At 46.2% G+C, this 120,233-nt stretch overlaps 5 protein-coding genes across 9 annotated transcripts in view; 4 read left to right on the forward strand and 1 right to left on the reverse strand.

Annotated features, from left to right (window-relative positions):
* The window catches only part of MBTD1 (mbt domain containing 1), a 42,798-nt gene extending 26,033 nt beyond the window's left edge, over positions 1 to 16,765 (forward strand). Inside the window, exons 15-16 of one of the 2 annotated variants that reach the window (XM_056550592.1) lie at positions 2,542 to 2,619; positions 15,977 to 16,765. In XM_056550592.1, coding sequence (XP_056406567.1) covers positions 2,542 to 2,619; positions 15,977 to 16,095 — 197 coding nt within the window. In that variant the 3' untranslated portion in view covers positions 16,096 to 16,765. Of the gene's footprint in view, positions 1 to 2,541; positions 2,620 to 6,425; positions 6,570 to 15,976 lie in introns of those variants that run through there. The other variant, XM_056550593.1, reaches the window with a different exon arrangement.
* Positions 16,766 to 39,332: 22,567 nt separating this feature from the next.
* LOC130297745 (trafficking protein particle complex subunit 5-like) lies at positions 39,333 to 46,712 on the forward strand. Its single transcript, XM_056550594.1, has 2 exons — positions 39,333 to 39,488; positions 45,886 to 46,712. Exon 2 carries the CDS (start codon positions 45,889 to 45,891, stop codon positions 46,453 to 46,455), a length of 567 nt encoding a protein of 188 aa, XP_056406569.1. The 5' UTR covers positions 39,333 to 39,488; positions 45,886 to 45,888; the 3' UTR covers positions 46,456 to 46,712.
* A 5,030-nt stretch (positions 46,713 to 51,742) lies between these two features.
* SRSF2 (serine and arginine rich splicing factor 2) lies at positions 51,743 to 61,592 on the forward strand. 4 transcript variants are annotated; one of them, XR_008849670.1, is made up of 5 exons: positions 51,743 to 52,175; positions 57,529 to 57,848; positions 58,051 to 58,154; positions 60,646 to 60,768; positions 61,243 to 61,592. XR_008849670.1 is itself a non-coding variant. In XM_056550595.1 (3 exons), exons 1-2 carry the CDS (start codon positions 51,808 to 51,810, stop codon positions 57,839 to 57,841), a joined length of 681 nt encoding a protein of 226 aa, XP_056406570.1. In that variant the 5' UTR covers positions 51,744 to 51,807; the 3' UTR covers positions 57,842 to 57,848; positions 60,646 to 61,592. The 4 variants fall into 4 exon arrangements, 1 of the variants encoding a protein (XP_056406570.1); XR_008849669.1 differs by having other exon boundaries at positions 60,646 to 61,592; XR_008849668.1 differs by lacking the exon at positions 58,051 to 58,154 and having other exon boundaries at positions 51,744 to 52,175.
* Positions 61,593 to 65,628: 4,036 nt separating this feature from the next.
* Positions 65,629 to 72,246, reverse strand: METTL23 (methyltransferase 23, arginine). Its single transcript, XM_056550088.1, has 5 exons — positions 71,890 to 72,246; positions 70,175 to 70,279; positions 67,603 to 67,840; positions 66,316 to 66,400; positions 65,629 to 65,839 (listed from the first exon to the last, which is right to left on the reverse strand). The coding sequence occupies exons 1-5, from the start codon at positions 72,010 to 72,012 to the stop codon at positions 65,671 to 65,673; spliced, it is 720 nt and encodes a 239-aa protein (XP_056406063.1). The 5' UTR covers positions 72,013 to 72,246; the 3' UTR covers positions 65,629 to 65,670.
* A 10-nt stretch (positions 72,247 to 72,256) lies between these two features.
* JMJD6 (jumonji domain containing 6, arginine demethylase and lysine hydroxylase) lies at positions 72,257 to 105,286 on the forward strand. Its single transcript, XM_056550087.1, has 6 exons — positions 72,257 to 72,532; positions 89,176 to 89,564; positions 91,574 to 91,860; positions 96,183 to 96,318; positions 100,877 to 101,015; positions 104,539 to 105,286. Exons 1-6 carry the CDS (start codon positions 72,404 to 72,406, stop codon positions 104,668 to 104,670), a joined length of 1,212 nt encoding a protein of 403 aa, XP_056406062.1. The 5' UTR covers positions 72,257 to 72,403; the 3' UTR covers positions 104,671 to 105,286.
* The last annotated feature ends 14,947 nt before the right edge of the window (positions 105,287 to 120,233 follow it).

Here is a 120,233-nt window from a genome sequence, read left to right on the forward strand (position 1 = left end):
CCAGAAACGTGTTGATGTGCTTTCAATAAACGCTACTCTTTGATAACCATAAGAGTTTAGTCTCTTCTAATTCCATTGGTCCAGCGCTGCAAGAAAAAAATCATTTTTTTTTATCTACCTCACCCACTATTGGGAGGTGTCCCGTATTGGGAGGTGTCCCGTATTGGGAGGTGTCCCGTATTGGGAGGTGTCCCCTATTGGGAGGTGTCCCCTATTGGGAGGTGTCCCCTATTGGGAGGTGTCCCCTATTGGGAGGTGTCCCCTATTGGGAGGCGTCCCCTATTGGGAGGCGTCCCCTATTGGGAGGCGTCCCCTATTGGGAGGCGTCCACTATTGGGAGGCGTCCACTATTGGGAGGCGTCCCCTATTGGGAGGCGTCCCCTATTGGGAGGCGTCCCCTATTGGGAGGCGTCCCCTATTGGGAGGCGTCCCCTATTGGGAGGCGTCCCCTATTGGGAGGCGTCCCCTATTGGGAAGTGTCCACTAACGGAGATTTTACTGTATTGCTTTGCTGTACTATAACCCCTTGGATGACAAGCCGCATGACTGGTCTCGGTAGGTTGACATGACACAGGACTCGTGGTAGCGTCACCTTTCCTTCTCTGGAGAGTCCTTCTTCTAAATGTCCTAACAGTGTGAAAAAAGGACTTTATCACAGAAAATCACCTCTGGAGTCCAATCCCTGTACTTCCAGCAGAACCTTAGTCTGTCCTTGAATGTTTTCTTGGAGTGAATTGGCTTCTTCTTCCTGACACCAGGCACCTATAAAGCCTTCTCCTCCATTTGCGTCCAGAGGACACCCGCCTGCTGCCATTTCTGAGCGAGACCTGAATTGGTGTTGACCTGATCCAATAGCTGAATCCCCTTTAGGAGACGTCCTGGCACTTGCTGGTATCTGACCATCCTCCAAGAGCCGCTTCTCCCAACCGTCCAGGAGCGATTTGGTGATGGACAATGGTTTTCTCCAGCATGATGGAGACCAGGTCACATGACACAAGTGATGGCCAAGAGGCTCGATGAACACAACATTGAAACTTTGGGGGAGATTTATCAAAACCTGCGCAGAGGAAGAGTGGTGCAGTTGCCCATAGCAACCAATCAGATTGCTTCTTTCATTTTCCACAGGCCTCTTTAGAGGCCTGTGGAAAATGAAAGAAGCAATCTGATTGGTTGCTATGGGCAACTGCACCACTCTTCCTCTGCGCAGGTTTTGATAAATCTCCCCCTTTGTGTCAATCACCAGGAAACTCCCCAGATCTCGATCTCATTGAGATCCTGTGATCAATCCTTTAAAACATGGGTGAACGAACAAAAAACCCCAAATTGCGATAAACTCCCAAGAAGCGATGAGGTAAGAATGGGAGGTCACCAGTCGGGGTTTGGCCCAGAAGCTAAAAGATCTAAAATGACTGAAAAGCTAAATTTGTGTCCGCCTCAAATCTTTTGGCCATGCCTGTACAGTTACCCTGACATCATGTGACTGCATCATTGGCGCAAATACGCTATATCATGAGACGGCCAGTATCTGTAGTCGTGCGATGTCCCTCCTCGACCGGTGATGGGCTGAGCTGTAGTCTGATGTAACTGGGCCAAGCCTTCGTCCTGGTGCCTGGGCCCATTACTTCACACGCAGCCTATCACCGGCCGGGGGGGGGGGGGGGGGGGACACGTCACTGCGGACCACAGTCACCTGAGTTCAGTGTGACGTGTCGGGCTCCAAAAGCCGGAAGAGAGCTGGAGGACAGCATGGAGATATCAGCGGCACCGAGGGAGTGGTGGAAGGTAAGTTAAAGGGCTACTCCTGTCTGAGGATGTCTGATTGCGGGGGTCCTGCTGCTGGGGTCCCCAGTGATTTCCATCAGCAACCGTTGTTCTAAACAAATTTCGGGTTGGCAGTGGTCATGATGTCATGGCCACGCCCCTTCGTTACATCACTCCACGCCCCCTCCATTCAGGTCTATGGGAGGGGGCGTGTCTTCTGAAATGCCCCCTCCCATAGACATGAATGGAGGGGGTGTGGCTTGACGTAACAGGGGGCATGGCTGTGACGTCGCAATCACGGCCTCCGACTCCGAGCATTCTGGACAAAATGTTCAGAACGCTGGAGCACCGGAGTGCCCCTTAAATGTTTATTCTTAATCATGCCGCCCGGGCCTAAGGACTTAAAAAAATTTTTTCACTGGACTCTTCTGGTTCTCCTTTAAAGAGTGTCTCATTTCAGCATGTCAACTTTCCAGCCACCTCCGCCCTGTTTGCGGCTACCGGAAGTGGTTGAGAAAGTCGTGAGCAGCCAAAGTGGGGAGGTTACGCAATTGGCGTAGGTTTTTTAAAATACGGTTTTTATTTGGGTGTGTGTTCTTGCATTGGAAGATATGGTAGATAAATCCAGATACATTGGAGATGTTACTGGGCATGTTCTGTGACCTTTTCAGTGGATATTCTACAGGGGGGAGGGGGCTGATCTGTGAGCAACATCATGTATTGTGTGTACCTCTGTTATTTATACACTGGGGTCACCTTTTGTCTACTTGTGCTTTATAGCAACAAAAGACAACCAGACCACTGTTTCCAAGCAGAAGAAGAAGTCCAAGTCCCAACAGTATAAAGGACACAAGAAAAGTAAGTGTTTTTTACTCATTTTTGTTGTTGTTTTTTCTCTGTCTTAAGTAAAAAAAAGTGTAATAAGTTCAATAGTGTCTGTTGGGGGACAGAGCTCTAGAGTCTTTTGTATACAGGACATTTTGTCAATCACTTGGTATAGGCAATTGGGCCTTTGGGAGCGGTGGTCTTGGCAGCATGAACATCATGTATGTTGGGGGGAAGGGTCCGCATCCTACATACACATGCAGGGTGGTAGTCACACAGAGCACGGGAGCTTAAAGGGGTACTCCGCTGCTCAGCGTTTGGAACAAACTGTTCCGAACGCTGGAGCCGGGAGCTCGTGACGTCATAGCCCTGCCCCCTCATGACATCACACCCCGCCCCCTCAATGCAAGTCTATGGGAGGGGGCGTGACTTGCATTGAGGGGGCGGGGTGTGATGTCATGAGGGGGCAGGGCTGTGACATCACGAGCTCCCGGCTCCAGCGTTCTAAACTGTTTGTTCCAAACGCTGAGCAGCGGGGTACCCCTTTTATGGACAGCAGTGGTTGGCAGTTGCCCTCCAGCTCTAATCTCCAGGTTTGGCAAGAACTCTATGACTTGTTCCAAGGACACATGATTTTTTTATTTTTTAGCGACAGGTACACGAGGTACTAAGGGGTGGCAATGTATGGGATTAGGGTTGGAGGTTAGACTTTAGGGTTTGGGGGGTGCGGTTATGGGTAGGCTATAGTAATCACTAATCCTATACATTTGCAAAATTCCTCTCCAAAATCTGTGAATACCATAAACGGGTTGGGGGGCGGAAGGATAAAAGGCCATCAAGAATTGTTCTGCACCCTAAAATGGTGTTAATAAAAATTACACCTACACCTCAAACTCTATGTTGTTTTTGTGGTGGTGGTGGTAGTTGTTGTGGTGGTTTTGTTGGTGGCTGTGGCGGCGGTTGTGGTGGTTTTGGCGGTGGATGTTGTGGTGGTGGTGGTGGTGGTTGTTGTGGCGGTGGTGGTTGTGGGTTTGGTGGTGGTGGTTGTTGTTGTTGTGGTGGTGGTTGTGAAGGTTATGCTTTTTTCCCCCCTTTCCCTACAAATCTGTTTTATTGAAATTTTTACAAGAAAGTTAGAAAAGGCCAAGGCGCTGCTCGCTCCGGTGTGCAGAGTCTTTCCTCGGCAATGGAAATCTACAGATTGGCTTAGGGAGATGCCCTTTATTCATGGAGGAATGTATGGCTGCCGCACCATCAGGTTCTTAGACCTTCTCATTGGCTACTGCGGTCTGAGTCTCTCGAGTCACCGGTATATCGCACCCTCTCTACGCCATAGTCGGTGTCTCTTACTCTACTCCTATGTTGGCCGTACTGGTTGGGCTCCCTCTCCCTTTCCATCGTTTTCCCCTCCTTTTTTTCCTCCTCTTTTTATTCCATCTTTGGTTTTGATGTATTGTTTCTCTATTCTCTATTTGGTCTTTTTTTTTTGGCTCCTTTCCATATCGATGGTGAATTACTGGGACCATATCGCTCGTTATCTTTTATGTCCTGATTTGCATTTACTGCCTGATTTTGAAGCTTTAGTTCATGGCTACCTATTCCTTCTCTTGTGGACCACTATTTATGGTGCACTTTGTTAGAATTGCTCCTCTTTGTTTCCATGTACTTACCTTTACCCTGTTCTCCCTTTTTTTTTTTTTTGTTGGCCTTTCCTACCCCTTGTTGTTCATTAAAGGGGTACTCCGCTGCCCCAGCGTTTGGAACATTTTGTTCAGAACACTTGGAGCGGGTGGCGGGGGTCATGTTGTTATGGCCCCGCCCCTCTTGACGTCACGCCCCCCTCAATATAAGAAAATAGCAGGACAGGGGGATCGGTTATTTTTCGCCAGAGTACTCCATTAAGTTCTTTCGCTATGACTGGGTTATCGACAGACACAGTATGGGTCTGTTCACACTATGGAAATTTAGCCATATGGAGCAGAAACGATCCAGCTGGCTGTCCGGGCATGCTGGGAGTTGTAGTTTTGCAAAAAGCTGCCTGCACCCTGGAAACACTAAAAATGAGTCAGGTTTGAGTGACAGCCTTTCACGTCTTGACAATTTGCTTTAAAGGGTTACTCCACTGGAACACTTTTTTTTTATTTATTTATTTTTATATTTTTTTTTTTTTTTTTTTTTTTTTTTTTATGAACTAGTGCCAGAAAGTTAAACAGATTTTTAAATTACTTCTATTTAAAAAAAATGTTTTCCTTCCAGTACTTATCAGCTGCTGTATGATCCACAGGAGGTTCTTTTTTATTTTGGAATTTCCTTTCTGTCTGACCACAGTGCTCTCTGCTGACACCTCTGTCCATTTTAGGAACTGTCCCGAGTAGGAACAAGTCCCCATAGCAAGCCGATCCTGCTCTGGATAGTTCCTGACATGAACAGAGGTGTCAGCAGAGAGCACTGTGGTCAGACAGAAAAGAAATTCAAAAAGAAAATAACTTCCTGTGGATTATAACAGCAGCTGATAAGTACTGGAAGGATTAAAAATTTTTAATAGAAGTCATTTACACATCTGTTTAACTTTCTGGAACCAGTTGATTTTAAAAAAAAAAGTTTTCCAGTGGAGTACCCCTTTAAGGACCGGTCTTATGGGATAAATACTTTTCATCATCTAACATGAAACCATTGGTGGGATCGTGAATATAGGCAACATATAATGGGAACCACTGGTCCATATTGTACACCAGCACTAGACCATTCTACCCATTATTTCCTCCATACTGGCCAAGTAGTTAAAGGGCACCTCTAGTCATGCTTCCAGCTGCAGGATATCGCGGCCCCTTGTGATCCCGTGACTTACGTGCAGACCATCACAATCTGGAGATGGATTTACCGGAAGCCCCATAGACTTGCATAGTACTTCTGGAAACCAAAAACACGTATCCCCTAACCGCAGGGGGTCCGAGCGCTGGGGGGCCCCTGCGATTTCCTTTATGGAGCCCCGGCCCTGCCACGCCCCTTCATATATCTCTATGGGAGAGCCGTTCGGATATATGGAGGGAGCGTGGCGGCCCCTGGGGTCATGACGCACCGCTCCAGGGGAGAGCTGGGGCTCCATACAGGAGATCACTGGGGGCCCCAGCGTTCGGACCCCCGCAATCTAAAACATATCCGCTATCCAATCTAAAACATATCCTCTATCCTACTCCTTCAATACTAAGCCAAAAAACTACTTTTGAAGTTGCTGGACTGCTTTATTGTAAGCCAGTAAAAGAGAAAAAGAATAGCGGAGAGCTCCTTGTGCATTACCCCCATTGTAAATTAGGTAATTCCGCCCCCCCCCCCCCCCCCCATATGGGATGGATGTTAACGAAATTTGGCCACTTATCATGGATGTAAATAAACACATCACCTTTAAGTTATGAGGTTTTTGGAAGCCTCATTGGAAACCTGTTATGGGATTTTTCCAACGTGGATCACTCGACATAAGTCTGTAGTTTGCCTCTATAGTTAAGTGACACCGTTTGATGACGCTGTGATCCAGAAATAAGAGACTCCAGAACAAGAATATCTTGGATGAACAGCGATCCAATGTATTACCGAAGATAAAAAGTGACTGACTGGTTTTGAAGGCATGTCCTCCTTCATCAGGTTGGGGGTGATGATGAAGGTTATGCCTCCAAAACGTGTCAGTTACTTTGTCTTCTGGAATAAATTGGATCAAATGGGTGATCTCCTCTCAAAGCCTACAGCTGAATGTTACCGGTGTATACTCTGATAGCACACACATGCGGTAGAATCATAGTACATTAGATCTGTTACTAATTTATATTTTTAAATTAAATTTCCAGATATCAGAGCCCTTCCTGGTAGCAGGTTCTAGACAGTGACCACTTCAGCCAAGCGTCCCTTCTGATTATATAGAGATTGGCATTTGTTTTCTAGACTTTTTTTTGTGTCAAATGTTTGCTTGTATATTCTTTTTGATATGTTTATTTTTTTTGTTCATTTGTTTTTTGTTATAAAATAAATAACAAAGATATGAAAACTTTGCTTTAACGGGCACCAACTTTATTCCATATATACCGTCATCCGCGCAAACAATACTTTTTTTTATATTTTTTTAATTATTAATTTTAATTTGTTTTTCGGTCAATATTTTTTTTCTTCGGTAGCCACAACCAGGAGTGCATCCAAACTACAATGGGTGCAAATTTTTCCATACATTTTTATTAATTTTTTTTTTTTTTCCACTTTCATGGAAGTTTTCTGGAGGGATACCACCAAAATGTTGTGAACAAAATACCATACAATTTCTATTTTATTTATTTTTTATTTTATTTTCAAATGTTTTCCAAAATTGCAGCATTCTGAGGATATGGTGTTTTTAATATGCCACAAAAGGGTGAAAGAGGAAGGAAAAAAAGGTGTATAGTGTTTCATATTTCCCTAATGACTAACATCTGGTTGCAGCATATATAGCGTTTTGTGGTTGTTAAACGCCAAGTGTAATTTATAACATACAACTTGGGTTTGGCCACAAAAATGACCCCGCTCTTTTTTTCACTCCTGAAATGCAGTTTTTGTGGCTATTTATTTTACTTTTTTTATTTTACTTTTCTTTTTTTTTCTTTTTTTATTTTTTATTATTAATATAGATATATATTTATTTTTTTAAAGAAACATGTTGGTAATACAGCGGTAGACTACCCAGTTTATTATGGCAATATTCTTCAAAAAATAACAATACGACTAGAGATGAGAGAACTTACAGTAAATTCGATTCGTCACAAACTTCTCGGCTCGGCAGTTGATGACTTTTCCTGCATAAATTAGTTCAGCTTTCAGGTGCCAGAAAGTTAAACAGATTTGTAAATTACTTCTATTAAAAATCTTAATCCTTCCAGTATTTATCAGCTGCTGTATGCTCCACAGGAAGTTGTGTAGTTCTTTCCAGTCTGACCACTGTGCTCTCTGCTGCCACCTCTGTTCATGTAAGGAACTGTCCAGAGAAGGAACAAATCCCCATAGCAAATCTCTCCTGCTCTGGACAGTCCCTGACATGGACAGAGGTGGACAGCGCCATTCTTTGACTACCATTGATTCCTCCGAAAGAATAAACGTTTGTTCTTTCAACACAATCCGGAATGTGATTTTCTGTGGTGTGCACGGTGCAATAGAATTGTATAGAAAATAATGGGAGGATGCTGTGCTGGAATTTCTGAGAAGAATTAGTATAGGCCCTAATGATTGGCTAATGATACGGCGCATTGATGACAAGTGACCGGTTTGGGTAAATATCATTGACTTTGCATATACTTAGTGACATTGGACACGTGAATGTCTTTATGCTTCACTCTGAAGAACAGCATCTGGTTTGACGTCTGAATGGTTTCCTTCATTATCACTACTTGGAGGATGGATACAGAACCCTTATTTGCACAACCTAAGAAGATCACACATGGAATCTGCTGGAGTCTTGTGTCTATATCCCAAACATTAAATGGGCACTGTCACTTTAAAAACAACTTTTGATGTTCTAAAGTCACCTTTTGTGGGTGTTCAGATCCCAGCGAACATATGGGCTACAGCCGGGAGTAGCGTTTGGCTCTCTTGCTCACTGTGATCTCTGAGGGGATAAGATGACTGATTGCGGGGGTCCCACCGCTATCTTGGCTGCGGCACCCTAGACATCCAGTGCACGGAGTGAAATTCGCTCTGTGCCAGAAGACTGGCGAGGCAGGGCGGAGGCTCGTGACTTCACGGTCACGCCCCCTCAATGCTAGTCTATGGGAGGGGGCGTGACGGCAGTCACGCCCCCTCCCATAGACTTGCATTGAGGGGGTGTGACCGTGATGTCACGAGCCTCCGGCGCCGATGCTCTAAACAAACGCCGGGTATAGCATGGAGATAGTGGGGGTCCCCATCAACTGGACTACCGCGATCAGACATGTTATCCTCTATCCTTTGGATAGGGAAAAGATGTTTAGTGGCAGAGTACGCCTTTAAGGATTAGTGGGAATAGGGAACAGTGCAGATTAGTACTTTCTCCAACCACTGACCCTACCTATTTCTACAGTTGTTCATGATCGGCAGCTCTCCAACTGGGCGACGGTCCCTACACTGGACTAAGTGCATGGGTTGTCATAAAAGTCAGACAGGCCAGGTCGGAAACACACGGGCAGATAAAGTATAAAATCAGAAGACAAGTTTTTAACCAGGGACAAGTCAGATGTCAGAAACCAAGAGGGCAACATGAACATCCACACAGTGAAACTCCTCAGCTCACTGCACCTGCACACAATTCCAATTTCCCCACCTCAGAGCAAGGAGAGCCGGAGCACACCAAATGACATCCAAAAAAGAAGAACCAGCTTATGAGGAAGTCGTCCCAAAATATCAAAAATACAAAAAGTTCTAATTCGATCCTGTATGCCTTTTAATAAATATTTTATATATTTTTGGACTACTTTCTCGTGAGCTGAATCTTCTTTCCGAAGAGGGCAGCATAGTACAAAATCTGGAAACCAGAGTTGGGATAAGCAAGGTCAGACCTAGAGATCAGCGAAGTACAATGTCAGCGGTTAAGGGAATGGTCAGGTCATAAGCAGAGGTTAGGATACACAGGTGAGGTCACAGAAGAAACAAGTTACAGGAACGTGAGTGTAGGGTAAAAATAACTATCACAGGCAATGGCTGTAGTAAGAGATGTTTAAAGGGGTACTCTGCTCAACTGGAGCAAGAAAGTTAAACAGATTTGTAAATTACTTCTATTTAAAAATCTTAACCCTTCCATTACTTATCAGCTGCTGTATGCTCCACAGGAAGTTCTTTACTTTTTGGATTTCCTTTCTGTCTGACCCCAGTGCTCTCTGCTGACACCTCTGTCCATGTCAGGAACTGTCCAGAGCAGGAGATGTTTGCTATTGTGATTTGCTCGTACTCTGGACAGTTCCTAAAATGGACAGAGGTGTCAGCAGAAAGCACTGTGGTCAGGCAATAAGAACTTCCTTTGGATCACACTGCAGCTGAAGTACTGGAAGGATTAAAATTTTTATATAGAAGTCATTTACAAATCTGTTAACTTCCTGGCACCGTTGATTTAAAAAAAAAAAAGTTTTCCAGCAGAGTACCCCTTTAAACATCTCTTACTACAGCCATTGCCTGTGATAGATATTTTTACCCTACACTCACGTTCCATGAAAGGGGTTATCCAGAAAAACAGAGCTAATTTCTTCCAAAAACAGTGCCATATCTGTCCTTAAAGGGGTACCCCGGTGGAAACATTGTTTTGTTAAATCAACTGGTGCCAGAAAGTTAAACAGATTTGTTAATCACTTCTATTAAAAAATATTTACCCTTCCAGTACTTTTTAGCAGCTGTATGCTACAAAGGAAATTCTTCTCGTTTTGAATTTATTTTTTGTCTTTTCCACAGTGCTCTCAGCTGACACCTCTGTCCATGTCAGGAACTGTCCAGAGCAGCATAGGTTTGCTATGGGGATTTTTCTCCTGCTTTGGACAGTTCCTGATACGTACAGAGGTGTCAGCGGAGACCACTGTGGGCAAGACAAAAAAGAAATTCAAAAAGAAAAGAATTTCCTCTGTAGCATACAGCTGCTAATAAGTACTGAAAGGATAAAGATTTTTTAATAGAAGTAATTTACAAATCTATTTTAACTTTCTGCCATCAGTTGATTTAAAACATAATTTAAGTTTTAAATGTGGTGTATCAACTCAATTCCATTGAATTGAATTGAGCCAAATTATAATACCACACACAAGACCGGAGCATAGGGGTTTGTAGTGTTTTTTGTTTTTTTCCCCAAAAGAAATTAGCTTTTTTTTTATTTTTTTTTATTCCTGGTTAACTCCTTTATATCTCCCACTGTTGCGGGTTTTGAACACCAGCGTTGCACCTGAATGGGCCAGACTTAAGGCTTCCTCCGCTGCCAGACCAGACGACGGAATATGTTCCTGAGCATGCCAAAAGGAGACCGGAGTCAGCACTGGAGTTTCTAACTGTACCCTGCTATTTCCCCATTTCAGGGGTTGTGACCAGACCTCAGCTGTTTGCCAGCAGTACTTTTACCTGGACCTCCTTTCCCTTACATCTCTCGTCCATGATAGGAGTGAACTGTTCTCCTCCTCTGGAGACGAGAGAAAGAAACCAGAGTTACAAGCTGGGAATACTAAACACTTTCTGACTATAAGACACACAAGAAAAAATGGGGCAGTGCGAGATCCCCTGACTATTTCCTTCTATACTACTATGGTGGAAAACATTTTTATATAAATTAACTGGTGCCAGCAAGTTAAACAGATTTGTAAATTACTTCTATTAAAAAAAATATATATATATATATATATATATATATATATATATATATATATATATATATATATATATATATATATTAATGCTTCCAGGACTTATCAGCTGCTGTATGCTCCAGAGGAAGCAGTGTAGTTCTTTCCAGTCTGACCACAGTGCTCTCTGCGGACACCTCTGTCTGTGTCAGGAACTGTCCAGAGCAGGATAGGTTTGCTATGGGGATTTGCTCCTGCTCTGGACAGTTCCTGACGTGGACTGAGCAGAAAGCACTGTGGTCAGACAGAAAATAACTACATAACTTCCACTGGAGCATACAGCAGCTGATAAGTACTGGAAGGATTAAAGGGGTTCTCCAGTGGAAAACTATTTTATTTATTTATTTTTTATTTATTTTTATTTAATCAACTAGTTCCAGAAATGTAAACAGATTTGTAAATTACTTCTATTAAAAAAATCCTAATCCTTCCAGTACTTATCAGCTGCTGTAAGCTCCACAGGAAGTTGTGTAGTTCTTTCCAGACTGACCACAGTGCTCTCTGCTGACACCTCTGTCCTCGTCACAAACTGTCCAGAGTAGGAGAAAATTCCCATAGCAAACCTATGCTGCTCTGGACAGTTCCTGACATGGACAGAGGTGTCAGCAGAGAGCACTGTGGTCAGACAGAAAAGAAACCTCCTGTTGAGCTTACAGCAGCTACGTGCTGGAAGGATTAAGATTTTTAAATAGAAGTAATTTACAAATCTGCTTAACCTTCTGGCACCAGTTGATTTAAAAAAAATATATATTAAAAAAATAGTTTTCCACCGGAGTACCCCTTTAATAATTGGTCAGAGTACTGATAAAGCACTCTGAGCATCAATATCTGCAGTTCTCTTCCTCCGCCTGCCTGGCAGTGATCATATTAATCCGGTGTTATCCAAACAGTGTGCCTCCAGCTGTTGCAAAACTACAACTCCCAGCATGCCCGGACAGCCTTTGGCTGTCCGGGCATGCTGGGAGTTGTAGTTGTGCAACAGCTGGAGACACACTGTTTGGAAAACACTGGTGTAATCAGTTCAACTTAAGCGAGGAAGTTGAATGCTAATATGTACAAGTGTTCAGCTTCCCGTTATCCCCATGATCCAGGTCCTAAATAGCTGAAGGCCATTCTGTGATGTCATCATCATGTGACCACATACCGGGTAGGGGGTGGAACGACTGGATTAACTACATTTTACAGGTGCAAGACGTGTGTATGTCATGGAGTAAAGAATATAAAATACCAACTCACAAATCATAAAAAATAATATAAAATACATGCTTACAAATAATAAAAATATAAAATAAAAAAAACATAAAGAAACGTATTACAAGACCCTAAAGAACAGTCTATGGGGGGGAATTCCAGTGCAGGAGCATCATTACAGGGGACCTGGTATTAAAACTTGGCTCCATTCACTTTAATTGAACTGAGCTGCATTACCACACACAAACTGAGGACAAGGGTGGCGCTGTTTCTAAAAAAAGAAGAAAAAAAAAAAGAAGAAAAAAAATAAGCTCTATTAGGCGTATTTCTTGAGTTGAGTCATCAGGGAACTTTTATTGTACCAAAAATTTTAGGGAAAAAAAAAAAAAAAAAAACATGGACATTTATCCACTTGTTATATATTCATCTAATGGTTCTCGGCAAAATTGACAAAATGAACACGGGATTACGAGAGTACATTGTGATCAAATTGTATAACTTCATGGCCGCCTTTTTCAAGTGAGCCCCTAACCTAACACAGTGGGAGCAACCCAGCAATCTGGTAGCCCCGGTGCTGCCAGACTAGGCCCCCTGGCTCCGGTCCACGCCACCCGTACCGCAGCAACAATGACTGCCAGAAAGCACCGCAACCAAGGGAACAGATCACGACAGCTTACTCTTCTATGTGTTTTTTAAGAGACAATCGTAATTACACTCATGCAGTGTCCTGCTAACTTAAAGGGAAACTCCACTGCTAGACATCTTATCCTCTCTCCTTTGGATAGGGGATAAGATGCCTGATCGCAGTGGTCCCGCCACTGGGGACCCCTGGGATCTCCCTGCTGCACGCTACGTTCGTTTAGAGCATCAGGTGCAGCGCCAGAGGCTCGTGATGTCACGGCCACGCCCCCCTCAATGCAAGTCTATGGGAGGGGGCGTGGCGGCCGTCACGCCCCCTCCCATAGACTTGCATTGAGGGGGCGTGGCTGTGACGTCACAAGCCTCCTCCCCGCACCGCCAGTCATCCGGCACGAAGCAAAGTTTGCTCTGTGCATTGGATGTCCAGGGTGCCGAAGGCCAACCCCCCCCCCCCCCCCCCTTTGGATAGGGGATAAGATGTCTAGGGGGGGGGGGGGGGGGTCCCGGCGATCTCCGTGCAGACACCCGGCGTTCTGAACATTATGTTCAGAACACTGGGTTTGAGAGGCTATGGTTGTGATGTTACGCCACGCCCCCTCATGACACCACGCCCTCTCGTGACTACACACCCCCTCTTGACACCACACCCCCTTGTGACACCACACCCCCTCATGACACCACACCCTCTTGTGACAACACACCCCCTCTTGACACCACACCCCTCATAACACCATGCCCCCTCATGACACCACGCCCCCTCATGACACCACACCCCCTCGTGACACCACGCCTCCTCATAACACCACGCCCCCTCGTGACACCACGCCCCCTCATGACACCCCGCCCCCTTATGACACCACACCCTCTCGTGAAGTCACGTCTTGTTGTATCGGTCAGCATCCCGGCAACAGTAACACTTTTTACAGAAGGCAAAGGCCAGAAGGAGTCCTAGTTCGGGGCGTATGCATTATTTTTAGCCGACCAAAGTGCTCAGTCAGCTGCGTTATCCAGCCCCAATGGTGATTCCGTTCAGGACATTGCAATGGATAGCACCCATTGCCCTCCATTGAAGTATACGTCGCCATCTTGTTTTCAGCGTAATGCCGACAGATACGTCTGACAAAGCATTCACTCACTCTTAACCCAGCCTTAAAGGGGTATTCCAGGAAAAAACTTTTTTATATGTATCAACTGGCTCCAGAAAGTTAAACAGATTTGTAAATTACTTCTATTAAAAAATCGTAATCCTTTCAGTACTTATGAGCTTCAGAAGTTAAGGTTGTTCTTTTCTGTCTAAGGGCTCGTTCACACTGCGGAATCTCCGCTCGCTGAATTCAGCGAGCGGAGATTCCACCAGGCTGAATACTTCGGCGCTAGGGCCGCGGGGCATTGAGCCGTCACCATTGATGGCTATGGTCCGCTCGCGGATTCCGCACAATGAATGAACATGTTCTTTCTTTGCGCGGAACACTTTCAGCGGCGGAAATGTCCACCACTGAAATTCTGCAGTGTGAACGGGTCTCGCGGAGACCCGTTCACACTAATGTTAAAGTTCACACCGCGGAATTCCACGGCAATTCCGTAGTGTGAACGTACCCTAAGTGCTCTCTGAAGACACGTGTCTCGGGAACCGCCCAGTTTAGAAGAGGTTTGCTATGGGGATTTTCTTCTAAACTGGGTGGTTCCCGAGACAGGTGTCATCAGAGAGCACTTAGACAGAAAAGAACAACCTTAACTTCAGAAGCTCATAAGTACTGAAAGGATTAAGATTAAGTCTGTTTAACTTTCTGGAGCCAGTTAATATATATATAAAAAAAAAGTTTTTTCCTGGAATACCCCTTTAAGATGGCGGCCGGAGGGTTTCTGCTCACCTCCGTGCTCCGGATCTGCTTGTGCAGTCCGCCTCAGCCAGGCTATACAAGCAGATCGCCGATAACACTGATCAATGAATTCTATGTTATGGCAAAGAGTTGTACAGACGATTGCTGAAAATATTCTCCTATGGGAACTAAGAATAAAAGGAAAAAAATGAAACGTGGTATTGGCGCGTACACACTTTTAAAGTACAATATAATTTAACCAGAATTACAGATTTTAGGTCACTTCATATACAAGAAAAAATAAAGAAAGAAATAGCAAACTAAAAGTACTAACAATCCCCAAATTACTAACAATCCCCAAAGTACTAACAATCCCCAAAGTACTAACAATCCCCAAAGTACTAACAATCCCCAAAGTACTAACAATCCCCAAAGTACTAACAATCCCCAAAGTACTAACAATCCCCAAAGTACTAACAATCCCCAAAGTACTAACAATCCCCAAAAATAAAGTAAAATCTAGATATTGTGGTAAAATGAGTTATGTAATTTCAAAATACAATTGGCCTTGGATTAAACAAATCTACATATAGGGCTGAAGGGGAAAAATGTAGTTTGGGTTAATAAAAGGAGAGGAAGAAAAAGCGAAAACGCAAAAATGAAAAATCACTGTGTCCTTAAAGGGGTACTTTTCTTTTTGAATTTCTTTTTTGTCTTGTCCACAGTGCTCTCTGCTGACACCTCTGTCCGTGTCGGGAACTGTCCAGAGCAGCATAGGTTTGCTATGGGGATTTTCTCCTGCTCTGGACAGTTCCTGATACAGGCATCAGGTGTCAGCAGAGAGCACTGTGGTCAAGACAAAAAGGAAATTCAAAAATAATAGAATTTCCTCTGTAGTATACAGCTGCTAACAAGTACTGGAAGGGTAAAGATTTTTTAATAGAAGTCATTTACAAATCTGTTTAACTTTCTGGCACCAGTTCATTTAAAAAAAAAATTTCCACCAGAGTTTAACAAAGATTCCACAACCCAAAAAATATAGTGTCAAAGGTGAACAGTATATAAAAGACAATAAATAAAAAAAATTATAATAAAAGCATATATATATATATATATATATATATATATATATATATATATGTGTGTGTATATTATTTTTTTTTAAATAGATAAGTATATACCTACATATTTATTTAAATGTATGTTTTTTATGTATATATATAGATATATAATTTATGTATATATTTAAATAAAAAATATATAAATATATTTATTTAAATGTATGTGTATATATTTAAATTATTTTTCTTTTTATTTACTTTTTTTAGACAGATTAATGGAAAAATAGTTGTGACCGCATTCTTTTCTTTTTTTTTTTTTCAGTACCAACGCTGCAGCTAAAGGAGGAATTTCTTGACGGCGAAGACTATTCATTTCTACAAGGAGCCTCAGATCAGGAAAGTAATGGATCCGGCAGCTATTACATTAAACAGGAACCTTGATGCAAACTGAATAATTCTTAATAATAATTTAAGAATGTTTTCATATATATATATATATATATATATATATATATATATAAAAAAAAACAACAACAAAAAAACTATTTGGAAATAAAACACAAAAGGACTCCTATGCAGGGACACTGTAAAGTGACAAAGAAAATATTTTGGTGAAGAAGAAAAAAAAAAAAAAAAAACAGATTTTACAGTTTATTAAATAACATAATTTTGTGTTGTATTTGAAAGTTTTTGAAAAAAAAAGAAATTTAATATTTTCAAATTTTACAAATATTGTGCGTTGTGGGCACTGCGACAGAATTGTAAATTTTTTTTTTTTTTTTGGTACACCTTAGCAGGGCTAGATATATTTGTTTAGGATGGGTGATATTTTACAGAAAAAAAAATAACATAAAAAAACGACACTTGGTACACACTGGGTAGCTTTTATTTCCGTGACCAGGAAATGTATTTTAGTTACTATATTTTTGTTGTTGTTGTTGTTATTGTTGTCGGTAAATGTCTCTTACAATTTTATTACATCTTTTAATGCTGTAAAAACTTTAGGGCTACAAACAGACACAAGTTTTGTTTGGTGTTTTATATTGTTTTATAATATATTCAAAGTTAAAGGGGTATTCCAGGAAAAAAAACTTTATATATATCAACTGGTTCCGGAAAGTTAAACAGATTTGTAAATTACTTCTATTAAAAAATCTTAATCCTTCCAATAGTTATTAGCTTCTGAAGTTTTCTGTCTAACTGCTCAATGATGATGTCACGTCCCGGGAGCTGTGCATGATGGGAGAATATCCCCATAGGAACTGCACAGCTCCCGGGACGTGAGTCATCAGGGAGCAGTTAGACAGAAAACAACAACTCAACTTCAGAAGCTAATAACTATTGGAAGGATTAAGATTTTTTTTAATAGAAGTAATTTACAAATCTGTTTAACTTTCCAAAGCCAGTTGATATATAAAAAAAAGTTTTGGCCTGGAATACCCCTTTAAGTCTTTGCCAGATTTTAAGTGATTATTCTGGCACATCTTACACTGTGTGTTTTTAGGTGGTCTAGTTGAAGAGGATTGTCCAGTGAAAGAAACAGCCTGTGTTTGATGTCAAAAAGTATAATAAATCAACTTACTAATATAGTGTTATTAGCCATAGTTAAGATATCTTCCATCATCAGCTCTGCTTTCTCCCTTGCAAGCTGTAACGTCACGTCACAGGCTCTGAATGCAGAGCTCCCGTCCCTTCCTGTCAGCACAGGATGAGACCAGTAATGTGAAGGGGGAGGAGGTATTACTGCTCAGTTGATTTATGACTCATTACATAGAGCAGCAGTGAGCCTGTTCTGCTTTGATTGAGAACAGCTTCCTGCTGCCATAAATCTAAGGAGCAGTAATATGAGCTCCCCCCTTCACATCACTGTTCCCATTTCAGGCTGACGGGGGGAGCAGGGACCGATGCTCTGCATATGGGAGCTCTGCATTTTCTCAGGGACGGGAGCTCTCCCTGTGATGTGACATCACAGCTTACAAGGGGAAGAGCACTGCTGATGTGGAAGATCTCTGCACTATGGCTAATAACATTATATTAGTATTTACTAAGTTGCTTTTATGTAATACCATACATAAGTTGACAAACTTTTTTAGCAGCAAATATTTTTCCTCCGCCAGACAAAATTTTTGGGGCACTATTTAAAGCGTACCCATCAGATCCAACAAAAAAATTTTTTTTTTTTATATAGATCACTTAGTACCTAATCCTGACCATGTACATCCAATTTTTATGTGTCTAGCTCCTTTATATATTTTTTTTATTACACTTTTAACTTAGCTCACTAGTCTGAATTCCTCTCAAAGGGAGGGGGCGTGGCCTCACTGTGCAGGTCTCCGCCCCCTCCCTCAGTATGCTGTCTGCTCATATCTCCCCTAGCATTAGCAAAACTACAACTCCCAGCTTGTCCTCACTGACAGTAGCGGGACACAAGCTGACAGTGGGAGGAGCCCTGCACTCACAGCTGTCAATCAAGGAAGTGTGTCCATGACATAGGTGATGACTCATGGACACAGCAGGACTAGTATGTGTCCAAGCAGGCAGGGGGGCAGTTGTTTGACTGGCTTTTTCAGCATGAAATACTGAACATTTTCTAATTAAAGCAATTGCAAAACCTATTGGCTATACATGCTTTACAACATATCAAAAGTTTTTGTATCTTACAGTGCCCCTTTAAGTGCTGCCCACTTGCCCGCCATTTCCCAAAGCCATGCTTTTTTAAATTTATTTATTCACATGGCATAAACAAGAAAAAATTGTGTCACTCTACTTTTACAGCCAAGCAGATTACACACAAAAATAAGCAAATTTGTTTCGAATATCACCCCCTGTGTGTTAACCCCCCCCCCCCCCCCAAGTAAGCAGTTATTTTTTGCATTTTTATTTATTTACTTTTTACCAAAAATAATTTTAAGACCTCTTTATTGTGCTATTTTTCTCATTGCAAGTCATGTGACTCAAGAATCGGGAAGAAAAAAAAAAACGCCAAACCAAAAAAAAACAGAACACCCATTTTTCCCCATTTAGAGAGATCTAAGGGATAAAAAAATAAATCCCAAAATTTCTTTAAAAAAATATTTTGGACAAAAAACAAACAAGCAAAATGCAGTGTCTGTTTCCAGCCTAGAGATAGTTTCAGTTTATTGCCATGTCCCTCTTGCGCCCGTCTTCTTTGCTTCACAGTTCAGACGTATGTTTGTGCTTTTTTAGACGTATTTTTGTATTATTATTATTACACGTGTTATGTTTCTCAAAATGTTTTGTAAAAAATTTTCGGTGTTCTTAGATCTGTTTATTCTGTTTAGAACTTTAAGTAGTCCCAAAGTTCTGCAAAGTCTCGTTTATCTTCATAGTGGTCGGAGCTATACAGTGATAAACACTGCTGCTGCTCCTCAGGGGCGGAGTTACTATCAGGTTCTTCATAGTGGTTGGAGCTATACAGTGATAAACCCTGCTGCTGCTCCTCAGGGGCAGAGTTACTATCAGTTTTATCATAGTGGTCGGAGCTATACAGTGATAAACCCTGCTGCTGCTCCTCAGGGGCAGAGTTACTATCAGTTTCATCATAGTGGTTGGAGCTATACAGTGATAAAACCTGCTGCTCCTCAGGGGCGGAGTTACTATCAGTTTCTTTTGTTTGTTTTTTCTAATGTTACTTTTGTCAGCAGATGTAGGAGGCGATAGAACACTGTTTCCCAATTAGTGTGCCTCCATCTGTTGCAAAAAGACAACTCTCAGCATGCCCGCACAGCCAAAGGTTGTCCGGGCATGCTGGGAGTTGTCGTTTTGCAACAGACGGAGGCACCCTGGTTTGGAAACACTGCCCTATATTATCAATGAGGGAACCAGAAGTTTAACAGTGCCCAAATTTTTTTATGCAGACAGTTTTCTCATAGAGTTTCTTTTATAATCAGTATACTGTACGCTCCTGAGCTCCACCTAGTGGCGGGAACAGGCAGACGGGAGTTTGTCATTTATCTCTATGACTGTTTAGGAGCTCTGTAGTTTAACATTTTGTAAGAGTCTGAACAAAATTTTGGGTTTAAAACATGGAGAATGGAGATTTATTATAAGACGAGAAGAATAACCATAAACTTGTGTTCACCAAAACAGAAAAGAGAACAAAATGTTTAGTAAAACTGTGAAATGCCAGTGGGGCCCAGGAAACAAATGTAATACATTTCTCCCTTTCTGGCTTTAGAACTGATGTATGAGCATCCATTTACGTAAGACCACATGTTGGTCCTGATAACCCATGGACAATATGTTTTGTAAACGCAATTTTTCGGTTCTACGGTCGTGATGTTAGAGGAGAACTATTTAGAACTATATGGCGGTCTTGATTTTAGTACCATGTGAGCATCACGTAGCTCTATCTATCCTTAAAGTTACTCACCATTGTTATACAGCATTTATTTTTTATTTGTACATTTAAGAAGTCCCAAAATTCTGCAATGTCTTACTTTATCTTCATAGTGGTCGGAGCTATACAGTGATAAATCCTGCTGCTCCTCAGGGGCGGAGTTACCATTTTTTTCTACTCTACCTTTTGTGAACAGATGGAGGAGGCCATGGAACACTGTTACCCGACCAGTGTGCTTCCAGCTGTTGCAGAACTACAACTCCCAGCATGCCCTGATAGCCAAAGGCTGTCCGGGCATGCTGGGAATTGTAGTTTTGCAACAGGTGGAGGCACACTGGTCGAGAAACACTCCCATAGATAGTAAGGCAGCCAGAAGTTTAACAGATCTAAAGGTTTACCAGTTTTCATAGAGTTTGTCATTTATCTCTATAACTGTGCAGGGAATTTGGAGCTCTGTAGTACAAAAAAAACAGTATGCAAAAAAAACATACATGCCTATCCCTGGTCCCCTGCTGCTCCCCTTCTCCGTCTAGTCCCCACTGCTCCCCTTCTCCGTCTAGTCCCCACTACTCCCCTTCTCCGTCTGGTCCCCACTACTCCCCTTCTCCATCTGGTCCCCACTGCTCCCCTTCTCCGTCTGGTCCCCACTGCTCTCCTTCTCCGTCTAGTCCCCACTGCTCTCCTTCTCCGTCTAGTCCCCACTGCTCCCCTTCTCCATCTAGTCCCCACTGCTCCCCTTCTCCGTCTAGTCCCCACTACTCCCCTTCTCCGTCTGGTCCCCACTGCTCCCCTTCTCCATCTAGTCCCCACTACTCCCCTTCTCCGTCTAGTCCCCAATACTCCCCTTCTCCGTCTAGTCCCCACTACTCCCCTTCTCCGTCTAGTCCCCACTGCTCTCCTTCTCCGTCTAATCCCCACTACTCCCCTTCTCCGTCTAGTCCCCACTGCTCCCCTTCTCCGTCTAGTCCCCACTGCTCCACTTCTCCGTCTGGTCCCCACTGCTCCCCTTCTCCGTCTGGTCCCCACTGCTCCCCTTCTCCGTCTGGTCCCCACTACTCCCCTTCTCTGTCTAGTCCCCACTGCTCCCCTTCTCCGTCTAGTCCCCACTGCTCCCCTTCTCCGTCTAGTCCCCACTATTCCCCTTCTCCGTCTAGTCCCCACTGCTCCCCTTCTCCGTCTAGTCCCCACTGCTCCCCTTCTCCGTCTAGTCCCCACTGCTCCCCTTCTCCGTCTGGTCCCCACTACTCCCCTTCTCCGTCTAGTCCCCACTGCTCCCCTTCTCCGTCTAGTCCCCACTGCTCCCCTTCTCCGTATGGTCCCCACTGCTCTCCTTCTCCGTCTGGTCCCCACTGCTCCCCTTCTCTGTCTGGTCCCCACTGCTCCCCTTCTCCGTATGGTCCCCACTGCTCTCCTTCTCCGTCTGGTCCCCACTGCTCCCCTTCTCTGTCTGGTCCCCACTGCTCCCCTTCTCCGTCTGGTCCCCTGACCTTCTATCTTCTTCCTGCTTTCAAAACGAGCTATCCAGGAATTAAAAAACAGAGCCAATTTTTTTCAAAAAACAGCACCATGTCTGTCCCCAGGTTGTGTGTGTTATTACAACTTGGCTCCACTCACTTCAGTAGAACTGAGCTGCAGAACCACACCCAACCTGGAGACAGACGGGGAGAATTTTTTTTTCTACTATTTTTTTTTCTTCTACTATGGCTTTTATTTCTATTAACCCCTTAAAGGGGTACTTCGGAGGAAAACAATGTTTTTCTAATCAACTGGTGCCAGAATGTTAAACAGATTTGTAAATTACTTTTATTAAAAAATCTTAATCCTTCCATTACTTATCATCTGCTGTATGCTCCACAGGAAGTTGTGTAGTTCTCTCCAGTCTGCTCTGGATAGTTCCTGACAGGGACAGAGGTGTCAGCAGAGAGCACTGTGGACAGGCTGGAAAGAACTACACAACTTCTCTCCTCTGGAACAGACAGCAGCTGATAAGTACTGGAAGAGTTAGGATTTTTTAATATAAGTAATTTACAAATCTGTTTAACTTACTGGAACCAGTTAATTTGAAAAAAAAAAAAATAAATAATAATAGTTTTCCACCGGAGTACCCCTTTAATTCTGCTCTAAGCTTGAATAGTTCTCTCTTTCGATTTTTATTTTATTAATTTTTTTATTTCCCTAAAGAAAGATTAATGAGCCACCTTGAAATTTTGGAATTTCTAAATGTGAAATATTGACAGAATTAGAAGTTATATGGAGATCGCGTGACATTTTTCGACTGCTACGTATTGACTGAATCGCCTCCTGCTGTATTATGTCATCTTTGGTTTTCGCTTTTACTGTGACCTGATAATGTGACCTAAAAAACAAACACATATTGGTTATTATATTCAGTACAATCCCCATATTATAAAAGTTTATAGAAAATAATAGAATAGAAAATAAAATAATAGAATAGAAAATAAAAAATAGAAATAAATGTGGCACTCACCCACTTGTAGGATTCAACTTTATTACATACAAATCTGTTTAACTTTCTGGAACCAGTTGATAAAAAAAAAAATATAAAGTTTTTCACCGAAGTACCCCTTTAAAATACCTTATCATGTCCCCCATTAGTATTATCATTCCAGGCCCATAGTAGGAGAACAGAAGAAACCCCTTGCTGCGATGCGGCTACTTAGGTGGCCTGTATACCTGTATCCCTATTTGGGGTACTCCGCCAGGAAACCTCTCATCTCCTTTCCAAAGGATAGGGGATAAGATGTCTGATCACTGGTGAAGCTTGGAGCTTCTGTGTTCGTGATGTCAAGCCATGCCCACTCCATTCATGTCTATGAACGAAGTGACGGCTGCGCAAAATCTGGCACCCATTAAACACCAGAAATACGGTGTACGGTGTAAATGTCGCTGCGGCATCGTTTTTTCTTTGGGTGTAAATTCTGTAGTGTGCAAGTATAGGAAGCGGACGTGTCCAAATTTACTGGTAAAGGAAGCAGACGTGTCCAAATTTACTGGTAAAGGAAGCAGACGTGTCCAAATTTACTGGTAGAGGAAGCAGACGTGTCCAAATTTACTGGTAAAGGAAGCAGACGTGTCCAAATTTACTGGTAAAGGAAGCAGACGTGTCCAAATTTACTGGTAAAGGAAGCAGACGTGTCCAAATTTACTGGTAAAGGGAGCAGACGTGTCCAAATTTACTGGTAAAGGAAGCAGACGTGTCCAAATTTACTGGTATTGGAAGCAGACGTGTCCAAATTTACTGGTATAGGAAGCGGACGTGTCCAAATTTTTGACGGGTTGGTGATCTGAACCCTGACGATCATTAGGATGAATTGATAAGCGTTACTTACATACTTAGACGCTTTTCTGTAATGACAGTATTGCTTATTAGACCTTCGGGTGAAGTTCTCTTCTTCTGGCCCTTATAATAGTCAATGCCTCCTTCCTAGATCCTTGACATCTTAGTTTTGTGATTAAAGGGGTACTCCGTCCCTATAGATCTTATCCCCTATCTCCGGGCTGGCACTGCGGCGTTACGATCACGGAATCCTGGGGCTTCCATGATCGTGATTTCACACCAAGCCACGCCCCCCTCCATTCATGTCTATGGGAGGAGGCGTGACGGCTACTACGTAGCCGTCACGCCTCCTCCCATAGACACGAATGGAGGGGTGTGTGGCGGCTGTGGTCGCCAGTCATCCGTCACATAGCGGAGTTCGCTCCCTGTACCGGATGACTGGGGTACCGTTACAGAGATCACAGGGGTCACTAGTGGCTGGGCTCCCGCCATCAGACTTGTTATCCACTGTCTAGCAGCGGAGTACTCCTATAAGGAAAACTAAGCAATAACCTATACAGAATATCCCTGAACAATTTATATCTGCATACACGTAGATAAATGCGACATTCTTTTTTTTTTCCCGTCAAAGTTCTATTTGCACTGAGATATATGGCAGCTGAAATATCCATTAGGATACCTGTTATTTCGTCCGTTTTTTTGAGATATATATATATATATATATATATTATTATTATTATTATTATTTTTTTTTTTTTTTTTTACTATATTTTATATATATATATATATATATATAATATATACATTTTTTTATTATATTTTATATATATATATATATAATATATTTTTTAATTATATATATATATATATATATATACCGTATATAAATAATTTTTTTTATTTTTTATTATTATATTTTTTTAATTATATTTTTTATTTGTCTTTTCCCTATTACTTCGCTCTTTAGTAGAACTTCCAACGAGCAATTGGATTCTAGTGGGAGACTGAACATGTTCAACCTTCTGACGGAATCCGCCTCAGGGCCGATTTTGAACGCCCCTCGTCATAGCACAGCCGCACACTGTATAATGCCGTCCCCGCCCAGCTGAAACATTTTTTAATTTTGTTTAATTTTTTTTGCCAAAACCTAAAAATTTCTTCAGGAACATGTCATTTACCGACAAGTGGCATTTTAGAAGTGTTCCGTAACCTTATTGCAGCCTTCTCATCTTCTTCTCGTTATTCTATTAACCAGTGAATTCCTTTTTACCCAAGCAGAGACAATCCACTGGTTTACGTCATTTACATATTCTTAGGATATCGCCGACACAATGTGAAAATAGAAATGTATATGTAAAAGGATAATAAATAAATAAAAATAATAATAAAAGAAAAAACACAGAAACTGATTTCTATTTTTCTAAGAAAAAATAAATAATAATAAAAAAAAAAAAATTAGGTAAAATACATAAATACATTATATATCTGGATTATATTACCCTAATGCAATGTTAATTATACAGTTTTGAAAAAAAACGCAAGTCGTGGTTCATGTGGCAAAGCCGATCGTTTGAAATTCTATTAAAAATAAAAAAAAAATAAAATAATAATAAATAAAAATAAAAATCTACGTCCCACTGTTCAAACCTGTCTGGTTTGTTTGTTAAAGTTGCTTATAGTCGTTATTATGTAGGGTTAGAGCTCTTGAATGAGAGTAAATATTGTGGCGGTGTTTTAATTATTATAAAAAAAAATTTTTTATTTTTTCTTTTTTCTTTGCCTACCCGAAATAGAACTGGATGTTAACGTGACTAGATAGTAATACTCAAAAATATGTGTTTTTTAATCCCCCTGCTAAGATCTTGTCCAGAGTAGGAGCAAATGCCCATAGTGAACCTCTCCAGCTCCGACAGTTCCTGAGACAGACAGAGGTGTCAGCAGAGAGCACTGTGGTCAGACAGAAATTAACAACTCAACCTCAGCAGCTGATAATTACTGGAAGGATTAAGATTTTTAATAGAAGTAATTTACAGATCCCTTTAACTTTCTGGAGCCAGTTGATATGAAAAAGAAGCGTTTTCCCTTTGCAGTGTAGTAAAAGCAGAAACTTTTCCCCATTGCAGTGTACTAAAAGCAGAAACTGTTCCCCATTGCAGTGTACTAAAAGCAGAAACTGTTCCCCATTGCAGTGTACTAAAAGCAGAAACTTTTCCCCATTGCAGTGTACTAAAAGCAGAAACTTTTTCCCATTGCATTGTACTAAAAGCAGAAACTTTTTCCCATTGCAGTGTACTAAAATTGATTTCACTTTTCTTTTTTTTCTGAAAAGGAGGAAATCTGTAATATATGAGTCCATATGAGTCTTTTCAGTGATAAATTCTCTTTCAGTAAATATTTTTTCACATAAAATAACATCTGTCCTTAGAAATATATTGTGCCATTCCTCTGTTATTCCTACTAGATATGTATTACAATTCTCCTCTTATGTTCATGTTATGGTTACACCGGTTTGTCGACTTACAGTACATATACACCTGCAAGAATAGTAAGAGGAACAGGGTTCTAAGAAAAGATGTTCCAGAATTATTTAATAGGAAATCCTCATATTACCTATAACAGACGGTCAGGACTGCAGAGATTCCAACTCGGGAAAAGTGCCGCTCACCTGGTCCGAATACTTTATTGAATGCACGCAAAAAAACAATAAAATCCATAATAATCCGTCAAAAGTCTAACGCGTTTTGAATGCAGTATTCTTAGTCATAGTATGACTAACATTGCCGTGGTAGTCATTATGCTGGATCTTTCCAATTACTTCATGGAATGCATACAAAAAATAATTAAATCCATAATAACCCAGCAAAATATCTAACACTTTTTGAACCCATTGTTCTTAGTCATGCTATGACTAAGAACATTGTATGTAAAACACGTTAGTCCTTTTGCTGCATCATTATGGATTTTATAATTTTTTGTATCCATTCAATAAAGTGATTTGAATGATCCAACATAAAGACTAACACGTTTCAAACACAATGTTAGTCATACTGTGACTAAGAACATTGCGTTCAAAACATGTTTGTCCTTTTACCAGATCGTAATGGATTTTATTATTGTTTTTTTTTTATTGAATTGAAATGAGTAAGCAAAGACTACTGACGGGTTTTGAACACATTGTTCTTAGTCATACTAGGCTGTTACGTGCGCCAATAACACGTTGTTGTCACCGTTTTCCCTCTGTGTGTCTATTAGTCACTTTTTTTTTGTTTAGTGCATTTTGTGTTCTACCGCCATGCCCAGGCAACGCTGCCTGTTGCAATACACATTACCATGGAACTATTATCTACTTATAGAATGCTACCCCCAGAGCTCCTTCCAGTTAAAGGGGTACTCCGGTGAAAACCTTTTTTCTTTTAAATCAACTGGCTCCAGAAAGTTAAACAGATTTGTAATTTACTTCTATTAAAAAAATCTTAATCCTTCCTGTACTTATTAGCTGCTGAATACTACAGAGGAAATTCTTTTATTTTTGGAATGCTCTCTGATGACATCACTAGCACAGTGCTCTCTGCTGACGTTATTATAGTAATAATTATAATAAGTCTTTATTTATTTTTTGTTGTCCTTAGTGGGATTTGAACCCAAGGCCCCAGCACTGCAAAGCAGCAGTGCTAACCACTAAGCCACCATGCTGCCCTTAGCATACATCTTCTATGCACGGTTGCTAAAATGGACAGAGATGTCAGCAGAGAACACTGTGCTCGTGATGTCATCAGTGTTCCAAATAGAAAAGAATTTCCTCTGTAGCATTCAGCAGCTAATAGGTACTGGAAGGATTAAGATTTTTTTTTAATAGAAGTAATTTACAAATATGTTTAACTTTCTGGCACCAGTTGATTTAAAAGAAAAAAGGTTTTCACCGGAGTACCCCTTTAAAGATATTGGGTATCACTGTGTGCTATGGTATAGATTCCTTTCAGCAGCTGCTTAAAAATAAAAAATTAAATTAAATTACACTTGTGATATATGCAAACGGGATTCCGAGAAATGTATTGTGTCGCGTATTCTTGCGTATGCTTTCTTTTGTTTACAATTTTTTGCCTCAGGCGCCGCCATACTCCAATGAGCCATAGCTTACCAATCTACTTCATTGAGCGATTGCAATTATTACTATTAATTAAAGGAATGGGATCGGTCTATGGAAAATTAAAAATCTATAACAACTTGTTAGCCAGTAGGGATGTATGAACCCACTTTACAGTTGTACATATGAACAGATGGAGATGCCGTTAACCCCTCGTTAGAACCTTTCAGCGTTGCGTTGAGTTTAAGCGATCCCGTTCGTGACGCCAAAATCCAACTTCATTTTCCTCTCTGTAGAGAGGCTGGGTCTAGAGCAAGCTCAAGAACAGTGTTTCCAAACCAGGATGCCTCTAGCTGTTGCGAAACTACAACTCCCAGCATGCCCAGACAGCCGAAGGCTGTCTGGGCATGCTGGAAGTTGTGGTTTTGCAACAGCTGGAGGCACCCTGGTTGGGAAACACTGTCCTTAGGTAAGAGTAAATGCATGTGGGATAACCGTGTTCCATCTGTTAGTCCATTTCAGGTACCTACGGGATGTTTAGTGCTTAGTATTTGCCGTTTACACCCCTTTGCTTTTAGCAAATGCGATGTTATGCTTTTATGTTTTTGTATATAGTTATTTGAATGGCATTGTTATAGATTAGACTGTCCAGGTGGGCATAACATAGATGAAAGAATTATATATATATATATATATATATATATATATATATATATATACATATATATATGTTTTACTTATTTCTTTTATTTTCATTGCCTTTTATTATTTGTAATATAGATACCAATTTCCTATATACATAAACCACATCTATATATATATATATATTTATATACATGGTGCTATAAAAATAAAAATAAAATCCTGGACGGCGACCCCCTTTTAATTATTTTTTAAAAACTGTGATTTAAGTCGATCGTTTTATTTAATTTTCATACTTTTAAAATAAACCAGCAGTTTATTGTTAAGGCAAAGAAAATATACAAAAAAAAAATAAAATAAAAAATTATAATAATAATAATAAAAAAAAATAATTAATAAAAATAAAATAAAAAAAATGTGCTTTTTAAAGTATCCAAGCAAAACGAGAAACGTGAGATAAATATCATTTTTACATTGGTATTGTATGTATTTGAAATATAAATTTATCTATGTGGGAAAAACTAATGCTATTTTCTGTGCGTGATTATTAAGAGGGATTTTAATGTATATAAAATAAGTGAAATAAAAGTTTGGACCTTTTGTTCTAAGCATGAATGTGAAAAAACGAGATCATTTTGTGTAATACACTAACTTTTTGTTTTGTTTTTTTTGTTTTTTTTACACAAAATAAATCTGTAAATATATTTCTTCGGAAGGTGTCTCATCGTTTTTATTTATTTTAATGGTTGTTTTATGCTTTTGGGACCTATTGATATGGAGGAGGGCGTCCAAAGTTTACTGAACGGAATTGCAGAATCCCGCAGAACTCGCGGTCGGAATTCTGTGTTATCTAAACATTAGAATTCCGCTATAATTCAAGCCCCATTGATTTCAAGGGGATTCCGCCAATACATTCTGCAAAATATACGACTATGCGAAAAGCAGAAATTCCGTGGCGGAGCGCCCCCTATGGAAAGTCTGCTGTCTGAATGGGAATGCGGAATCCCATTTAAATCAACTTTCAGCACAGTCCTATTGTTTTCAATGGGATTCTGCTGCTTTCTGCATACTGCAGAATTTAGCCAACGGAATGGAAGAACAAACATGTTCATTCTTTGGGCGGAATTCCGGCGGACTGCATTGCATGTTAAAGGGGCACTCCGCCCCTAGACATCTTATCCCCTATCCAAAGGATAGAGGATTAGATGTCTGATGGCGGGGGTTCTGGCCGCTGGGACCCAGTGCGATCTCTTGCCCGGCACCCTGGCGTTCTAAACATTAAAGGGGTACTCCGCCCCTAGACATCTTATCCCCTATCCAAAATATAGGGGATAAGATGTCAGATTGCCGAGGTCCCGCTGCTGGGGAGCCCTGGGATCCCCGCTGCAGCACCGCGCTATCATTACAGCACAGAGCGAGTTCGCTCTGCACGTAATGATGGGCAGTACAGCGGCCGGAGCATTGTTACGTCACGGCTCCGCCCCTCGTGACGTCATGGCCCGCCCCTTTCAATACAAGTCTATGGGAGGGGGCGTGGCGGTCGTCACGCTCCCTCCCATAGACTTGCATTAAGGGGACAGGCCCTGATGTCACGAGGAGCGGAGCCATGACGTCACGCTGCTCCGGCCCCTGTACTGCCCATCATTACGTGCAGAGCGAACTCGCTCTGTGCTGTAATGATAGCGCGGTGCTGCAGCGGGGATCCCAGGGCTCCCCAGCAGCGGGACCTTGGCAATCTGACATCTTATCCCCTATCTTTTGGATAGGGGATAAGATGTCTAGGGGCGGAGTACCCCTTTAATGTCTATGGGAGGGGGCTGCACAGCTGTGGTTGCTAGTAATCCAGAACGGAGCGGAGTTCACTCTGAGTAGCAGATTACTGGAGTGCCGGGCCGGAGATCGTGGGAGGTTCCAGCGGCTGGACCCCTCCTGATCAGACATCTTATCACCTGTCCTTTGAATACCCCTTTAAAGGAAAACTGTCACATGTTCACCCCCGCACTAACCACAGGTACTGACAGATAGTGCGGGGGACGCTGATTCATATGATCCCTACCTTGCCCGGATCCGTCTGGCCGTTCGCCCGCAATCTTGGTTTTTCTTTATATGCAAATGTGGCTGTAACTGGCACAGGCGGGGTTTTCAGGTATCACGGTGATGTCAGCGCCGCCCGCTTATGAATATTCATCCCCTCCCTCCTTCTCTTCCCTCTGCTCCTAACTGGTCTTCACTGCGTAGGTGCCGCTTCCTGACATGCGCAGTGATGACCAGTTAGGAGCGGCGAGGAGAGGGAAAGCCGGAGGGAGGGGGATGAATATTCATAAGTGGGCGGTGCTGACGTCAGTGCCACTAGGCTCCTGAAAACCCCATATGTGCCAGTTAAAGCCACATTTGCATACATAGAAAAACTAAGATTGCGGGCGAACGGATCGGGGCTAGGTAGGTATCATACGACTCAGCGTCCCCCGCACTATCCGTCACTCCAAAGTTGTGAGTCCGTACGAAATTCAGCTCTTTTGTGGGGGGGATAAGCCGGCCATGCTGGGCAGAACAGTTGCAGAGTTCCGTGCACAAGTCCTGTTTATCAGAAAAGGGCTCGTGCACGGAACTCTGCAGCGTGTGATCTAATCGCCTCTACAACTGTGTTTCCCCATAATGGAGCTGAACATCCCGCGGGTGCACAATTTTAGAATTACATTTTAAAGGGGTTATCCAGCTGCAGGGTGGGTATGCCTATCGTGTGACCTATAGCAAAAACAAGCCTTTACTTACCTCCAGCACCTTCAGTGCCTCTGGTGTCCGGCTCAGGTACTTGCAGCGATCGTCTTCCTGAGCTTCAGTGTGACTGACAGGCCCAATAAGTCTCACTGCAGCCCAGGAAGAGGATGGCAGCGGGGACCAGAGCAGGACAACGGAGGGACCACAGGAGTGCTGGAGTTAAAGGGCTACTCTGCCCCTAGACAAGATGTATGATTGCGGGGGTCCTGTTGCTGGGGACCCCCACAATCTCCCTGCTGAACCCCGTGTTCGTTTAGAGTGTTGGGTACAGAGCCTCATGACGTCATGGCCGCGCCCCTCAATGCAAGCCTATGGGTTTGTAACGTCACTGTCACGCCCCACTCGTGACATCACGACCACGCCCCTCAATGCGACCCTATGGGAGGGGGCGTGACTGACGTCACGCCCCCTCCCATAGGATCGCATTGAGGGGCGTGGCCGTGACGTCACGAGTGGGGCGTGACAGTGACGTCACGAATCTCCACCCCGCATCGCCTGTCTTCCGGCACGGAGCAAAGTTCGCTCGATGCATCGGATGTCTGGGTTGCTGCCGCCGAGATCACGAGGGTCCCCGGCGGTGGGACCCCCTGTGATCAGACATCTTATCCCCTATCCTTTGGATATCATGTCTAGGGTGCGGAGTACCCCTTTAACCACTTAAGGACCTAGGGCGTATGGATACGCCTTGACATCCTGGTACTTAAGGACCCAGGGCGTATCCATACGCCCGTGGGAATTTCGGTCCCCGCTGCGCGCCGGGCGGGGACCGGGCCGGGGTGACTGCTGATATCAATCAGCAGGCACCCCGTGCAAATGCCCAGGGGGGTCATCAGACCCCCCCCCATCGGCGATCGGCGCAAATCGCAAGTGAATTCACACTTGCGATTTGCGCCGATTCCGGGTCATACGGGTCTATTGTGACCCGGTGACCCGGAATAGAAGGGGGATCGCGGTTGTCTAAGACACCCACGATCCCCCTGTAGGCATAGGAGTGAGGTGGCAGGGTTGCCACCCCTCCTATCCCTGCTATTGGTCTGCTATTGATCGTCAGAGGCGACGACCAATAGCAGACCGGGGGCGGGGGGGTTAACTTTCGTTTTCCCCGTCCTGCCCTCCCACAATATGCGGGGCAGAACGGGGAAAACGAAGAGGAGCGGGCACCGACGTCCACTTACCCGTCCGGAGGCTGCAGCGACATTGATCGGCGGGCGGCGTCACGTGCGTCTGAAGAGGACGGCTGCCGGGATCCTACGGAAGCCGGTAAGTAGATCTGGAGGGCTACAGTCTGAGACCGTGGTCTTTAACTGTAGCCCTCCAGATGTTGCAAAACTACAACTCCCAGCATGCCCAGACAGCTGTTTGGGCATGCTGGAATATGTAGTTTTGCAACAGCTGGAGGGCTGCAGTTTGAGACCACTATACAGTGGTCTCTGAACTATATCCCTCCAGATGTTGCAAAACTACAACTCCTAGCATGCCCACATAGCTGTTTGTTGTCTGGACATGCTGGGAGTTGTAGTTTTGCAACATCTGGAGGTCCACAGTTTGGAGATCACTGTGCAGTCGTCTAAAAACTGTAGCTCTCCAGATGTTGCAAAACTGCAATTCCCAGCATGCCCAGAAAGCAAACAGCTGTCTCGGCATGCTGGGAGTTGTAGTTGGGTACCTCCAGCTATTGCATAATTACATCTCCCAGCATGCCCTTCGGTGATTAGTACATGCTGGGAGTTGTAGTTTTGCAACAGCTGGAGGCACACTGGTTGGAAAATATTGAGTTAGGTAACAGAACCTAACTGAAGGTTTTCCAACCAGTGTGCCTCCAGCTGTTGCAAAACTACAACTCCCAGCATGCACGGTCTGTCAGTACATGCTGGGAGTTGTAGTTTTGAAACAGCTGGAGGTTTGCCCCCCCATGTGAACGTACAGGGTACATTCACATAGGCGGGTTTACAGTAAATTTCCTGCTTCAAGTTTGGGCTGCGGCAAATTTTTTGCCGCAGTGCAAACTCCTAGCGGGAAATTCACCGTAACACGCCAGTGCGAATGTACCCTAAAAACACTACACTACACTAACACCTAATAAAGGGTAAAACACTACATATACACCCCTTACACTGTCCCCCCCCCCCCAATAAACAATTTAAAACGTCTTGTACGGCAGGGTTTCCAAAACGGAGCCTCCAGCTGTTGCAAAACAACAACTCCCAGCATTTCTGGACAGCCACTGACTGTCCAGGCATGCTGGGAGTTTAGCAACAGCTGGAGGCACCCTGTTTGGGAATCACTGGCGTGGAATACCCCTATGTCCACCCCTGTGCAATCCCTAATTTAGTCCTCAAATGCGCATGGTGCTCTCTTACTTCGGAGCCCTGTCGTATTTCAAGGAAACAGTTTAGGGCCACATATGGGGTATCTCCGTACTCGGGAGAAATTACACTACAAATTTTGGGGGGCTTTTTTTCCTTTTACCGCTTGTGAAAAGGAAAAGTTGGGGGCTACACCAGCCTGTTAGTGTAATTTTTTTTTTTTACACTAACATGCTGGTGTTGCCCCATACTTTTTATTTCCACAAGCGGTAAAAGGAAAAAAAGACCCCCAAAATTTGTAACGCAATTTCTCCTGAGTACAGAAATACCCCAGATGTGGGCGTAAAATGCTCTGCGGGCGCACAACAAGGCTCAGGAGTGAGAGTGCACCATGTACATTTGAGGCCTAAATTGGTGATTTGCACAGGGGTGGCTGATTTTACAGCGGTTCTGACAAACGCAAAAAAAAAGAAAATACCCACATGTGACCCCATTTTGGAAACTACACCCCTCACCGAACGTGACAAGGGGTATAGTGAGACTGAACACCCCACAGGTGTTTGACGAATTTTCATTAAAGTTGGATGGGAAAATGAAAAAAATTATATTTTTTCACTAAAATGCTGGTGTTACCCTAAATTTTTCATTTTCACATCGGGAAATAGGAAAAAAGCCCCCCCAAATTTGTAAACCCATCTCTTCTGAGTAAGAACATACCCCATATGTGAATTTAAAGTGCTCTGCGGGCGAACTACAATGCTCAGAAGAGAAGGAGCGCCATTGGGATTTTGTAGAGAAAATTTGTCCGGAATTGAAGGCCACATGTGTTTACAAAGCCCCCATAGTGCCAGAACAATGGACCCCCGACACATGTGACCCCATTTTGGAAACTACAACCCTCACGTAATGCAATAAGGGGTACATTGAGAATTTACACCCCACAGATGTCTGACAGATTTTTGGAACAGTGGTCCGTAAAAATGAAAAATAAACTTTTTAATTTGCACAGCCCACTGTTCCAAAGTTCTGTGGGGTGTAAATACTCACTGCACCCCTTATTAAATTCTGTGAGGGGTGTAGTTTCCAAAATGGGGTCACATGTGGGGGGTTCCACTGTTCTGGCACCACAGGGGGCTTTGTAAACGCACATGGCCCCTGACTACCATTCCAAACTAATTCTCTTTCCAAAAGCTCAATGGCGCTCCTCCTCTTCTGAGCATTGTAGTTCGCCAGCAGAGCATTTTACGTCCTAACATGGGGTATTTCCATGCTCAGAAGAAATGGGGTTACACATTTTGGGGGTCATTTTCTCCTATTACCCCTTGTAAAAATTTAAAATTTTGGGGAAAAACTGCATTTTAGTAAAAAAAAAAAAAAATTTCATTTACACATCCAACTTTAACGAAAAGTCGTCAAACACCTGTGGGGTGTTAAGGCTCAGCGGACCCCTTGTTACGTTCCTTGAGGGGTGTAGTTTCCAAAATAGTATGCCGTGTGGGTATTTTTTGCTGTTCTGGCACCACAGGGGCTTCCTAAATGCGACATGCCCCCAAAAAAACATTTCAGCAAAAGTTGCTTTCAAAAAGCCAAATGTGACTCCTTCTCTTCTGAGCATTGTAGTTTGCCCGCAAAGCATTTTACATCCTAACATGGGGTATTTCCATACTCAGAAGAGATGGGGTTACAAATTTGGGGGGGCATTTTCTCCCATTACCCTTTGTAAAAATGGTAAATTTGGGGGAAAAACTGCACTTTAGTGAAAAAAATTTTTTTTTTCATTTACACATCCGACTTTAACGAAAAGTCGTCAAACACCTGTGGGGTGTTAAGGCTCACTGGACCCCTTGTTACGTGCCTTGAGGGGTCTAGTTTCCAAAATGGTATGCCATGTTGGGGTTTTCTGCTGTTCTGGCACCATAGGGGCTTCCTAAATGTGACATGCCCCCCAAAAACCATTTCAGCAAAATTCCCTCTCCAAAATCCTATTGTCGCTCCTTCCCTTCTGAGCCCTCTAGTGCACCCGCCGAACACTTGACATACACATATGAGGTATTTCCTTACTCGAGAGAAATTGGGTTACAAATTTTGGGGGGATTTTTCATCTATTACGCCTTGTAAAAATTCTAAAACTGGGTCTACAAGTACATGCGAGTGTAAAAAATGAAGATTTTGAATTTTCTCCTTCACTTTTCTGCTATTCCTGTGAAACACCTAAAGGATTAACACACTTACTGAATGTCATTTTGAATACTTTGAGGGGTGCAGTTTTTATAATGGGGTCATTTGTGGGGTATTTCTAATATGAAGGCCCTTCAAATCCACTTCAAAACTGAACTGGTCCCTGAAAAATTCCGATTTTGAAAATTATTTGAAAAATTGGAAAATTGCTGCTGAACTTTGAAGCCCTCTGGTGTCTTCCAAAAGTAAAAACTTGTCAACTTTATGATGCAAACATAAAGTAGACATATTGCATATGTGAATTAATGTATAATTTATTTGGAATATCCATTTTCCTTACAAGCAGTGAGCTTCAAAGTTAAAAAAATGCAAAATTTTAAATTTTTTCATCAAATTTTGGAATTTTTCACCAAGAAATGATGCAAGTATCGACAAAATTTTACCACTAACATAAAGTAGAATATGTCACGAAAAAACAATCTCGGAATCAGAATGAAAGGTGAAAGCATCCCAGAGTTATTAATGTTTAAAGTGACAGTGGTCAGATGTTCAAAAAATGGCCGGGTCCTTAAGGTGTATTTGGGCTGGGTCCTTAAGGGGTTAAGTACAGGCTTGCTTTGATATATGCCACATAAAAAGCATAATTCTTACCCCCCCCCCCCCTTACCTTACCTGGTGATAAACTTTAGTACAAGGTTGTGACTAGAGATGAGCGAACTTACAGTAAATTCGATTCGTCACGAACTTATCGGCTCGGCAGTTGATGACTTTTCCTGCTTAAATTAGTTCAGCCTTCAGGTGCTCCAGTGGGCTGGAAAAGGTGGATACATTCCTAGGAAAGAATCTCCTAGGACTGTATCCACCTTTTCCAGCCCACCGGAAAGCTGAACTAATTTATGCAGGAAAAGTCATCAACCGCCGAGCTGAGAAGTTCGTGACGAATCAAATTTACTGTAAGTTCGCTCATCTCTAGTTGTGACCTATAGAAAACCTATAGTAATAACAAAACAACATTATAGAGATTGTAAGATCCATGCAGGGATGGAGGATAACTCCCATCATGGTCAGGACAGACCCCCAAAAGTTTAAGCTAAACTGATGGGTGTTTTCCCACTCCAAGACGGGGGTTATACTTCATATGTGTACATATAGGTGCCACAGTTCTCCAAGTGTTGAGGACTGAAATGCGTTAAATGCCTCATACTCGCATTTAAAGGGGTACTCCAGTGGAAAACTTTTTTTTTCTTTCTTTTAAATCAACTGGTGCAGGAAAGTTAAACAGATTTGTAAATTACTTCTATTAAAAAATCTTAATCCTTCCAGTACTGATTAGCTGCTGAATACTACAGAGGAAATTATTTTCTTTTTGGAACACAGAGCTCTCTGCTGACATCATGACCACAGTGCTCTCTGCTGACACCTCTGTCCATTTTAGGAACTGTCCAGAGCAACATATGTTTTCTATGGGGATTTTCTCCTACTCTGGACAGAGATGTCAGCAGAGAGCTCTGTGTTCCAAAAAGAAAATAATTTCCTCTGTAGTATTCAGCAGCTAATCAGTACTGGAAGGATTAAGATTTTTTTTAATAGAAGTAATTTACAAATCTGTTTAACTTTCTGGCACCAATTGATAAAAAAAAAAAGTTTTCCACCAGAGTACCCCTTTAATGATCTTCCCTGGTAATATGTGACTGGCGTGTCCCAATTTTTTTGGAATTGGACTGTTCTCCTCGAGCGCCCAGTGTTTTCCCAATTTCTCGGTCCTGGTTATTTTTCATTAAATTTACAACACTAGACACCTGCTGATAGGGACCGGCATGGATAATGTACAGAATATTGATGGCAAAAAGCTGTGAGTGTTCCATCATCTGCAGGAGGATAGTTGGGACGGAAACCTTCCTGCAGCAGCATCAATGAGGAGTCCGATCCTGGACAATTTAACCACTTGGATGCCACAGTCAACAGTGAGTATGACATGTGATCAAAACAAAGGAAGAGGCAGATGGCCGCCTTTTGCTGATAGGAATAATGGGGGTTCCCAGAAGGATAGATGACTTTGGACCACAGGTCTCAGTGCCCATTCTGATGTCTCAGTTTATTTAGAGTTTACCAGAGGTTCCCAAACCACAGAGCCGTGGGGCGCCATGTATGTCTTCCAAAGGAGCCACAGACGCCAGGGGAACGCAGGAAGAAGATAGGGCCAAGCAAGTGCTTTTAAACTGAAAATTTGTGTTTTTTTTTTTTTATTGGGGCCCAATACTACAGGGGGACCTAAGAGTATTTGGGGGCTTAATACTACAAGGGAACCTAATACTATAGAATGGAATAGTAACAGACATGGTCCTAATACTAAAGGGAGCCCATAGGTGGCCCGAACTACTATATGGGGGCACAGTGTGAGGCCTACTATATAGTGGTATAAAGGTGAGCTTAACAGCTATATGGAGGCACATAGGGGATGTAATTACTGCTTGTGGGCACACAGGAGGACCTATCTGCTATATGGTGGACAGAGGGGGCCTAACTACTACATGGGGGCACAGAGGAGACCTAATTACTACATGGGGGCACAGAGGAGCCCAAACTACTATATGGGGGCACAGAGGGGACCTAATTACTATATGGGGGCACAGAGGGGACCTACCTACTACATGGGGTCACAGAGGGGACCTAATTACTACATAGGGGCACAGAGAAGACCTACTTACTACATGGGGGCACAGAGGGGACCTAACTACTACATGGGGTCACAGAGGGGACCTAATTATTACATGGGGGCACACAGGAGGACCTATCTGCTATATGGTGGACAGAGGGGGCCTAACTACTACATGGGGGCACAGAGGAGACCTAATTACTACATGGGGGCACAGAGGAGCCCAAACTACTATATGGGGGCACAGAGAAGACCTACTTACTATATGGGGGCACAGAGGGGACCTAATTACTATATGGGGGCACAGAGGGGACCTAACTACTACATGGGGTCACAGAGGGAACCTAATTACTACATAGGGGCACAGAGAAGACCTACTTACTACATGGGGGCACAGAGGGGACCTAACTACTACATGGGGTCACAGAGGGGACCTAATTACTACATGGGGGCACAGAGGAGATCTAACTACTACATGGGGTCACAGAGGGGACCTAATTACTATATGGGGTCACAGAGGGGACCTAATTACTATATGGGGGCACAGAGGGGACCTAATTACTATATGGGGGCACAGAGGGGACCTAATTACTATATGGGGGCACAGATGGGACCTAATTACTATATGGGGGCACAGAGGGGACCTAATTACTATATGGGGGCACAGAGGGGACCTAATTACTATATGGGGGCACAGAGGGGACCTAATTACTATATTGGGGCACAGAGGGGACCTAATTACTATATGGGGGGCACAGAAGGGACCTAATTACTATATGGGGGCACAGATGGGACCTAATTACTATATGGGGGCACAGAGGGGACCTAATTACTATATGGGGGCACAGAGGAGACCTAATTACTATATGGGGGCACAGAGGAGACCTAATTACTACATGGGGGCACAGAGGAGATAGACACATGTTTGGCAACAGCTGGAGGTCCACAGTCCATAGACCAGTGTTTCCTAACCAGGGTGCCTCCAGCTGTTTCAAAACTACAACTCCCAGGATGCCCGGACAGCCGAAGGGAGTTGTAGTTTTGCAACAGCTGGAGGCACCCTGGTTGAGAAACACTGCCATGGTCTTTTGAGTCTCATTTGCATAATTAAAAATATGTTTATATCTTTGAACTATGATATTAAAAACGAGCAGTGGGAGAAGGGGGTCATGTCCATAATTCTGATACCTAGCCCTGTCACGTGCTTATTTAAACCACCCCCTGCAGAGGCCGCGCATGCCCAGAAAACATTTCTCAACATCCACTATCTTTCCCATTACTCAAAGGAAGCGGCGGTCACGCCCTCTTACTCCCTACAGCCAATCACAGCTCTCGTCTCGTGCGGCGACGTGACGTAACCACGCACGGCCTGCGGCACCTTGTAAGCTCATCAGTCAGTGGCTGCGGCATTTAGTGGGCGGGGCTATGTTAGTGCAGCTGTAACGTCGGGATCCTTCCGCGTCGGGTCGCAGCACGTAGCGGATTTGTTTGGCGGATGGTTCCGGTGTTGACTGTTCCTATAAACCCGATAGGTGAGAGGTGACCGGGCGGGAATATGGAGAGTCCCGGATGTCTATAGGGGTGTTAGTGACAGGGGCTCCTATCTGTATACTGAGGGGAGTACAGAGGAGGGGGCTCCTATCTGTATACTGAGGGGAGTACAGAGGAGGGGGCTCCTATCTGTATACTGGGGGGAGTACAGAGGAGGGGGCTCCTATCTATATACTGAGGGGAGTACAGAGGAGGGGGCTCCTATCTATATACTGGGGGGAGTACAGAGGAGGGGGCTCCTATCTATATACTGGGTGGTGTACAGAGGAGGGGGCTCCTATCTATATACTGGGGGGTGTACAGAGGAGGGGGCTCCTATCTGTATACTGGGGGGAGTACAGAGGAGGGGGCTCCTATCTGTATACTGAGGGGAGTACAGAGGAGGGGGCTCCTATCTATATACTGGGGGGAGTACAGAGGAGGGGGCTCCTATCTATATACTGGGGGGTGTACAGAGGAGGGGGCTCCTATCTATATACTGGGGGGTGTACAGAGGAGGGGGCTCCTATCTGTATACTGAGGGGAGTACAGAGGAAGGGGGCTCCTATCTATATACTGGGGGGAGTACAGAGGAGGGGGCTCCTATCTATATACTTGGGGGAGTACAGAGGAGGGGGCTCCTATCTGTATACTGGGGGGGGGGAGTACAGAGGAGGGGGCTCCTATCTATATACTGGGGGGTGTACAGAGGAGGGAGCTCCTATCTATATACTGGGGGGTGTACAGAGGAGGGAGCTCCTATCTATATACTGAGGGGAGTACAGAGGAGGGGGCTCCTATCTATATACTGGGGGGAGTACAGAGGAGGGGGCTCCTATCTATATACTGGGGAGTGTACAGAGGAGGGAGCTCCTATCTATATACTGAGGGGAGTACAGAGGAGGGGGCTCCTATCTATATACTGAGGGGAGTACAGAGGAGGGGGCTCCTATCTATATACTGGGGGGAGTACAGAGGAGGGGGCTCCTATCTATATACTGGGGGGAGTACAGAGGAGGGGGCTCCTATCTGTATACGGGGGGGGTGTACAGAGGAGGGAGCTCCTATCTATATACTGGGGGGTGTACAGAGGAGGGAGCTCCTATCTATATGCTGAGGGGAGTACAGAGGAGGGGGCTCCTATCTATATACTGGGGGGAGTACAGAGGAGGGGGCTCCTATCTATATACTGAGGGGGCTCCTATCTATATACTGGGGGTGTACAGAGGAGGGGGCTCCTATCTATATACTGGGGGGAGTACAGAGGAGGGGGCTCCTATCTATATACTGGGGGGTGTACAGAGGAGGGGGCTCCTATCTATATACTGGGGGGTGTACAGAGGAGGGGGCTCCTATCTGTATACTGGGGGGGAGTACAGAGGAGGGAGCTCCTATCTATATACTGGGGGGAGTACAGAGGAGGGGGCTCCTATCTGTATACTGAGGGGAGTACAGAGGAGGGGGCTCCTATCTGTATACTGAGGGGAGTACAGAGGAGGGGGCTCCTATCTATATACTGGGGGGAGTACAGAGGAGGGGGCTCCTATCTGTATACTGGGGGGTGTACAGAGGAGGGAGCTCCTATCTATATACTGGGGGGTGTACAGAGGAGGGAGCTCCTATCTATATACTGAGGGGAGTACAGAGGAGGGGGCTCCTATCTATATACTGGGGGGAGTACAGAGGAGGGGGCTCCTATCTATATACTGGGGAGTGTACAGAGGAGGGAGCTCCTATCTATATACTGAGGGGAGTACAGAGGAGGGGGCTCCTATCTATATACTGGGGGGAGTACAGAGGAGGGGGCTCCTATCTATATACTGGGGGGAGTACAGAGGAGGGGGCTCCTATCTATATACTGGGGGGAGTACAGAGGAGGGGGCTCCTATCTGTATACTGGGGGGGAGTACAGAGGAGGGGGCTCCTATCTATATACTGGGGGGAGTACAGAGGAGGGGGCTCCTATCTATATACTGGGGGGAGTACAGAGGAGGGAGCTCCTATCTATATACTGGGGGGAGTACAGAGGAGGGGGCTCCTATCTATATACTGGGGGGAGTACAGAGGAGGGGGCTCCTATCTGTATACTGAGGGGAGTACAGAGGAGGGGGCTCCTATCTATATACTGGGGGGAGTACAGAGGAGGGAGCTCCTATCTATATACTGGGGGGTGTACAGAGGAGGGAGCTCCTATCTATATACTGGGGGGTGTACAGAGGAGGGGGCTCCTATCTATATACTGGGGGGAGTATAGAGGAGGGGGCTCCTATCTGTATACTGGGGGGAGTACAGAGGAGGGGGCTCCTATCTGTATACTGGGGGGAGTACAGAGGAGGGGGCTCCTATCTATATACTGGGGGAGTACAGAGGAGGGGGCTCCTATCTGTATACTGGGGGGGGGGGGAGTACAGAGGAGGGGGTCCTATCTGTATACTGGGGGTGTACAGAGGAGGGGGCTCCTATCTATATACTGGGGGGTGTACAGAGGAGGGGGCTCCTATCTATATACTGGGGGGAGTACAGAGGAGGGGGCTCCTATCTATATACTGGGGGGGAGTACAGAGGAGGGGGCTCCTATCTATATACTGTACTGGGGGGAGTACAGAGGAGGGGGCTCCTATCTATATACTGGGGGGAGTACAGAGGAGGGGGCTCCTATCTATATACTGGGGGGAGTACAGAGGAGGGGGCTCCTATCTATATACTGGGGGGTGTACAGAGGAGGGGGCTCCTATCTGTATACTGAGGGGAGTACAGAGGAGGGGGCTCCTATCTATATACTGGGGGGAGTACAGAGGAGGGGGCTCCTATCTATATACTGGGGGGTGTACAGAGGAGGGGGCTCCTATCTGTATACTGAGGGGAGTACAGAGGAGGGGGCTCCTATCTATATACTGGGGGGAGTACAGAGGAGGGGGCTCCTATCTATATACTGGGGGGAGTACAGAGGAGGGGGCTCCTATCTGTATACTGGGGGGGGAGTACAGAGGAGGGGGCTCCTATCTATATACTGGGGGGTGTTAGTGACAGGGGCTCCTATCTGTATACTGAGGGGAGTACAGAGGAGGGGGCTCCTATCTGTATACTGAGGGGAGTACAGAGGAGGGAGCTCCTATCTGTATACTGGGGGGAGTACAGAGGAGGGGGCTCCTATCTGTATACTGAGGGGAGTACAGAGGAGGGGGCTCCTATCTATATACTGGGGGTGTACAGAGGAGGGGGCTCCTATCTGTATACTGAGGGGAGTACAGAGGAGGGGGCTCCTATCTATATACTGAGGGGAGTATAGAGGAGGGGGGCTCCTATCTGTATACGGGGGGGAGTACAGAGGAGGGAGCTCCTATCTATATACTGGGGGGTGTACAGAGGAGGGAGCTCCTATCTATATGCTGAGGGGAGTACAGAGGAGGGGGCTCCTATCTGTATACTGGGGGGTGTACAGAGGAGGGGGCTCCTATCTATATACTGGGGGGAGTACAGAGGAGGGGGCTCCTATCTGTATACTGGGGGGAGTACAGAGGAGGGGGCTCCTATCTATATACTGGGGGGTGTACAGAGGAGGGGGCTCCTATCTATATACTGGGGGTGTACAGAGGAGGAGGGCTCCTATCTGTATACTGGGGGGAGTACAGAGGAGGGGGCTCCTATCTATATACTGGGGGGAGTACAGAGGAGGGGGGCTCCTATCTATATACTGGGGGGTGTACAGAGGAGGGAGCTCCTATCTATATACTGAGGGGTGTACAGAGGAGGGGGCTCCTATCTATATACTGGGGGTGTACAGAGGAGGGGGCTCCTATCTATATACTGGGGGGAGTACAGAGGAGGGGGCTCCTATCTATATACTGGGGGGTGTACAGAGGAGGGGGCTCCTATCTATATACTGGGGGGTGTACAGAGGAGGGGGCTCCTATCTGTATACTGGGGGGGAGTACAGAGGAGGGAGCTCCTATCTATATACTGGGGGGAGTACAGAGGAGGGGGCTCCTATCTGTATACTGAGGGGAGTACAGAGGAGGGGGCTCCTATCTGTATACTGGGGGGGAGTACAGAGGAGGGGGCTCCTATCTATATACTGGGGGGAGTACAGAGGAGGGAGCTCCTATCTATATACTGGGGGGAGTACAGAGGAGGGGGCTCCTATCTGTATACTGAGGGGAGTACAGAGGAGGGGGCTCCTATCTATATACTGGGGGGAGTACAGAGGAGGGGGCTCCTATCTGTATACTGGGGGGTGTACAGAGGAGGGAGCTCCTATCTATATACTGGGGGGTGTACAGAGGAGGGCGCTCCTATCTATATACTGGGGGGTGTACAGAGGAGGGGGCTCCTATCTGTATACTGGGGGGAGTACAGAGGAGGGGGCTCCTATCTATATACTGGGGGGAGTACAGAGGAGGGGGCTCCTATCTGTATACTGGGGGGGGGAGTACAGAGGAGGGGGTCCTATCTGTATACTGGGGGTGTACAGAGGAGGGGGCTCCTATCTATATACTGGGGGGTGTACAGAGGAGGGGGCTCCTATCTATATACTGGGGGTAGTACAGAGGAGGGGGCTCCTATCTATATACTGGGGGGGAGTACAGAGGAGGGGGCTCCTATCTATATACTGTACTGGGGGGAGTACAGAGGAGGGGGCTCCTATCTATATACTGGGGGGAGTACAGAGGAGGGGGCTCCTATCTATATACTGGGGGGAGTACAGAGGAGGGGGCTCCTATCTATATACTGGGGGGTGTACAGAGGAGGGGGCTCCTATCTGTATACTGAGGGGAGTACAGAGGAGGGGGCTCCTATCTGTATACTGGGGGGTGTACAGAGGAGGGGGCTCCTATCTATATACTGGGGGGAGTACAGATGAGGGGGCTCCTATCTATATACTGGGGGTGTACAGAGGAGGGGGCTCCTATCTATATACTGGGGGTGTACAGAGGAGGGGGCTCCTATCTATATACTGGGGGGTGTACAGAGGAGGGGGCTCCTATCTATATACTGGGGGGAGTACAGAGGAGGGGGCTCCTATCTATATACTGGGGGGAGTACAGAGGAGGGGGCTCCTATCTATATACTGGGGGGTGTACAGAGGAGGGGGCTCCTATCTATATACTGGGGGGAGTACAGAGGAGGGGGCTCCTATCTGTGTACTGGGGGGTGTACAGAGGAGGGGGCTCCTATCTGTATACTGGGGGGTGTACAGAGGAGGGGGCTCCTATCTATATACTGGGGGGAGTACAGAGGAGGGGGCTCCTATCTATACACTGGGGGGTGTACAGAGGAGGGGGCTCCTATCTATACACTGGGGGGTGTACAGAGGAGGGGGGCTCCTATCTATATACTGGGGGGGGGGGGGGTGTACAGAGAAGGGGGCTCCTATCTATATACTGGGGGGTGTACAGAGGAGGGGGGCTCCTATCTATATACTGGGGGGTGTACAGAGGAGGGGGCTCCTATCTATATACTGGGGGTGTACAGAGGAGGGGGCTCCTATCGATATACTGGGGGGTGTACAGAGGTGGGGGGGGCTCCTATCGATATACTTGGGGGTGTACAGAGGAGGGGGGCTCCTATCTATATACTGGGGGGGTGTACAGAGGTGGGGGGGCTCCTATCGATATACTTGGGGGTGTACAGAGGAGGGGGGCTCCTATCTATATACTGGGGGGGTGTACAGAGGAGGGGGGGCTCCTATCGATATACTTGGGGGTGTACAGAGGAGGGGGCTCCTATCGATATACTGGGGGGGTGTACAGAGGAGGGGGGCTCCTATCGATATACTGGGGGGTGTACAGAGGTGGGGGGGGGGGCTCCTATCGATATACTTGGGGGTGTACAGAGGAGGGGGGCTCCTATCTATATACTGGGGGGGTGTACAGAGGTGGGGGGGCTCCTATCGATATACTTGGGGGTGTACAGAGGAGGGGGGGCTCCTATCTATTGTTTTACTAATCTGCTTAGGGCACAAAAATATCTTGTCCTATCCCTGGTGGCCTGGAGGTGAGCGGCGATGCTTTATTTGCAGGGACTCCTGTCGAAGGATAGAGTTCCTGCTCCTTTACAGTGAATGACGCTGCATGAAGCACTTCATACAGTACCACTCGCTGTACAGGAGCAGGAAATTTTTGTCCTTCGACAGGAGTCCCTGCAAATTGTCTCTCGGCAGCTGCCAGTCAAGCCTCAATCTAATGCAGGCTTTCTCAAACATTGGGTCTCCAGCTGTTGCAAAACTACAACTTCCAGCATGCCCGGACAGCCGAAGGCTGTCCGGGCATGCTGGATGTTGTAGTTTTGCAACAGCTGGAGGCTCTTTCTTCTGGTAAGCACTTCCCCAGTCCATTGTAAATCCTGTTAGAGTGAATCATGTTGGACGGTCACCTTTTAATCATTCTCTCTCCCCCTCAGGTCATGGATTCCCGCTTCAGTAGAGGGAAGTCTACCATTCTAGAACGTTCTCTGGCCCGGCCCAAGACAGAGGTGAGCCTTAGCGCGTTCGCACTTCTCTTTTCCGAAATAGTCCAGTACTGCCAAAACCGCGTCTACTCCGTCTCCGAGCTCCAAGCGAAACTCTCCGAGCTGGGCCAACAAGTGGGATGTCGCATCCTGGACCCGCTGGTGATGAGGGAAAAAAACGGCAAACGGGAGACCAAGGTGATCAGCGCCCTCCTCTTCATCAAGGTGGTGGCCTGGAAGGCGCTGTTCGGTAAAGAAGCGGACAAACTGGAGCAGGCGAACGACGACGACAAAACCTACTACATCATCGAGAAGGACCCGCTGATTAACTCCTACATCTCCGTCCCCAAGGAGAACAGCACGCTCAACTGCGCCTCCTTCACCGCCGGCATCGTGGAGTCCCTGCTGACCTGCAGCGGCTTCCCGGCAAAAGTCACCGCTCATTGGCACAAAGGAACCACCCTGATGATCAAATTCGACGAGTCGGTCATAGCGCGGGACAAAGCGCTGGACGGGCGCTGACTGCACAAACGCGTCTCCTCCGCCCGTCCGTCCGTCCGTCTGCATTACAAGTTATTGACATCAACGTGACGCCGGAAATGTTCATCCCTTGTTTACTTTTCTCTGGCTTTAGGTGAAATTAAAGAACTTTCCTTTTTTAGGTTTTTTCTTTTTTTGTTGTTTTTTTTATTTTTATTTTATTTTTATTTTATATTTTTTTCCCAAGTATTGCAAAATATGGCAAATGTAATGTTCATAAACAAATTTAAAAAAAAAGAGAATAAACCAGGCTGCTTTTTTTTTTTTATTAAAATTATTTTATATATAATAAATATTAGGGATTGACCGATGATTGTTTTTTTTTTTTTGGCCGATATTCACGATTACAGTAAATTCGATTCGTCACGAACTTCTCAGCTCGGCAGTTGATGACTTTTCCTGCATAAATTGGTTCAGCTTTCCGGTGCTCCGGTGGGCTGGAAAAGGTGGATACAGTCCTAGGAAAGAGTCTCCTAGGACTGTATCCACCTTTTACAGCCCACGGGAGCACCGGAAAGCTGAACTAATTCATGCAGAAAAAGACATCAACTGCTGAGCAGAGAAGTTTGTGACGAATCGAATTTACTGTAAGTTCGCTCATATGTATATATAATATACACATTTATATATTGTGTGTGTATATACACATTATATATGTATAAATGCATGAGTATATGTGTAAATATATATATTCACATTTAAATAAAAAATGTATGTAACATAATAGGGAAACAGGAACAGCCGCACACCCACCATTTGTATTTTGATTTAATTGCTTCTCAGCGTTAATTCAAACACTAACAGGTTGTTATTATACATTTTGATCAAAAAGTACAAGCCCAGTCGCCACGTCAAGGCCACCTAGTCAGAGTGGGTCCCTAATCTGACACTGGCGTAGCACCGGGCAGCGGCCACCACCACCGCAACAATATGTCCACAGGGAAACGACCCACTGCAGCCCCACAAAGTCTCCGGCTCGGGGGCCGCACCACCCCACAGACAAAGCATCACAGAAACAATGGCCGCCACAGAGAACCACACCAGTGTGAATACCTACCACGTGGTCCCTACCAGAGGACTGGGCGAATGTAAGGAGGAAACCCTTATACAGTCTCCTGCTAATTTAAAAGCGCCCGGGCCGAATGGGTGGAGCAGAGTGCTGGATATGGAAGAGGGGACAGACTACAAGTGTAAAACAAAAATAGAGAAAAAGAAACAGCCGCACATCCACAATCTGTATTTTGAGTATTCTCGCAGCCCTCTGGCAGGGAGCACAGGGTAGGTGTTCCCATTGGTGTGGTTCTCTGTGGCGGCCATTGTTGCTGTGATGCTTTGTCTGTGGGGTGGTGCGGCCCGTAGCCAGGGGTTTGGTCGGGCAGCAGTGGGGCTGCCTGGCCACTGGGTCATTTCCCAGTAGACATTGTGTCTCAGAGGCAGTGGTCGTCGTCCAGCACTACGCCAGTGTTTGGTTAGGGACCCACTCTGACTAGGTGGCCTTGACGTGGCGAGTGGGCTTGTACTTTTTGATCAAAATGTATAATAACAACCTGTTGGTGTTTGATAGTGCTCGCCTATACTCCCCCCACCCCCTTTATTATTATATTTTTTTTTATATATTAATGCCATTCATTCTGTGGGTCAGTAGGCATCCAAGGGCCACCAACACTGTGTATAATTTCAGGAATTTTATACCTAAGGCTAGGGTCACTTGTAGCACATCCGCAGGGTGTTTGACGCTGTCAATGCGCTACTGCCCGTCCCTAGAATGTGTCTCCTGCTGTTCCCGCGCGTCCTGCTTTGTCTGCTCATAGCAGTAATCAGTCACTATGAACAGGTACACAGTGATCTGCAGTACACGCGCAGTCTACTCACAGATATCCCAGTTGTTCCCCTTGTTCCATGAGCGAGGCCGAGAGCGGCCGCAGAGTTCACTGCGCTTGTACTCGTGGACATTGTTGCTCTCTGATTTGCAAATCCCTGTGTGTCTGTTCCTAGCGGTGGATTGCTCCTACGAGCAGACACAGCAGGAGACATCCGCAGCGTCAAATCCGCTGGCAATGCGCTGTGTGTCCCTACCCTAAAGGGGTATTCCAGCCTACAACACTTATACAGGATGGAGCAGAAGTTTATTATCACAGGGGTCCAATTGCTGCCCCCTCCCCTAATCCTTCCAGTACTTATCAGCTGCTTTATAATACAGAGGAAGTTTTTTTTTAATTTCCTTTCTGTCTGACCACAGTGCTCTCTCCTGACACCTCTGTCCATGTCAGGAACTGTCCGGAGTAGGAGCAAATCCCCTAGAAAATCTCTCCTGCTCTGGACAGTTTCTAAAATGGACAGAGGTGTCAGCAGAGAGCACTGTGGTCAGACAGAAAGGAAATAAAAAAAAAACCCACTTCCTCTGTATTATAAAGCAGCTGATTAGTACTGGAAGGATTAAGATTTTTAAATAGATGTAATTTACAAATCTGTTTAAGTCTCTGGCCCCAGTTGATTTAAACAGTTTTCCAGAGGAGTACCCCTTTAAAGGGGTACTGTGCCCCTAGACATCTTATCCCCTATCCAATAGGGGATAAGATGTCAGATCGCCGGGCTCCCGCTGCTGGGGACCCCCTGGATCTACCATGCAGCACCCACCTGTAGCGGCTTTCGGAACCGCTGGAGGTCATCAGGCTGAGTCCATCTCGACCACCGGGACGGAAAATCGTGCCCCCTCGGCCCCCTGTGTGACATCACACCCCACCCCTCAATGCAAGTCTATGGGAGGGGGCGTGACAGCCGTATGCAACCGCACAGTAAACCGCGCCCATAGACTTCCCATCAAACTTGTATGCACCATAATCTATACGGTTGTCTCCATTTTTCAAACCAAACAATTTTTAACTTTTTTTTTTTTTTCCCGGACAGAAAACCGTAGTCTACCACGGTTTTTGGTCTGGGTGAAAAACTTTATTAAACCGTTTACGTTTTTTTTTTATTTTATTTTTTTTACATGGGAGTCAATGGGAACCTTACAGAACCGTATGTGCGTTCAGTTCCATCCGGTTTTCACCATACAGCTTTTGACTTTGCACAGTTTTTTTTGTTTCTTGGAATTTCAATCAAACAAGTGAAACTTTATTCATAACGGAGTGAAAAGTTAAAAACGTATACGTTTTTTTCTTAAAACCGTCACCACTGCCCTGGATCGTTTCTCTCCATCACCGTCATCATGTCCCCAGTGTGTCCCCGCCGCTCCGGACTGTCACCGCTGCCCTGGATCGTCTCTCTCCATCACCGTCATCACGTCCCCGGGTGGTCCCCGCCGCTCCGGACTGTCACCGCTGCCCTGGATCGTCACTCTCCATCACCGTCATCACGTCCCCGGGGGGTCCCCGCCGCTCCGAACCGTCACCGCTGCCCTGGATCGTCTCTCTCCATCACCGCCATCACGTCCCCAGAGTGTCCCCGCCGCTCCAGACCGTCACCGCTGCCCTGGATCGTTGCTCTCCATCACCGTCATCACGTCCCCAGAGTGTCCCCGCCGCTCCGGACCGTCACTGCTGCCCTGGATCGTCTCTCTCCATCACCGTCATCACGTCCCCAGAGTGTCCCCGCCGCTCCAGACCGTCACCGCTGCCCTGGATCGTCTCTCTCCATCACCGTCATCACGTCCCCAGAGTGTCCCCGCCGCTCCGGACCGTCACTGCTGCCCTGGATCGTTGCTCTCCATCACCGTCATCATGTCCCCAGAGTGTCCCCGCCGCTCCGGACCGTCACCGCTGCCCTGGATTGTTGCTCTCCATCACCGTCATCACGTCCCCAGAGTGTCCCCGCCGCTCCGGACCGTCACCGCTGCCCTGGATCGTCTCTCTCCATCACCGTCATCACGTCCCCAGAGTGTCCCCGCTGCTCCGGACCGTCACCGCTGCCCTGGATCGTCTCTCCATCACCGTCATCACGTCCCCAGAGTGTCCCCGCCGCTCCGGACCGTCACCGCTGCCCTGGATCGTCTCTCTCCATCACCGTCATCACGTCCCCAGAGTGTCCCCGCTGCTCCGGACCGTCACCGCTGCCCTGGATTGTTGCTCTCCATCACCGTCATCACGTCCCCAGAGTGTCCCCGCCGCTCCGGACCGTCACCGCTGCCCTGGATTGTTGCTCTCCATCACCGCCATCACGTCCCCAGAGTGTCCCCGCCGCTCCAGACCGTCACCGCTGCCCTGGATCGTCGCTCTCCATCACCGTCATCACGTCCCCAGAGTGTCCCCGCTGCTCCGGACCGTCACTGCTGCCCTGGATCGTCGCTCTCCATCACCGTCATCACGTCCCCAGAGTGTCCCCGCCGCTCCGGACCGTCACTGCTGCCCTGGATCGTCGCTCTCCATCACCGTCATCACGTCCCCGGGGTCCTCTAGAGGGTTCACTTACTTTATGTCTGTCCGGGCATGCTGGAAGTTGTAGTTTTTGCACCATCTGGAGGTCCACAGTTTGGAGACTTCTGCATTAAAGGGGTATTCCAGGCAAAACCTTTTTTTATATATATCAACTGGCTCCGGAAAGTTAGACATATTTGTAAATTACTTCTATTAAAAAATCTTAATCCTTCCAATAGTTATTAGCTTCTGAAGTTTTCTGTCTAACTGCTCAATGTTAATGTCACGTCCCGAGAGCTGTGCATGATGGGAGAATATCCCCATAGGAACTGCACAGCTCCCCGGTCATCAGAAAGCAGTTAGACAGAAAACAACAACTCAAAAAAAGATTTTTTTAATAGAAGTAATTTACAAATCTGTTTAACTTTCCGGAGCCAGTTGATATAAAAAAAAAAAAAGTTTTGGCCTGGAATACCCCTTTTAACCATGCTCAGGGCCGTCAGGGCATGCTGGGCATTGTAGTTCTGCAACATCTTGAAAACTCCACATTAAACAATGGCCAGCCTTATCCAAGCATGCTGGGAGTTGTAGTTTTGCCGCAACTAGTGTGGGGACCACTGCATCATGACACTATGGTTGACATTTTTATTAATTTTTACCTCATAATTTATTCATACTTTTATTTATTTATTGTTCACACACAAAAAAAAACAGCAGCAATTCAAAGAAGTAAAAACGCAGGCCACTATACGCAAGGATTTACGGTAGCCGCCATCTTGTCTAGAGCGGCGTCGCGGTGAGGGGGCGAGACTAACTTGAAGCTGACCAATGAGGCGACGTTTCGCGAGCGTTTCTAAGCTCCTGATTGGCTAGGCGCCGCCATTTTGTAACAAGCAGGGTATATAAGCCCGGGTGGAGGGTTGAGCCGCTTCACTCCGTGTGAGGTGTGCTCGTCAGTCGGTGGTTCGTTCCCGCCTTCATGGCCGATCTTAGCTACGGCCGCCCCCCGCCCGACGTGGAAGGGATGACTTCGCTGAAGGTGGACAACCTGACGTACCGCACGTCCCCGGAGACCCTGCGCCGCGTCTTCGAGAAGTACGGCCGGGTGGGCGACGTGTACATCCCGCGGGACCGTTACACCAAGGAGAGCCGCGGTTTCGCCTTTGTCCGCTTCCACGACAAGCGCGACGCCGAGGACGCAATGGACGCCATGGACGGGGCCGTGCTGGACGGGCGGGAGCTGCGGGTGCAGATGGCCAGGTACGGCCGACCCCCAGACTCCCACCACAGCCGGAGAGGACCCCCGCCCCGGAGATACGGAGACTACGGCGGCCGCCGCAGCAGGAGGTGAGTGTGAACAGCGCCATGTGGGAGGGGGAGCCAAGATGGCGCCCGGTGCGGGAGCGCGCCACATCCTGAGGTGATCGTGAGGTAAAAACCACAACTCCCAGCATGGATGTGTGTGCACAATGGGGGTTATAGTCACGTGGTCTCTGGTAATGTGGGGGGTTGTAGTCACGTGTGTAGGAACAGCGCCACCCCAGTGTATAGGCGGAGTCAGGTACTGCAGCTCAGGGTAATGGGGGTTATAGTCACGTTGTCTGGTAATGGGGGGGTTGTAGTCACGTGTGTAGGAACAGCGCCACCCCAGTGTATAGGTGGAGTCAGGTACTGCAGCTCAGACTAATGGTCTCTGGAAATGGGGGGTTATAGTCACGTGTAGAGACAGCACCACCCCAGTGTATAGGTGGAGTCAGGTACTGCAGCTCAGACTAATGGTCTCTGGTAATGGGGGTTATAGTCACGTGTAGAGACAGCGCCATCCCAGTGTATAGGAGTCAGGTACTGCAGCTCAGACTAATGGTCTCTGGTAATGGGGGTTATAGTCACGTGTGTAGTAACAGCGCCACCCTAGTGTATAGGTGGAGTCAGGTACTGCAGCTCAGACTAATGGTCTCTGGTAATGGGGGTTATAGTCACGTGTGTAGTAACAGCGCCACCCTAGTGTATAGGTGGAGTCAGGTACTGCAGCTCAGACTAATGGTCTCTGGTAATGGGGGTTATAGTCACGTGTGTAGTAACAGCGCCACCCTAGTGTATAGGTGGAGTCAGGTACTGCAGCTCAGACTAATGGTCTCTGGTAATGGGGGTTATAGTCACGTGTAGAGACAGCGCCATCCCAGTGTATAGGAGTCAGGTACTGCAGCTCAGACTAATGGTCTCTGGTAATGGGGGTTATAGTCACGTGTAGAGACAGCGCCATCCCAGTGTATAGGAGTCAGGTACTGCAGCTCAGACTAATGGTCTCTGGTAATGGGGGTTATAGTCACGTGTAGAGACAGCGCCATCCCAGTGTATAGGAGTCAGGTACTGCAGCTCAGACTAATGGTCTCTGGTAATGGGGGTTATAGTCACGTGTAGAGACAGCGCCATCCCAGTGTATAGGAGTCAGGTACTGCAGCTCAGACTAATGGTCTCTGGTAATGGGGGTTATAGTCACGTGTAGAGACAGCGCCATCCCAGTGTATAGGAGTCAGGTACTGCAGCTCAGACTAATGGTCTCTGGTAATGGGGGTTATAGTCACGTGTAGAGACAGCGCCATCCCAGTGTATAGGAGTCAGGTACTGCAGCTCAGACTAATGGTCTCTGGTAATGGAGATTTAATGCTCTATTAGAGCAAAACTACAACTCCCAGCATAGCCGTGTGCATTATGGGGGTTGTAGTTGTGCCATAGCTGGAAGCAGGACTCCCAATAGGTGTTTCCCAACTGGCGTGACTCCAGCTGTTGCAAAACTACATCTCCCAGCATCCAGGCTGTCCAGGCATGCTTGGAGATGTAGTTTTGAAACATCTGGGGGCACCCTGGTTGGGTAACACTGCCTTATATCTATGTGGAGAGGGTTCATGTGGCTAGAAACAGCGCCATACAGTGTATAGGTGGAGTCGGGTACTGCAGCTCAGATGAATGGTTCTTGGTACCACTTTAATAGAGCAAACCCAAAGCTCCCAACATAGCTGTGTGCATTATGGGGGTTGTAGTTGTGCCATAGCTGGAACCAGGACTCCCCATAAGTGTTTCCCAACCAGGGTGACTCCAGCTGTTGCAAATCCTTCGGCCTTCCAGTCATGCTTGGAGATGTACTTTTGAAACAGCTGGGGGCGCCCTGGTTAGGTACCACCGCCTATATCTATGTGGGGAGGGTTCATGTGGCTAGAAACAGCGCCACCCCATTGTATAGGTGGAGTCAGGTACTGCAGCTCAGTTGAATGGCTCTTGGTACCACTTTATTAGAGCAAACCCAAAGCTCCCAACATTGCTGTGTACATGATGGGGGTTATGGTTGTGCTATAGACTCCTCAGCAATGTGTAGAGGTAAATCACATGGGTAGAAACAGCGCCACCCCAGTGTATAGGTGGAGTCAGGTACTGCAGTTCAGGCTGATGGTCTCTGGTAATGGAGGAGATTTAATGCTCTATTAGAGTAAAACTACAACTCCCAGCATAGCTGTGCATTGTGGGGGTTGTAGTTGTGCCATAGCCGGAAGCAGCACTGACTGACTCCGGCACAGTAGTGACCCCAGCTGTTGCAAAACTACATCTCCCAGCATGCCTGGGAGGTGTAGTTTTGAAACAGCTGGGGGCGTCCTGGTTAGGTAACACCACCTTATAGCAATGTGGAGAGGGGTTGTGTGGCTAGAACAGCGTCACCCCAGTGTATAGGTGGCGTCATGTACTGCAGCTCAGACTAATGGTCTCTGGTAATGGGGGTTATAGTCACGTGTAGAGACAGCGCCATCCCAGTGTATAGGTGGAGTCAGGTACTGCAGCTCAGACTAATGATCTCTGGAAATGGGGGTTATAGTCATGTGGCTAGAAACAGCGCCACCCCATTGTATAGGTGGAGTCAGGTACTGCAGCTCAGGTGAATGGTTCTTGGTACCCCTATATCAGAGCAAAACCAAAGCTCCCAACATTGCTGTGTACATGATAGGGGTTATAGTTGTGCTATAGACTCCTCAGCAATTTGTAGAGGTAAATCACATGGGTAGAAACAGCGCCACCCCAGTGTATAGGTGGAGTCAGGTACTACAGTTTAGACTAATGGTCTATGGTAATGGGGGAGGGGACTTAACCCCTTAAGGACACATGACGTACTGGAACGTCATGTGTCCACTCCCGATCTATAACGCGGGGCCACGGCGTGGCCCCGCGTCATAGCGGGTCGGGCCCGGCCTCTAACAACGGCCGGGACCCGTGGCTAATAGCGCGCGGCATTGATCGCTGTGCCGCGCGCTATTAACCCTTTAGACGCGGCGTTCAAAGTTGAACGCCGCGTCTAAAGTGAAACCGAAAGCATCCCGGCTAGCTCAGTGGGCTGTTCGGGATAGCCGCGGTGAAATCGCGGCATCCCGAACAGCTGACAGGACAGCGGGAGGGCCCCTTCCTGCCTCCTCGCTGTCCGATCGCCGAATGACTGCTCAGTGCCTGAGATCCAGGGATGAGCAGTCATGCGGCAGAATCGTTGATCACTGGTTTCTTATGAGAAACCAGTGATCAACATAGAAGATCAGTGTGTGCAGTGTTATAGGTCCCTATGGGATAACAATGATCAGTGTAATAGATCAGTGTGTGCAGTGTTATAGGTCCCTATGGGATAACAATGATCAGTGTGTGCAGTGTTATAGGTCCCTATGGGATAACAATGATCAGTGTGTGCAGTGTTATAGGTCCCTATGGGATAACAATGATCAGTGTGTGCAGTGTTATAGGTCCCTATGGGACCTATAACACTGCAAAAAAAGTGAAAAAAAAAAGTGAATAAAGATCATTTAACTCCTCCCCTATTAAAAGTTTGAATCACCCCCCTTTTCCAATAAAAAAAAAAACAGTGTAAATAAAAATAAACATATGTGGTATCACCGCGTGCGGAAATGTCCGAATTATAAAAATATATCATTAATTAAACCGCTCGGTCAATGGCGTGCGCGCAAAAAATTCCAAAGTCCAAAATAGTGCATTTTTGGTCACTTTTTATATCATTTAAAAATGAATAAAAAGTGATCAATAAGTCCTATCAATGCAAAAATGGTACCGTTAAAAACTTCAGATCACGGCGCAAAAAATGAGCCCTCATACCGCCCCATACACGGAAAAATAAAAAAGTTATAGGGGTCAGAATATGACAATTTTAAACGTATTAATTTTCCTGCATGTAGTTATGATTTTTTCCAGAAGTCCGACAAAATCAAACCTATATAAGTAGGGTATCATTTTAATCGTATGGACCTACAGAATACATATCAGGTGTCATTTTTACCGAAAAATGTACTACGTAGAAACGGAAGCCCCCAAAAGTTACAAAACAGCGTTTTTTTTTTCAATTTTGTCGCACAATGATTTTTTTTCCCGCTTCACCATAGATTTTTGGGCAAAATGACTGACGTCATTACAAAGTAGAATTGGTGGCGCAAAAAATAAGCCATCATATGGATTTTTAGGTGTAAATTTGAAAGAGTTATGATTTTTTAAAGGCAAGGAGCAAAAAACGAAAATGCAAAAACGGAAAAACCTCCGGTCCTTAAGGGGTTAATGCTCTATTAGTGCAAAACTACAACTCCCAGCATGGCTGTGTGCATAATGGGGGTTATAGTTGTGCCATAAACTCCTCATTCACCTGTAGAGGTGAATTACGTGGGTAGAAACAGCACCACCCTAGTGTATAGGTGGAGTCAGGTACTGCAGTTCAGGCTTATGGTCTCTTGTAATGGGGGAGGGGATTTAATTCTCTATTAGAGCATGGCTGTGTATGATGGGGGTTGTAGTTGTGCCATAGCCGGAAGCAGGAATCCCCCTAAGGGTTTCCCAACTGGGGTGACTCCAGCTGTTTCAAAACTACATTTCCAAGCATGCCCAGACAGTTAGGTTAGGTAACACTGCCTTATAGCAATGTGGAGGTGGTTATGTGGCTAGAAACCGCCACCCAGTGTATAGGTGGAGTCAGGTACTGCAGCTCAGACAAATGGTCTCTGGTAATGGGGGTTATAGTCACGTGTAGAAACAGCGCCATCCCAGTGTATAGGTGGAGTCAGGTACTGCAGCTCAGTCCTGTTTATTGCAGTGAATGGAGCAGAGCTGTGATGGCGCACAACCTGAGGACAAGGGTTGTTAGTAGAGATGAGTGAACGTACAGTAAATTCGATTCGTCACGAACTTCTCGGCTCGGCAGTTAATGACTCTTCCTGCATAAATTAGTTCAGCTTTCCGGTGCTCCGGTGGGCTGGAAAAGGTGGATACAGTCCTAGGAGACTCTTTCCTAGGAATGTATCCACCTTTCCCAGCCCACGGGAGCACCTGAAAGCTGAACTAGTTTATGCAGGAAAAGTCATCAACTGCCGAGCCGAGAAGTTTGTGACGAATCGAATCACTGTAACTTCACTCATCTTTACTAGAAGTCTTGGGTGTGTGAACAGTAAGTGTGTAGGATTGTGTAAACCTGTTGCACCATGTTGTCTGCTGACCTGCAACAGGTTGACTTTCTATAGAGCAGTGGGATGAATAAGGGCACCATTAAGCCTATGGCACACAACTGGTCTGTGCCTGGTGTTCCCAGTACGGTGTCCAACGTGCTGCACTGTTATGCACCATTCTTGTACATGTGATGTAATCTGACAGTTCCTTACATGCCTATTTATTTCAGCCCGAGAAGACGACGTCGCAGTCGGTCCAGAAGCAAGAGCAGATCGAGGTCCCGTAGCCGATCCCGTTACAGCCGCTCTAAGTCCCGATCTCGCAGCAGGACCCGTTCCCGCTCCAGTTCCAAATCTCGTTCGGCCCGGAGGTCAAAATCCAAGTCCAAGTCTTCGTCTGTTTCCAGATCACGGTCTCGCTCCAGGTCCCGATCTAGGTCCAAGAACTCGCCCCCACCAAAGGAGTCCAAGTCCAAATCAAAGTCCAGATCCAGATCGCCGACTCCACCCCCCAAGTCTCCAGAAGAAGTGGGATCGTCTTAGAGCTGAGGTAACGTGCTGCCGGGCGTCGGGGGGGGGACTTGTCAGGAGTCTAGTTAGTTTTCTGCAGCCGATGAGCGCACAAGGTTTGTATGTTTACCAGGTGTCGCTGTAGGATTCTGGGGGGTGTCTGGTTTTATGATTGTTTTATTATTTTTTGTCGGGGTATCCAACTGACTGTTTAAACCAATATCTGCATTTTCCTCTCAAAGCTGCGGGCTCCAGTTGCTTAAGGAGTAGTGAGCTGTATTGCAGATATTAAGTGCTTATTCCTGATCCTCCAGAGAGCAGTTTCTGTGGGCGTGTAATGGAGCAGGTTTGTGTCTGTTGTTAAAGATGCACTATCCTGGAATCTGTCAGAGGAAGGGCCATGAGGGGTCCAGGGGCACTTGGAATGTTTCGCTTTTTCTTAAAATTGCACCATTTCTCCTTTAAAAAATCACATAGAAGCAGATAAATCCTTCACACACCTCCTCAGGCAGGAGGACCCCCCCCCCCGACCCCTGGATAAGGATTGTTTAGGGCTGCGCCTCTTTCATGGATAGTGTGTCTTTAATCTTTGGTCTTTCAGCTGTGATTCAAGTTTACTGACAAATGCTTTATACTAAATCTGAAAAAAAAAAAATCCCAGAACATAAGACATGAACCCCCCCCCCCCCCAGTCTACATTCAGTTCACTTTACCAAACACTAATAGGCTGTTGTTCACACTGATCTGTTACTCAGACACCTACTGTTCCTGATGGACCCTACTGTAAAGCAATAGGGTCCGACAGGTTCTGTCATGGTGTCCGTCTGGGAAAAAGTGAGATACTGCACTGGATTCCATGTCGTCCGTCTAATCTAAGGGATTGTTCACACAGGCTAATGCCGCACTGAAAATTCCACATCAAAATCCATGCAGTTTTTAATGGGGATTTTCAGCACATCTATTAATAGAGCGGCAGTGACATGTTGCTGTATGGCAGGGAATTAACTTTTTGTAAAATTTGCTTGAGGGGGACTACGTCCCCCTCAAGCAAATTTTACAAAAAGTTAATTCACAAAACCTCTTGCCGCCTTCCATGGCACTAGAATCAAACTTTCGGGGGGCTTCTGGTATTGAAGTCACATGGCCGCTCATTCATTGTCCCCATCTGTCCTTTCTCAGCCGCTGACTGGCCGTGTGGCTTAAAGGGGTAGTCCAGTGGTGAAAAACTTATCCCCTATCCTGAGGATAGGGGGATAAGTTTGAGATCGCAGGGGGTCCGACCGCTGGGGCCCCCTGCGATCTCTCTGTAGGGGGCCCCGGCTCTCCGGCCAGATAGCGGGTGTTGACCTCAGCACGAAGCGGCGGCCGGCACGCCCCCTCAATACATCTCTATGGCAGAGCCGGAGATTGCCGAAGGCAGCGCTCTGGCTCTGCCATAGAGTTGTATTGAGGGGGTGTGTCGGCCGCCACTTTGCGCGGGCTGTCGGGGGGGCCCCGTGCAGGAGATCGCGGGGGGGTGGGGGGGCAGTGGTCGGACCCCCCGCAGTCTGCAACTTATCCCCTATCCTTAGAATAGGGGATAAGTTGTTCACCACTTGTTCACTACTGGACTACTCCTTTAACCAAACCTGGAATCACTGAGCAATCATTCTGGAGACGGAACGGGAAGGGATTTTACTTTAAAAAAAAAAAAAACAGCACCACACCTGTCCTCAGGTGGTTTGTGGTAATGCAGCTCAGTTCTAATTAAACTTGTAATACCACATACAGCCTTAGAACAGAAGTGCTGCTTTCTGGATAACCCCTTTTAAGGAATAAGGCTGCTTTAAGTAATTTTACGCATTCATCCATAAAAGTTAATCTTCAAAGGAGTACTCTGGGGCAGACTACTCCTGCTCTGTCCTGCCCAGGCTGCAAAAAAATGAAAATAATCACTCGCCTTTCTGGGATCCCGCAGAGCGCTGCTACAGCTGATCGAGCCTCCCGTCCATCTTCATACTTCCGTGTGAACGAAGAGTCGCATGGCGCTCAGCCTCTTATGGGCCGAGGCAGAACATCGCGGCAGCCGGCGATAGGCTGAGCGCCATGTGATGCTTCGTTAACACGGAAGTATGAAGGAGGACCAATCAGCTGTGGTGGTGCTCCGTGGGAACCCAGGAAGGTGAGTGATGGTTTATTTTTCTTAAAAATTTTTACTAATTTTAATTTTTTTTTTGCAGGACTAGTCTGCACAAGAGTACTCCTTTTTAAAGATCATATAGCTAAATCAGTTTCCCAACCAGGGTGGCCCCAGCTGTTCCAATACTACAACTCCCAGCATGCCCGAACAGAGTTTTAGTTTTGCAACAGCTGGAGCCACCAGGGGAATTTGTCAGGTGAAAATTTGTGGATGAGCGTAATTTTATTTTTTTTACATTCTTATTCAAGACCTGCTTTAAATGGTATACAGCCTAATTCCCCTTTAACACCGCCAGTATGCTCCGTCAAACTCCTTTTTATTTGCATTTGGCATATAAGGGGGTCCTGATGGACCCCCATTGTATTCCATAGCAGCTGTTTTTCTCTGGGTTTCCTCTCCAAAAATAAGACTATGCAAGCACTATTTTATTTTTCTCGAGCTTTTTTCGTTTTAAAATAACAGGCTACAGGCTGCCGGAGACAGAACGTAGCCTAAACCGTGCAGTTATTGATGCAGAAAGCACTGTGTGAACATGTCCTAAGACTTCTAGATCAGTGTCGGGTGTCTTCAGTAACTAATGTTTTCCACCATCACTGTATATATATACGGCTGATGCTTTACTATGGTTCTCACAGATGTTTCTTCTCACAACCCCCAGAGTCGTATTAAAGGGATCGCACCCCCCCTGCTGGACGTGTCCGGGATGACGACTGTGCAGTAAATGTACAGCCCTATGGAATTGTTCATGAAGCAAGAAAAAAAAAAACAGCCTTCCGAAAAGGTGGTTATCTGTATGATTTTGGGTTTTCTCTTTTCTATAAGTTTTACCAGTTTTAAGTTGCACCATGTTTGGCAGACTCTCTCTATTTTTTACGTGCCATTTTGTTGCTATTCCAATTTCTTGTAATTTAGTGAACGACAAAAGATTTCATTGTTGGCTTTGGATGTTTGAGGTAAAACAATGTTTGGCTTGTTCAATAAAGTCTCTGGGCCTGTCCCACCCCCCCCCCCCCCCTGTGGGCCATTAGGTCGATTTAATGTTTCTCTACTCGTCAATGCCCCTGCTCAGACATTAACCATCTATTGACCGTGAATAATGTCATGTACGTAACTATGTTTTAATGGGAGGTACTGAAAATGCAAAATGTATTTTGTACAAAATGTTAATGTATCAAGTGTTTTTTTTGTTTTGCAAGGGGCTGTTTTAATTTGCCGACAACTCTAATCTTTTCTCTTGTGTATTTTTGTGCACTAGGCGCAGTTGTGTAGCAGTTGTAATGCTGGTTAGCTGTTAAGGTGGCGTGTTGCAGTGCAGAGTGCTTGGCTGTTTCCTGTTTTCTCCTGATTGCTCCTGTGTAACGCAGAATCACACACAAATGGCTGTCCAGTTTGTTAGAATTCCTGACAACTGCACGTCCAGTCGCACCGGGCCCTTGCGTAAAATAGCGGAGCATACAGTGAGCACATCTAACTGATGATAAACACCCTATAGAACATGGTAAATCTGTCATGCAGGTGTCATTCCTTTTTTTTTTGTATGTACTAACATTCTGTACTATAACCACTGTTTATGTAGTTAATAAACATTTTCTTTATAAAAGTCCAGATGCCCTTGTCTTATGTAACTTTTTACAGGTGAAAAAGTAATGGTTTATTTTAGAGATGAGCGAACGTACAATAAATTTGATTCGTCACGAACTTCTCAGCTCGGCGGTTGCTGACTTTTCCTGCATAAATTAGTTCAGCTTTCGGTGCTCCCGTGGGCTGGAAAAGGTGGATACAGTCATAGGAGACTCTTTTCTAGTAATGTATCCACCTTTTCCAGCCCACAGGAGCACCTGAAAGCTGAACTCATTTATGCAGGAAAAGTAAGCAACCACCGAGCCGAGAAGTACGTGACGAATCGAATTTACTGTAAGTTGGCTCATCTCTAGTTGTAATCTGGTAAGGGCCAATTCACTACTGAATCGGTCTTGAAAAATTCCAAGCAGTCTGTAGGACAGAGTGCCTCAGGTATTAAACTACAACTCCCAGCATGCTCATCATCTCATTACACTGCTCTACTAGTGCTGGAGTTCAACTAGAGGGTTCCCCAACCAGTGTGCCTCTAGCTCAGTGGTCCCCAAACTGTGGCCCTCCAGATGTTACAACTACAATTCTCAGCATGCCTGGACAGCTGTTGGCTGATGCATGCTGGGAGTTGTAGTTTTGCAACATCTGGAGGGCCACCGTTTGGGGACCACTAGCTGTTGCAAAACTCCCAGCATGCCCGGACAGGCTTTTCTTAGAGGGGTTGGCATTTGATCACTGCAGCTGATCATCTTTTCAGCACTAGCAGAGCAGCCTAAGATCAGGTGCAATGATCAAATGCCAACCTCTCTGAGAAAAGGCTGTCTGGGCATGCTGGGAGTTGGTTTTGCAACAGCTAGAGCAGTGGTCCCCAAACTGTGGCCCTCCAGATGTTGCAAAACCACAACTCCCAGCATGCCTGGACAGCAAACGGCTGTCCAGGCATGCTGGGAATTGTAGTTTTGCAACATCTGGAGGGCCACAGTTTGGGGACCACTGAGCTAGAGGCACACTGGTTGGGGAACCCTCTGGTTGAACTCCAGCACTAATAGAGCAGTGTAATGAGATTAGCTGCAGTCATCAAACACCAACCCCTCAGAAAAGGCTGTCTGGGCATGCTGGGAGTTGAGGTTTGGCAACAGCTAGAGGCACACTGGTTGGGAAATGGTCTAATCAGTTTTTGATTAGACAATTTCCCAACTGAGGTGCCTCCAGCTGTTGCAAAACTACAACTCCCAGCATGCCCAGGCAGCCTTTTCTCAGGGGTTGGCATTTGATCATTACACCTGATAATCTCTTAGGCTGCTCTGCTAGTGCTGAAGAGATGATCAGCTGCAGCGATCAAATGCCAATCCCTCAGAGAAAAGGTTGTCTGGGCATGCTGGGAGTAGTAGTGTTGCAACAGCAAGAGGCACCCTGGTTGGAAAATGGTGGTCTAATCTTTCTTCTGAACTCCAGCACTAGCAGCCTAATGAGATGATCAGCTGTAGTGATCAAATGCCAAACCCTCTCTGAGAAAAGGCTGTTCAGGCATGCTGGCAGTTGTAGTGTTCAACATCTGGAGGCACCTGGTTGGGAAACACTGCTGTAGACAGAAAGCAGCACCTGAATCAGTCTGAGCCCCTCAGACCTGTACCATCTTACATTTCCAAGTGGATTCTGCAGAATTGGCATGTTCATTCTTTTGGTGTAGTCTTTAAGGTGCAGCAGAATGTGCTGAAAACAATGGGGTTGCTGTTGCACCAGTATTTCTGAGCAGAATTTCTCTACTCATAAATTCCATAGTGTGACTAGGCCCCAAGATGCCTTCCTGGTCTCTCAGGACACAGAAATAATACTTGCAATTATATCATTCATGCTACAAATTACAGAGGATCTTTTGTCCTCAAGCACAGAAATGGTGGGGAATGGAGTTAAAAGTTGTGTTAACCCATTTTCCTATACTTCAGAGGTGCATATTCACAATATGAAAGTCTATTTTATGTATAGAACTGTTTTCTGGTGTCATGGCATACTGGGAGCTGTAGTTCTTCAACAGATGGGGACACTGCCTTTATTCAAAATGTGGTCTGCACAAATGTGTTAATGTGAAAAGGTCAGCCTATGCAGCCACACTAAACCTAATCGCAGTGGATTTTTGGGGGACATATGTACTGGACCTAAGGTACATATATTAGTCAGATTGCAGGGGTCTGACTACTTGGGCCCCCATGATCTCCTTGACTGGACCAGTACTCTGAGGGGCACATATGGTAGACTGCATGTACTCAATTCATTTTGGGAATATTAAAAGACCTGAGTATAGCATTCGGGCATCACTGCGGCATCCATAAAAATGCACTTGTAATCTACCTGTAGGAAAGTGTTCCTTAGTGAGTGGGGTCCCTTCCTGGAGATCCCCCCCCCCCCACCCCCTATTTACCTGTGCTCAGCATTCAGCTGTGTAGTTCCACACTAGGGCATTACTACACTCTGGATGCACAATTAACCACAAGAAAGTAAAACATGGTAATAGCGCACACTGTTATAGACTCAAAGTTCCAGTGGTTTAAAATAAAACTTGAGCTGCCTAGACCACCACATGCATACAGCGGTCTACTACCTCCAAACCTGCTTCCATGACTCTTAATGGGCTGGGGCACAGGAGAAACTATTCACCTAGCCATGGTCTGCCAGAACTACTGTTATGGAGACAAGTGGACTGCAGGACCTTCCTGCTCAGCCTATCAAAAGTTCAGATTGGACACCATTGTGGCCAGTAATTGGCTAAGCAACCAGCTGCTTGTCTTAAGAGGAGCTGTGGCAGATGGGGGGAGGGGGCCGCACCAGGGTTGATACAAAAAAATACCCTGCTTGTCCCCCCCCCCCCTGACTAGTAACACAGAATGAGTAGTAAACTTTCCAAAATGGGGAGCCAGTCTGATGCTCTTGGGAAAAGAACATGACTTGGTCGGCATCCTGGATTTGTTGGCAAAGCTTGGAGTAGTAGTCTCCAAACTGCAGACCTCCAGCTGTAGCAAAACAACCCTCAATATCGGCTACTGATATTGATGGGATTAGAAAGTTGGGAGTGGGTGAAAATGGACCTTTTATTATCCCAAAATTGTGCAGCCCTAACAGTTAATGCTGCAGGTAAAAGGTTATCGGAATGTGGATTCATGGTGATGTTGACAAATGGTATTAAAGGGGTACTCCAGTGGGAAGTTTTCTAATCAACTGGCTCCATAATGTTTTACAGATTTGTAAATTATTTCTATTACAAAATCTGAATCCTTCCAGTACTTAGCTGCTGTATACACCACAGTAAGTTGTGTAGTTCTTCCCAGTCTGACCACAGTGCTCTCTGCTGACACATCTGTCCATGTCAGGAACTGTCCAGAGCAGGAGAGGTATGTTATAGGGATTTGCTCCTACTCTGGACAGTTCATGACATGGATAGGGGTCAGCAGAGAGCACTGTGGTCAGACTGGAAAGAACCACACAACTTCCTCTGGAGCATATACAGCAGCTGACCGGAGTACTCCTTTTTAAATAGTAATTTTTGGGTTTTCCACAGGCCTTCAGAAACTTGATCTGCTGGACAGAACAGTTGCAGGTATACATTAGAATATCCCCCTCCCAACAATGGAAATGTGTTTGAGATGATTCCTTTATCTTTAATAGTTTTGAAGAGAAAAAAAAAAATACAAAATCCTTTTGTAAAGGCTTTTTTTTTTTTTTTACTTATATACAATTCTATACAGTAACTATCCAGTGTTGCAATATGTTACATAGAAACCAAAGCATTACATACTAGTAGAGGACAATACATTTGGTTAGATGTTCCTCAGTGACATATCTGACTAGTAAACACTGAGAAGTTGGCTTTCTAAAATGGGGAGCAGGTAACCCCCCTGGGGCTACTGGCCATGACAGCAGTCTGATGCTCTTGGGAAAATCCTGGATTTGTTGGCAAAGTTCATAGTAGTGGTCTCCAAACTGTAAACCTCCAGCTGTTGCAAAACTACAACCCTCAGCATGCCCGGACAGCCAACGGCTGTCCGGGCATGCTGGGAGTTGTAGTTTTGCAACAGCTGAAGTCCACAGTTTGGAGACCACAAAAGTCCTTCCATGGTCACTTTGAGGGGTCTCTTTTCAAGGTGATGACCATCATGTGAATACTGTGCCTCCCCGGAAGGTTGGACCCAGCCAGGCGTTCTCGGTCCGCATCGAACGTCTTCAGGGAAACGTTTTGGCAGCTGAGATCCCATTTGTGGAGCAGATCCTCAATCGACCAGTCGGCACTAAGGGGGTTAAACATCAATGTGATCATAAGCAGCGGCTTTTGTCCATGTGGATTAATACGATTACAACACCCATGTTTACATGCTGCATAGGCGGTGATAGAGATGAGCGAACTTACAGTAAATTCAATTCGTCACGAACTTCTCGGCTCGGCAGTTGATGACTTTTCCTGCATTAATTAGTTCAGCTTTCAGGTGCTCCAAAAGGTGGATAAAAGTCTCCTAGGACTGTATCCACCTTTTCCAGCCCACCGGAAAGCTGAACTAATTTATGCAGGAAAAGTCATCAACTGCCGAGCTGAGAAGTTCGTGACGAATCTAGCTCATCTCTAGCGGTGAGGAACGGCTACTATCGCCTCTTAACGACAGGCAGCGGAGAATGAAGAAAAAAATATATATATATTTTTTTCCACTTATATATTTCAGATAACGTCCTTTTCTTTACATTTGTTCATACTATTATTTTTTTTCAATACCTTCTGACTTGATACGTTGTCCAGAATTCAGCCTTAGGGTTTCTTTCCATGATGAAGCGAACAGATACTAAAATATCTTCAAAATCTGGAGAAATGTTTATTTTTTTTTTTTTATATATTTAACTTACATTTTATTTTTATACATTTTTCTTCATACATATTAAAACATTTAATAAAATATATATATTTTAAATTACATTATACTATATATTTTATTACATTTTTAATATAAATAAATAAAACATTTATATTAGCGATCGACCGATATTGATTTATTTATTTTTTTGGGCCGATAATCTGACCTTTCAGGCCAATAATTTATACCGATATTCCAGTATAAGTTATCGGCTATTTCAAACTGTCAGAGGGCAGAAGACGTTGTAGATCAATGATTTGAAAGCGGACGCTTTAAATCAATGTACTGCAGTGGCTTTTGCCAGGCCCCCCCCAAAAAAAAAAAAAAAAAAAAAATCATCCTCTGCCCACATATTGCCACTGTCCCATCGCCTCCCCCCCATCCCCGGTGTTATAATAACCTGTTCCCGGGGGTCCGCAATCCTTCTGTCTGGCTCTTTTAAATACGGTCACTAGGGGTCGCCCTCCTAGTGGCCGAATGCATTCAGCAGTGACGTCACTAATGAATTTCGACTCGTTGAAGCCTGGCAATGAGTCTGAATTCATTCACTGCGCTGCTCGCTCCCGCCTGTCAATCAGACAGACGGGAGCGAGCGCTTTTAAGGAAGAGGACGTGCACAGGCCCCGGCGACAGGTAAGATTATCTCTGTTGTGTCTGTTCTGAATGCTTTTGCGAGGGTGGGGGGGGGGGGGGGTAGTGGGTTGTGCAGGGTTGCAGGATGTGCGGCCATCACTGTTTGACTCCAGTTGTTTCCACACTACAACTCCCAGCACAACTCCCAGCCAATAGATGTCAGGGCATGCTGGGAGTTGTAGTGGCGAAACAACTGGAGGCACCCTGTTAGGAGAACTAAGGGCGGAAGTTGGCCCCCCCCAGCAGGCATCAGTGACGTGGTGCCTGTTGGGGAAGTCTGCATGGTAGTGAGCGCACTGCCAGGCAGACTAAATGCCATTTTTAAAATAGTTAAAAAAATAAAATAAAGGCAGGGAGGGGGTTAGGGATAGAAGGGCAATAGCCAGGGACAGAAAAAAAAACCCATGATGGTGGGAGCTACCCTTTAAATTACATTATGCTAGACATTGTTTTTTTTTTTAATTTCTATTTTATCTCTTGACATTTCCAATAAACCTACTGCAGACTACAGACATTACCTTTGGGCTCATAGAAAACATCAGATCCCAAGATGACGTCCACCGGTGGTAGGGTGAGCAAGTCTGGCGATATCTCACCCCATGTCAGCCCGATGACTGGTACCCCGCTGAGGTTATTCTGAGCGCAGCTCCGGAGACAGTTTTCCAGACACTGCGGCAGCGCTGCCGAATCGGACAGTATGACGGCGGCACCGCACTTGGCGGCCACTATGCCAGGGAGACTCACCCCAGCGCCAACCTATAGCAGCAAGACAGATCAGGGGATACTGGGTCACAAGCATTAACGGCAGATGGTCTACAGTGGTGGTTTCCAACCAGGATGCCTCCAGCTGTTGCAAAACTACAACTCCCAGCATGGCCGGACAGCCAACGGCTGTCCGGGCATGCTGGGAGTTGTAGTTTTGTAACAGCTGGAGGGGCTCTGGTTGGGAAACACTGACCTATACTATTTACTATATAGTCCAACATGCTGGGAGTTGTAGTTTTGCAACAGCTGGAGGCACCCCTGGTTGGAAAACACAGACCTTTACTATATAGTCCAACCTGCTGGGAGTTGTAGTTTTGCAACAGCTGGAGGAACCCCTGGTTGGGAAACACAGACCTTTACTATATACTACTATATAGTCAACCATGCTGGGAGTTGTAGTTTTGCAACAGCTGGAGGCACCCCTGGTTGGGAAACGCTGACCTATACTATATACTACTGTATAGTCCAACATGCTGGGAGTTGTAGTTTTGCAACAGCTGGAGGAACCCCTGGTTGGGAAACACAGACCTTTACTATATACTACTATATAGTCAACCATGCTGGGAGTTGTAGTTTTGCAACAGCTGGAGGCACCCCTGGTTGGGAAACGCTGACCTATACTATATACTACTGTATAGTCCAACATGCTGGGAGTTGTAGTTTTGCAACAGCTGGAGGAACCCCTGGTTGGGAAACACAGACCTTTACTATATACTACTATATAGTCAACCATGCTGGGAGTTGTAGTTTTGCAACAGCTGGAGGCACCCCTGGTTGGGAAATGCTGACCTATACAATATACTACTGTATAGTCCAACATGCTGGGAGTTGTAGTTCTGCAACAGCTGGAGGCACCCCTGGTTGGGAAAACACTGACCTATACTATATACTACTGTATTGTCCAACATGCTGGGAGTTGTAGTTCTGCAACAGCTGGAGGCACCCCTGGTTGGGAAAACACTGACCTATACTATATACTACTGTATGATCCAACATGCTGGGAGTTGTAGTTCTGCAACAGCTGGAGGCACCCCTGGTTGGGAAACACTGGGTTAGAGCATTGTTTCAAAACTACTTTGAGGGGGTGTTCCCTGACCTGTGTCTCTCCAGCTGTTTCACAACTACAACCCCCAGCATGCCCGGACAGCCTTCAGTTGTAGTATTGCAACAGCTGGTGAGCCGCTGCAGGTTTGGAAACGCTAGGAGCATGCTAGGGGTTAAAGTTTTGCAGCAGCTGGAGAGGCACTGGATGACATATGGTGGGTTAAAAGTCTACAGCAGTGGTCTCCAATCCGTGCACCTCCAGATGTTGCAAAACTACAACTTTGTAATATATAGGACTAGCAGCTCACTGAGAGATCAGGTTATGTGCTTCCCATACAAGTCAGGACACACTCTAGACAGTGTTTTCCAATCAGTGTGCCTCCAGCTGTTGCAAAACTACAACTCCCAGCATGCCCGGACAGCCAACGGCTGTCCGGGCATGCTGGGAGTTGTAGTTTTGCAACAGCTGGAGGTCCACAGTTTGGAGACCACTAGTCTACAATAGTAAGAACTGGTTTCAATGCTTTTGTTATGAATATATTTTTGTGGTCTCCCTGAAGGCTGTCCAGACATGCTGGGAGTTGTAGTTTTGCAACAGCTGGAGGTCCACAGTTTGGAGACCACTAGTCTACAATAGTAAGAACTGGTTTCAATGCTTTTGTTATGAATATATTTTTGTGGTCTCCCTGAAGGCTGTCCAGACATGCTGGGAGTTGTAGTTTTGCAACAGCTGGAGGTCCACAGTTTGGAGACCACTAGTCTACAATAGTAAGAACTGGTTTCAATGCTTTTGTTATGAATATATTTTTGTGGTCTCCCTGAAGGCTGTCCAGACATGCTGGGAGTTGTAGTTTTGCAACAGCTGGAGGTCCACAGTTTGGAGACCACTAGTCTACAATAGTAAGAACTGGTTTCAATGCTTTTGTTATGAATATATTTTTGTGGTCTCCCTGAAGGCTGTCCAGACATGCTGGGAGTTGTAGTTTTGCAACAGCTGGAGGCACCCCTGGTTGAAATACAATGTCTAGAATGTATGAGGTCCTCATGACTTGTTGACTTGTATTGGCAGCACATAATCTGATCTCTCAGTGAGCTGCCAGTCCTTTATATTACAAAGTTTCCTAACGTGTACCCATCCACTTGTGCAATGTTTTGCTGGATGGACAGTGACCATATAACCGGCAGAATGTATTAGGCCACCGTTTTTGTAGGGGATTCAATTATCTCCCATAACAGGTCGGAAGGATGTGGGCGTACACCCCGAACAACGACATCACTCACCTCCAGCACTCTTTTTCCAGTCAGTAAAGCTTGGTGAAACCAGATGTACTGGGCAAGAACTGGTGCAGACGGCCAAACGTACATCCCGTATTCCGAATCCAGCACCTTAAAAGGATAAAAAATAAAATACTAATAAATAATAATATATAAAAATACATTTAATACTAAATAAGTTAATATATATATATATATATATATATATATATATATACACACACACACACACACACACACACCGGTATATATATAAAGATATATAATAATAATAAAAAATATATATAAATTAAATATAATAAAATACATATTTAATAATAACAAAAATATATATAATGATATATAATAATAATAAAAAATATATAAATAAATAATACTAATAAATAATAATATATAAAAATACATTTAATACTAAGTTATTTTATATATATATAGATATATAATAATAATAAAAAATATATATAAATTAAATATAATAAAATACATATTTAATAATAAAAATATATATAATGATATATAATAATAATAAAAAATATATAAATAAATAATACTAATAAATAATAATAATATATAAAAATACATTTAATACTAAATAAGTTATTTTATATATATATATATATATATATATATATATATATAGATATATAATAATAAAAAATATATATAAGTTAAATATAATAAAATACATATTTAATAATAACAAAAATATATATAATGATATATATGTAAATAAATAACTCATTGGATAGTATATATTACAAAAAGATACATATTTAAAATACACAAAATAAAACACTACAAAATAAGATTCATATATGCATATAATGATAAATATATAATAAAAAATGTATGTAAATAAACAATATCTAAAAATACATATTAAATACTAATAAAAATATATAATAAAAAATTATGTTAAATAATACAAATTAAACATATTATTTTAAAAATACATATTTAATACTAACAATAAAAATAAATTAATATATTTTATATATATATATATATATGTATATGCAAATCAAAAAAATGTTGCAGTATCTTGTCTTTCATCACTGGATTAATACGGCTACTCAAATTTACTATATATATATATATATATATATATATATATATATATATATATGTGTGTGTGTGTATATACACATAAAGATAAATATATAATAAAAAAAATATATATAAGGGATTATCAAGGATTAGAAAACAGGTGATATCTTCCTAAAACAGTGCCACCTTGGTTCGCAGGTTGTGTGTGGTATTGCAACTCACTTCAATTGAAGTAAATGGAGAAAACCTGTAATACCCCACACAACCACGGGGTGGCGCTGTTTTTAGAAGAAATTTGCTCTGTTTTCTATTTCTGTTTTAACTCCTTTAAAAATAATAATAAACCATAAATATAAATCTAAAATAATAATAAACACATAAAATACTACTAATTGAAATCATAAAAACAATTGATATAATAATACTAATAATCACAGCTATAAATAATATTTACTATTAATATGTAATTTAAAATATGTATTTTACTGTAATAATTATAAATAATACTATTGATGATAATACTAATATAAATCTAATAATACTAATAAATAATAATGATAATCATCATTTGCATTCCTTTTGGATATGGCGGCCGGTACACGAGGGGTTAATCCGCTGCCTGCATTCCCGCACGTACACCATGGCGCCCCATGCGGCCGGTATCTGTAGCACACCTCGGGGATGCGGATCCTCAGCTCCCGGGTCCGCTCCGCGCCTCCATCCTGCTCGCCCCGCGGGTACACGTACTCCCGGTACACAATCCGGGGCTCCGTGTTCGGTGTCTCACCCCCTGACATCGCCTTGGGGTACACGTGGGCGCCATACTGTCGCGCTGTGATGTCGCGCCTGACAGTAGACTGAAGCGGCGGCCATATTGGTAGAGGCGCCTGAAGTTATCTATTATGTGATATTACATAAAGGCGGATTCATTGTCGTGTAGCTGTGATCACAGGGACAGAAGATGCGGTCCTTAGGGACCACGCCGGATTCCATCAGACGTGCGGTTTCGCAGCGGTTTTCCATTGCCACTCACAACATGGCCGCCCGCTATAGACAGCGCGAGCGGCGGTTCGCGCCACTTCCTGCCTCCTCCTCAGCCAATCGGAAGAGCGTGCGGAGAGAAGTGGGCGGGGCGTGCGCGCTGCGGGAAGAGCGGAGCCGCGGAGGGACATTGGCGGAGACACCGGGATGAACCACAAGAGCAAGAAGCGGATTAAGGAGGCGAAGCGCAGCGCCCGGCCCGAGCTCAAAGAGTCCCAGGACTGGAGCCGCCATAACTACGCCGAGGTGTTCAGTCTGAGCCCCGGGAGTGTGCTGGTGAGGAGCGCGGGACCGGAGCTGTCATATAGAGCCAGAGCTCTGCTTCCCTGTGTATGGGAGTATACAGCCGCGGGAGCGCCCCCTAGTGTATATACAGCAGAGGGAGCGCCCCCTAGTGTATATACAGCAGAGGGAGCGCCCCCTAGTGTATATACAGCAGAGGGAGCGCCCCCTAGTGTATATATACAGCAGAGGGAGCGCCCCCTAGTGTATATACAGCAGAGGGAGCGCCCCCTAGTGTATATACAGCAGAGGGAGCGCCCCCTAGTGTATATACAGCAGAGGGAGCGCCCCCTAGTGTATATATACAGCAGAGGGAGCGCCCCCTAGTGTATATACAGCAGAGGGAGCGCCCCCTAGTGTATATACAGCAGAGGGAGCGCCCCCTAGTGTATATACAGCAGAGGGAGCGCCCCCTAGTGTATATACAGCAGAGGGAGCGCCCCCTAGTGTATATATACAGCAGAGGGAGCGCCCCCTAGTGTATATATACAGCAGAGGGAGCGCCCCCTAGTGTATATATACAGCAGAGGGAGCGCCCCCTAGTGTATATATACAGCAGAGGGAGCGCCCCCTAGTGTATATACAGCAGAGGGAGCGCCCCCTAGTGTATATATACAGCCGCGGGAGCGCCCCCTAGTATATATACAGCAGAGGGAGCGCCCCCTAGTGTATATATACAGCCGCGGGAGCGCCCCCTAGTGTATATATACAGCCGCGGGAGCGCCCCCTAGTATATATACAGCAGAGGGAGCGCCCCCTAGTGTATATATACAGCAGAGGGAGCGCCCCCTAGTGTATATATACAGCCGCGGGAGCGCCCCCTAGTGTATATATACAGCAGAGGGAGCGCCCCCTAGTGTATATGTACAGCAGAGGGAGCGCCCCCTAGTGTATATATACAGCAGAGGGAGCGCCCCCTAGTGTATATGTACAGCAGAGGGAGCGCCCCCTAGTGTATATATACAGCAGAGGGAGCGCCCCCTAGTGTATATATACAGCAGAGGGAGCGCCCCCTAGTGTATATACAGCAGAGGGAGCGCCCCCTAGTGTATATATACAGCAGAGGGAGCGCCCCCTAGTGTATATGTACAGCAGAGGGAGCGCCCCCTAGTGTATATGTACAGCAGAGGGAGCGCCCCCTAGTGTATATGTACAGCAGAGGGAGCGCCCCCTAGTGTATATATACAGCAGAGGGAGCGCCCCCTAGTGTATATACAGCAGAGGGAGCGCCCCCTAGTGTATATACAGCAGAGGGAGCGCCCCCTAGTGTATATATACAGCAGAGGGAGCGCCCCCTAGTGTATATGTACAGCAGAGGGAGCGCCCCCTAGTGTATATACAGCAGAGGGAGCGCCCCCTAGTGTATATATACAGCAGAGGGAGCGCCCCCTAGTGTATATACAGCAGAGGGAGCGCCCCCTAGTGTATATGTACAGCAGAGGGAGCGCCCCCTAGTGTATATATACAGCAGAGGGAGCGCCCCCTAGTGTATATGTACAGCAGAGGGAGCGCCCCCTAGTGTATATGTACAGCAGAGGGAGCGCCCCCTAGTGTATATATACAGCAGAGGGAGCGCCCCCTAGTGTATATATACAGCCGCGGGAGCGCCCCCTAGTGTATATATACAGCAGAGGGAGCGCCCCCTAGTGTATATATACAGCAGAGGGAGCGCCCCCTAGTGTATATATACAGCAGAGGGAGCGCCCCCTAGTGTATATACAGCAGAGGGAGCGCCCCCTAGTGTATATACAGCAGAGGGAGCGCCCCCTAGTGTATATGTACAGCAGAGGGAGCGCCCCCTAGTGTATATATACAGCAGAGGGAGCGCCCCCTAGTGTATATATACAGCAGAGGGAGCGCCCCCTAGTGTATATACAGCAGAGGGAGCGCCCCCTAGTGTATATATACAGCAGAGGGAGCGCCCCCTAGTGTATATATACAGCAGAGGGAGCGCCCCCTAGTGTATATATACAGCAGAGGGAGCACCCCCTAGTGTATATATACAGCAGAGGGAGCGCCCCCTAGTGTATATATACAGCAGAGGGAGCGCCCCCTAGTGTATATACACAGCAGAGGGAGCGCCCCCTAGTGTATATACACAGCAGAGGGAGCGCCCCCTAGTGTATATATACAGCAGAGGGAGCGCCCCCTAGTGTATATATACAGCAGAGGGAGCGCCCCCTAGTGTATATATACAGCAGAGGGAGCGCCCCCTAGTGTATATATACAGCAGAGGGAGCGCCCCTTAGTGTATATATACAGCAGAGGGAGCGCCCCTTAGTGTATATATACAGCAGAGGGAGCGCCCCCTAGTGTATATATACAGCAGAGGGAGCGCCCCCTAGTGTATATGTACAGCAGAGGGAGCGCCCCCTAGTGTATATGTACAGCAGAGGGAGCGCCCCCTAGTGTATATATACAGCAGAGGGAGCGCCCCCTAGTGTATATATACAGCAGAGGGAGCACCCCCTAGTGTATATACAGCAGAGGGAGCGCCCCCTAGTGTATATATACAGCAGAGGGAGCGCCCCCTAGTGTATATGTACAGCAGAGGGAGCGCCCCCTAGTGTATATATACAGCCGCGGGAGCGCCCCCTAGTGTATATATACAGCAGAGGGAGCGCCCCCTAGTGTATATATAGAGCAGAGGGAGCGCCCCCTAGTGTATATATACAGCAGAGGGAGCGCCCCCTAGTGTATATATACAGCAGAGGGAGCGCCCCCTAGTGTATATATACAGCCGCGGGAGCGCCCCCTAGTGTATATATACAGCCGCGGGAGCGCCCCCTAGTGTGTATATATACAGCCGCGGGAGCGCCCCCTAGTGTATATATACAGCAGAGGGAGCGCCCCCTAGTGTATATATAGAGCAGAGGGAGCGCCCCCTAGTGTATATATACAGCAGAGGGAGCGCCCCCTAGTGTATATATACAGCAGAGGGAGCGCCCCCTAGTGTATATATACAGCCGCGGGAGCGCCCCCTAGTGTATATATACAGCCGCGGGAGCGCCCCCTAGTGTGTATATATACAGCCGCGGGAGCGCCCCTTAGTGTATATACACAGCAGAGGGAGCGCCCCTAGTGTATATATACAGCAGAGGGAGCGCCCCTAGTGTATATATACAGCAGAGGGAGCGCCCCCTAGTGTATATACAGCAGAGGGAGCGCCCCCTAGTGTATATACACAGCAGAGGGAGCGCCCCTAGTGTATATATACAGCAGAGGGAGCGCCCCTAGTGTATATATACAGCAGAGGGAGCGCCCCCTAGTGTATATACAGCAGAGGGAGCGCCCCCTAGTGTATATATACAGCAGAGGGAGCGCCCCCTAGTGTATATATACAGCAGAGGGAGCGCCCCCTAGTGTATATGTACAGCAGAGGGAGCGCCCCCTAGTGTATATACAGCAGAGGGAGCGCCCCCTAGTGTATATATACAGCAGAGGGAGCGCCCCCTAGTGTATATATACAGCAGAGGGAGCGCCCCCTAGTGTATATGTACAGCAGAGGGAGCGCCCCCTAGTGTATATGTACAGCAGAGGGAGCGCCCCCTAGTGTATATACAGCAGAGGGAGCGCCCCCTAGTGTATATATACAGCAGAGGGAGCGCCCCCTAGTGTATATATACAGCAGAGGGAGCGCCCCCTAGTGTATATATACAGCAGAGGGAGCGCCCCCTAGTGTATATATACAGCAGAGGGAGCGCCCCCTAGTGTATATGTACAGCAGAGGGAGCGCCCCCTAGTGTATATGTACAGCAGAGGGAGCGCCCCCTAGTGTATATATACAGCCGCGGGAGCGCCCCCCTAGTGTATATATACAGCAGAGGGAGCGCCCCCTAGTGTGTATATATACAGCAGAGGGAGCGCCCCCTAGTGTATATATACAGCAGAGGGAGCGCCCCCTTAGTGTATATATACAGCAGAGGGAGCGCCCCCTAGTGTATATATACAGCAGAGGGAGCGCCCCCTAGTGTATATATACAGCCGCGGGAGCGCCCCCTAGTGTATATATACAGCCGCGGGAGCGCCCCCTAGTGTGTATATATACAGCCGCGGGAGCGCCCCCTAGTGTATATACACAGCAGAGGGAGCGCCCCTAGTGTATATATACAGCAGAGGGAGCACCCCCTAGTGTATATATACAGCAGAGGGAGCGCCCCCTAGTGTATATATACAGCAGAGGGAGCGCCCCCTAGTGTATATACAGCAGAGGGAGCGCCCCCTAGTGTATATATACAGCAGAGGGAGCGCCCCCTAGTGTATATATACAGCAGAGGGAGCGCCCCCTAGTGTATATATACAGCAGAGGGAGCGCCCCCTAGTGTATATACACAGCAGAGGGAGCGCCCCCTAGTGTATATATACAGCAGAGGGAGCGCCCCCTAGTGTATATATACAGCAGAGGGAGCGCCCCCTAGTGTATATATACAGCAGAGGGAGCGCCCCCTAGTGTATATATACAGCAGAGGGAGCGCCCCCTAGTGTATATATACAGCAGAGGGAGCGCCCCCTAGTGTATATATACAGCAGAGGGAGCGCCCCCTAGTGTATATATAGAGCAGAGGGAGCGCCCCCTAGTGTATATATACAGCAGAGGGAGCGCCCCCTAGTGTATATGTACAGCAGAGGGAGCGCCCCCTAGTGTATATATACAGCCGCGGGAGCGCCCCCTAGTGTATATATACAGCAGAGGGAGCGCCCCCTAGTGTATATATAGAGCAGAGGGAGCGCCCCCTAGTGTATATATACAGCAGAGGGAGCGCCCCCTAGTGTATATATACAGCAGAGGGAGCGCCCCCTAGTGTATATATACAGCCGCGGGAGCGCCCCCTAGTGTATATATACAGCCGCGGGAGCGCCCCCTAGTGTGTATATATACAGCCGCGGGAGCTCCCCCTAGTGTATATATACAGCAGAGGGAGCGCCCCCTAGTGTATATATAGAGCAGAGGGAGCGCCCCCTAGTGTATATATACAGCAGAGGGAGCGCCCCCTAGTGTATATATACAGCAGAGGGAGCGCCCCCTAGTGTATATATACAGCCGCGGGAGCGCCCCCTAGTGTATATATACAGCCGCGGGAGCGCCCCCTAGTGTGTATATATACAGCCGCGGGAGCGCCCCCTAGTGTATATACACAGCAGAGGGAGCGCCCCTAGTGTATATATACAGCAGAGGGAGCGCCCCTAGTGTATATATACAGCAGAGGGAGCGCCCCCTAGTGTATATATACAGCAGAGGGAGCGCCCCCTAGTGTATATATACAGCAGAGGGAGCGCCCCCTAGTGTATATACACAGCAGAGGGAGCGCCCCCTAGTGTATATATACAGCAGAGGGAGCGCCCCCTAGTGTATATACACAGCAGAGGGAGCGCCCCTAGTGTATATATACAGCAGAGGGAGCGCCCCTAGTGTATATATACAGCAGAGGGAGCGCCCCCTAGTGTATATACAGCAGAGGGAGCGCCCCCTAGTGTATATATACAGCAGAGGGAGCGCCCCCTAGTGTATATATACAGCAGAGGGAGCGCCCCCTAGTGTATATGTACAGCAGAGGGAGCGCCCCCTAGTGTATATACAGCAGAGGGAGCGCCCCCTAGTGTATATATACAGCAGAGGGAGCGCCCCCTAGTGTATATATATATACAGCAGAGGGAGCGCCCCCTAGTGTATATGTACAGCAGAGGGAGCGCCCCCTAGTGTATATGTACAGCAGAGGGAGCGCCCCCTAGTGTATATACAGCAGAGGGAGCGCCCCCTAGTGTATATATACAGCAGAGGGAGCGCCCCCTAGTGTATATATACAGCAGAGGGAGCGCCCCCTAGTGTATATATACAGCAGAGGGAGCGCCCCCTAGTGTATATGTACAGCAGAGGGAGCGCCCCCTAGTGTATATATACAGCCGCGGGAGCGCCCCCCTAGTGTATATATACAGCAGAGGGAGCGCCCCCTAGTGTGTATATATACAGCAGAGGGAGCGCCCCCTAGTGTATATATACAGCAGAGGGAGCGCCCCCTTAGTGTATATATACAGCAGAGGGAGCGCCCCCTAGTGTATATATACAGCAGAGGGAGCGCCCCCTAGTGTATATATACAGCCGCGGGAGCGCCCCCTAGTGTATATATACAGCCGCGGGAGCGCCCCCTAGTGTGTATATATACAGCCGCGGGAGCGCCCCCTAGTGTATATACACAGCAGAGGGAGCGCCCCTAGTGTATATATACAGCAGAGGGAGCACCCCCTAGTGTATATATACAGCAGAGGGAGCGCCCCCTAGTGTATATATACAGCAGAGGGAGCGCCCCCTAGTGTATATACAGCAGAGGGAGCGCCCCCTAGTGTATATATACAGCAGAGGGAGCGCCCCCTAGTGTATATATACAGCAGAGGGAGCGCCCCCTAGTGTATATATACAGCAGAGGGAGCGCCCCCTAGTGTATATACACAGCAGAGGGAGCGCCCCCTAGTGTATATATACAGCAGAGGGAGCGCCCCCTAGTGTATATATACAGCAGAGGGAGCGCCCCCTAGTGTATATATACAGCAGAGGGAGCGCCCCCTAGTGTATATATACAGCAGAGGGAGCGCCCCCTAGTGTATATATACAGCAGAGGGAGCGCCCCCTAGTGTATATATACAGCAGAGGGAGCGCCCCCTAGTGTATATATAGAGCAGAGGGAGCGCCCCCTAGTGTATATATACAGCAGAGGGAGCACCCCCTAGTGTATATATAGAGCAGAGGGAGCGCCCCCTAGTGTATATATACAGCAGAGGGAGCGCCCCCTAGTGTATATATACAGCAGAGGGAGCGCCCCCTAGTGTATATATACAGCAGAGGGAGCGCCCCCTAGTGTATATACAGCAGAGGGAGCGCCCCCTAGTGTATATATACAGCAGAGGGAGCGCCCCCTAGTGTATATACAGCCGCAGGAGCCCCCCCTAGTGTATATATACAGCAGAGGGAGCCCCCCATAGTGTATATACAGCCGCAGGAGCCCCCCCTAGTGTATATACAGCCGCAGGAGCCCCCCCTAGTGTATATATACAGCAGAGGGAGCGCCCCCTATATACAGCCGCAGGAGCCCCCCATAGTGTATATACAGCCGCAGGAGCCCCCCCTAGTGTATATACAGCCGCAGGAGCGCCCCCTAGTGTATATACACAGCAGAGGGAGCGCCCCCTAGTGTATATACACAGCAGAGGGAGCGCCCCCTAGTGTATATACAGCAGAGGGAGCACCCCCTAGTGTATATATACAGCAGAGGGAGCACCCCCTAGTGTATATACAGCAGAGGGAGTGCCCCCTAGTGTATATATACAGCAGAGGGAGCGCCCCCTAGTGTATATATACAGCAGAGGGAGCGCCCCCTAGTGTATATATACAGCCGCGGGAGCGCCCCCTAGTGTATATATACAGCAGAGGGAGCGCCCCCTAGTGTATATACAGCAGAGGGAGCGCCCCCTAGTGTATATACAGCAGAGGGAGCGCCCCCTAGTGTATATACAGCAGAGGGAGCGCCCCCTAGTGTATATACAGCAGAGGGAGCGCCCCCCTAGTGTATATATACAGCCGCGGGAGCGCCCCCTAGTGTATATACACAGCAGAGGGAGCGCCCCCTAGTGTATATACACAGCAGAGGGAGCGCCCCCTAGTGTATATACACAGCAGAGGGAGCCCCCCCTAGTGTATATACACAGCAGAGGGAGCCCCCCCTAGTGTATATACACAGCAGAGGGAGCCCCCCCTAGTGTATATACACAGCAGAGGGAGCGCCCCCTAGTGTATATACACAGCAGAAGGAGCGCCCCCTAGTGTATATGTACAGCAGAGGGAGCGCCCCCTAGTGTATATATACAGCAGAGGGAGCGCCCCCTAGTGTATATATACAGCAGAGGGAGCGCCCCCTAGTGTATATATACAGCAGAGGGAGCGCCCCCTAGTGTATATATACAGCAGAGGGAGCGCCCCCTAGTGTATATATACAGCAGAGGGAGCGCCCCCTAGTGTATATATACAGCAGAGGGAGCGCCCCCTAGTGTATATATACAGCCGCGGGAGCTCCCCCTAGTGTATATATACAGCAGAGGGAGCGCCCCCTAGTGTATATATACAGCAGAGGGAGCGCCCCCTAGTGTATATATACAGTAGAGGGAGCGCCCCCTAGTGTATATACAGCAGAGGGAGCGCCCCCTAGTGTATATATACAGCCGCGGGAGCGCCCCCTAGTATATATACAGCAGAGGGAGCGCCCCCTAGTGTATATATACAGCAGAGGGAGCGCCCCCTAGTGTATATATACAGCAGAGGGAGCGCCCCCTAGTGTATATATACAGCAGAGGGAGCGCCCCCTAGTGTATATATACAGCCGCGGGAGCGCCCCCTAGTGTATATATACAGCAGAGGGAGCGCCCCCTAGTGTATATGTACAGCAGAGGGAGCGCCCCCTAGTGTATATATACAGCAGAGGGAGCGCCCCCTAGTGTATATGTACAGCAGAGGGAGCGCCCCCTAGTGTATATATACAGCAGAGGGAGCGCCCCCTAGTGTATATGTACAGCAGAGGGAGCGCCCCCTAGTGTATATACAGCAGAGGGAGCGCCCCCTAGTGTATATATACAGCAGAGGGAGCGCCCCCTAGTGTATATACAGCAGAGGGAGCGCCCCCTAGTGTATATATACAGCAGAGGGAGCGCCCCCTAGTGTATATGTACAGCAGAGGGAGCGCCCCCTAGTGTATATGTACAGCAGAGGGAGCGCCCCCTAGTGTATATGTACAGCAGAGGGAGCGCCCCCTAGTGTATATATACAGCAGAGGGAGCGCCCCCTAGTGTATATACAGCAGAGGGAGCGCCCCCTAGTGTATATACAGCAGAGGGAGCGCCCCCTAGTGTATATATACAGCAGAGGGAGCGCCCCCTAGTGTATATATACAGCCGCGGGAGCGCCCCCTAGTATATATACAGCAGAGGGAGCGCCCCCTAGTGTATATGTACAGCAGAGGGAGCGCCCCCTAGTGTATATATACAGCAGAGGGAGCGCCCCCTAGTGTATATATACAGCAGAGGGAGCGCCCCCTAGTGTATATATACAGCAGAGGGAGCGCCCCCTAGTGTATATACAGCAGAGGGAGCGCCCCCTAGTGTATATGTACAGCAGAGGGAGCGCCCCCTAGTGTATATGTACAGCAGAGGGAGCGCCCCCTAGTGTATATGTACAGCAGAGGGAGCGCCCCCTAGTGTATATATACAGCAGAGGGAGCGCCCCCTAGTGTATATATACAGCCGCGGGAGCGCCCCCTAGTGTATATATACAGCAGAGGGAGCGCCCCCTAGTGTATATATACAGCAGAGGGAGCGCCCCCTAGTGTATATACAGCAGAGGGAGCGCCCCCTAGTGTATATACAGCAGAGGGAGCGCCCCCTAGTGTATATGTACAGCAGAGGGAGCGCCCCCTAGTGTATATATACAGCAGAGGGAGCGCCCCCCTAGTGTATATATACAGCAGAGGGAGCGCCCCCTAGTGTATATACAGCAGAGGGAGCGCCCCCTAGTGTATATATACAGCAGAGGGAGCGCCCCCTAGTGTATATATACAGCAGAGGGAGCGCCCCCTAGTGTATATATACAGCAGAGGGAGCACCCCCTAGTGTATATATACAGCAGAGGGAGCGCCCCCTAGTGTATATACACAGCAGAGGGAGCGCCCCCTAGTGTATATACACAGCAGAGGGAGCGCCCCCTAGTGTATATATACAGCAGAGGGAGCGCCCCCTAGTGTATATATACAGCAGAGGGAGCGCCCCCTAGTGTATATGTACAGCAGAGGGAGCGCCCCCTAGTGTATATGTACAGCAGAGGGAGCGCCCCTTAGTGTATATATACAGCAGAGGGAGCGCCCCCTAGTGTATATATACAGCAGAGGGAGCGCCCCCTAGTGTATATGTACAGCAGAGGGAGCGCCCCCTAGTGTATATGTACAGCAGAGGGAGCGCCCCCTAGTGTATATATACAGCAGAGGGAGCGCCCCCTAGTGTATATATACAGCAGAGGGAGCACCCCCTAGTGTATATACAGCAGAGGGAGCGCTCCCTAGTGTATATATACAGCAGAGGGAGCGCCCCCTAGTGTATATGTACAGCAGAGGGAGCGCCCCCTAGTGTATATGTACAGCCGCGGGAGCGCCCCCTAGTGTATATGTACAGCAGAGGGAGCGCCCCCTAGTGTATATATAGAGCAGAGGGAGCGCCCCCTAGTGTATATATACAGCAGAGGGAGCGCCCCCTAGTGTATATATACAGCAGAGGGAGCGCCCCCTAGTGTATATATACAGCCGCGGGAGCGCCCCCTAGTGTATATATACAGCCGCGGGAGCGCCCCCTAGTGTGTATATATACAGCCGCGGGAGCGCCCCCTAGTGTATATACACAGCAGAGGGAGCGCCCCTAGTGTATATATACAGCAGAGGGAGCGCCCCTAGTGTATATATACAGCAGAGGGAGCGCCCCCTAGTGTATATACAGCAGAGGGAGCGCCCCCTAGTGTATATACACAGCAGAGGGAGCGCCCCTAGTGTATATATACAGCAGAGGGAGCGCCCCTAGTGTATATATACAGCAGAGGGAGCGCCCCCTAGTGTATATACAGCAGAGGGAGCGCCCCCTAGTGTATATATACAGCAGAGGGAGCGCCCCCTAGTGTATATATACAGCAGAGGGAGCGCCCCCTAGTGTATATGTACAGCAGAGGGAGCGCCCCCTAGTGTATATACAGCAGAGGGAGCGCCCCCTAGTGTATATATACAGCAGAGGGAGCGCCCCCTAGTGTATATATACAGCAGAGGGAGCGCCCCCTAGTGTATATGTACAGCAGAGGGAGCGCCCCCTAGTGTATATGTACAGCAGAGGGAGCGCCCCCTAGTGTATATACAGCAGAGGGAGCGCCCCCTAGTGTATATATACAGCAGAGGGAGCGCCCCCTAGTGTATATATACAGCAGAGGGAGCGCCCCCTAGTGTATATATACAGCAGAGGGAGCGCCCCCTAGTGTATATGTACAGCAGAGGGAGCGCCCCCTAGTGTATATATACAGCCGCGGGAGCGCCCCCCTAGTGTATATATACAGCAGAGGGAGCGCCCCCTAGTGTGTATATATACAGCAGAGGGAGCGCCCCCTAGTGTATATATACAGCAGAGGGAGCGCCCCCTTAGTGTATATATACAGCAGAGGGAGCGCCCCCTAGTGTATATATACAGCAGAGGGAGCGCCCCCTAGTGTATATATACAGCCGCGGGAGCGCCCCCTAGTGTATATATACAGCCGCGGGAGCGCCCCCTAGTGTATATATACAGCCGCGGGAGCGCCCCCTAGTGTGTATATATACAGCCGCGGGAGCGCCCCCTAGTGTATATACACAGCAGAGGGAGCGCCCCCTAGTGTATATACAGCAGAGGGAGCGCCCCCTAGTGTATATATACAGCAGAGGGAGCGCCCCCTAGTGTATATATACAGCAGAGGGAGCGCCCCCTAGTGTATATATACAGCAGAGGGAGCGCCCCCTAGTGTATATATACAGCCGCGGGAGCGCCCCCCTAGTGTATATATACAGCAGAGGGAGCGCCCCCTAGTGTGTATATATACAGCAGAGGGAGCGCCCCCTAGTGTATATATACAGCAGAGGGAGCGCCCCCTTAGTGTATATATACAGCAGAGGGAGCGCCCCCTAGTGTATATATACAGCAGAGGGAGCGCCCCCTAGTGTATATATACAGCCGCGGGAGCGCCCCCTAGTGTATATATACAGCCGCGGGAGCGCCCCCTAGTGTATATATACAGCCGCGGGAGCGCCCCCTAGTGTGTATATATACAGCCGCGAGAGCGCCCCCTAGTGTATATACACAGCAGAGGGAGCGCCCCTAGTGTATATATACAGCAGAGGGAGCACCCCCTAGTGTATATATACAGCAGAGGGAGCGCCCCCTAGTGTATATATACAGCAGAGGGAGCGCCCCCTAGTGTATATACAGCAGAGGGAGCGCCCCCTAGTGTATATATACAGCAGAGGGAGCGCCCCCTAGTGTATATATACAGCAGAGGGAGCGCCCCCTAGTGTATATATACAGCAGAGGGAGCGCCCCCTAGTGTATATACACAGCAGAGGGAGCGCCCCCTAGTGTATATATACAGCAGAGGGAGCGCCCCCTAGTGTATATATACAGCAGAGGGAGCGCCCCCTAGTGTATATATACAGCAGAGGGAGCGCCCCCTAGTGTATATATACAGCAGAGGGAGCGCCCCCTAGTGTATATATACAGCAGAGGGAGCGCCCCCTAGTGTATATATACAGCAGAGGGAGCGCCCCCTAGTGTATATATAGAGCAGAGGGAGCGCCCCCTAGTGTATATATAGAGCAGAGGGAGCGCCCCCTAGTGTATATATACAGCAGAGGGAGCACCCCCTAGTGTATATATATATAGAGCAGAGGGAGCGCCCCCTAGTGTATATATATATACAGCAGAGGGAGCGCCCCCTAGTGTATATATACAGCAGAGGGAGCGCCCCCTAGTGTATATATACAGCAGAGGGAGCGCCCCCTAGTGTATATACAGCAGAGGGAGCGCCCCCTAGTGTATATATACAGCAGAGGGAGCGCCCCCTAGTGTATATACAGCCGCAGGAGCCCCCCCTAGTGTATATATACAGCAGAGGGAGCCCCCCATAGTGTATATACAGCCGCAGGAGCCCCCCCTAGTGTATATACAGCCGCAGGAGCCCCCCCTAGTGTATATATACAGCAGAGGGAGCGCCCCCTATATACAGCCGCAGGAGCCCCCCATAGTGTATATACAGCCGCAGGAGCCCCCCCTAGTGTATATACAGCCGCAGGAGCGCCCCCTAGTGTATATACACAGCAGAGGGAGCGCCCCCTAGTGTATATACACAGCAGAGGGAGCGCCCCCTAGTGTATATACAGCAGAGGGAGCACCCCCTAGTGTATATATACAGCAGAGGGAGCACCCCCTAGTGTATATACAGCAGAGGGAGTGCCCCCTAGTGTATATATACAGCAGAGGGAGCGCCCCCTAGTGTATATATACAGCAGAGGGAGCGCCCCCTAGTGTATATATACAGCAGAGGGAGCGCCCCCTAGTGTATATATACAGCCGCGGGAGCGCCCCCTAGTGTATATATACAGCAGAGGGAGCACCCCCTAGTGTATATACAGCAGAGGGAGCGCCCCCTAGTGTATATATACAGCCGCGGGAGCGCCCCCTAGTGTATATACACAGCAGAGGGAGCGCCCCCTAGTGTATATACACAGCAGAGGGAGCGCCCCCTAGTGTATATACACAGCAGAGGGAGCCCCCCCTAGTGTATATACACAGCAGAGGGAGCCCCCCCTAGTGTATATACACAGCAGAGGGAGCGCCCCCTAGTGTATATACACAGCAGAGGGAGCGCCCCCTAGTGTATATGTACAGCAGAGGGAGCGCCCCCTAGTGTATATACAGCAGAGGGAGCGCCCCCTAGTGTATATATACAGCAGAGGGAGCGCCCCCTAGTGTATATACAGCAGAGGGAGCGCCCCCTAGTGTATATATACAGCAGAGGGAGCGCCCCCTAGTGTATATACAGCAGAGGGAGCGCCCCCTAGTGTATATATACAGCAGAGGGAGCGCCCCCTAGTGTATATATACAGCAGAGGGAGCGCCCCCTAGTGTATATATACAGCAGAGGGAGCGCCCCCTAGTGTATATATACAGCAGAGGGAGCGCCCCCTAGTGTATATATACAGCAGAGGGAGCGCCCCCTAGTGTATATATACAGCAGAGGGAGCGCCCCCTAGTGTATATATACAGCCGCGGGAGCTCCCCCTAGTGTATATATACAGCAGAGGGAGCGCCCCCTAGTGTATATATACAGCAGAGGGAGCGCCCCCTAGTGTATATATACAGCAGAGGGAGCGCCCCCTAGTGTATATATACAGCAGAGGGAGCGCCCCCTAGTGTATATATACAGCCGCGGGAGCGCCCCCTAGTGTGTATATATACAGCCGCGGGAGCGCCCCCTAGTGTATATATACAGCAGAGGGAGCGCCCCCTAGTGTATATATACAGCAGAGGGAGCGCCCCTAGTGTATATATACAGCAGAGGGAGCGCCCCTAGTGTATATATACAGCAGAGGGAGCGCCCCCTAGTGTATATACAGCAGAGGGAGTGCCCCCTAGTGTATATATACAGCAGAGGGAGTGCCCCCTAGTGTATATATACAGCAGAGGGAGCGCCCCCTAGTGTATATATACAGCAGAGGGAGCGCCCCCTAGTGTATATATACAGCAGAGGGAGCGCCCCCTAGTGTATATATACAGCAGAGGGAGCGCCCCCTAGTGTATATACAGCAGAGGGAGCGCCCCCTAGTGTATATATACAGCAGAGGGAGCGCCCCCTAGTGTATATATACAGCAGAGGGAGCGCCCCCTAGTGTATATATACAGCAGAGGGAGCGCCCCCTAGTGTATATATACAGCAGAGGGAGCGCCCCCTAGTGTATATATACAGCAGAGGGAGCGCCCCCTAGTGTATATATACAGCAGAGGGAGCGCCCCCTAGTGTATATATACAGCCGCGGGAGCGCCCCCTAGTGTATATATACAGCAGAGGGAGCGCCCCCTAGTGTATATACAGCAGAGGGAGCGCCCCCTAGTGTATATATACAGCAGAGGGAGCGCCCCCTAGTGTATATACAGTCGCAGGAGCCCCCCCTAGTGTATATACAGCCGCAGGAGCCCCCCCTAGTGTATATACAGCCGCAGGAGCCCCCCCTAGTGTATATATACAGCAGAGGGAGCGCCCCCTATATACAGCCGCAGGAGCCCCCCATAGTGTATATACAGCCGCAGGAGCCCCCCCTAGTGTATATACAGCCGCAGGAGCCCCCCCTAGTGTATATATACAGCAGAGGGAGCGCCCCCTATATACAGCCGCAGGAGCCCCCCCTAGTGTATATACAGCCGCAGGAGCCCCCCCTAGTGTATATACAGCCGCAGGAGCCCCCCCTAGTGTATATATACAGCAGAGGGAGCGCCCCCTATATACAGCCGCAGGAGCCCCCCATAGTGTATATACAGCCGCAGGAGCCCCCCCTAGTTTATATACAGCCGCAGGAGCGCCCCCTAGTGTATATACAGTCACAGGAGCCCCCCCTAGTGTATATACAGCCGCAGGAGCGCCCCCTAGTGTATATACAGCCGCAGGAGCCCCCCATAGTGTATATGTACAGCAGAGGGAGCGCCCCCTAGTGTATATGTACAGCAGAGGGAGCGCCCCCTAGTGTATATATACAGCAGAGGGAGCGCCCCCTAGTGTATATGTACAGCAGAGGGAGCGCCCCCTAGTGTATATATACAGCAGAGGGAGCGCCCCCTAGTGTATATATACAGCAGAGGGAGCGCCCCCTAGTGTATATACAGTCGCAGGAGCCCCCCATAGTGTATATATACAGCAGAGGGAGCGCCCCCTATATACAGACGCAGGAGCCCCCCCTAGTGTATATACAGCCGCAGGAGCCCCCCCTAGTGTATATACAGCCGCAGGAGCCCCCCCTAGTGTATATACAGCCGCAGGAGCGCCCCCTAGTGTATATACAGCCGCAGGAGCCCCCATAGTGTATATATACAGCAGAGGGAGCGCCCCCTATATACAGCCGCAGGAGTGCCCCCTAGTGTATATACAGCTGCAGGAGCCCCCCATAGTGTATATACAGCTACAGGAGCGCCCCATAGTGTATATACAGCTGCAGGAGCCCCCCATAGTGTATATACAGCTGCAGGAGCCCCCCATAGTGTATATACAGCTACAAGAGCGCCCACTAGTGTATATACAGCTGCAGGAGCGCCCCCTAGTGTATATACAGCTACAGGAGCGCCCCCTAGTGTATATATACAGCAGAGGGAGCGCCCCCTAGTGTATATACAGCTGCAGGAGCGCCCCCTAGTGTATATACAGCTGCAGGAGCGCCCCATAGTGTATATACAGCTACAGGAGCGCCCCCTAGTGTATATATACAGCAGAGGGAGCGCCCCCTATATACAGCTGCAGGAGCCCCCCATAGTGTATATACAGCTACAGGAGCGCCCCCTAGTGTATATATACAGCAGAGGGAGCGCCCCCTATATACAGCTGCAGGAGCCCCCCATAGTGTATATACAGCTACAGGAGCGCCCCCTAGTGTATATACAGCTACAGGAGCGCCCCCTAGTGTATATACAGCTACAGGAGCGCCCCCTAGTGTATATACAGCTACAGGAGCGCCCCCTAGTGTATATACAGCTACAGGAGCGCCCCCTAGTGTATATACAGCTACAGGAGCGCCCCCTAGTGTATATACAGCTACAGGATATATTCGTAGATTTCCAGGCGTCTTATCACTCGAGACGCGTCTGCTGAACGTTTCATGCGACTATATTATCAGAACAAGTCACATGATCACAAGTGGCTGCTAAATTTAAGAACCTATCCTGCCCCCCAATTACTACGGGCGTTACACTTTATGATGGTTTCTTTAGTGGGACAGTAGAAATCATCTGGTACTTTGGTATCTCCCCTAATAATACCGCCATATCTCCCCCCTCCCCCCCAGGATAATGTAGAGCGCGCGGACGCCCTGCAGCTCAGCACCGAGGAGTTCATCGAGCGCTACGAGAAGCCGTATAAGCCGGTGGTGATCGTGAACGCCTCGCTGGGCTGGCCCGCCCAAGAGAAATGGACCCTGGAAAGACTCAAACGCAAATACCGCAACCAGAAGTTCAAGTGCGGGGAGGACAACGACGGCTACTCGGTGAAGATGAAGATGAAATACTACATCGAGTACATGGAGGGGACGCGGGACGACAGCCCCCTCTACATCTTCGACAGCAGCTACGGGGAGCACCCCAAAAGAAGGAAACTGCTGGAGGACTACGACGTGCCAAAGTATTTTCGGGATGACCTCTTTCAGTTTGCGGGAGAGAAGAGGCGACCACCGTACAGGTAAGTAGTAGGTTAGAGCAGGGTTTCCCAACCAGGGGTGCCTCCAGCTGTTGCAAAACTACAACTCCCAGCATGCCCGGACAGCCAACGGCTGTCCGGGTATGCTGGGAGTTGTAGTTTTGCAACAGCTGGAGGCACCCCTGGTTGGGAAACGCAGACCTTTGCTATATACTACTGTATAGTCCAACATGCTGGGAGTTGTAGTTTTGCAACAGCTGGAGGCACCCCTGGTTGGGAAACACGGACCTTTACTATATACTACTGTATAGTCCAACATGCTGGGAGTTGTAGTTTTGCAACAGCTGGAGGCACCCTGGTTGGGAAACACTGACCTATACTATATACTACTATACAATCCAACATGCTGGGAGTTGTAGTTTTGCAACAGCTGGAGGCACCCCTGGTTGGAAAACACTGACCTATACTATATACTACTATATAGTCCAACATGCTGGGAGTTGTAGTTTTGCAACAGCTGGAGGCACCCCTGGTTGGGAAATACGGACCTTTACTATATACTTCGAAATAGTCCAACATGCTGGGAGTTGTAGTTTTGCAACAGCTGGAGGCACCCCTGGTTGGGAAACACTGTCCTATACTATATACTACTATATAGTCCAACATGCTTGGAGTTGTAGTTTTGCAACAGCTGGAGGCACCTCTGGTTGGGAAACACTGTCCTATACTATATACTACTATATAGTCCAACATGCTGGGAGTTGTAGTTTTGCAACAGCTGGAGGCACCCCTGGTTGGGAAACACTGTCCTATACTATATACTACTATATAGTCCAACATGCTTGGAGTTGTAGTTTTGCAACAGCTGGAGGCACCTCTGGTTGGGAAACACTGTCCTATACTATATACTACTATATAGTCCAACATGCTGGGAGTTGTAGTTTTGCAACAGCTGGAGGCACCCCTGGTTGGGAAACACTGTCCTATACTATATACTACTATATAGTCCAACATGCTTGGAGTTGTAGTTTTGCAACAGCTGGAGGCACCTCTGGTTGGGAAACACTGTCCTATACTATATACTACTATATAGTCCAACATGCTGGGAGTTGTAGTTTTGCAACAGCTGGAGGCACCCCTGGTTGGGAAACACTGTCCTATACTATATACTACTATATAGTCCAACATGCTTGGAGTTGTAGTTTTGCAACAGCTGGAGGCACCCCTGGTTGGGAAAACACTGGGTAAGGCTGGGTCCACACTACGTTTTGTCCCATACGGGAGCGCATACGGCAGGGGGGAGCTAAAAGCTCGCGCTCCCGTATGTCACCGTATGCGCTCCCGTATGCCATTCATTTCAATGAGCCGACCGGACCGAACGTTTCACTCCGGTCGGCTCATTGAAATGAATGACATACGGGAGCGTGAGGTTTTAGCTCCCTCCTGCCGTATGCGCTCCCGTATGGGACAAAACGTAGTGTGAACCCAGCCTTAGAGCAGCGTTTCAAAACTACTTTGAGGGGGTGTTCCCTGACCTGTGTCTCTCCAGCTGTTTCACAACTACAACCCCCAGCATGCCCGGACAGCCTTCAGTTGTAGTATTGCAACAGCTGGCGAGTTTTGAAACGCTGCTCTCTACCATGCTGAGCATGCTAGGGGTTAAAGTTTTGCAACAGCTGGAGAGGCACTGGCTGACATATGGTGGGTTAAAAGTCTACAGCAGTGGTCTCCAATCCGTGCACCTCCAGATGTTGCAAAACTACAACTTTGTAATATATAGGACTAGCAGCTCACTGAGAGATCAGGTTATGTGCTTCCCATACAAGTCAGGACACACTCTAGACAGTGTTTTCCAATCAGTGTGCCTCCAGCTGTTGCAAAACTACAACTCCCAGCATGCCCGGACAGCCGTTGGCTGTCCGGGCATGCTGGGAGTTGTAGTTTTGCAACAGCTGGAGGTCCACAGTTTGGGGACCACTAGTCTACAGCAATAGTAAGAACTGGTTTCAATGCTTTTGTTATGAATATATATATTTGTGGTCTCCCCGCAGATGGTTTGTGATGGGACCCCCTCGCTCTGGGACCGGAATTCACATTGACCCTTTAGGGACCAGCGCGTGGAATGCCCTGGTGCACGGACACAAGCGCTGGTGCCTCTTTCCCACCAATACTCCGCGCGAGCTGATCAAAGTGACGCGAGACGAAGGCGGCAACCAGCAGGACGAGGCCATCACGTGGTTCAACGTCATCTATCCCCGCACACTGCTGCCCACCTGGCCGGCCGAGTACAAGCCGCTAGAGATCCTGCAGAAGCCGGGGGAGACCGTATTTGTGCCAGGTAAATGCCTAAATACCTCCGCTCTGGGGAGTTTAACCCTTCACATGCCGCGGTCAACCTGCAGCAGTGGCCCCGGCGATCTTCTGCCCTGGTTTCCGTGGTAAGTAAGGAAAAGAAAATTGGGTTGTTTTGGATGAGGTGACATCAAGTGTATATTGTATATTTTTATGTAAAGCAATAGAGGGGGGGGGGGGGAATATATATAATTATTATTATTATTTTAATTTTTTATTATTTTAATATTATTATTTTTAGAGTTGAGCGAATTTACAGTAAATTTGATTCGTCACGAACTTCTCGGCTCGGCTTTTGATGACTTATCCTGCATAAATTAGTTCAGCTTTCCGGTGCTCCGGTGGGCTGGAAAAGGTGGATACAGTCCTAGGAAAGAGTCTCCTAGGACTGTATCCACCTTTTCCAGCCAACGGGAGCACCGGAAAGCTGAACTAATTTATGCAGGAAAAGACATCAACTGCCGAGCCGAGAAGTTCGTGACAAATCAAATTTACTGTGAATTCGCTCATCTCTAATTATTTTAATATTATTATTATTATTTTAATTAATTATTACTTAAATTATTTTAATTATTACTTAAATTATTTTAATTATTACTTAAATTATTTTAATTATTATTAAAATTATTATTATCAATAATTATTTGTTTATTTTGTTTTATTTTCTTCTATATCGCTTTTTATACATTAAAAAAATAGGCATTTGGTATCGCCCCTTCTGTAACAACCCGAACAACAAAAATTGATTTATATACCCGGCAAGTTTGAACACAGTCTTAAAAAAAAAATAATAATAATAATTAATTATAATAATGCCCAAGTTTACGATATTTTGTTGTTGTTAAATATATATATATATATATATATATATTTAATAACAACAACAACAAAATACCGTAATCTTGGGCATTATTATAATTATTATAATTATATATTTTTTTTATTATTATTATTAAATGTTTCTATTATATCAATGTAGTGGGGGGGGGGGGGGAAGCCTGTATAAATTTTGGTATTTTAGTAATAAAACTGACCTGCAAAATAAAGCTATTTTTTTTTTTACCGTACGGTGAATGGTGTAAATTTAAAATGTAAAAGAAAATGAATGACAAAATCACATTTAATTTGACCTGAAAAAAAAAATTTCTAAAATAAATCAATAAAGTTTATAAATCCAAAAATGGTGGCATTAAAAAGTACAACTTGCTGTAAGACAAAAACAGGCCGTTGCATGGTTCTGTTGAGAGGTAAAAGTTAACTACTTATCCCCTAGTGTCTGATGGGGGGGGGGGGGGGGGGGGGGGTCTGACCGCTCCAGGCGGTGGTTTATACCGCCCCCTGCATGAAGAGAGCCAGGGAGCGTCTGACCCCCTGCTAGAGCATCTGACCCCCTGCTATCACTATATATCCCCGCACAGGTATATATATATCTGGGTCCAGAAAGTTAAACAGATTTGTAAATTACTTCTATTAATTTTTTTTAATCCTTTCAGTACTTATGAGCTTCTGAAGTTGAGTTGTTCTTTTCTAAGTGCTCTCTGATGACACCTGTCTCGGGAACTGTCCAGAGTAGAAGCAAATCCCCATAGCAAACCTCTTCTACTCTGTGCAGTTCCCGAGACAAGCAGAGATGTCAGCAGAGAGCACTGTTGCCAGACAGAAAAGAACAACTCAACTTCAGCAGCTGATAATTATTGAAAGAATTATGATTTTTTTAATAGAAGTAATTTACAAATCTGTTTAACTTACTGAAGCCAGTTGAGATAGAGATATAGATATAGATGTGTGTGTGTGTGTGTGTGTTTTTTTTTTTTTTTTTCCTGGAATGCCCCTTTAAGGCGTCACTGATTTATCGCTGTTATTAGTGTCCAGTGTAGATTATTATGAGTTCTGGTCACATGTAATTACTACATAACATTCCTGTCAATGGGGGACATTTATCAAAACCTGTGCAGAGGAAGAGTGGTGTAGTTGCCCATAGCAACCAATCAGATTGCTTCTTTCATTTTCCACAGGCCTCTTTAGAGGCCTGTAGAAAATGAAAGAAGCAATCTGATTGGTTGCCATGGGCAACTGCACCACTCTTCCTCTGCACAGGTTTTGATAAATCTCCCCCTATGGGATCAGCACCAAACTGCAGGAAGAGGGATGGCAATTTATTTCTTCTTAAAGGAGTCGTCCAGTGGTGACTCAGTGGTTTACAACTTATCCCCTATCTTAAGGATAGGGGATAAGTTGCAGATCGCGGGGGGGTCCGACCCCTGGGGCCCCCCGCGATCTCCTGTACGGAGCCCCGACAGCCCGCGGGAAGGGGGCGTGTCGACCTCCGCACAAAGCGGCGGCCGACACGCCCCCTCAATACAACTCTATGGCAGAGCCGAAGTGCTAGCCGCCGCCTCGTGCGGAGGTCGACACCCGCTATCTCAGAAGAGAGAGGGGCCCCCGTACAGAGAGATCGCAGGGGGCCCCAGCGGTCGGACCCCCCGCGATCTCAAACTTATCCCCTATCCTTAGGATAGGGGATACGTTTTTCACCACTGGACTACCCCTTTAATGAGCCAGTTAATGGGACCAACCCAACCCAAACCTCTAAGTCAGTGGTCTTCAAACTGTGGCCCTCCAGATGTTGCAAAACTACAACTCCCAGCATGCCCGGACAGCCGTTGGCTGTCCGGGCATGCTGGGAGTTGTAGTTTTGCAACATCTGGAGGTCCACAGTTTGAAGACCGCTGCTCTAAGTTATGTACCTATATATAACAGCAGCCACCCAGGTGCATAACTTAAAGGGGTATTCCAGCCTTATATATTTATACACAAATATATATAGATAGATACAATTTACTACTGTGTAAATATTTATATATATATATATATATATATATATATATATATATATATATATATATATATATATTTAGATATACACAGTGGTAAATAGTTTAATATATACAAAATGTCTGTGTATGTGTGTGTGTGTATATATATATATATATATATATATAATATTGTATGAGGAGATAGATTAATTATATTATGTATTATACACTACTGAAAAAAATAAAGGGAACACTGAACACAATGTAACTCCAAGTCAATGACACTTGTGTGAAATCCCACTGTCCACTCAGGAAGAACACTGATTGACAATCAATTTCACATGGAACAGACAACAGGTGGAAATTATAGGCAATTAGCAAGACACCCCCAATAAAGGAGTGGTTCTGCAGGTGGTGACCACAGACCACTTATCAGTTCTTATGTTTTCTGGCTGATTTTTTAGTCACTTTTGAATGCTGGCAGTGCTTTCACTCTAGTGGTAGCATGAGGTGGAGTCTACAACCCACACAAGTGGCTCAGGTAGTGCAGCTCATCCAGGATGGCACATCAATGCGAGCTGTGGCAAGAAGGTTTGCTGTGTCTGTCAGCGTAGTGTCCAGAGCATGGAGGCGCTACCAGGAGACAGGCCAGTACATCAGGAGACATGGAGGAGGCTGTAGGAGGGCAACAACCCAGCAGCAGGACCGCTACCTCCGCCTTTGTGTAAGGAGGAGCACTGCCAGAGCCCTGCAAAATGACCTCCAGCAGGCCACAAATGTGCATGTGTCCACTCAAACGGTCAGAAACAGACTCCATGAGGGTGGTATGAGGCCCGATGTCCACAGGTGGGGGTTGTGCTTACAGCCCAACACTGTGCAGGACGTTTGGCATTTACCAGAGAACACCAAGATTGGCAAATTCGCCACTGGCGCCCTGTGCTCTTCACAGATGAAAGCAGGTTCACACTGAGCACATGTGACAGACGTGACATAGTCTGGAGACGCCGTGGAGAACGTTCTGCTGCCTGCAACATCCTCCAGCATGACCGGTTTGGCGGTGGGTCAGTAATGGTGTCGGGTGGCATTTCTTTGGGGGCCACACAGCCCTCCATGTGCTTGCCAGAGGTAGCCTGATTGCCATTAGGTACCGAGATGAGATCCTTGTGAGACCATATGCTGGTGCGGTTGGCCCTGGGTTCCTCCTAATACAAGACAATTCTAGACCTCATGTGACTGGAGTGTGACAGCAGTTCCTACAAGAGGAAGGCATTGATGCTATGGACTGGTCGCCCGTTCTCCAGACCTGAATCCGATTCATCATCATCTGGAATCTCGCTCCATCCACCACAGACTGTCCAGGAGTTGGCGGATGCTTTAGTCCAGGTCTAGTGTTCCCTTTATTTTTTTTGAGCAGTGTATATATCAGTCCACCAATATATATGTATAATCTGTCCTGTAACGTTTCGGTAATGACTCAATTTTGTTTCCCCAGGTGGTTGGTGGCACGTCGTATTGAACTTAGACACTGCCATCGCCATTACCCAGAACTTCGCCAGCGTTACGAACTTCCCGGTGGTTTGGCACAAGACAGTGAGAGGGCGACCTAAGCTGTCCAGAAAGTGGTATAGGTAAGTAGAGTGATGTGGTTGGTGGAAATGATTAGAGATGAGCGAACTTACAGTAAATTCGATTCGTCACGAACTTCTCGGCTCGGCAGTTGATGACTTTTCCTGCATAAATTAGTTCAGCTTTCCGGTGGGCTGAAAAAGGTGGATACAGTCCTAGGAGACTCTTTCCTAGGAATGTATCCACCTTTTCCAGACCACCGGAGCACCTGAAGGCTGAACTAATTTACGCAGGAAAAGTCATCAACTGCCGAGCCGAGAAGTTCGTGACGAATCGAATTTACTGTAAGTTCGCTCATCTCTAGTAATGATTAATATTATCATAGGGAGAATGGTGGAGAATCAGATTTCAGGTAGGGTGCAAACACTAGAGCAGTGGTCTCCAACCTGCGGACCTCCAGATGTTGCAAAACTACAACTCCCAGCATGCCCGGACAGCCAACGGCTGTCCGGGCATGCTGGGAGTTGTAGTTTTGCAACATCTGGAGGTCCGCAGGTTGGAGACCACTGCACCAGAGCAATGGTCTACAAATGGTGGACCTTCAGATGTTGCAAAAACTACAACTCCCAGCATGCCCGGACTGCCGTTGCATGCTGGGAGTTGTAGTTTTGCCACAACTGGAGGTCCACAATTTAGAGACCAGTGCTATAGTGGGTAAAAGCTGAAATATTGCATTATTCAATTTGGCCTCTAGGCCTAAAACCAAGCGGATGCTTTCAGTACTGATGAGGAGGCACCTAGAAAGTGATAGATAGATAGAGAAGACAATAGATGAAGCTCGCAGCTCAGCCTCCCCCTCCTGGTGGAATTACTTCTGTAAAGCTCACAGAGCATGCCCAGTAAAGTTTCCCATTCATGATACAGCGTCTGTCACGTCCACGGGTCCTGCTGTAAATCCTATCTCTAAATGCTGTTAACAGCTCAGGCAAGATGGCTGCCCTCATGCTAATGTACAAAAACGAAAAAGATAAACTTTCAACCGGAACATGATGATAAAAAATAAGATCATGTTTCAGTATCTGGCGCTAATCAGGAAAAAAAAAAATCTAGGCGACACGTTCCCTTCAAGAATGCAGGAATCTGGATTTTACATTTAAAGAGGAATTCCCCATTTTACATGCATGTGGTTGGCTCTATAAAATGCCTAAAAATAACGTTTTGGGTCAGTGGGGGTTGATCCCGCTGTGTTGGGGGAAAGGAAGAAACAATTACTGTAATTGTAGTCATTAGCTAAATACAGTGGTCCCTCAACATATGATATTAATTGGTTCCAGGAGAACCATCATATGTTGAAACCATCATATGTCGAGTATATGTCTATGTAAAAATGGTAATTGGTTCTGGGGCCTCGGAACCATTGTATGTTGAATACATATCTCTATGGGAAACTGCTAATTGGTTCTGGGATGACCATTGTATGTGGAGTGTATGGGGAGTGTTTAACAAACCAGGGTGCCTCCAGCTGTTGCACAACTACAACTCCCAGCATGCATGTACAGCCATTGACTGTCTGGGCATGCTGGGAGTTATAGTTTTGCAACAGCTGGAGGCACACTGATAGGGAAACATTGATGTATGGGGTGTATAGTGTGTATATGTATTGTATGTGATGTGTGACATCGCATACAGTACTGTACAGTTCTTTAAATACCTTCAGGGGGGACAGAATGTCCTCCATTACCATCCTGCCGACTACAGCTCTATAGGAAAGGAAGGGGAGGGCAGCCAGCAGCTCATTGGATGCCTGCAGCAAGATGCTGCAGGCTATTGGCTATGGCTGCACTGGGGGGCGGGGCTTACACGGAGCTCACAGTGGAAGCCTGTATGAGTTAGCAGGACAGCATGTGAGTAACAGGAGGCAGAACGGGGCACACGGGACATTATACAACTATCTGTCAGTTGGTGAAGTTGTCAGCGCTGTCAGATAGCTGTTTGTACGATGGCCCCGACACACAGCAGCATCATATGTCGAGGTTGCCTTCAACATACGATGGGCTCTGAGAGGCCATCATATGTTGAAATGATCATATGTCGAGGCCATCATAAGTCGGGGGATCACTGTACTGGAAACTGAGATATATAACATTTTATTTATACATTTATTTGTATATATTATGTATGTATAAATTTATATATATATATATATATATATATATATATATATATTATATATATATATATATATATATATATATATATATATATATATATATATATATATATATATATATACACATATACATACATACACACACACACACACTGCTCAAAAAAAAAAGGGAACACTTAAAGGGGTACTCCGCCCCTAGACATCTTATCCCCTATCCAAAGGATAGGGGATAAGATGTCAGATCGCCGCGGTCCCGCTGCTGGGGACCCCCGGGATCCCCGCTGCGGCACCCCGCTATCATTACAGCACAGAGCGAGTTCACTCTGCACGTAATGACGGGCGATACAGGGGACGGAGCAGCGTGACTTCACGGCTCCGCCCCTCATGACATCACGGCTCATCCCCTTAATGCAAGTCTATGGGAGGGAGCGTGATGACCGCCGCGCCCCCTCCCATAGACTTGTATTGAAAGGGGCGGACTGTGACGTCACGAGGGGTGGAGCCGTGACGTAACGATGCTCCGTCCCCTGTATCGCCCGTCATTACGTGCAGAGTGATCCCGGGGCTCCCCAGCAGCGGGACTGTGGCGATCTGACATCTTATCCCCTGTCCTTTGGATAGGGGATAAGATGTCTAGGGGCGAAGTACCCCTTTAAACAACACTTAAAGAAAACACTTAAACAACACAATGTAACTCCAAGTCAATGACACTTGTGTGAAATCCCACTGTCCACTCAGGAAGAACACTGATTGACAATCAATTTCACATGGAACAGACAACAGGTGGAAATTATAGGCAATTAGCAAGACACCCCCAATAAAGGAGTGGCTCTGCAGGTGGTGACCACAGACCGCTTCTCAGCTGACGTTTTGGTCACTTTGAATGCTGGCAGTGCTTTCGCTCTAGGATGGCACATCAATGCGAGCTGTGGCAAGAAGGTTTGCTGTGTCTGTTCTGCTCTCTATGGAACCATTTTCAAGCTTTTATATATCTATCTCTTCTCTATCTATTTATACATACATACAGGAGACCGGAAAACCTGAGAAACTACTGTGAGCCCTGCACTTTGTTGTACTGCCGGCCACCCAGCTTTCCCAGTCTACTGAAGATGATATTTGTTTGGTAATTCAGCCTTAAAGGGGTACTCTGGCGGAAAACTTTTTTTTTTTTTAATCACCTGGTGCCAGAAAGTTAAACAGATTTGTAAATTACTTCTATTAAAAAATCTTATTTAAAAAATCTTATTTAAAAAAAATGTATCCTTCCAGTACTTATTAGCTGCTGAATACTACAGAGGAAATTCTTTTCTTTTTGGAACACAGAGCTCTCTGCTGACATCACGAGCACAGTGCTCTCTGCTGACACCTCTGTCCATTTTAGGAACTGTCCAGAGCAGCATATGTTTTCTATGGGGATTTTCTCCTACTCTGGACAGTTCCTAAAATGGACAGATATATCAGCAGAGAGCACTGTGCTCGTGATGTCAGCAGAGAGCTCTGTGTTCCAAAAAGAAAATAGTTTCCTCTGTAGTATTCAGCAGCTAATAAGTCATGGAAGGATTAAGCTCTTTTTTTTTTTTAATAGAAGAAATTTACAGATCTGTTTAACTTTCTGGCACCAGTTGATTTAAAAAAATAAATTAATTAAAAAAACAAAACAAACGTTTTCCACGGTAGTACCCCTTTAATGGAGCTCTTCAGGAGACTGAAAAAGCCACATGGCATGCAGGGCTTGTTGTACTTCCTTAGCTTTCCCAGTCTCCTTAAAGGGGTAGTCCAGTGGTGAAAAACTTATCCCCTATCCTAAGAATAGGGGATAAGTTTGAGATCGCGGGGGGTCCGACCGCTGGGGCCCCCTGCGATCTCTCTGTACGGGGCCTCGGCTCTCCGCCGAGATAGCGGGTGTCGACCCCCGCACGAGGCGGCGGCCGACACGCCCCCTCAATACATCTCTATGGCAGAGCCGGAGATTGCCGAAGGGGCTCCGTACAGGAGATCGCAGGGGGCCCCAGCGGTCGGACCCCCCGCGATCTGCAACTTATCCCCTATCCTTAGGATAGGGGATAAGTTGCTCACCACTGAATCACCACTGGACTACTCCTTTAAGGGAATATCAAAATGGTAAAGTATCCCTATTGGCATTCTTCAGCAGACTGGAAAAGCAGGGTAGCATGCATACTGTGTGCCACCCAGCTTTTCCAGTCTTTTGAAGCCCCAGCAGTAATAGGCTGTATGTCCTTTCTGCACTCCAACACTGCCATGACCCCGTCCTCTCTCTCTCTCTCTCTCTCTCTCTCTCTCTCTCCAACCCTGCATTAACTTGCATTAAGGATGTTTAAAACCCCCGGGCAATCTCCGCAGCCTGAGAACAAGTTGATCAGGTGTCCCATAGACTTACATTGGACTCCTGGTAACCACTTTTTTGCACTATTTTTACCTTTTTTTTTTAGGATCCTGAAGCAGGAGTGCCCTGATCTGGCTGCGTTGGCCGACACCGTGGATTTACAGGAGTCGACTGGGATCGCGTCCGACTCTTCGAGCGACTCCTCCAGCTCCTCGTCATCCAGCTCTTCCGAATCTGGATCGGAGGTAAGGTTTTAAAGCGGCGGTCTCCAAACTGCGGGCCACCAGCTGTTGCAAAACTACAACTCCCAGCATGCCCGGACAGCCAACGGCTGTCCGGGCATGCTGGGAGTTGTAGTTTTGCAACAGCTGGAGGTCCACAGCTTGGAGACCACTGTTAATAAGTAATAAGCATTGGCAGACGTGATAAGTCTGTGGAGCGGCGGGTTGATCCGATGTGACAGATCTCCGGTAAAAGCCAAAAAGAACGCAACACGCGGAAGTAATGTGATTAGGAGTTTCCGCACAAAACTTGTAGCTACAAAATGGATTTCATACATCTGTGGGTTTTTGGGCTTTTAGGAATGTTAGCGCCACGATGTCTGCCTAAAACCAAGCGTGGATAGTAATAAAATTCCAAGGCAGGGCAGAATATTTAACCCCTAAATGGCCGCCCCTGCCAAATTTTTACACCGCACACGGAGCACGCATACCAGCTGAGCCCACCCCATATGCAGCAGGAGTCGGCGGTGTCTTACAGATACTTGCCCAGACCGGACTTTAGTTTAAAGGGGAACTCCGGGGGTTTATACAGTGACAGAATAATAAAGCCAGTCTACAGTTTAAAGTCTGGCAACTGATCGGCACCCCGCGATTGCACTGCGAGGGTGCCGATCGGACAAGTCATCATCTAAATGCCACGATCACTATTGTCCGCGGCATCTCGAGGGTTAAAGGGGTACTCCCGAGGAAAACTTATTTTTTTTATTTTTTTAAATCAACTGTTGCCAGAAGGTTAAACAGATTTGTAAATTACTTCTATTAAAAAATCCAGTACTTATTAGCTGCTGAATACTACAGAGGAAATTCTTTTCTTTTTGGAACACAGAGCTCTCTGCTGACATCACGAGCACAGTGCTCTCTGCTGACGTCACCTGTCCATTTTAAGAACTGTCCAGAGTAGGAGAAAATCCCCATAGCAAACATATGCTGCTCTGGACAGTTCCTAAAATGGACAGAGATGTCAGCAGAGAGCACTGTGTTCGTGATGTCAGCAGAGAGCTCTGTGTTCCAAAAAGAAAAGAATTTCCTCTGTAGTATTCAGCAGCTAATAAGTACTGGAAGGATTAAGATTTTTTAATAGAAGTAATTTACAAATCTGTTTAACTTCTGGCACCAGTTGATAAAAAAAATAAAAAGTTTTCCACCGGAGTTCCCCTTTAACCCTTAGATGCCGCGAACAATAGTGGTCGTGGCATGTAGATTATGACTTGTCCGATCGGCACCCTCACAGTGCAATCGTGGGGTGCCGATCAGTTGCTATTGCAGCAGACAGACTGTAAAGGTTGAGCGCAGATCTCCAAAACAGGGCCCCGAATCCTCCTGCTCCATCGAACATGGGGGTCAGTATCCACACCATGTATTCTCTATAGGAGCGCTGGGGTTAGGTCAGCGCCGTACCAGGAAAGGTTGTTATTTATTCATGTAAAGCTCTGCTTGTTCTGGGCTAAGTAGTCAAGTGGGCGGTGCTACTCTGTGATTGACAGCTCTCTATATTCACACCTAAACACAAATGGCCCAGATAAGTGATCTGGGATAGAGAGATGCCAATCACTGTCGCCCACTTGAATAGTTAGCCCAGATCAGTGATTGAAAGCTATCTGTGTTTAAGTAGTCAAGTGGGCGGTCCTATTCAGTGACTAACAGCTGTCGCTATATGCCGAGAGCTGCCAGGGCTATCTGTGTGTGTAATTGTGCTGTCAATCACTGAGTAGTACTGCCTACTTGACTACTTATTCATGGAAAGCAGCCAAGCACTGATCTAGGCTAAAAAGTCAGCGGCGCTGATCAGTGATTGACAGCTGTCTGTGTATACATGTGGATATAGAAAGAGATGCCAATTAATTTAGAACTTTGTCCAGATCAGTGATTGAAAGCACTCTGTGTATAAGAAGTCAAGTGGGCGGTCCTATTCAGTGATTGAAAACTTTTTATAAGCAAAAACTCTTTATAAGCTAGTACAAGCAGCTGCAAATTACTGATCTGGGCTTTCTGTGCTTATAGAGAGTGCTGTCAATCAGTAAATAGGACCACCTACTTGACTACTTTGCTCTCAATCACTGATCTGGGCTAAGTAGTCAACTGGGCGGGCCTATTCAGTGATTGACAGCTCAGTAATTTGCTGCTATCTGTTTGTATTAGTGTGCTTATAGAGAGCTGTCAATCACTGAGAAGTACCACCCACTTGACCACTTACACACAGCCCAGATGAGTGAATGAAAGCTATGTGTAAGTAGTCAAGTGGGCGGTCCTATTTATTGATTGACCGTTCTGATTGACAGTTGTGTATAAGAGAGAGCAGCCCATCACTGAGTAGCACCGCCCACTTGACTTGTTTGACACAGATTGCTTTCAAGCACTAATCTGGGCTATCTGTGTCAAACAAGTCAAGTGGGCAGTGCTACTCAGTGATGGACTGCTCTCTCTATATGCTCACTTATACACAGATAGTGCTCTCTACATGTACACATAGCCCAGATTAGTGATTGGCAGCTATATGTGCATATAAAGAGAACTGTCAATCACGGAATAGGACCACCCACCTGACTACTTACACAGATTGCTATCAATCACTGATCTGGGCTAAATAGTCAAGTGGGCGGTGCTATTTACACAGCCCAGATTAGTGATTGGCAGCTGTGTGGGCGGTCCTATTCAGTGATTGACAGTTCTCTTTATATGCACATATAGCTGCCAATCACTAATCTGGGCTATGTGTACATATAGAGAGCACTATCTGTGTATAAGGGAGCATATAGAGAGAGCAGCCCATCACTGAGTAGCACCGCCCAGTTGACTTGTTTGACACAGCCCAGATTAGTTATTGAAAGCAATCTGTATCAAACAAGTCAAGTGGGCGGTGCTACTCAGTGATGGGCTGCTCTCTCTATATGCTCCCTTATACAAAGATAGTGCTCTCTACATGTACACATAGCCCAGATTAGTGATTGGCAGCTATATGTGCATATAAAGAGAACTGTCAATCACGGAATAGGACCGCCCACCTGACTACTTACACACTGATAGCTTTCAATCACTGATCTGGGCTAAGTAGTCAAGTAGGCGGTGCTATTTACACAGCCCAGATTAGTGATTGGCAGCTATATGTGCATATAAAGAGAACTGTCAATCACGGAATAGGACCGCCTACTTGACTACTTAGCCCAGATCAGTGATTTGTGTATACACAGCTGCCAATCACTAATCTGGACTCTCCGTGTTAATAGCACCGCCCATTTGACTACTAAGCCCAGATCAGTGACGGAAAGCCATCTGTGTATATGTAGTCAAGTGGGCGGTCCTATTGATTGATTGACAGCTCTTTATATGCTCATAGCTGCCAATCTGCCCACTTGGCTACATATCCCAAAACTACAACTCTCAGCATGCCCGGACAGGCTGGGAATTGTAGTTTTGCAACAGCTGGGGACCCTTGCGTTTAGAGCAAGAATTCTTTGTACAGAACATATTCTACTTTTTCCGCCCACAGGACGACTCCAGTTCCGGAGCGGAGACCATGTCGCACCGTAAGAAGAAGAGGAGAACGTGCAGCGGGATGGGCAACGGGGACAGCACCACGCAGGACGACTGTGTGAGCAAAGAGCGGAGCTCCTCCAGGTGACACTAGTCTGGCAGCCAGAGACGGCAAAAGATGGCTCCTGCGCACGATCGCAACGGGACGGTTTCCTTCTTGTTCTGATTTCCCTTTCCTAATCAGCTGCTAGAAGTCTAAGGATCAAGCGGAGTGCCACCATTTTTATATATATATCTATACAGACAATTTATTGGTGTCCATACCAACTCCTGTGAAATCATCTCCGGTAATGGTTACGAAGCGTCGCGGATGAATAATGGAAGTGTCGCTTCAAGGGGAGGGCGGGAATATCTGGTCGGGACCCCACTTTAGGTTCTAAATACAAGAAAAATTAAGGATTTTACTATATTCTTCGCGTCTGTTTTTAACCTCCTGCAGCAAGTGAGGTCTGTGCAGGTTCTTAGGTCTTTTAACTCTGATGAGACAGCTGAGGTTCTCCAGCTGTTGCACAACTACAACTCCCAGCATGCCCTGATAGCCTGCGGCTATCAGGGCATGCTGGGAGTCGTAGTTGTGCAACAGCTTGGTTACAGTGCTCTAGGGTTTATTGCTACCTGAATACTAAATCTCCCCTCGTTCTAGGCTAAATAGTCAAGTAGGCGGTCCTACTGTGTAATTGACAGATGTCTCTAGGGGTACTCCGGTGGAAAACCTTTTTTTTATTTTATTTTTTATTTTTTTTAAACTAACTGGTGCCAGAACGTTAAACAGATTTGTAAATTACTTCAATTAAAAAATATTAATCCTTCCAGTACTTATTAGCTGCTAAATACTACAGAGGAAATTCTTTTCTTTTTGGAACACAGAGCTCTCTGCTGAATCACAAGCTTAGTGCTCTCTGCTGACATCTCTGTCCATTTTAGGAACTGTCCAGAGCAGCATATATTTGCTATGGTGATTTTTTTTTTCCTACTCTGGACAGTTCCTTAAGTGGACAGAGATATCAGCAGAGAGCACCGTGCTCGTGATGTCAGCAGAGAGCTCTGTGTTCCAAAAAGAAAAGAAATTCCTCTGTAGTATTCAGCAGCTAATAAGTACTGGAAGGATTAAGATTATTTAATAGAAGTAATTTACAAATTTGTTTAACTTTCTGCCACCAGTTGATTTAAATTAAAAAAATTTTTTCCACCAGAGTACCCCTTTAAACACAGAGCTGTCAATCACTGTTCAGCACCGCCCACTTGACTAACTGGCCCAGATCAGTGATTAACAGCTCTCTGTGTATTAGTATGCATATAGAGAGAGCTGTCAATCACTGCGTAAGACCACCCACTCAACCCACATCAGTAATTGACAAGTATCTGTGTATAAGTAGTCAAGTGGGCGGTCCTAATCTGATTGAAAGCTCTCTTTGAGCACTTAGATAGCTGTAAATCACTGATCTGGGCTAACTGTGCATACAGAGAGAGAGAGCTGTCAATCACTATGTGGGACCACCCACTTGACTACTTAGCTGAGATCAGTAATTGACAGCTATCTGTGTATAAGTAGTCAATAGGGCGGTCCCACACAATGATTGACAGCTCTCTCTATGCACACTTAGCCGAGATCAGTGATTTACATAAAGAGCTTTCCACCAATAAATAGGACCGCCCACGTGACTACTAAGCCCAGATGAGTGATTGACAGCTGTCTGTGTATAAGTGTGCATATAGAGAGAGCTGTCAACCACTCAGTAGGACCGCCCCCTTGACAACTTAGCCCAGAATGAGCAGAAATGTATTTTCTTCTCGGCAGTCGTCAAGTGGGCGGTCCTGCTCAGTGATTGACAGCTCGCAACTGTGTGTGCGGTTTTAGTATGGGCTTTCTATTTCGGACCAAGAAATACTTCTCTATGGGGATCCTGAACATTGCTGAATGCTTATCTCGGCAATGTTTGGCGGAACCCTTAGAGAAAACTACAACTCCCAGCAAGCAGTTCGCTCTATTCATTTTGGGGACCATTATCTCCCTGTTCTAAGGATCGATGGGGGTCCCAGTGAGCAGTTATGCCTTTTTACTGTGGGTGGAAATCCCCTTTAAATATGGTATTTATGTATTGGTGATAATTTTTTAAGGATTCATCCCGTACATCCTAGCCCAGATCAATAATTGACAACTATCTGTGAAATAAGTAGTCAAGTGGGCGGTGCTGATCAGTGATTGGCAGATCTTTAAATGCACACATACACAAAGAGCTGCCAATCACTGGGCTAAGTAGTCAAGTGGGCGGTACTACTCAGTGATTGTCCATATAGAGGGGGCTGTCAGTCCTTGATCACTTGGTTAAAGGGGTACTCTGCTGTTACCTGTAGCACCTTTTTTATTTTCTCTCCGCTGGTTGCGGGCGGCGGTGGTCGTGACATCATGTCACGCCTCTCCATTCATGTCTATGGGAGGGGGCGTGATGTCATGAAGAAGCGTGGCATCACCACCACACACACCCAGCATATAGAAAATAAAAAGTTGTGTGTGCTGCAGGGAGTAGCAAAACACCCCTTTAAGTAGTCAGGTGGGTGGTATATAGAGGTGGCTGTCATTGGCAGCTATCTGTGTATAAGTGTGCATATAGAGATAGCTGTCTCTTATACACAGATAGCTGGCAATCGCTGATCTGGGTTAAAGGGGTACTCTGGTGGAAAGCTATTTTTTTAAATCAACTGGTGCCAGAAAGTTAAACAGATTTGTAAATTACTTCTATTAAAAAAATCTTAATCCTTCCAGGACTTATTAGCTGCTTAATACTACAGTACTAATACTAATAATACTTATTATTCCTAATCAGCTGCTTTATGCTTCAGAGAAAGTGGTGTAGTTCTTTCCAGTCTGACCACAGTGCTCTCTGCTGACACCTCTGTCCATGTCAGGTACTGTCCAATCAAGATAGGTTTACTACGGGGATTTGCTCCTGCTCTGGACAGTTCCTGACATGGACAGAGGTGCCACTGGGGTCAGACTGGAAAGAACGACACAACTTCCTGTGGAGCATACAGCAGCTGGTAAGTACTGGAAGGGTTAAGATTTTAAAATAGAAGTCATTTGCAAATTTGTTAAACCTTCTGGCACCAGTTGATATAAAAAGTAGTCAAGTGGGCGGTACTAATCAGTGTGCATAAAGAGGTGTCAGTTAATGAGTGGCACCGCCCACTTGCCTACTTAGCCTTGATCAGTGATTGACAGCTCTCTGTATAGGTGTTCATATAGACAGCTGTCAATCACTGAGTGGCACCGCCTACTTAGCCTTGATCAGTGATTGACAGCTCTCTGTATAGGTGTTCATATAGACAGCTGTCAATCACTAAGTGGCACCGCCCACTTGACTACTTAGCCCAGAACGAGCAGAGATTTACAGGAATAAAGGACAAGTTACTCTCGTCTCCAAACGGTAGACCTGATAGATGTTGCAAAACTACAAATCCCAGCATGCCCGGACAGCCGTTGGCTGTCCGGGCATGCTGGGAGTTGTAGTTTTGCACCGTTTGGAGACCACTACTATATATCGATGTGAACGTAGGGAGTCAGTCTATAGATCCAGCCCCGATTCCGCACTTGATATGGATTATGTCTCTCGTCATATACAATTAACCCCCGGCAGGCAATACACAAATCCCTCTGGAGTCCGTCTCGTTCTGCGGCTGCAGCTTTGAAGTGATTTTAATTAATAATTCCCCTAGAAATCCGTAACGTTAACTATTCAGACAACCCCTCCCCCCAATGAAGAGACATTTTGGCGCGGTGGCTCAGTGGCGGAGATTTCCCCGAGCTGCCGTCTGTTCCCGATCTAGATGAACCTCGGCCGCCGGCATCTCCATTAATTATATCCACATCCCAGAAATGTGTATTTTTATCTCCCTCCTCTGTGATCTCTGTTAATTTAAGTCCTTTCCCCTCCATCGTTTTTTTTTTATTTTTATTTTTTTTTATATATTTTCTAACAAAAGAATAAAATTTGAGTTTAAAACCGTATAATTTCTGCTTTATTTTATTAATTCCACCGAAATGTAATGCCCATTATGTTATTTTAAATAACATTAAATTTAGCGGAATTGCGGACGGAATCGCAATGGGGCTTTGAATTTCGGCAGAATTCGGAAAGGTAAACCCTTTATGTGGATCAGGCTGTGGATTTCACCCAATTACGATACAAAAGGTACAATACTAAGCCATCTGCCAGAAAAAGACACGACGGTACGGCATACTGCATTTTGATTTTATTTTTCCTATATGGGTTTTTAGAAATTTTATCTGCTTGCATAACATGTACTTTCCATAGCGTGCAAGCTTACCCGAAGATTTTCTGCTCATATTACATGCACATTTTTCTACAGATTTCACACTTTGCACTGCAATCCTTGGAAAAGAACAGGGAAAAATGTAAATCCTGGACTGTTGGTGGCCTTGAGGACTGGGTTGGGGACCTCTGCTCTATACCACTCATATAAAGATCTGGACTGTTGGTGGTCTTGAGGATTGGGTTAGGGACCTCTGCTCTATACCACTCATATAAAGATCTGGACTGTTGGTGGTCTTAAGGACAAGGTTGGGGACCTCTGCTCTATACCACTCATATAAAGATCTGGACTGTTGGTGGTCTTGAGGATTGGGTTAGGGACCTCTGCTCTATACCACTCATATAAAGATCTGGACTGTTGGTGGCCTTGAGGACTGGGTTGAGGACCTCTGCTCTATACCACTCATATAAAGATCTGGACTGTTGGTGGTCTTGAGGACTGGGTTGAGGACCTCTGCTCTATACCACTTATATAAAGATCTGGACTGTTGGTGGCCTTGAGGACTGGGTTGGGGACCTCTGCTCTATACTGCTCATATAAAGATCTGGACTGTTGGTGGTCTTGAGGACTGGGTTGAGGACCTCTGCTCTATACCACTCATATAAAGATCTGGACTGTTGGTGGACTTGAGGACTGGGTTGGGGACCTCTGCTCTATACTGCTCATATAAAGATCTGGACTGTTGGTGGTCTTGAGGACTGGGTTGGGGACCTCTGCTCTATACCACTTATATATAGATCTGGACTGTTGGTGGCCTTGAGGACTGGGTTGGGGACCTCTGCTCTATACTGCTCATATATAGATCTGGACTGTTGGTGGCCTTGAGGACTGGGTTGGGGACCTCTGCTCTATACCACTCATATAAAGATCTGGACTGTTGGTGGTCTTGAGGACTGGGTTGGGGACCTCTGCTCTATACAACTCATATAAAGATCTGGACTGTTGGTGGTCTTGAGGACTGGGTTGAGGACCTCTGCTCTATACCACTCATATAAAGATCTGGACTGTTGGTGGTCTTGAGGACTGGGTTGGGGTCCTCTGCTCTATACCACTCATATAAAGATCTGGACTGTTGGTGGTCCTTGAGGACTGGGTTGGGGACCTCTGCTCTATACCAATCATATAAAGATCTGGACTGTTGGTGGCCTTGAGGACTGGGTTGGGGACCTCTTCTCTATACCACTCATATAAAGATCTGGACTGTTGGTGGTCTTGAGGACTGGGTTGGGGACCTCTGCTCTATACCATTCATATAAAGATCTGGACTGTTGGTGGTCTTGAGGACTGGGTTGGGGACCTCTGCTCTATACCAGTCATATAAAGATCTGGACTGTTGGTGGTCTTGAGGACTGGGTTGAGGACCTCTGCTCTATACCACTCATATATAGATCTGGACTGTTGGTGGTCTTGAGGACTGGTTTGGGGACCTCTGCTCTATGCCACTCATATAAAGATCTGGACTGTTGGTGGTCTTGAGGACTGGGTTGGGGACCTCTGTTCTATACCACTCATATAAAGATCTGGACTGTTGGTGGTCTTGAGGACTGGGTTGAGGACCTCTGCTCTATACCACTCATATAAAGATCTGGACTGTTGGTGGTCTTGAGGACTGGGTTGGGGACCTCTGCTCTATACCACTCATATAAAGATATGAACTGTTGGTGGCCTTGAGGACTGGGTTGGGGACCTCTGCTCTATACCACTCATATAAAGATCTGGACTGTTGGTGGCCTTGAGGACTGGGTTGAGGACCTCTGCTCTATACCACTCATATAAAGATCTAGACTGTTGGTGGTCCTTGAGGACCAGGTTGGGGACCTCTGATCTATACCACTCATATAAAGATCTGGACTGTTGGTGGTCCTTGAGGACCGGGTTGGGGACCTCTTTTCTACACCACTCCCTGGTCATTTCGGAAGTATACCGTCCTGAGACGAGGGGGTTGGGCCAGTCACTAATATTAAGTGGCATCCGCCCCCTCATCTTGGAGCGGCATACGGTGAGGAAACACAAGTAAAGCATTAGAGCGCAAAAGAACATGTAGGACCTTTTGTTGTCCCAGAAATCCCTCTGGTCTAATTTTTTATTTTTTTAATGTTTTGTTAATATGTAAAACGATATAAAAACTCTAAAACCAGCAAAAAAAAACCTATAGGGGATATTTATGAAAACCTGTGTAGAGAGAGACTAGTGCTGTTCCCATAGCAACCTCTCAGGTTACTTTCACTTTCCATAGGCCTTTTTGAAAATGAAAGCAGTACTCTGGTTGCTATGGGCAACTGCACTGCTCTTGATAAAATGGTGGTAGAGATCTATTCACGTACGGCAAACAGTGTCATCAGTATTCTCCAGAAAAAGGAAGTGACTGCGTCCCCGGTTCCATGGGACTATGACTAGAAGGGAGATGTTGTGACCGTAGTTCTCCCTTTTAGTGTCCATATATATTCCTGCCCTTCACTCGCTGACAGACATTGCTCGATAACATGTGGTAAACGTTCTGTGTGTGACCACTATTGCAGCATAGGCGGGCTGCAGGGCGCTCATTGGCACACGCACGGAACATTCGCGCATGCACGCAACGTGTTTGTAGTATTGTGCGTATTAGAAAATATCAGTGTTTCCCAAACAGGGCGCCTCCAGCTGTTGCAAAACTACAACTCCCAGCATGCCCGGACAGCCAACGGCTGTCCGGGCATGCTGGGAGTTGTAGTTTTACAACAGCTGGAGGCACCCTGGTTTAGTAATACTTGGATACATGGTAGGGAATTCCTCATGATTCCACCTTGCATCCCAGGCCTATTCCGTACTTCAACTTCTGACAAATCAAATTAATTTTTTTCAGTGGAATCAGTCAAAAAAAGTCCCGTTTTGTCAATAAGATAATGTAAATTGCCTTGATTGCGTTTTTTGAGGTATTTCTGCTGAAGCAGAGACGGTGAACGGACCCGAAGGGGAATCTGTCAGCTGTATTTGCTCCTGTTGTAGAAGGGCCCGTTCACTCTACAGAATCTCCGCCTGGACATATTCCGGGCAGAGGTTCCATTTGTAGCTGCGCTAGGACGGCTGGGAAATGCCGCATTTCCATAGACTGTAATGCGTGTAAGCACAGATTCCGCCAAAAGAATGAACGTCTGGGAGCAGAAAATGGGAGGCTGCTGCATTGTGTTTTCTGAGAGGAAATCTGCTCTGAAAATACACTGCTCAAAAAAATTAAGGGAACACTGCGATAACACATCCTAGATCTGAATGAATGAACTAATCGTATGAAATACTTTCCTCTTTACATAGTTGAATGCGCTGACTAGAGATGAGCGAACTTACAGTAAATTCGATTCGTCACAAACTTCTCGGCTCGGCAGTTGATGACTTATCCTGCCTAAATTAGTTCAGCCTTCAGGTAGCATCTCCTAGGACTGTATCCACCTTTTCCAGCCCACCGGAGCACCTGAAAGGTGAACTAATTTATGCAGGAAAAGTCATCAACTGCCGAGCCGAGAAGTTCGTGACGAATCGAATTTACTGTAAGTTCGCTCATCTCTAGCGCTGAAAACAAAATCACACAAATATTATCAATGGAAATGAAATGTATCAACCCATGGAGGTCTGGATATGGAGTCACCCTCAAAATCACAGTGGAAAACCCCACTACAGGCTGATCCAACTTTATGTAATGTCCTTAATACAAGTCACAATGAGGCTCAGTAGTGTGTGTGGCCTCCACGTGCCCGTATGACCTCCCTACAACGCCTGGGCATGCTCCTGATGAGGTGGAGGATGGTCTCCTGAGGGATGTCCTCCCAGACCTGGACTAAAGCATCCGCCAACTCCTGGACAGTCTGTGGTGGATGGAGCGAGACGTCCCAGATGTGCTTAATTGGATTCAGGTCTGGGGAACGGGCAGCCAGTCCATAGCATCAATGCCTTCCTCTTGAAGGAACTGCTGACATACTCTAGCCACATGAGGTCTAGCATTGTCTTGTATTAGGAGGAACCCAGGACCAACCGCATCGGCATATGGTCTCACAAGGGGTCTGAGGATCTCATCTTGGTACCTAATGGCAGTCAGGCTACCTCTGGCAAGCACATGGAGGGCTGTGCGGCCCCCCAAAGAAATGCCAACCCACACCATTACTGACCCACCGCCTGACCGGTCATGCTGGAGGATGTTGCAGGCAGCAGAACATTCTCCACGGCGTCTCCAGACTCTGTCACATGTGCTCAGTGTGAACTTGCTTACATCTGTGAAGAGCACAGGGCACATGGAGTGGACACATGCACATTTGTGGCCTGCTGGAGGTCATTTTGCAGGACTCTGACAGTGCTTCTCCTGCTCCTCCTTACACAAAGGCAGAGGTAGCGGTCCTGCTGCTGGGTTGTTGCCATCCTACGGCCTCCTCCACGTCTCCTGATGTACTGGCCTGTCTCCTGGTAGCGCCTCCATGCTCTGGACACTACGCTGACAGACACAGCAAACCTTCTTGCCACAGCTCGCATTGATGTGCCATCCTGGATGAGCTGCACTACCTGAGCCACTTGGGGTTGTAGACTCCGCCTCATGCTACCACTAGAGTGAAAGCACCGCCAACATTCAAAAGTGACCAAAACATCAGCCAGGAAGCATAGGAACTGAGAAGTGGTCTGTGGTCACTACCTGCAGAACCACTCCTTTATTGGGGGTGTCTTGCTAATTGCCTATAATTTCCACGTGTTGTCTGTTCCATGTGAAATTGATTGTCAATCAGTGTTCTTCCTGAGTGGACAGTGGGATTTCACACAAGTGTCAGTGACTTGGAGTTACATTGTGTTGTTTAAGTTGTTTGAGCAGTGTACGTAGTGTGAATGGGCCCTAAGGGTAGGGACACGTAACGGATCTGCACCGTATTTTCCGCTGAGGATCCGTCGTTCTAGTGATGCAAGCAGACATAGGGATGTGCGGGTCGCCATGCGCAGTGTACATGACGCCCTAGCTCTGGGAGTGACGGTGATGTCTGTGAGTACACTGCGCGTGGCGTCCTGCAGGTCCCTTTGTATCCGCTCATAGCAGGCACAGCAGAAGGCACACTATAGGGTCGTTCATCAGTGGATCCCTTACGTGTGACCCTACCCTCAATGTTAGGCCATATTTACACAAAGGAATTTCCAAGAGGAATTTAGCGGAAAAATTCAGCTCGAAAATTCTGTCGCAGCAGAGTCCCATTGCTTTCATCTGGATTCTCCTGCATCGCGCACACTCCGGAATTTCCGACCTGTCAATTCTTTCAGTGGAATCCTCTTGGGAATGCTTTGCAGTCTATGGGGGACGGTGAATTTCCAAGACGTCATAGCGCCGGCAAGTTCTGCTGGTTCTGCTGCGCCGTGTGAACATGGCCTAAAAGGAGATATTCTTCTTGGTAAGTCCAGTGCAACAGCCTTCCCATTGGGGGAGATTTATCGAAACCTGTCCAGAGGAAAAGCTGCCCATAGCAACCAATCAGATCGCTTCATTCATTTTCCAGAGGCCTCAAAAAATGAGAGAAGCGATCTGATTGGTTGCTAGGGGCAACTCAGCAACTTTTCCTCTGGACGGGTTTTGATAAATCTCCCCCATTGTCTTCTGCTGCAGCGGGCATACCACTGAATTTCTGTAAATTTCACCTCGAAAAAATTTAAATTCCAGACTCTGATGAAAAAAATCTAACCTCTTCATTCTCTCAGCCACGCCCCTCTGGAGACCATGTGACTTATTTAGGGGAGATTCAAGGGGTATTCCAGGAAAAAACTTCTTTTTTATATCAACTGGCTCCCGAAAGTTAAACAGATTTGTAAATTACTGTTATTAAAAAAATCTTAATCCTTCCAATAATTATTAGCTGCTGAAGTTGAGTTGTTCTTTTCTGTCTGGCAACAGTGCTCTCTGCTGACATCTCTGCTTGTCTCGGCAACTGCACAGAGTAGAAGAGGTTTGCTATGGGGATTTGCTTCTACTCTGGACAGTTCCCGAGACAGACAGAGGTGTCATCAGAGAGCACTTAGACAGAAAAGAACAACTCAACTTCAGCAGCTCATAAGTACTGAAAGGAATAAGATTTTTTAATAGAAGTAATTTACAAATCTGTTTAACTTTCTGGAGCCAGTTGATATATATATATATATGTTTTTTTTCCTGGGTAACCCCTTTTAATCTTCCCCCAATTGTCTCAGGCCGCATAGAATGCTGGGAAAGGTCGGAGACAACAGTAAAAGGACATGCAGTTCTGGGTGCGGGTCCTGTGCATAAAAAAACGGGACAAATCAGTACAAAAGAAGCAAATCACACAGAATTATAAGCTCAGGTTGTGTGAGGCATTGCTGCTCAGTTCTATTGAAGTGAATGGAGACGAGTTGTAATACCGCACACAACCTGAGGACAGGGGTGGCGCTGTTTTTTGAAAGAAATTATTATGCATGAACGTAGCAGCAAAATTGCGCAAAATCCTTGCGCCAACACAGGTGTTGTTCCCTGTTATCTGCCATTGAGGGGAGGTGCTTCTCTGGAATGAGAGACGGCTAAACCAGAACAAAGATGTCCGCCCGCTGCGATCGCCGCTTTAGCTCTGAGAGCCTCCAGAAGCGGTGACCTACATACATGTGAGTATTAGCAGCTGTTCAGCTTTTGGTTCCTGTCTGAATGAAGGCGAGACTTTTTTTTAATTTTTATTTATTCGTTTATTTTTTTAACTTCTACTGTATTAAAAAAAAAAAAAGGAAAAAAAACACACGCAAAGTGTGAAAAACCAGCAACAAGAAAAACAAATTGTAATAATTGCATTTTATATTTGCCTATTACTGTTCAGCTAATATATGGCTGCTTCTTGTATTTTTTTTTTTTTTTTTTGGAGTATGTAAAAGAAAATAAAAAAATAAACACATACAAAAAAAAAGAAAAGAAAAGAAAATATATAAATATATATAAGTAAATAATTATATAAATAAATATAATAAATAATATTTATATATAAATATAATAAATAAATATATATATATATATATATATATAAATAAATATAATAAATATATATATATATATATATATATATATAAATATAATAAATAAATATATATATATATATATATATAAATATAATAAATAAATATATATATATAATAAATATATATATATATATAAATAAATATAATAAATATATATATATATAAATAAATATAATAAATAAATATATATATATATATAATAAATATATATATATATATATATATATATAAATAAATATAATAAATAAATAAAAAAAAAAATATATATATATATATAGTAAATAAATACACACATCAGCTCAGAACACATTAGACCAGTGTTTCCTAACCAGGGTGCCTCCAGCTGTTACCAAACTACAACTCCCAGCATGCTCGCTTTTTTTTTTTTTAAACTTCTACTGTATTAAAAAAAAACACGCAAAGTGAGAAAACCATCAACAAGAAAAATAAATTGTAATAATTGTGTTTTAGATTTGCCTATTACTGCTCAGCTAATATCTGTCTGCTTCCTGAAATGGAGTATGTAAAAAACACACACACACACACACAAAAAAAAATAAAATAAAATAAATAAATATATAAAGAATATAAATAATTATATAAATAAATATAATAAATATTATATATATATCAATAAATAATATATATATAAATAAATATAATACATACATCAGCTTAGAACACATTAGACCAGTGTTTCCCAACCAGGGTGCCTCCAGCTGTTGCCAAACTTCAACTCCCAGCATGCCCGGACAGCCTTTGGCTGTCCGGGCATGCTGGGAGTTGTAGTTTTGCAACAGCTGGAGGAGCACTGGTTGGGAAAACACTGTAGTAGACAGTAAGGAGCGCCAAAAGTGCATATGCCACAACAGAAGTAGCATGGGCAACATTGTATCATTGTTTATTTGGCTGTGGCGTTTTTTTTTTTTTAAGGGAACCTTGGAGTTTTGTTTTTTTCTTCCTATAGAAGTCTATGGGAGGAAAAAAATGCCCCAAATAACGAACCACGAATAAATCACATGACTTGGAATGAAAATGACAGAAGATGATAAAAACGCAGGGCGAAAAAAAAAAACGCAACAACTCAAACCAACTATTAAAACCAACTATTAAAAAAAAAAAAAAAAAAAAAAAAAAACACCATGGTCAGATGTGTTTCTGTGTTAAATTTTTTGCATTTTTTTCTATGATTCGAATTTTGGCTTTTTGGATGTGATTTGATAATTGAGAATTTTTTTCTGTGATTAGAATTTTTGCACCTTTTACGTGGTTTGATTGTTTGCATTATTTCTTTGATAAGAATTTTTGCTTTTTGTATGTGACTGGAAATGTTGTGTTTCGGTGGCATTTCCGTTGTTGCCTCCATCGTGTTTTCATCACTTTTTTTTATTTTTATTTCTTTTAGTTGCTGAATCGCGATGAAAAAAAGGTAAGTCATTTATTACAAATGCGATTTCCTCCAATTTATGCCCCTGGGATCAAACTGCACATAAAACGCGGTATAGATGCGCCACAAATGTGACAAACTGCAGAAATAATCTGGTGTATAAATGCAGCATAGAGTGTAAAATCTATATAGTTATGTATAGACTTGTGCTCTAGAGTGGAAAAGTCTTCCTACTTTTGCATCTCCCTTGACTCTGCCCATTGACTCTTTGACACACCCCACCTTACTATTGAGGTGACACACTGTAACAAACCCCCTCCTCATGTAATCTCCTTACTACTGGGGTGACACACTGTAAGAAACCTCCTCCTCATGTAATCTCCTTACTACTGGGGTGACACACTGTAACAAACCTCCTCCTCGTGTAATCTCCTTACTACTGGGGTGACACACTGTAACAAACCTCCTCCTCACGTAATCTTCTTACTACTGGGGTGACACACTGTAATAAACCTCCTCCTCATGTAATCCCCTTACTACTGGGGTGACACACTGTAACAAACCTCCTCCTCATGTAATCTCCTTACTACTGGGGTGACACACTGTAACAAACCTCCTCCTCATGTAATCTCCTTACTACTGGGGTGACACACTGTAACAAACCTCCTCCTCATGTAATCTCCTTACTACTGGGGTGACACACTGTAACAAACCTCCTCCTCATGTAATCTCCTTACTACTGGGGTGACACACTGTAACAAACCTCCTCCTCATGTAATCTCCTTACTACTGGGGTGACACACTGTAACAAATCCCCTCCTCATGTAATCTCCTAACTACTGGGGTGACACACTGTAACAAACCTCCTCCTCATGTAATCTCCTTACTACTGGGGTGACACACTGTAACAAACCTCCTCCTCATGTAATCTCCTTACTACTGGGGTGACACACTGTAACAAACCTCCTCCTCATGTAATCTCCTTACTACTGGGGTGACACACTGTAACAAACCTCCTCCTCATGTAATCTCCTTACTACTGGGGTGACACACTGTAATAAACCTCCTCCTCATGTAATCTCCTTACTACTGGGGTGACACACTGTAACAAATCCCCTCCTCATGTAATCTCCTAACTACTGGGGTGACACACTGTAACAAACCTCCTCCTCATATAATCACCTTACTACTGGGGTGACACACGGTAACAAACCCCCTCCTCATATAATCTCCTTACTACTGGGGTGACACACTGTAACAAACCTCCTCCTCATGTAATCTCCTTACTACGGGGGTGACACACTGTAACAATCCTCCTCCTCATGTAATCTCCTTACTACTGGAGTGACACACTGTAACAAACCTCCTCCTCATATAATCTCCTTACTACTGGGGTGACACGCTGTAACAAACCTCCTCCTCATGTAATCTCCTTACTACTGGGGTGACACGCTGTAACAAACCTCCTCCTCCTCATGTAATCTCCTTACTATTGAGGTGACACACTGTAACAAACCTCCTCCTCATGTAATCTCCTTACTACTGGGGTTACACATTGTAACAAACCCCCTCATCATGTAATCTCCTTACTACTGGGGTGACACACTGTAACAAACCTCCTCCTCCTCATGTAATCTCCTTACTACTGGGGTGACACACTGTAACAAACCTCCTCCTCATGTAATCACCTTACTATTGAGGTGACACACTGTAACAAACCTCCTCCTCAAGTAATCTCCTTACTACTGGGGTGACACACTGTAAGAAAACTCCTCCTCATGTAATCTCCTTACTACTGGGGTGACACACTGTAACAAACCTCCTCCTCATGTAATCTCCTTACTACTGGGGTGACACACTGTAACAAACCTCCTCCTCACGTAATCTTCTTACTACTGGGGTGACACACTGTAATAAACCTCCTCCTCATGTAATCCCCTTACTACTGGGGTGACACACTGTAACAAACCTCCTCCTCATGTAATCTCCTTACTACTGGGGTGACACACTGTAACAAACCTCCTCCTCATGTAATCTCCTTACTACTGGGGTGACACACTGTAACAAACCTCCTCCTCATGTAATCTCCTTACTACTGGGGTGACACACTGTAACAAACCTCCTCCTCATGTAATCTCCTTACTACTGGGGTGACACACTGTAACAAACCTCCTCCTCATGTAATCTCCTTACTACTGGGGTGACACACTGTAACAAATCCCCTCCTCATGTAATCTCCTAACTACTGGGGTGACACACTGTAACAAACCTCCTCCTCATATAATCACCTTACTACTGGGGTGACACACGGTAACAAACCCCCTCCTCATATAATCTCCTTACTACTGGGGTGACACACTGTAACAAACCTCCTCCTCATGTAATCTCCTTACTACGGGGGTGACACGCTGTAACAATCCTCCTCCTCATGTAATCTCCTTACTACTGGAGTGACACACTGTAACAAACCTCCTCCTCATATAATCTCCTTACTACTGGGGTGACACGCTGTAACAAACCTCCTCCTCATGTAATCTCCTTACTACTGGGGTGACACACTGTAACAAACCTCCTCATGTAATCTCCTTACTATTGAGGTGACACACTGTAACAAACCTCCTCCTCATGTAATCTCCTTACTACTGGGGTGACACACGGTAACAAACCCCCTCCTCATATAATCTCCTTACTACTGGGGTGACACACTGTAACAAACCTCCTCCTCATGTAATCTCCTTACTACGGGGGTGACACACTGTAACAATCCTCCTCCTCATGTAATCTCCTTACTACTGGAGTGACACACTGTAACAAACCTCCTCCTCATATAATCTCCTTACTACTGGGGTGACACGCTGTAACAAACCTCCTCCTCATGTAATCTCCTTACTATTGAGGTGACACACTGTAACAAACCTCCTCCT

Source organism: Hyla sarda, chromosome 13, assembly GCF_029499605.1.
Source record: "Hyla sarda isolate aHylSar1 chromosome 13, aHylSar1.hap1, whole genome shotgun sequence".
NCBI classification, from domain to species: Eukaryota; Metazoa; Chordata; class Amphibia; order Anura; family Hylidae; genus Hyla; species Hyla sarda.

Bases quoted from the DNA above. Each gene is read 5' to 3' on its own strand.
- LOC130297745 (XM_056550594.1), top strand. From the start codon at position 45,889: ATGGATTCCCGCTTCAGTAGAGGGAAGTCTACCATTCTAGAACGTTCT.
- SRSF2 (XM_056550595.1), top strand. From the start codon at position 51,808: ATGGCCGATCTTAGCTACGGCCGCCCCCCGCCCGACGTGGAAGGGATG. The intron at 52,176-57,528 runs GTGAGTGTGAAC...TATTTATTTCAG, and splicing joins GGCGGCCGCCGCAGCAGGAG to CCCGAGAAGACGACGTCGCA.
- METTL23 (XM_056550088.1), bottom strand. From the start codon at position 72,012: ATGTCAGGGGGTGAGACACCGAACACGGAGCCCCGGATTGTGTACCGG. The intron at 70,280-71,889 runs GTGTGCTACAGA...TATCCTTTTAAG, and splicing joins TGAGGATCCGCATCCCCGAG to GTGCTGGATTCGGAATACGG. The intron at 65,840-66,315 runs GTATTGAAAAAA...TAACCCCCTTAG, and splicing joins ACAACGTATCAAGTCAGAAG to TGCCGACTGGTCGATTGAGG.
- JMJD6 (XM_056550087.1), top strand. From the start codon at position 72,404: ATGAACCACAAGAGCAAGAAGCGGATTAAGGAGGCGAAGCGCAGCGCC. The intron at 72,533-89,175 runs GTGAGGAGCGCG...CCTCCCCCCCAG, and splicing joins TGAGCCCCGGGAGTGTGCTG to GATAATGTAGAGCGCGCGGA. The intron at 89,565-91,573 runs GTAAGTAGTAGG...GTCTCCCCGCAG, and splicing joins AAGAGGCGACCACCGTACAG to ATGGTTTGTGATGGGACCCC.